Raw genomic sequence first — 144,179 nt, 5'->3', positions numbered from 1 at the left:
TTAATGCGCTGAACAGTTGGAGGTTAGGTCGACAACTCGTTAGAACGTTTTGTTAGGGCGTCAAACAAAATTCAGTAAACAGAGAAAGGAGCTGCCAATGAACAACGAAGAAAACATAAAACTCTTGACGTCACAGGAATTCGAAGGAGATGGTGCTTGAGAAGAACGAAAAGGCGAAATTTTGAACGGGACGGACAGAACAGTGGACACAGAACAGAAAACAATTTCGTTGGAACCTATCGTAGGGTCTTGGGGTACTTTGGGGGTATGGCAAAATGGGAGGTTTCAACGCATTTTCGGTTTTATTGTTGGGGCAAAACTGGGTACACTTACTGTTGTTTCCGGGTGGACAGTTTTCGTGATTTATGCCTACGAGATTGGTTTAGATTTTGGGAGAGTTGGTTTGGTTTGTGTGTGTTGCAAAACATAATCAACATTCATTTGTGTACAGGCGCGCACACACAAACGTGAGATTGTGTGGGTAAAGCGTTTTATCAACAAGTTATAGAAAAGAGAAAGAAAAAATAAGAAAAATGAAAATTCAACTATTACGTGATCGGTGCTGGTACTAGTTGCCTCAGTTCAGTTTGTACAAATTAATCACAAAACGGTGAAATAGGGAAAGAGGTTGTTATGTTTTCTACTCTACTATCCGTGATTAGGTGACTCCAAAGTGACAGAAAGGAAAAAAGTAAATCTTCAGTACTATACATCAAATAGTGACAGACGGTGTAGAAAAAGGTTTCCAAGTTGGACACATATAGTAAGAGAGACAGCTTTGAAGAACATAGAGAGCATCTGGGTGCGGAGTCATACACCGACACCGGGCCAACTTACAGAAGAGCACGGCTACGTAGTCGGAGTCTTCGATGATTTTCGACAGGATCTTGGCGTTGACTTCCTCGATCCGGTCGGGCAGGTCCATCGCTTCCAGGGAGGTGAGGAAGTCCAGCACGCCGGCTTCGTCCATGAGGTCTCCCTCGTAGATGATGGGCTCCTTCTCCCTGTGAAAAGATTTAACACGAGATTTGTAAGGGTCTGGGTACTTTAGTTAAAATTCGAATCCAAGATCATTTCTGCTTTCTACGAATATCATGAATTCGTCAAAACTTATCCTAACTGCTTTAATTTTACTTTTTTCCAGACAATAAACGGAACCTTAGAAAAATCATTGTTTAGCATTAAATAATATCTAGGAAAAGTCCAAGATTTCGATTCTAAGTGATCTGAAAATGTTGTATCCAAGATGGCGGCCAATGTGCCGAGAAAAGTCGCAATAACTCACTCGAATTTGTCTGATTTGGGTAGGCAATAAAATAGTCGAATTTAACACATTTCGGTTTGTGCCCCATTTGGTATATTGGACATTTGGCATATCGATTTTCCATAAGGGGGTTTGGCATAATCGACGTTTGTCCTAAGTGTTCCAAGGCATCAGGAACGTTTGGCGTATTGGACGTTAGATATATTCATTACAACATTTTTTTTATGTAATTTATCATACTTGTTTTTAAATGTTATTTAAAGAAGGGAAAATATCATGGAATTGATTTTTTAAAGTACATTTTCCCTTCTTTAATTTTAAAATTCAACTTCAAAAAGTGAAAATCACTTGAAGGGTTTACTCTGTGAATATTTATCTTAAAAGCTGTACATTTTTTCTCTGTTTAAATACTTAGCAAATAAGTTATTTATGCAATTTTCTCTTCTTAAAATAAATAAATAATAGAAGAAAAAAAATCTTTAAAGAGAAATTCCCTGCTGTAAATTTTAAAGAATAGAATGGAAAGTTAAATAAACAAACTCAATTGTCTTTTAAGAGATTTTTTCAGGCGGGCTTCGATCTACAAATTTTGAATCAATTTTCGATCTTTTAAAAGCATAGGAAAGAACAACTCTTAAAATTTAAGAAAATTTTAGGGTTGGAAATGTTGTTTGTTTAATGTGACCAATGTTTTCAAAAAAGGACATATTTTTCTGGGGTCAACTCTGCTGTGTTTTTCGCTAATATTTTCTATATTATATTTAAAATAAGTATGCAATAATTGTTGTATTGTCTCAGACTATGCCTCTAAGCATTTTCAAACCATTTAAAAATTGTGAAAACATGCTAAAAATTTAAAAAGTGACTGTAGAAACATCAAAAAACTAAATAAACAAATGTAAATGATAGGAGGTGGTAGAGTGCAATATACCGTCAAAAATAAACATAAACTTAACAAGATAAATGCAAATATAAATACTAAAAATGAAACAAGAAACACATAAAACAAGAGAAGTTAATTGTTTCGTAGAACAAATGTTGCTCAAAATGACCTCCTAATTGTCCTCAATTGCCAAAATTTAAATTTTAATATGTTTGTATTTTGCAGTTTAAAAATTACTGTATCTCGAAGCCGTTGCATCGTACCAAAAAGTGGTCAAAGACAAACTTATAGGAAATTGGACGGGCTTTCTGAAAAAAATACACTGAAGCAAAAATACATGCCACTTCTATGAGTTTTTATGTAAAATTGTACGGGGAATCGATTCCCACTATCGGTTTTTAAAAATTTTGTCGTTTAGACCACTTTATCATAAAAACAGTTTTAGTAAATGATTTTTGTATTTTTTTAGGAGAGACACACGATCCTGCATTTTTCGTCAGCATCACTTTGAAATTTAACTTTTAAACTTAAATATCAAAAAAATCTCATAGAAGTGGCATGCCCGTCCAATTTCCTTTTAGTTTGTCTTTGACCACTTTTTGATACGATACAACGGCTTCGAGATACATTAATTTTTAAATTGCAAAATACAAAAATATTTAAATAACTTACGCCCTTCTCAAATGTTATTTTCGAGTACTATTGGCTCCATATACACAAAAATGGCTTATATAGGCCTAGGATAACATGTCTACAAAGTTTCATTGAAATCGGAGAGGGTTGGGTACAAAAGTACCAGAAAATTTCCTAATTTGAGCTGGAATTGCTCAAAAACGGCGGAATGTACATTTTGAGATTTTCTCATTTTTGAGTTGAGTTTCAAATTAAGCATATGGGTAATTCTCCGCCAACTCACACAGCAGTTGCCCCGACCCCTCTTCGATTTGCGTGAAACTTTGTCCTAAGGGGTAACTTTTGTCCCTGATCACGAATCCGAGGTCCGTTTTTTGATATCTCGTGACGGAGGGGCGGTACGACCCCTTCCATTTTTGAACATGCGAAAAAAGAGGTGTTTTTCAATAATTTGCAGCCTGAAACGGTGATGAGATAGAAATTTGGTGTCAAAGGGACTTTTATGTAAAATTAGACGCCCGATTTGATGGCGTACTCAGAATTCCGAAAAAACGTATTTTTCATCGAAAAAAACACTAAAAAAGTTTTAAAAATTCTCCCATTTTCCGTTACTCGACTGTAAAAAATTTTGGAACATGTCATTTTATGGGAAATTTAATGTACTTTTCGAATCTACATTGTCCCAGAAGGGTCATTTTTTCATTTAGAACAAAATTTTTCATTTTAAAATTTCGTGTTTTTTCTAACTTTGCAGGGTTATTTTTTAGAGTGTAACAATGTTCTACAAAGTTGTAGAGCAGACAATTACAAAAATTTTAATATATATACATAAGGGTTTTGCTTATAAACATCACAAGTTATCACGATTTTACGAAAAAAAGTTTTAAAAAAGTTGGTCGTCATCGATCATGGCCGTTCATGGTCACCCGCGACAGACACGGACGACGAAACAAAGAGAAACGCAAAAAGTAACTTTTTCAAAACTTTTTTTCGTAAAATCGCGATAACTTGTGATGTTTATAAGCAAACCCCTTATGTCTATATATCAAATTTTTTGTAATTGTCTGCTCTACAACTTTGTAGAACATTGTTACACTCTAAAAAATAACCCTGCAAAGTTAGAAAAAACACGAAATTTTAAAATGAAAAATTTTGTTCTAAATGAAAAAATGACCCTTCTGGGACAATGTAGATTCGAAAAGTACATTAAATTTCCCATAAAATGACATGTTCCAAAATTTTTTACAGTCGAGTAACGGAAAATGGGAGAATTTTTAAAACTTTTTTAGTGTTTTTTTCGATGAAAAATACGTTTTTTCGGAATTCTGAGTACGCCATCAAATCGGGCGTCTAATTTTACATAAAAGTCCCTTTGACACCAAATTTCTATCTCATCACCGTTTCAGGCTGCAAATTATTGAAAAACACCTCTTTTTTCGCATGTTCAAAAATGGAAGGGGTCGTACCGCCCCTCCGTCACGAGATATCAAAAAACGGACCTCGGATTCGTGATCAGGGACAAAAGTTACCCCTTAGGACAAAGTTTCACGCAAATCGAAGAGGGGTCGGGGCAACTTTTCCCGATTTCGTGTGAGTTGGTAGAGAATTACCCATATGTGCCCACCCGCAGTTGCTACTCCGTTATTAACCAGGACCTCCAAAAGTTACAACCACGAGCCTTGGAAGATGAGTTGGTGCTATCTTTCTTTTGAGTTGAGTTTCAAATTTAAAAAAAAAAGTTGAGTTTCAAAATCCATAAAAAGAAGGAAAAATTACGTACAAGAAGGAATTACAAAATATTTAGAGAAGAGTAAAATGTTTATCTCTTCTTTAGGAGTAATTTTATATAAAAGAAGAAAAAATAGCATAACTAACTTTATTCTAATTATTTAAATAATTGAAGTTTGAATTTTAAATAAAAAAACTCTGTTGTTGAAAATTTACAGAAAATCAAAAGGTACATAAAACTTTTAAGAAATTTTTCCTTCGTTGAGTTGAATTTTACCTAATCATCGAAGCAGTCAAAAACCTTAATAAAAATACTAAAAAATGTACAGCATTTAATAGATTTTCCCTTTTTTAATCTAAATTTTAAATAAAAGTGTGAAAATTGCTATAAAATGCTTTAATGAGAAATATTAAAAAAGGGGAACAAATTGAGAAAGTTAATTTTTCAACAAAATCATAATCTCTAAAAGAAACCGTTGTTATCGGTTAAAATAATAAAAGAAAACAATGCATTTTTAATTCTTTGAAGTGAGGAAATCTAATAGCACAAAACAAAAATATCTAGTAATACAGCCATTCCAAGTCAAACAGGAAGTCTCCAAATCAAAAGTGCTCCGATTTGGCTCAAATTTGGAGTGGGGGTTCCTTGGCCCAAATAATTAGACCCGTATTTGGTGATTAGGGTGTCCTATCCGAAATAGGGTGGTCCAAAAAATAACATTTTTCGTCGATTTTCACAAAAACCAATTTTTTCAAAAAATCATATCTCCGGAACGGCTGAACCAATTTTAGAGCGCCACAATTCAAAAGAAAGGTTTTATTAGTTCGACTTTTAAAGAAAAATATGTTGACGTCCAAAAAAACTAGATGAATATTTGAAAAGGTCCTATGAAAATTTCATTTGCCGTTTTCAAGGTCTCGGGACCAAAGAGCCCATGTCTGAAAATATTTTTCCCTGATTCCTTGTAATATTTTACATAAAATATCAAAAAATTGCGGATATCCATTAAGGGGTTACATGCATAAAGAAAATCACAAAATTTCATATTACAGAAAATTTATTAATTCAACTTAAAAGATGATTTTCAAACACTCCTGAAAGTTTCATGAAGGTATTTCATGATTTAACTAAGTTAGAGACGATTTAAGCTCAGAGTTTTGCCATGCGCAAAGCAAACTGTCTAACTTTCTGAGCGTTTTTCTCTGAACACCAAGTTAATTTACAGGTGCCACGATATCTCGAGATGGGAGGGACCAAATTGGCTGAAATTTTGGGTGAAGGCTCCCAAGAAATATTCCGTGTGCATGACGAAGTCCGATTTTAAAATTTTGAATTTTCAAAAAATACAAAAATCAAAATCTGTCGATTTTTTATATGAAAAACAGAAAAATATTTTTTTTCTTTTTTTAAAATAAACTTTTTGAAAATCGGCCTTCGTCATGCACACGAGACCGGTTTAACGAGTCTTCACCAAAATTTTGAGCTGATTTGGTTGAAGCAATGTTGAGATATCGTGGCACCCGTTTTTTGAAACTGCTGACTTCAAATAGCTATATCTCGGCAAAGCTACAACCAAATGTCTTCAAATTTGTTTTGTTAATAGATGAAAAGTAATATTTTGCTGCCCTGAAAACAGATTTTTTAAAAAAGTTTAAGTGTGTGCTCAAACTCCCTCTGACATTTTTGCCGTTTTACATATATGTAAACGGGTAAAAATAAACTTTTTCACTAAAACTGCGATAACTTGAAAATTTCAGCGATGACCTATACATGTCTGGGTACCAAAATTTTCATAATTGAAAGACGCAACTTTTGGTACCCAGACATGTATAGGTCATCGCTGAAATTTTCAAGTTATCGCAGTTTTAGTGAAAAAAGTTGATTTTTACCCGTTTTCGTCATTTTTGCATTTTTGCGTACGGCGCGTCGAAAAACCCAGTTTTTATGTTAAAAAAATCATATCTCTGAAACGTGTTAATGGATATCCGCAATTTTTTTATATGTTATGTAAAATATTACATGGAATCAGGGAAAAATACTTTCAGACATGGGCTCTTTGGTCCCGAGACCTTGAAAACGGCAAATGAAATGTTCATAGGACCTTTTCAAATATTCATCTAGTTTTTTTTGGATAACAACATATTTTTCTTTAAAAGCCGAACTTATAACCTTTCTTTTGAATTGTGGCGCTCTAAAATTGGTTCAGCAGTTCCGGAGATATTATTTTTTTAAAAATGTGGTTTTTGCGAAAATCGACGAAAAATGCCATTTTTTGGACCACCCTATTTCGGATAGGAGCACCCTAATCGCCAAACAAAAAAATACGGGTCTAATTATTTGGGCCAAAGAACCCCCACTCCAAATTTGAGGCAAATCGGAGCACTTTTGATTTGGAGACTTCCTTTTTGACGTGGAATGGCTGAATATTATGCAAAATGTCCATTATGTAACACGTCCTTATGGAAAATCCATTGTGTCAAATGAAGCACAAAAAAAATTCGGAATATACTATTGGGCGCCATTAGGGTTGTCCAAATCTGGGTACTCCCAGTGCTACCCTCTAATATCGAAGATTGATCCATCACTTGGTTAAAGTCCACATTTGAGCTCATTCTGACTACGGGAACCCATCCCTCTAATCGCTTGATGTTTGTATGGTCATTTTTGGTATTTTTGGCCAATAATATTGTGGGAAAATCCTAAAAATATGGTATCTTCGAGAAAGTTGTTCCAAATTTAATGAACATCCTGTATCTTAGAATTGGTAAGTATCGGACAGTTATTGCGCCCTCTGCAGGTAATAAAACTGAAACAGTTCCTTTCTTTCATAAATTTTAATGATTTTTCCCAAAACACATGAAGGGGTTCCCGTGGTCAGAAAGATCTCGAATTTAGCATAGTGATGGGTCAATCTTTGATTTCAGAGGTTAGCACCGGGGGTACCCAGATTTGGACCAACCAAGGCACCATATTGGATTACATAATTCCAGGCTTGATTTTGAATAACTGGGAATTTGAACGTCGAAAAATTGAAACTTTGATAATCGAGTTTAAGCTATATTATAATTTGTTTTTGGGATATCCCAAATAGTTTCAATGGAGCATTATCTACAAGTAGGCTACAACTCTTCTGTTTGCTTACCTGAAGTAGGTGAGGGCGGGGAATTTCGTGATACCATACTGCTTTGCTAGTCGTTTGTCATTTACTTTGACAAAGTCCACACCGAACGAGTCGGTGTCGTCGTCAATGTGCTCGAGTTCGGCTAATACTGTGTCGCATGTCGTACAGCTACGGGCGTCTGGAATTTCGGGTAGCAACAGGGGGAAAAATGGTTAGGGCAGTTGTTTCTAGCGATAGAGAAGCGAAAGACGATCTTTGCTGGTGGCAACCTGGAATCTATAGAGAGCTGTCCAGTGATTACGGTGCTGTTGTTCTTAACTGTTGAGCTGTTGGGCGTTGATCTTCCCTTATCTTTTCTAATTATACTGTTTGTGTTGCTTCTTCCAAGCGGTAGTCGCCGCTTTGGATGTCCACTCTTTACGCAAATCCCGCTGGCGCCAAACCGGATATGACACGGTTGTCAAAACAGCTTTCCACACTCGTTGTGACAGAGTTTTCCCAGCTTCATAGGTGTTCGCCGATTGTCTGCGGCTTAGGTTCGCGCGGCTTTCCACTCTACATTATCTGGGATGTTTTAAAAATATCCGCGGGGTGGCAATCCTTTCCGCCCGGTGGTGGCGTCTCCTGGCGGTGCGAAAGTCATTTATTCGAGTTGTGCGCGCGATTTGCATGGCCATTTTTTTTGCGCTCTTTTTCTTGGCTGACAGCGGCGTGCTAAATCTACCAGGAGAGAGACGTCAGGTTTAATTTCATCGTCGCGCGTGCTGTATCGCTTCCTTATTGTATTAAAAATACAGAATTTCTGGCAGCGCGTGCAGGGCAGCGTTTCCCGCCGAAATCTTCGAAGAATAAGTGCGTCAGGTCGTCGTTGGTTTTTTATGTATGCTGCTGCGTGTCTTAGAAGCCCCAACCCAATAACTTGACCCAGTTGGACTAATGGGTTTCGAAAGCGAAATTGCTAGATGAGTTCGAGTGCGCGGTAAAAATAACCAACTAGCTCATATTTCCAGAGATGGTCGGCGAACGATACACAGCGTTTTTCGGCTGTGGCCAAGCCGATCGCCAGGGATCAAACAATCAACGTGTGTTTTCAGCGCGATGTTTGAAGTTTTGACGGATGAGAGCGATGAAAAGCTTGTAATCTTCTCGACTAAGGGACGTCTTCAAATTGTGTGTTCTAGTTATGAAACCACTGCAAGGTGATTACAATCTGAAGGATTTGGGATGTCCCGTACTTTAAAGCTATGAACCAATCATTGATGCCCAGTCGTTGATTTACACCTAAACTGCCCATGTTCGCATAAATGTCCCATATGATAAAACATGTTTCCTGATTTCTAGAACAAAGTACTGGATGTTGCATTCTTTTCTGAAACAAACGATTTTGAACAAAACTGTATAAATAACTCAAAAGTGCTGAAAATACATATGGGACATTAATGCGTTCAGGGGCAGTAAACTACCATGCCGGGAAAAGTTTTTTCTGTACGGAAATTTCCACCTTTTTTGCAAGCTGTTGATGATTTTTACATTATGACGAGGATTAGAAAAAATTTTACACGGAGAATATTCAGTTCCAGAAATCATGAACAAGCGTTCATCAAAAACGGGACCACCTACAAAGTTTGCACATTTCATGGTAAATTTTCCTAAAATGATAAGCATTTAATTTGAGCTCTTTGTTTGAGGTTCTCAATATCATGAATGTTTGTTCACAATTTTAGAAAGTGATTTTTCTCCGTGTACTTCTCGATAAAGCCAAATTCGAACTTCAAATGAATTTTTTTTTCTTAATTCTGGATAATTGCGGTCACTTCAGCATACAAAATTTTTAGAGTCTTTCATCATTGCCATAATTTTTCGCCAACTGATATAATGTTGCTTTGCCGAAAGTATTTTTACAATCTATCATCAATGTGTTTCTAACATTACCCTAAACATCGTGTTTTTTTGGCGACGATTTTCCTATTTCTTATAAAGTATCAAAACCATCATCAATCAAATATTGTTAGCTTTTGGTAAAGAGATAAATAATAAACCAAATTAAAACTTCGTTCTAATGAATATCTTACAAAGATTTTTTTCGTAAAAGGATATTTGTAATAATAATTATATTTATTTTAAATAAACTTTTGACTTTGGAATGGTTCGTCTCCAGTGTATGACTACAAGCTGACGTACTGTCTGACGTGGAGAAATTGCTTCAAGAATGTATTTTTAGACAATGAAACAACAAAATAATGGAAGTTAACCTCTGTGTCAGTTTTGTGCTGTCGGCAGACTTGGATGCTGCATGACTAACGTTCGTTGTAAACGGCCATGCTTCGGGCAATGGGTTTCAACAGTTCAGTGAGCTGCCAAATAGGAATTAAAAATTTCACTCTCATTAATTAGCGCGGAACAGTCACACAAAATGTATGCTATGCAATTTCTGATAGAAGACTGCCAAAAAAATCTGAATCCTGAATGAAAGCACTGTTTCTACCCGAAAATGCAATTTAGAACTTTGTCCACCCCAAATTCACCTGTAAAACCCGGCCCACAAACAATACCGTGTGTCGTCTTCTTGTGGAATGTGAGACCCGCCCCCCGCCACACTTGTTCGATGGCAAAGTCAGATTTTAAAAATAAAACTCAGCCGACTAAAGTCTTCTGCTGCGATGAAGCGATCAAGGGTCTTCGCGGTCGTGTCAACCGCCGCAAAGTCGAGTCGAGCAGCTCGAACTAGAAATTCAGGTCATCAGTCGAGCTCTGTAGCGTATTCCACGTTCAGAGGAATCCACCACTGGTTGCAGTTTGCAGTCTAATATTATTATTAGGATAAGTTAACTCTGTGTGAGTAAGGCACGGCAGCGCTGTGCGGTCGTGCTCGTGAGTAACACGAGTTTTTCACGCGATGAGTCCAAAATTGTGACACCCCTACCCGCACCCGCCCTTTATTTAAATTGGGGTGGGAAGGGATTTCCCTCTGTCGTAGTGACACAGCAGCGCAGGCGTTCCTAGTCAGATCTGAAGGAACGTCGTCAAGACCTTGAACCATTTGTGTCAGAATAGTGCGAGATGATTCGGACCACGTGGGTTCGTGCAGCATGATTTATGAGGTGTAATTGGAGGAGCGTTGTCTAATGACAACAAAATCGGCGCATCATCTTTCGGCGAGAAACAAGTTATTTTTACAATATCTATTAAAATATTGAAAATATATTTAAAAAAAAACTCTCTTTGAAGGAAGGATTTTTGAGTTGTTTTTCTCAACAGGCGGATCGAAATCCATAATAAAATAGAGATTTTATGAATGATTTTAGAAATAGCAAAATACGTTTTTTTGTACAATTTTACCCAAAATGCTCAAACTTTTACAGCTTGTAACTTTTGAACCCCGTGGTTTAGGGAGTTTTTTCGAATAAATTGGTCCCGTTCGTGTACATCCTTGGACCAAATCCGCCCATTCTTCTTTTCTAAACAATTTGTTTGAAAATGAAGTACTTTTCTTTGTTAGCTCGTTTCTAGAGAAAGTATAGCATCCAAGGTGCAACCATAATGCACAATAGTTACAGTATTTTTTGTTAAACCATTTTCAGTAAAAAACAGTTGTTAGAACTACATACTATTCAACTTGTATTTAAGGCCGTTGCAAATATTTTTCAAAGTTTATGTCGCCCTCCTTCAAAAATGGTCTGGGGTGCAAAAATTTTTTTTCCAAAATACTTCTAAATTTCCATGAAAATAGAAGTCTTATCAACTGAAAACAATCTAAAATGCAATTGTTATATTTTTTATTTTTTTGATCCCCCTCCCCTGCCCCCCCCCCCCCCCCCCTTGGGGGGCCACCTCGACTTTGATCAGAGTCGAGGGACATAAACTTTAAAAAATATTTGCAATGGCCTAACCCACATAAAAAAATATTAAATCTTGGAATGTCAAAAAACTTGCATCAAAAGATTGTAAATTTAGACCTTTTGAAGCGTGTTTGCACTATTTAACAAAAATAAAGCTACATTATACGAAAAAGTGCATATATTTTCCACTGTTATCGTTTATTATCTGATTTTTAGTTTATATTAGAACAATGAGATGAAGCCAGAAGTTGATTGGGCATGCTTTTTACAATTGTGTGACTATTTTGAAACATTGTTTAAATAATGCCATGCAGTTAAATACGGTAATAGGGTATTTTAACCATAAGTGGACCTCCTTAGTTGAGTCGACGAGCATTTTTCACAATTATTCAATATTTTAAGCACTATTTCATAACCCTTTGTTCAACACAATAAAATCTAAAGTCTTTTGAACAATTATTGGCTTTTGTGCAGAAAAATAGCCGTTTGAAAAAAAAAATATTTTTGTCAGTTATGGACCCCCTTTTCCTATAGTGGGCCCGGGTCCATAATCCGATTGTGGACCCGGGTCCACTATAGGAAAACTGTTGTTGTTTTATCAAATTTAAACGATATTTGATGTTTGATGCATTGTGTGGGTCTAATAATAGATATAAAGAACGAATGTGGGCATTTTCTAACTTTTCACTGTTAACAAATAAATTTTGTTAACAGATATGGCTTAAAACAACTTACAAATAATAGACTTTTAAACTCATTTACTTCCGAAAAATATTGAAGAAACCGTGTCAAAAACACTGTAAACATAAAAACGATTAAGAAAAGTAATTTTGATGCATTTTTTTCCATATTTATTACTTAAATAGTTGACCAAAACAAAACAATAGATTTGTTTACAGTTGCTGATAAAACCACGCATGTTATTATCAAAAAAAGTTTTGTTATTGATTTATTATTATAAAATATAATTTCAAACTTCAATTATGATGCTTCAGTTAAGTTCAATTAACTAAAGTGTTGATCGCATATTTATACTCATGATTGAAATATAAGCAATTAGGTTGTATGTTTAAGAAAAACTTTTGCTTAAATACATAGTTTTTTTTTCATTTTTGTAAGTTAAAGCAACAGGTCACCTTTTGGAATAGTTAGGATTTTCCTTGTCCCATATTGAACCCCCTTAATTTTGCTCGAAATTGAGCAGTTCATCGTTTTATTTCAGTGAAGTTCCTTAAGCTTTATTTTGACTTACTGAAGTGAAATTATCAGTGAAAAAATGATTGGATAGTTAATTCAGTCATAAAATGGAAATGCTGTTTGTTGTGAAAATGCTAGTTGCCATTGCTGATTTCAGATGTCGAACTCAAAACACTTATTTTGGCGGAAAGGACACGTCAATGTCAGTCAACATTGTTTTAAATGGTGCTGAACATGCCAAATAAAAGATTTGTAGACAAAAACACGCTTTTAATTGTGATTTTATTGAATTTTTCATCAAAAAACCTTCAGAGGGTCCACTATAGGAAAGGGGTCCACTAATGGATAACGTACCCTAATATATGTAAGTTGAAATTTTTTTGTAATTTTTCTAGATTTTCATCGTTTTGTTATAAAGGTCGTTTCAAGATTTTCCAGTTTGGATGAAATTTTATACTTTTGTTTGCCTATATATGATATTAAAAACTTGAGTTCTCTCCATTGCATTTGAAGTGACTTTTGAAGCACTTTAAAATTTTCCATGGAGATCTTGGATTGGTTCGATTTTTCCTCATAGCTTTAGCAAATTACTTTTAAAAATTCGACATTAAAACAAATCTTTTGCAACAACCAACAGTTTGGAAATGTCGTGAGCTGTAATACGTTGTTAATGTATAAATAATTTGCTGTGCAGTTTATACTGCTACATGCTATATTAGTTTTATAGTGAAATAATGTTTACTTTACTAATTGAAACGAGAAAATTAGCTGAAGGAAAAAGTCACATAAAAAACAGGGAAATTCTTAGCAGTTTCAGTATATGGTACAGTCATCCCTCATATTCTGAACAGTTTACGGATCGGCCAATGTTCAAAAAATCATAGCAAATCGATAAGTGAACTTAATGATTCGCTTTTACCTTCATTTGAAAGCTTTTCTTGCGATCTTTCGAATGCTGTATGGAACAACTGCAAATTTTAACTTTTATATCAAGTTTTTGAAGAAAAACTTTTATCCTTGAAATCCACAAATTCGGAACACTTTTTTCTTACAGATGTAAACAAATTTTGGATCTCTCCAGGAGTACATATTTGTAATAAAATAATTATATCACACACTGCAACCAGTGAAACTCAAGCTTAGTGATGTTTTATCCATGCTCTGAAAACTTTTTTTTTAAATATCACTTAAGTTCAAGTGTTTCACAATCGTGGGAGGCACAATAACATCCCGCAATCATGGAACAGGCAATTTGGAGGCAGTGTTTTGCTGCTCAGGATTAAATAGTCTTGAAATGAAGTTTTTTGTTCAAAAGTACTACTTTCACTAGTGAAAGAAAATGTCAAAATTAAGGTCCTTAAAAATAGTAGGGTCGAAAGAAAAGCTGCATTTGGCATGCTACTGACAAATTATCACAAAAGTATTTGTAGTATAAAGAAAATGGAGATACAGTCGACTCTCTGGTTGTCAATATCCAAGGGACCGTCCAGGAAGAGAATCATCAGTTTACAGAGCGATGCAAAATGAAGACTCGATTGAAAATATGTTTTTCTTGGTACCCAGCTATGGGAGAGAATCATGGCAACGTCCAGCAAACAAAAACAAACTAATGTCAAACACCCTTCAAAGCTTCGTTTCGCAAAGAAAAATGTCTATGCAAGCCATGAGATAGTGACAATATTGACAACCGGAAGAGATTTTTAAAGCAAACAGAATCCAAGGGACCGTCGAGGAAGAGATCCTTCAAGCAAGAGAAAATATCGAGGAATAAAGCCAATCGAAGTATGCAGTTTGAAGTGACTGAAGAATTAATCGACTGTATATATATTTTTTTTCAGATTTAGTGTAATATCAATCTGTGTACTAGACAACCCGCATGTAATTCCGTGGAACTCTTCACGTTGGCATATCAACACTTTGAAGTTCAATTGCAGCTCTTAAAAGACGTTTTCAACTGAAAGCTAGTGATAAATTGCTCAGTAGGAAGTGAGCAAGCAAGTTTCCTACCAAAGTGTTGCATATAATTTGTTCAAACAGTTAAATACATAAAAAAGGATTGATGTAAAACTGAAGGCTTATCCTTTTTTAAATTTTTTTTAGCCTGTTTTTTTAGTCCTGCCGAACAAATGAGAATTTCCTCTATCAACTGAGACTTACAAATTTCCTGAATGAATAGGGTCAATACATTTATCCACAATTGTTCGACAGCGTCTATTGGCAAACCGGTTACCGAGGATTCACGGCACTACCTGAACCCCGACATTTGTTTTCATAGTATGCGTAAATAATGTTCGTCACTTTTTTCTTTGTCAAACTTATTTGCATTATTAAAAAAAAACTAAAAAAAGTGACAAATCTTGTCAGTTGTTGTGTATAAACTTCAGAGGTTCATGTTTAAGGCTAAAGAGGTTTAATTATTTGAAACCTTTAGCTAAAAATAGTGATTTTTGTGGGATTTTTATGTCTCTTGTTATCTTAGCCATTGTTTGAAAATAAATAATAAGAGCCAACTGTTTGTACGTTGTTTACAAATATCCCTTATGTATTCTGGAAATAAAAATGTTTTGTAGCGTCTGAACTAGGATAGACAGATTGTTGAAACTTTATCTTCGGCTTTTTAACATTATTTTGCTTGAAATGTGACAAACAAACACAAGTGATTTGAAAAATATGTCAAACATGCACCATAAATTAGAAATGAACTTGAACATAAATAAACATGTGAGAAATTTAAATCTTTGGAAAATTCAAGGTTCACAGTAAAGTGTTGAAAAGTTTGAGTATTGAAACAAATAGCATTTTTAATTACACAGAAAAAATCAATTCCCGTAATCGTGGATTGTGTTCGTGGTCCTCAACACGAAGAAATTTATTCATGAGTATGGTGCATTTGCACTATAAACGTGAATATATATTCCTCCGTGGTTTTCAAATTCATGAATACAATTCACGATTTCGAGAATTGACTTTGTTTAGGCATCTCTGTATTGAGTCTTAGCTATACGTATTATTTCGTTTCTTTAAAGGTAATTTTAACAACATCTTTTTGATTCCATTTTACTTCGTCTAGCTTTGCTTGCTCCCAACGTGTCAATTGGGAGGCAATTTCCGCAAATGTTTACACTCACGTGCAATTAGCTACCGTTCCTGCCCTTTGATGTAACGCAGAGAACCCTGCGAGCGTCAAGTTCACACGTACAAACAAAACTCTTTCCACTGCCCAACGACGTCTGTTTACAGTCGATCCCACCTGACGACGACCTTCGGCACACTTGTTCCACATCCGCCCACGTGCCGTGCTCCAGTCACACCTACTGCTTTCAATATCTGCCGGCGATCTAGAACTTGCCCACGGATTCTTGCTCTGCCCGATCCCGTGCCATCGCTCTCTTACTCGAGCAGTGGTTCGAGCAGCCGAGTGTCGAGTGTCGTGTCGGTTTAACCTCCTCTCCCGTGCTGGTTGCTTCTCTCGTACGAACGGTCCTACACAGCTGCCCTGACCGTGTCGTCGTCGTTCGCTGTGTTTGCGCTGTGGTGGCCGTCGTCTCTGTTCGAATTATTTCAGCATCCTGAATTTTTAGGTGGTTTATTTTTGTACACTTTGTTCTGATTGTATTGTAACAGCAGCGACAGCAGCAGAAGATACGGTAGCAGACACTCGGGACCGGGGTCTAGATTCGGAAGCATCGGCGGCCACTGCCGAACAATACGAGACACTGTTCGCGGGGAAACAATCATGCTGAGAGTTGGGTTCGCGAGGTGGGTTTGCACAATATTGTGTAATGTTGGGTGCAGCACCGACGTCAGGTCAGGAATGTCCTGGGAGCATACGGCCAGGGTCTTCGAACTGGCTTTGACGTATGCTTCCACAAACTGCTGACCGCTCGCTCGCCGGGCATTCGGTCCAAGCTTTTCCTTCACCGTCGTGCCAGCTGTCAATTAGCTTGTTCTTCTTTCCAATCACCATTCATTCACTTTCTGCACACACTGTTTCTCATTCTCTCTGGTTTCGTGCCGTTTTTTCCCTCGCTCATCACCGTTCGGTTTTCACGATTATTTTTAAAAATAATTCAGCTCTCTATAATTCCGGTTGCGCAATGCCTTTTCTTCTCTAGGGTATTCACACTGAACTGAACTACGGTCATTCCATAGGGAAGGAAGCGGTGTACGCATTGAAGCACTGTTCCACACAACTCACTGCCAAAGTTGGCAGCAAGGCAAATCCTTTTCTTCCTTTTATGGCACCAATTGGTTCCTGGGCACTTTGGCCGGCGACACTCGGTACACACTGGAGTTCCCCTGGATGCCGTTGAACCAGCTACTCAAACCATCCACTTACACCAATACACCGCGACGTAATCCTTATCCTCTAGTATCCGTTCCAACTGTTTCGCCGAGACTTCCTCGATCGTGGCGGTGTCGGCCGCGGGGGGCGCCGCCGCCTTTTTTGCACAGTCTACATCCGCTACCAGTAAACTACTCACAACCAACAGACAGCACAGCGGTGCCACTAGACTTCTGATCCGCGAGAAGATCATCTCTGTTCTGGGCTGTTGGGCGGGACTTTGGTCAAGTTCCGCTCCCGTCAGAGGTCCGCTCGTAACTGAGCGCGGTCCGCGATCGAAAAGGTTGAAAATTTTCGCTTAAAAATACTTTCGGTCCCCTGGTTCTGGCGCGGACCCGACGATCTGTCATGGTTCGGGATTTCCGCCGAGTTGGCCCCGAAGGTGCGCGAGGGTGGCTGTTTTCCCGCCCGGTTTTTGGCAGATGCGCGCGCGCTTGTTTTCGAATTTTCACGCGCGCGCTTTTAAAAATAGTACGCCGCACGCGCGTGGCTTTGTTTATTTCGAAAAGTCAGACTTCGGCTCGAGAGTAAATTGGGTCGGTGGCGATATCTAGTTGTTTAGGAGCATATTATTTTCGAAAAAAATACAGCGAATTGATACAAACTGGCTGTTTTAGACGATCATGCCAAGTGACAAATTAAGTCACAAAAATAAGCTGAATTGTTAAAATTTTAGCGGATATTTTTTTATTTCAGAAACATGCATACAAATGTTTATTTTTATCCATTTATACCCTTTAATGTGAAACGGGACGTCAGTTTTTGGACAACTTCTGTTCAACTTAAATTAATTTCTGTACCCGACAGATTGCTTGCTATCGACCGTCTGTAAGAACAAGGATCTTCTTAAGTTACGCCGTTTTCCTGAAAGCTGCCTTCCCGTATCACCTTTATTGAAAATCAGATTCGAGTCGAAGGATACTAGAGCAGTTCTCTCAGATTTCGGTCATTCGTTTTTTTTGTTTTTTTTTTTTAAATCCGACTGAAACTTTTTTGGTGCCATTTAGCATCATTAGTTTGTCCATATAATTTTCCATACAAATTTGGCAGCTGTCCATACAAATATGATATGTGAAAATTCAAAAATCTGTATCTTTTGAAGGAATTTTGTGATCGATTTGGTGTCTTCGGCAAAGTTGTAGGTATGGATATGGACTTCACTGAAAAAAAATAAAATTTTGGTGATTTTTCATTTAATTTTTTGTCATTAAAACTTGGTTTGCAAAAAAACACTATTTTTATTTATTTTTATTTTTTGATATGTTTTAGAGGACATAAAATGCCAACTTTTCAGAAATTTCCAGAATGGGCAAAAAATCTTTGACTGAGTTATGATTTTTTTAATCAATACATTTTTTTTTTCAAAAAATCGAAATATTGGTCGCAAAATTTTTTCAATTTAATTTTTTGATGTAAAATTGCATTTGCAATCAAAAAGTACTTTAGTGAAATTTTGATAAAAGGCACCGTTTTCAAGTTATAGCCATTTTTATGTGTGTGTGTGGTCCAATCCAATACCCGCTAACCGGTAGCGATATTATGGGAAAGTATAGTTTGTATCAGAATGCTGATACAACTTATCTCAGTCCCGGGTATTAGGTGGTGATAGCCCTCGCGCTGCTTCCAACGACCCGTTTCAGAATGACAGAGCTCCTTGCGGTCCAATTTCGAGGTCGCTGGGCATTGTTCGGCCCCGCCTGAACATAGAAGCAAGCATCTGAAGGAAACTCGATCTATATTTAGACTTCCAATCCCGTCAGGCAAATCAGGGATCAGCGCGTATTTAATATAAGAAGATAACATGTTTCAACACTACGGATCAATTCACTGCTAGAGAGTAAACCTTCTGATGGCCCACTGCTTAGCGTCCCAGTCCACCAATCCAGAGGTGTGAGTTCGAATCCCACCTGATTCATTTTCGTTTTTGTTCATATTCAAAGTTCAAATTCCAAATTTCAAAGGTACCGGCCGGGATTTGATCCCTGAACCTTATGCTTGTGAGGAAGAAGCCGTAACCATTAAGCCACGGAGCCGGTTTTCAAGTTATAGCCATTTTTATGTAACTTTTTTCAAAATAGTCGCAGTTATTGATTTTTTAAAAATAGTGCCCTTGTTTGCCCACATTTGAAAAAATATTTTTGAAGAGCTGAGAAAATTCTCTATATTTTGCTTTTTCGGACTTTGTTGAAACGACCCTTAGTTGCTGAGATATTGCCATGCAAAGGTTTAAAAACAAGAAAATTGATGTTTTCTAAGTCTCACCCAAACAACCCACCGATTTACAATGTTAAAATATGAAACATTCGTGATGTTTTCCGATCTTTTCGAAAAAAAATTCAAAAGGATCAAACATTCCACATAACGCCTTTTTAAAATGTTAGTCTTGATTTAAAAATTTTGAAGATATTTTTTTCAAAAAGATCGGAAAATTTCACGAATGTTTCATATTTTAACACATCTCAGTTTTTCAAAAAAAACAAAAAAAAAATTTTAAAGGTGGGCAAACATGTGCACTAATTTTAAAAATGAAAAACTGCGACTATTTTCAAAAAAAAACCTGCAAATGGCTTTAACTTGAAAACGGTGCACTTTATCAAAATTTCACTGAAGTACTTTTTGATTGCAAACTTAATTTTACATCGAAAAATAAAGTTAAAACATTTTTGCGACCAATTTTTTGATTTTTTAAAAAAATCAGTATTGATTCAAAAATTCATAACTCGGTTGGCATTTAATGTCCCCTAAAACATATAAAAAAAACAAAATTAGTTTTTTTGCAAATCAAGTTTTAGTGACAAAAAGTTAAATAAAAAATCACCAAATTTTTTTTACCGTGTATCATTTTTTTCCAGTGTAGTCCATATCCATACCTACAACTTTGCCGAAGACATCAAATCGATCCATAAATTCCTTCAAAAGATACAGATTTTTGAATGTTCATACATCATTTTTGTATGGCCAGCTGCCAAATTTGTATGGAAAATTATATGGGCAAACTAATGATGCTAAATGGCTTCTTTGGGCATACTTGGGGCACCAAAAAAGTTTCAGTCGGATTAAAAAATACAAAAATTAAAATTGAAGAAAAAGACCGATTTCGGAGAGAAGATGCCATCCAAAGAGAGCAGATTCTGATATTTTTTAAACTAGAACATAAATGGATGAAAATAAATATTTTAAGCGATTTTGATCAAATTGTCTCAAGAAAATAAAATAATAGGAGTCTCCTGAGCAAAATTTATCTCCTTGACGTTTTCGTGCTATCTTGTAGCACGTCGTCGCTTTTAAAAGTTGCGACAAAAACGCGTTTTAATGTTTGATCTTGAATAAACACAATCACGTTTTGTTCTGTTGACCAATCTGTGCATTTTCCCGAAGTTTGGTTAAATTTGGTTATCGGAGTCCCGAGTTACAGTATGTAAAAAAAGTATTTACACCCCTTGGGCACTATGCACATTTTGTGATGAAGCATGTAAAAAATTTAAAGTTTGACAGGAACCTAGTACTACGTTTTGTTCAGAAACTCATGCCAAACATTTTGCTACAAAAAGCTCATGAAAAGATGATTTCTATAAAAAGTTATATAACAAATACTATTACGAAAATAAAAAAGGTGCAAAAAAAGTGTGTACACCTTTCGAAAAATTAACATAAATAATGTTATTTGTTGACAAATCACCATAAATCCAGTCTCCCAACTCCAAATAGGCATCCTTGACTGATTAAAAAAATAATTTGGATTGAATATAAAGTTTACTAACTACTTAGTATAAAAGTTTATATAACTCTGGAAATTCTACATAAAACTTATCTAAACTTAATTTTGCAAACTTTTAATTCAACTAAATGTCAATATATTACCATAGAATTGCTAAATAAACATTTTGGAGTGGGTATAACACCGTTTTGAGGGTTTTTGTATCGATAGAATAGATTTTTCGTTGGAATTTCGTACCAACCCGGAATTACGTCGTCGGAAAATCCGCCGGCATCCGAACCGGTCCACGATTCACAAGTCAACCTATGTGGAATCGGAAAGGGCATAAAATTTCCGATCTTTTGATACCCATACATCTAGGTTTTCTTTAAAACCTACGTTTTTAAATACCTGGGCAAAAAGTAAGTTTGATCCACGAGAACAAAAATTACGAAATTCCATACATTTTTGGCAGGTTGCTCAAACGAAACCATAACAACGTTTTTGCTTAGGTATTTAAAAACGTGGGTTTTATAGAAAACCTGGATGTATGGGTATCAAAAGATCGGAAATTTTATGCCCTTTCCGATTCCACATAGGTTGACTTGTGAATTGAGGACCGGTTCAGATGCTGGCGGATTTTCCGACGACGTAATTCCGGGTTGGTACGAAATTCCAACGAAAAATCTATTCTATCGATACAAATACCCCCAAAACGGTGTTATACCCACTCCAAAATGTTTATTTAGCAATTCTATGGTAATATATTGACATTTATTTGAATTAAATGTTTGCAAAATTAAGTTTAGATAAGTTTTATATAGAATTTCCAGAGTTATATAAACTTTTATACTAAGTAGTTAGTAAACTTTATATTCAATCCAAATTCTTTTTTTAATCAGTCAAGGATGCCTATTTGGAGTTGGGAGACTGGATTTATGGTGATTTGTCAACAAATAACATTATTTATGTTAATTTTTCGAAAGGTGTACAAACTTTTTTTGCACCTTTTTTATTTTCGTAATAGTATTTGTTATATAACTTTTTATAGAAATCATCTTTTCATGAGCTTTTTGTAGCAAAATGTTTGGCATGAGTTTCTGAACAAAACGTAGTACTAGGTTCCTGTCAAACTTTAAATTTTTTACATGTTTCATCACAAAATGTGCATAGTGCCCAAGGGGTGTAAATACTTTTTTTACATACTGTATAATAAAAAAATGTTAACAGTACTCGGGCATGTACGTGTGTCAACCTGCTTCTTACTAAAATCTCTTTGACCAGTTGTCGCTAGAGCGTCCAATTTCCCGTCCCGGGAAAAAAATCCCGGGGATTCCCGGGATTTCCCGGAAAAAAATAAATTTAAAAACAATTATGGTTGCGGAACTTTTCAACAAAACAAATAAATATCATTTTTTTTAAATTAATAAATGAAAGACAGATTATAAAATAGAAAATTAATATTTTTTCTTGGAGTTGTTTAAGTTTTACAAGCAGTCAAGCCATACATCGATCCTCACAGTCACATTTACCATTAAAATGACTGCCCTGTACAATTTTGATGCTACATATTAATCTGAAGCAGAATCAGAATAATTTTCAATAAATTTTGAATTTGGCTTCATCCATAAAGTACGTCACGCCAAAATCAGCCAAAATTAACCCCCCCCTCCCCCCCTTTGTCACGCTTTTCCTATAATTATAACATGCAATGTCACACTTGCTCAGACCCCCCCCCCCTCCCCTCCTAGAGCGTGACATACTTCATGGATGGACGCTCTAGTTGTCGCACTTGCAGCAATTTTCAGGGTGTGTCAAGATAGCACGATCAAATCAAATTTTATATGAAGAGTGACGACAATTCACCAAGATTTTCCGTTTTTTGTTGAATATTCTGGATCTGTGAAGGTCAAGACGTGTGGCATTGAGAGCTGCACAAAATGGCGTTCTAAACTCAATTGGCAAAAAAACGCACCTGCGACAAGATAGCACGATCACGATTCAATTATTCAAAACTGGCTTAAAAGCCTCTTAAGTGGCTGCATACATGTAAATCGACAAAAAAAAAAGTCAGAGGTTGGAGTGAGCACACACTTACTTTTATTTAAAATCTGTTTTCAGGGCATTAAAATATACATTTTCATCTATTATCAAAACAATTTTGAAGACATTTGGTTGAGATCTGGGTGCAGAATAGTCGTCGGCAAAACGGCCTCAATTTAGAACTGTCAAAGCGGAACCAATTTACTGTTCGCAAAAGGATAGCAAGGAGTGGCAAGTATTGTGTTCGATCTGTAATTTATTTTGAGGAATAAAAAAAGTCGATGGAGTCGAGCTTTTGAGGTATTCAAAGTCAACATATTTTAGGAAGATGGTTGAAATAAAGATTGGCATAATTCGTCGCTAACATTTCAATAAGCGCTATGTTTCACGCAACTCCTATGTTAATGACGTGTTTTGAAATGTAATCGACGAATTATCAATAACTATGAATGGCATCTGCCAAATACATAATCTTGGAACTTCTATTCGGTTGCTCTTTTGATATACAAAATTCCACCCAATTCTGACATAATTTTTCATCTTGTGGAAAACAAAAAGGCCGTTTTTGGCCTAAACGATGGGCGGTCTATACAAACAAAAAAGTGCAAAGCACTTAATTTTTCAGCGAAAACTTTTACACTAACAGATCCAAAACGTTTCAAAACAATTCACTTCAGTAGCAAAAAAATATGTCACGCTTGGGCTTGAACATAGCCTTCTACTTTGTTTATATTTACAGCTGTAGTGCAGTTGTATTAGTGGGGAGCAATGGGGAGCTTTCGAAAATCACGTTACGCATTCTGTCTATTCAGCACCCAGGTTGAGATATGGCTATTTGAAGTTAGCAGTTTCAAAAAACGGGTGCCAGGATATCTTAACACTGCCTTGACCAAATCGGCTCAAAATTTTGGCGAAGACTCGTTAAATCGATCGTGTGCATGACGAAGGCCGATTTTCAAAAAACTTATTTAGAAAAAGATAATTTTTTTTTTGTGTTTTTCATATAAAAAAAGTCAGTTTTTGATTTTTGTATTTTTTAAAAATGAAAAATTTTCAGGAGCGATTGAAAATCATCTTTTTAGTGGATTTAATAAATTTTCTGTTGTATGAAATTTTGTGATTTTCTACATGTTTGTAACCCCTTAATTTTCGAAACCCAATTTATTATTTCTTTCAATTTATTTGACACTGTAAACAATTGGCATTACATGGTGTTCAAAACCTCCACACAAGTGCGCATCAAATTGTTCAATGCCAATGTCAGACTTTTTCCACACTAGACAAACCGTGACACAAACATCGATTTCTTCACCTCATCGGCGTACAGGATGTAAAACTGGATGTAGATGACCAAATAGGTTGTGATGGCCCCAATCATCTGTAACGCAATAACGACATGTTACACAATGCAGACCTAAACGAAAAAAAAAAACGCTGGAGTACGCTTACCCCACACAGCATGTTGCAGTCGATGAAGAAAAATCCCATCGCTGAGAACTTGAACATCTTGTTGGACATTTGGAACGGTGTCGTAATCTTGAGGATTTCCTGTTGAGATGAGGGAGTTTAAGGTCAGACAGTGGGCAACTAGAGAAGTAGGGTTTCAAACCTCCGAATTCATGTGACGGGATCCGCGAAGCTGAAGGTCGGACACGAGATCGTTGGCGACTTTGGATTTGTTGGAAATGTTTTCGCAGAGCAGTACGATGGTTAGCAGGACGGTTAGGTTCATGGCGATCGTGTTGAAGCAAACGAGCAGGGACCAGATGGTGAAGCCGTTCTTGCCGGTGAACCAGTACAGTATGGTGTAGCTGTAGTAGAGTTGGATGGTGGTGACGATGAAGATGGACGTGAAGGTCAGCAGAAAGAGAATTCCAAAGTGTTTGTCTAGGAGTTTGCACAGCTCGTACAGGTCGTTGTAGCGGTACAGGATCTTGGGCAGTCGGTAGCACTTGTTGAGACTGAGGTCGTACAGTTCTACGATGTGGATGTTGTTTTTGATGGTTCGAGTGTACCCGGTAGAGGCCCGGATTTTGTTGCAGGGTTTCTTCAGGTCCGCTAGTGGGTTTTGCTCGAGAAGCAGCAGTTCGTTGAGAATGCGAAAGCGGGAACTGATGTAGAGTAGAAGCAGGATGGCTTGCGTTACGGCGAGGACGTTGACCAAGTTTGGGAAAATGGTGATAAGCCAGTACTCGAAGGTGATGTGACCGCTGAAGACCGTTACGTAACAGTCGAAGGTGGTCATGGCCAAGAGCAGAATGAATACACCGGTGATAATGCCGATGTTCCAACGAATGTGCGTGGAATAGTTGGGATAGATCGAGTCCTTGTTGAGCTCGTCTTCGAACTTGTTCAGCGCACGGATGATTTCGGCAAAGCCGTTCAGCTTGAACATCGGATTGACGAGCAGGGTTGTGAGCATGATGGCATTACTGATCAGTTGAAAGTAGTTGGAGATGCGCGAGATACGATCGTTCACGTAGGTCCGGGTGACGATCGAAATGATCATGGAAATCCAGTACAGTGCAACGAAAGCTCCAATCGCACAGCACAGCGACTTGGACAGCTTGATACGGCTTCCCTTCACTTGGTACGGCATCAGGCCTAGGATGTAGTAGAACTTGGTGTTCATTTGGACGATCCGAGTGATTGACGAGGTGGATGTCTTTTCGTTCATGATGTTCGAGTGATTTGTACCACGCCACGAGAAGATACTGTTTGTGGAAATTTTTACAATTCGAAACTGCTTTTATTGGTGTTTCTATCAGAAGCATATTAATAATTAATCAACAATTTTGCTAATGGCATCGTGAGAATGGTTCAGCTTCGCTGACGCTTTCTTTTCGATAACGGTTAATGCAACCATCGGGAACTGGTTCCATCCTGAATCATTATTGCGTAGGTCAGAGTTTTTTGTTTCTATTTTATGTTGTGTAATCAGACGTACGTTTGGTTCATTCAAATGGCTTCTAATCTGAGAAATTGATACAGAGGAAGCTCCACTTGAGAAGGATGAGTTTCGTTTGAGATTGTTTATATGGTGAAAGTGATTAAATTTTGAAACGACGCTTCTAGACATTCTTTATTAGACGAAAATTTTCTGCGCTTATCACTAGAGCCACAGAAATGTTTTTGAATGTCTGCTCAGAAACAACTTTTTCAGAGCAGGAAGCTAACCAGTAGTATTCTGACCTTGCTATGCGATAATTATGAGTTTCGACAAAAAACTTATTTTTTTACTGACAGATTAAACCTTCTTAGGAGCATCATAAAGTCCTTATCGCGCTATTTTGGACAACTAAGTAAAAACCCCTAATTTTTAATTGCCGGCTTATCTGCAGTGAAAGTGGACGCTGTGCTCATGAACGTTCGTGAAGCTGTCTCCGAGAACCGACTAGAACACCAAACTCGAAGAAGCCTTACTTTTTCGCCCAGGTCGGCCAAGTGCTTCCAGCCAGAAGTGGTGCGTCCAGTACTATCCGATGCGATGAGCTCTAATCAAACTACGTTAATCGTCACTTATCACCAACACACATCTAGCGACACGTACAGTTTGGTTGATAACCGCAAGAAGCTATTGCACTTTGGCGTGATTGTGCTTGCCTGTCGCATTGGACTTAAAAAAACTGATTTTTTAGTTTTGGCTAACATGAAAACAATGACGAAGGTAGATTAAACCCAAATTTAGCTTGAAATGGATCAGAAGTTACAAAAAACTTCAAAATTCGTAGATACCAAGCCTGGAGTTTTTTTTTTAAATGTCCAATAAACCAAATTTCCAGTTTTGCTTTATGATTGTTTTTGCACCCGCCTTCAGTCATGCGTTTTAAAAAACACCCAAAAAGCAACAACTGAAAGTTTGGTTTATTGGACCTTATAAAAAAAAACTCTAGAAGTGGACACTCGTGGTGGTGGTTCCAAAGACATAACTTTAATCAGTACAAAATTGGTAATTGGGCTCCTAAACTGACATGCGACTACAAAACATAACCATGACGAGTTCTGGGATGGATGACCTACTGGCGGCAGCGGCACGTTGTTTTGAAACTATTGCAAACTGGGATTTAACTTTTGTTTAGACTGGTTTGTAATCAAATGAAACCCGTCAGGGTGGAATCTTATTTTTTAACACCTTAACTTCCAAGTTCGAAAAAAAGCTTATTAAATTAGATCTTTAATTACTTAAAGATAAGAGTTTTAAGATTAGCGATAAAATTAATTGAGTGCGTTTTTTATAACTTTGTCAAAATTTCATTTATTTTTTCAAATGAATTCATTTATCATGTAATTTTATACAAATTCTAAAAAAGATGCCACTTCCTATAGAAAATTATTGCAGATTTCCAAATTTGTGCACCATGTTCTGAACTGTAACTCACCCACCGACCACAATGCTGAGCATGGCTTTTTCTGTTGTTGCCGAATGAGCAAGAACCGAGGTAGCTAGAAGCTTGACTTGAGTTGGGGACAGCTCAAAAAGAAATGAAATCGAAGCGTCCCTTAACCTTTTAGCGATACTGTTTTTAAAAAGGTTTTTTTTTTGTTGAAATAAATTTTTATTGATTGATTTTTAGATATGTTAGTATTTTTGAATTATTTTATTCCGAAAACAAATTTTGTTTCTATAAGCATGAGCAAATATCAATAATCAAACTTCGGCAGCGCAAGGGTCAAACGCTGCTTTCTATAATACGTTCGTCCTCCGCTCCAGGATGGTCAGTCTGTCGGCAGTCGTCACGGGGAAAGCATCAGATAAGCCTTCGAGGCGGGAAATACTTTTGGCGGGAAGTCCGTGTAGTGCAGTGTCTCTAGTAGTACCAGGATCGTAGGTGTTCAAGTGAAAGGATTAGCGATGTCTACCAAGCAGTATCCGAGAACAAACACCAATGGATTACCGGCGGAAAATTTGAACGTGGCTGTCGTTGGGGGAGGACTGGTGAGTCCTGTTGGTTGTCTACGACTGGGATAGCCCCGAGCACTTGAGTCGTGCGAGATGAGCTGTATGTGCTGTTATTTTAAGTGATGGATTAACGGTGGAATTCAGAGTTGCGTTGTGATGTGATGATTTCAGCAGAACGATAAAAGGAAATAGTGAATCGATTTTTGAAAAAGAATTTAATGTGAAGAGTGACAGAAGCGTTACGTGCAATCATTGATAAATTATATTTTTTTAAACGTTTTCGTGAAAAATATTTCCAGTGCAAATCATGGCAAATTTATGAAATAATTGCATTATTTTATATTTTTTTTTTGTTTATCTCAAAACAGAATACATCAATTCAAAACTAGTTTTGTTTTTGCGCAATTCTTGTAAATTTTAAAGAAAAATATTTAGGTAAACAAATTATTCGATGTTTTGTTTTCTACATTAAAATCAAGAATAAAAATAAAATTATCGGCGAAAATTCAAATTTCCTTTGATAATACTTCTAGAATCGATTTAAAACAGTTTAGTGTACATTGTCAAAGATTTATCTATACATTTTAGATCAAATTAGGCTTTTAAGTCTTTTAACATTTTTTTTTAAATTTTCGACCGTAATTCGGAAAAATGACGTTATACATAAGGAAAAAAAAGTTCATAAATTCATTGATATTTGCGAAAAATAAAATTTTTGCGGTGCAAACACAAACATTTTTAAACAAACCCAATCATGCTAAAAATGATTCTCAATGCAGAAAAATGGATTTTAAATTGTTTTCAGTTGATTACACTTCTATTTTCATGGAAATTTTGAAGTTTTTTGGAAAAATATTTTTTTTTGTTGGAATTTTTCCGACCAATTTTGAAAGAAGGGGGGGGGGGGGGGCGAAATCAGCTTTGAAAAATATTTGCAACGGCTTTAAAGTTTTTTCGCAAATCTTCATTTCTTTTTATTTTTTATGATTGAACAGTTTAATGTTATGCTTGAATATATTTTGCATCATTAGTATTTCAAATTTTTAATTTTCGTGAATTTTTTATGTTTGAACTACTCAAAAAATCATTTTTTACGCAAAAGTTTAAAATGGTGCCAATTCAGGAACAGGAGTTATTTTTGATATCATGAGTAGGCTTAGTGATTTTTCACGTTCGAAAATTGGAAATTTCACGGGGACCTTAATTTCAAAACACCAAATTTCACGCAAATTTCGCGGAACGTGAAAAATGTTAATATAACTTTTAAAATCTTATGTTTAAATCACAGAAACTACTTTTTATGCTTCACTATATATTATTCTTCAATAAACTAAAAAAAATCTTTAATAAATTTGAACGTGACACAAAAAAATCCCCTTATTTTCAAAAAAGATTCCACCTAGTTTATGGATGGGCTCTATATAAATATTGAAATAAAATGTAGGGCATGCGCATTCTCATTTTTTGAACTACTTTTTTTAAATATTCGACTTATATAGTTAAAAAGTTTTCGCCGATTTGCTTCTTTTTTGATTTGCATCAAAGCAACATTTAACACTCTTGTCCAACAAAAATAAGTGAAATAATTAATTGATTTTTTTGCGACATTTAGCACATTAACATTTTTTAAGGTTTTCATCTCCCTTTTCAAAAAAATAAATTTAAATCAAAAAGCAAAAACAATTAATTTGTAATGAAATCGAAGTTTTTATTAAAAAAAGAAAACAAAAAAAAAGTAGAATTTTTTAAACTTTTACGGAAATTGTTCACCCAAATAATCAAATATCGTTAACATTATTAAACATTACAGAAATAATCTGTAAGGTTTTAAAAAGTTGATTTCAAAGCTTTTATTTTACAAAGCTTGATCCTTTTTATTTTTTTTGAAACTATACCTTTAAATAAAAAAGCAGTACAATTTTTATTACAGCGAATGGAAGTATTACTCTGCCCACCATCGAAAAAACGGCTAATATCCACTTTTGGCAAAAACGAGATATTAGCATCAGGTGATAGAGGATGTTCCAACGCATCTTCTGACCCTTGAATTTCACTGAAATAGTGTATAGATTTGGCTGCCGATGCGAAAAACCAAACGGCTAATATGCCACTCTTATGGGAAATTGCCTTGACGGAGATTTAGTGACAAACACTTAAACGCGTTTTTCTCGGAATACTTGATTTGGCATAATAGCCGGATTTTCAATTATGGGCAGTACTGAACATAGTAGCACAGACAACAGACGTTTGGGCTCGATTCTTCCCTTGTGTAAATCATTGCTACAGATTTTTTAGTTGTGGCAATCCGTTTGTGGCGCTGCAGTCGCTTTTCCCTGACACATTGCCCGCTGTCAAAATATCGCTTTCCGCCTACTATCATTTTTCATTTTGTTGGTTTTCAACGTTTGTAATCGTTTGTTCTGGATGAAAAGTTGATTTCAGCCTAGATTTCAGCCGATTTCAGTAAAATCACTCGCTAGAAATCCAGTGGGGGAATCTGACGCGCTGGGGAGAGGCCTTTGGTATGGCGGCGAGGGTTCGCTGGAAGTGGTGGCACATGAAGGTGGGGTGGGTTTCGAGGGCGTTGAAGAGGTTGATGTCTTGGAGGTGAGCGTTGAAATGATCGTGGTAGCTGGTTTGTCGGTTCCAGAGATAATCTTCGGAATGCGGTCGTTTGGGGCCAAAGCGTTTACGGGGTTGGCCGTGATAGTAGCTCTTGTTCCGGATTGTTTCGTTTCTGGTTCCGGATCTATTATCCTCCAAGAAACGCTTGCTCATCCTCCCGATTTCCACCGGGTCTCCTACTCTTTTTCGCTCACCTCTATTGGTTTTGTTTATCAACACAACCAGCAAGAATTTGACAGCCTCAAGCGCGGCCTTGGTTGCTGTGTTTAAAAAAGCATCAGACTAGACTATTTTTTTAATATCGATAATTAAATGAAAAAAAAACATCCACGTGCTTGTAAATCGTGTTAATTAATAATTAAAGTAGATTTACTATAGCATTTAAACATAATCTTCAACTTTTTATTATTTTTTTTCGAAAAATTGAAATAATATATTTTTTTATATTTCTGGGTGATGCATTTTCAAACACACCTTCTCAGAAAACCATCATGGCTGCTTTAGAGAGTGGCAATAGGCTAATAGATGGCGCTAGTAGATTAGTGTGATTGGCAGCCATGTTTTTACACACGATTTTTAAATTATTTTGTTCTAGCCGCTACGTCTGTTGTCTGTGATAGTAGTTTTAACAATTCATCTAATGGTTCATATTAAGCTTTTGAATTGTAAACTAATAAAATTAATTTTAAAAGTCTGTATGGATGAAATATTAAGTATGTTGTTATCTTAAAAAAAATATTTAAGAAAATTGATAAATTTCACGCCGTCCACGAAATCGTCAATAATCACTTACCCTATGCTAGAAATTAAAAAAGGGTATTCACTTAATTCTACAGTTGTTGATATGATTATCTTTTTTCCTATTTGAATTTGATAAATAATTTTGATAAAAATCGTTACAGTTTCACACAAACATAAAATTTCACGGGATTTCACGGAAAAATCCAAATTTCACGGATTTCACGCTGTCCGCGAAATCGTGAAATTTCATTTACCCTAATCATGAGGATTAGGGCGTCAAATTTTTACGGGTTTTGGATTTTCCAGGAAACGGGAAACACATTTTTGGAATTCCTGAAATTTTTGGATTCCCAGGAAATTTTGAAAATAGTTATAAAATCTATGTTTTTATTTATTATTTGTTTTTCAAGCATAAAATCGTAAAATCTAGATTAAAACCTTAATAATAGTAATTGGTGGTAATCTACACTTGAATCTAAACAAGGACGGCAGTTGAGCAATTCTCTACGAAATCGGTCTTTTTTTTAGAATTTTAATTTTTGTATTTTTTAATCCGACTGAAACTTTTTTGGTGCCTTCGGTTTGCCCAAAGAAGCCATTTTGCATCATTAGTTTGTCCATATAATTTTCCATACAAATTTGGCAGCTGTCCATACAAAAATGATGTATGAAAATTCAAAAATATGTATCTTTTGAAGGAATTTTTTGATCGATTTGGTGTCTTCGGCAAAGTTGTAGGTATGGATATGGACTACACTAAAAATAATGATACATGGTAAAAAAAATTGATGATTTTTTTATAACTTTTTGTCACTAAAACTTGATTTGCAATAAAACACTATTTTTATTTTTTTATTTTTTTATATGTTTTAGAGGACTAAAATGCCAACTTTTCAGAAATTTCCAGGTTGTGCAAAAAATCTTTGACCGAGTTATGATTTTTTTTAATCAATACTGATTTTTTCAAAAAATCGAAATGTTGGTCGAACCAAAAAAATTTCAATCGGATTAAAAAATACAAAAATTAAAATTCTAAAAAAAGACCGATTTCGTAGAGAATTGCTCTATACAAAAAATTGGCTTGGGACGATCCACAAACCACGTGGACACTTTTTTTTTGGAAATCTCAACCCACCTCCCTCTCGTGGACAATTGTCCATACAAAAAAATGGTATGGAGCGTGGACAATTGCCATTGAGTTTTCTAAAATCACAAAAACACACAACACAATCACATCTGAACCAATCCACCTGACAGTTAGCAATTAGACGTTGTACAGTACAAAGTGACCCAGCAGTTGAATGTTGTTTTACAACAATTTATTTGGACAAACATGTTAGTATTTCACAATAGTTTACAAAACAATATTAAATTAATTCTTTAAACAGTGATGTTCAGCAAACGTAAAGGACAGTTTAACAATAGGACTAAAACATTTTTGACAAGAAACAGACAACTAGTAAGTACACAAAACACAACCAAACACACACAAATTGTAAAAGCTTGACATTTTTAGTAAACCTCCTGAAGAAGGCCTCAAAATAAAGGCCGAAACGTCGGTGAAGTAGAGAAAATCTGTTTTTCTTTTTCGACAAGACTGCTCGCCAAAACCAGAAAGATCATTCTACTTTTTTTCAAAACGTATTAATTGTTACATACTAAAATAAATTAAATCCACTCAGGTTGGCTCCCTGCTGGCACTGCATCTTGGCAAAAAGGGCCATGAGGTGGACCTGTTCGAGTACAGAGAAGGTACGGTAACATAAAAATCGCCATCGGTAGCCACTAGTCGTTCAGTCCGACTGTCAAAGTCAATTACGAGAAATGTGTTCATTTGCGTTTACTTGTCGTCAGACATCCGCACCGCCGAGCTGGTCGTCGGCAGGAGCATCAACCTGGCGCTGTCGGCACGAGGCCGCAAGGCGCTGGCCGAGGTGGGCCTCGAGGAGGCCCTGCTGAGCCACGGCATTCCGATGCGGGGCCGCATGTTACACGATCTCAAAGGGAACTGCAAAGTTGTGCCGTACGATGCCAACACGAACCAGTGCATCTACTCGGTCGGCCGTAAGCATCTGAACGAGGTTCTGCTGAACGGTGAGTAGCGTTGTTGGAAATTCGAAACCTATCGGTTACCGGCTGGTGGTTCCGTGAAGTTACGTGAGGTTTGTTCTGGCCGGAATGGTGCGTGTGTACGGCTTCCCACGTGGGTTAAGCCTGGCCGGCTGGTCTGCCGGCAAGTCGGGCAACATTGTTGTGGGAGCTGCGATGCTTCACTGAGGACGTTTTTGTGTTTCTTTTTTTCAGCCGCCGAAAAGTACCCCAACATTCACCTTCACTTCAACCACAAGCTGCAGCAGGCCAATTTGGACGAGGGAAGCCTACGATTTGTCGAGTGAGTTTTCGCGATGATAAGACAACATTTGTAAATAGGTTGAGGGATTTTGCATGAATTTCTCATGAGGACTTTTCCAAGAAAGAATTTAAGTCAAATTGACAAAAATATTTTCTGGTCTCAACCTGAAATATAATCAAATTCAATTCTTGGAAATGTTCATTATGATTTTTAAAAAATCGAATGCTACATCTGTTCCCCTTCTAACAGTCCCCTGACCAAAGAAACCACGGAAAAACAGGCCGATCTGATCGTGGGCTGCGACGGAGCGTACAGTGCGGTCCGCAAGGAGGTCATCAAACGTCCGGGGTACGACTTCAGCCAGACGTACATCGAGCACGGCTACCTGGAGCTGTGCATTCCACCGACCAAGGATGGACAGTTTGCGATGCCCCACAACTACCTGCACATCTGGCCCCGCGGCAAGTTCATGATGATCGCCCTGCCCAACCAGGACCGCACCTGGACCGTGACGCTGTTCATGCCGTTCACCAACTTTTACAGTATTAAGTGCGAGTCGGACCTGCTGGCGTTCTTCCGGCAGCACTTCCCGGACGCGATCGACCTGATTGGGCGCGAACGGTTGATCAAGGATTTCTTCAAGATCGCCCCCCAGACGCTGGTCATGATCAAGTGCAAACCGTACAATGTGGGAGGGAAGGCACTGATCATCGGGGATGCGGCACACGCCATGGTTCCGTTCTACGGGCAGGGCATGAACGCTGGCTTCGAGGATTGTACCGTGCTGTCACAGCTGTTCAACAAGCACGGATCGGACGTTGATCAGATCCTGAAGGAGTTTAGCGAAACTCGGTGGGAGGACGCCCACGCGATCTGCGATTTGGCCATGTACAACTACATCGAGGTAGGAAGACTCGTCCAGATCAACCACATCAAATTGCTGATAAAACTTATTTTTTTCTCTAAAAGATGCGCGACCTCGTAACGAAGCGATCGTACCTGCTGCGCAAGAAGCTGGACGAGCTGCTGTTCTGGCTGATGCCCAATACGTGGGTGCCGCTGTACAACTCCGTTTCCTTCTCCCACATGCGCTACAGCAAGTGTATAGCGAACCGAAAGTGGCAGGATAAGGTGAGAGTCGAGTCTGTTTTTGGCGGCTTAAATTGTATGTTTTTTTTTGCTCTAAAAAATTAAGTTTTTTTTTGTGATGAACCAGAGTCGATGGTCCATAGCTATCAGCTCAGGTTGATAATGCGGTTCTTCTTCGGCTCTGTTTTTCAATTCTAACAAATTGCTGGGCCTGTGATTAACTATTTCACAACATTTGAAATGTCTAACAAGAAAGACAGGAAGTATCAGGCAGCATAATCGTGTTTAGTGTTTGACTGTATGCGAAAAATCTTACGCAATTTTCGTAAATGTTGCGCAATTTTGTATACTTGTTTTGTTTGTCTTCAGGATCGGGAAAGAATCAACGTTTTCCTTAAAACTGCGATAACTTAAAAAAAATGGGTACCAAAAGTTGCGAATTTCAATACAAAAAAAATTTAAACCCAAAAATGTGTAGGTCAACGCCTTGACCGCCGTTTCAGTGATATATCCGAAAAAATCATATTTCAGAATCCTCTAAGGCCATTGTAAATATTTTTCAAAGTTTATGGTGCCCCCCCAACCGGTCAAAAAATCGGGGGGCAAAAAAAAATTTTATAACTTCCAAACTTCAATGGAAACAGAAGTCTTATCAACTGAAAACAAATTGAAATGCATTTTTCCTGCGTTTAAAATTATATTTAGAATGTCTGTTATCGATCAAAACTATTTTGATTTTTTGTTAAATTCCGTTGCACAGTACCGTGATGTAGGGGTAAGCGTGGTTGTCTCTCACCTAGTCGGCTTGGGTTCGATCCCAGACGGTCCCGGTGGCATTTTTCGAGACAAGATTTGTCTGACCACGCCTTCCGTCGGACGGGGAAGTAAATTTTGGCCCCGGTCTAACCTAAAGGGTTAGGTCGATAGCTCAGTCTAGGTGTAGGAGTCGTCTCCCTGGGTCCTGCCTCGATGGAGTCGCTGGTAGGCAGTTGGCAATCCAAAGGTCGTCAGTTCGAATCCCGGGGTGGATGGAAGCTAAGGTGTAAAAAGAGGTTAGCAATTGCCTCAACAATCAAGCCTTCAGACACCTTGTTTTGAGTAGGAATCTCGCAATCGAGAACGCCAAGGTAATGCTGTAGGGCGAATATTTTGATTTGATTTGATTTGAAAAAGTTCGTCAATACACAGATATTTTGAAAACAAATGATTGCAATACAACACGTGTAAAAAGCATTTTAAAACGCTTTTTTCATTAAATTTTTTTTAGCTGAAATTAATTTTTTTTAGCTAACATAAATGTGTCAAACAATCAAGTGCAAATCGTCATTTTTATGTAAAATTGTCTGATCTTTACGATAAAAATATTTTCAGATTTTTAAAATCTGACCTAACACTTGAAAACGGCCTAAAATGCTTTTATAGCGAAATTGGGGTTAAATGGACCATAGATGATTTTTGAGGAGCAAGTGGTTATTTTTACTGGATTCCTGGGACATTTTCACATAAGTTAAGTGCATTTTGGATGGCCGCATAAAGCCTCCGCTCTAAATACAGACCGATTTTCAAAAAAAAAAAATGCTAAAAGATGGGGAATTGGGGCAAATGGACTCTTTGCCGTTTCGTGCGGTGGATGAAACCATCACCAATCGATTCCCCGGATTTTTTTACATAAGAAACACTATTTTTCATACCAGGGAATCAGCCGCGTTCAATTAAGTCCGATTTTGGGTTTCATTTCGCCCACTGTGCAACGCAACAAACAGCACCTCGATTCGATGCTCCGTATTGAACTGATTCGCGTTCAAACAAAACCGTCGAAATTTTTTTATATAGAGGAGTTCATATATTCCAAAATGAGTGAGTTTTAACTTTTAAAGTGCTATAGTTGTACACGCATAGAAATCCTGTAAGCTAATCCGGTAACCAAACACGTGGGTGCTGCTGTCATGATATGCTATGCTATCCCTGATCAGACGGAAATAACTTGGGAAGGTCAGTTTTTGATATTGTGAGAAGATCGAAATATGTTATTGGGATGATCGGATTAGTTGTTAAAATAACAAAAATCAATAACAAAGATTTGTTCGAAGAATAACTTAAACTGTTATTATGTTGTTATTGCAATAACAAACCAATAACACAGAAGGAATCATGAAGGAATACCAAGATTTGTTATTTTGTGCGGAGAGGTGGAGCAGCATAATAACAAAAAATGTTATTGAACTGGTTTGTTATTGTTTTGTTTTATTTGTAATTTGCAAATAAACCTGCAGTTGCCATAACTCCTCTGTACTAGTCAGGGCTGCAGAGTCGGGTACCTCCAAGCGACTTTGAATCCGTACTTTGAAGACAACTCCGACTCTGGATGCAGGATATGACGTCAACGACGACTTCAGCTCATCAAAAATACCCGACTTCACAGTTTCCGATTCCAAGTAAAAGTTGCTGAAAATTTGCTGAATCCGATGCCGTCTCCGAGGTCTCACTCCAGCTCGAACTTCAACGTCAGCTCCGACTTCCTGGCTCTGTGAAAATAATAACAGTTTTTGTTATTCACACTTCAAAAATTCAATAAATAAATCAATTCCGTTAGGGAATATAACAAAATTAAAAAAAAAATGACTCTCAAAAGTTAATTTTATCGGATTAATTTCAGCTTGAAACCCTATTTCATGGTGAAATCAATGACCCCGATGAAATTGGTCAAAATAATCCCATAGTTCTAACCATTTCAACTTTTTAGAATAATTTAAGCTTAAGGACCCCATTTCATGGCTAAAATAATGACCCCGACGAAATTGATCAAAATAATCCCATAGTTCTAACCATTTTAAACAAAGTCCTTTAGGGGGTATATCAAATAATTAAAAAAGTCAACTTTCAAAATTTCAACTTTTCAGAATAGTTTAAGCTTAAGGGCCCAATTTCATGGCCAAAATAATGACCCCGACGAAATTGGTCAAAATTATCCCATAGTTCTAACCATTTTAAACAAAGTCCTTTAGGGGGTGTATCAAATAATTAAAAAAGTCAACTTTCAAAATTCAACTTTTTAGAATAGTTTTAGCTTAAGGACCCCATTTCATGGCCAAAATAATGACCCTGACGAAATTGGTCAAAATTATCCCATAGTGTTAACCATTTTAAACTAAGTCCTTTAGAGAGTATATCAAATAATTTAAAAAGTCAACTTTCAAAATTTCAACTTTTCAGAATAATTTTAGCTTAAGGACTCCATTTCATGGCCAAAATAATGATCTCGACGGAATTGGTCAAAATTATCCCATAGTTTTAACCATTTTAAACACAGTCCTTTAGGGGGTATATCAAATAATTAAAAAAGTCAACTTTCAAAATTTCAACTTTTTAGAATAGTTTAAGCTTAAGGACCCCATTTCATGGCCAAAATAATGACCCTGACGAAATTGGTCAAAATTATCCCATAGTTTTAACCATTTTAAACTAAGTCCTTTAGAGAGTATATCAAATAATTTAAAAAGTCAACTTTCAAAATTTCAACTTTTCAGAATAATTTTAGCTTAAGGACCCCATTTTATGGCCAAAATAATGATCTCGACGGAATTGGTCAAAATTATCCCATAGTTCTAACCATTTTAAACAAAGTCCTTTAGGGGGTATATCAAATAATTAAAAAAGTCAACTTTCAAAATTTCAACTTTTTAGAATAGTTTTAGCTTAAGGACCCCATTTCATGGCCAAAGTAATGATCCCGACGAAATTGATCAAAATTATCCCAAAGATCTAAACATATTTAACAAAAAAAAAAAAAAATAACAGATTGTGTTATGGACACTTAGAAACTTTGTGCGATTTATGGTAATTTTATTTCTAAGTCAGTATACCGAACGAATAACAAATTTTGTTATTAGGAGAGTTTTTGAAATGTATAACATTTCCTATTATTAGCGTGTTATTTAACATTTTCAATATAATATCACTTCAATACCAAATTTTGTTATTTTATCAGAAACTGTTATTATTTTTTCTTCTTGAAGTTGAACTTCAGGATTAAATAATAACAATTTTTGTTATTTTAACAGGATTTGTTATTGAAATATTATTAATTTTGTTATTACCGTCTGCCCGGGATGCTATGTGAATTTATGCAAACAGGAGCAGAAATACACAAATTCTTGTTTGTTTTGCTCTCAGAGGTTGTTTCGCAGCTAGCGTAATTCAAATATTTAAATTAAATTTCCAATGGCCTTAAAATAATAATAAAAATTTCGCGATGCGATTATCCGAAAATTGAATTACATAAAAATTATTCTTAGCGCTTGATAAAAGAAGTTTTTCTAAAATGAGAAATAAATTTATTCCAATTTTGAGGATACGTTGTTCATGCACGATCCCTTTTTGCGATCGAGCAATTTAGAGATAAACTTTGTGATTATATTAGTTTGGAAAAAGTCTTTCAGGGGCGCTTTTTCATTTTCTTTATCAACATTTTTTTTCTATTTGTGAATTTATAGGTATTTTACCAAAGAGTATGCCCTTTTTTTTCCTTCTCTTTGATATCACTAAATTAAAAAAAAAAATAAACATAATTATTTAAAAAATAAGCCCGAACTGTTTTAAAACTTAAGTAAAATTTTCAAATGTCTTCATTATTTTTGAAAAGAATTTCAAGATTTTTATGAATTTTGACATAAGGTATATTTCGGATAAAAAAGGTTTGTCCACAAATGATGTAAAGAATTGGTTTGCATTATTCATTTGGACCATTATTTTTTGTATTGTTCTCTAATTCATTTTTATTGAGCTAACTTTTACTAATTTGAACAAATCTTCCTCTTCCAGATTCTAACGCGCGTCCTGTACTGCTCATCCGTGGCAGCCGTTGGTGCCGCCGGAATATTCGCCTACCGGTTCAGCAGCACCGCTCAGTTTGAACAGCTCTCGTCGGCCGTTCTCAAGTGGATCAAGTTCTGAGGTTTAACATTCCCTAACTTAGAGAACTTTTGCTTTATCTTTACTTTACATAATTAACTAAGCTACGCTAAATATCATGCAATATCCGTGTACCAGTGATGTTCAAACGTTTGCGGCGCATTTTTTTTAACTAGTGTGTTGTATTTCTACAGCGGTGACTGTACGTTGCAATTACTATGAGAAATAAATAATCGTGAGTGTAATAGGTGAAGTTATTTGGCGTTTTTCTTTGGGGTGAATGGCGAGGCTGGTGCGTGTTTTTGGTTGTAGTTACTAGTCAACGATTAATTTAACGTTTTCGTGGTTTTCCACGTACGAGCTCTTGTGGGTCTCGAAGAGATCTTCTAGGGCGGTACAGAACTTGGCATGCAGCGCTTCGATTTGTTCCGCACTTGGGGTTTCAACGCGGGCCACCTCGATGGGAGCTCCAACTGAAATGAAAAGATCATGTTTGTAACATTACAGAATTAATACGTTATGACTAAAGCTATACTCACTAACTGTGTTGATCGGCTTGCGTCGCGGAATCAGTCCATAGTTGTACTGGAAGAAGCCACGTCCGATGAACGCAGGCGGGGCGATTCCGGTTTTGGCCTTCATCCACTCCTGGCAGGTTCGCAGCCGGGATCCGGGCGGATTCGACGGTTGATCGAACAGGTCCAGCTCGCCAAAGTTGATGACCGGCACCAGTGCCGTCCCGGTTTGCAGCGCAATCCGGCAGAATCCCTTGCGCCGCTTCAGCACCAGCTGGTAGTTGTTGGGTCGACAGTTGAGCGATTCGGCCGCACCGCCCACGATGATGACGACGGCGTTGGAGGTGTTTCCGTCGGAGTTCAGCTTGTGGTCGGGGTCGTTGGGCGCTTGCAGCAGTTTGACGATGCACTTTTCCGACGAGGAGGCGACGCCCCAGCTGAAGCACAGCTCGCGGAAGAACGGCACGATCAGGTGGATGTCCAGGGTGACGACCCGCGACCGGATGCCAGGGTACTGGTGGCAGAAGCCGGTCCAGTCGGTGGCGAAGCTCAGGAAGCAACCGGTGCTGTGAGAGTGGAGATTTGTGTTGAAATAGTCAATAAATGTAAAATTTACATTAAACATTTTACAAGTTATATTAGCTGAATTTTTTGGTAGACAAAGTTTTGTTTGGTCGATCATTCTGTGCATTTTACCAAAGTTTCTTTGAATTTGGTGGTCGGAATCTCGAGTTATATATACAAATGTTTACGGTAGTCGGGCATGTACGTATGAGCAATTCTCTACGAAATCGGTCTTTTTTCTTCAATTTTAATTTTTGTATTTTTTAATCCGACTGAAACTTTTTTGGTGCCTTCGGTATGCCCAAAGAAGCCATTTTGCATCATTAGTTTGTCCATATAATTTTCCATACAAATTTGGCAGCTGTCCATACAAAAATGATGTATGAAAATTCAAAAATCTGTATCTTTTGAAGGAATTTTTTGATCGATTTGGTGTCTTCGGCAAAGTTGTAGGTATGGATACGGACTACACTGGAAAAAAATAATACACGGTAAAAAAAATTTGGTGATTTTTTTATTTAACTTTTTATCACTAAAACTTGATTTACAAAAAAACACTATTTTTAATTTTTTTTATTTTTTGATATGTTTTAGAGGACATAAAATGCCAACTTTTCAGAAATTTCCAGGTTGTGCAAAAAATCATTGACCGAGATATGAATTTTTTAATCAATACTGATTTTTTCAAAAAATCGAAATTTTGGTCGTAAAATTTTTCAACTTCATTTTTCGATGTAAAATCAAATTTGCAATCAAAAAGTACTTTAGTGAAATTTTGATAAAGTGCACCGTTTTCAAGTTATAGCCATATTTAAGTGACTTTTTTGAAAATAGTCGCAGTTTTTTATTTTTTAAAATTAGTGCACATGTTTGCCCAGTTTTGAAAAAAATATTTTTGAAAAGCTGAGAAAATTCTCTATATTTTGCTTATTCGGACTTTGTTGATACGACCTTTAGTTGCTGAGATATTGCAATGCAAAGGTTTAAAAACAGGAAAATTGATGATTTCTAAGTCTCACCCAAACAACCCACCATTTTCTATCGTCAATATCTCAGCAACTAATGGTCCGATTTTCAATGTTAATATATGAAACAATTGTGAAATTTTCCGATCTTTTCGAAAAAAATATTTTCAAAATTTTCAAATCAAGACTAACATTTTAAAAGGGCGTAATATTGAATGTTTGGCCTTTTTGAAATGTTAGTCTTGATTTGAAAATTTTGAAAATATTTTTTTCGAAAAGATCGGAAAATTTCACAAATGTTTCATATATTAACATTGAAAATCGGACCATTAGTTGCTAAGATATTGACGATAGAAAATGGTGGGTTGTTTGGGTGAGACTTAGAAATCATCAATTTTCCTGTTTTTAAACCTTTGCATTGCAATATCTCAGCAACTAAAGGTCGTATCAACAAAGTCCGAATAAGCAAAATATAGAGAATTTTCTCAGCTTTTCAAAAATATTTTTTTCAAAACTGGGCAAACATGTGCACTAATTTTAAAAAATGAAAAACTGCGACTATTTTCAAAAAAGTCACTTAAATATGGCTATAACTTGAAAACGGTGCACTTTATCAAAATTTCAGTAAAGTACTTTTTGATTGCAAATTTAATTTTACATCGAAAAATGAAGTTGAAAAATTTTTACGACCAAAATTTCGATTTTTTGAAAAAATCAGTATTGATTAAAAAATTCATAACTCGGTCAATGATTTTTTGCACAACCTGGAAATTTCTGAAAAGTTGGCATTTTATGTCCTCTAAAACATATCAAAAAATAAAAAAAATTAAAAATAGTGTTTTTTTGTAAATCAAGTTTTAGTGACAAAAAGTTAAATAAAAAAATCACCAATTTTTTTTTTACCGTGTATTATTTTTTTTCTAGTGTAGTCCGTATCCATACCTACAACTTTGCCGAAGACACCAAATCGATCAAAAAATTCCTTCAAAAGATACAGATTTTTGAATTTTCATACATCATTTTTGTATGGACAGCTGCCAAATTTGTATGGAAAATTATATGGACAAACTAATGATGCAAAATGGCTTCTTTGGGCATACCGAAGGCACCAAAAAAGTTTCAGTCGGATTAAAAAATACAAAAAAAATCGAATGACCGAAATCCTAGAGAACTGCTCTATGTCAAACGCGTTCTCACCTGAAGCCTCTGTGGCCAGTTGCCGCACTTATGAAAACTTTTTTCATATGGAGAGTGAAGTTTTTATTGAATATCTCAGGATTTAAATTGAATTTTGAAGCTACACAAAATGGCGTTCTTCACCCATTTTGGCCCAAAATGCACGTGCGACAAGAGATCACGACAACGACGATTTGAGCTTAACACTTAAAAATAAACTAGCGATTTTTTTCGACATTCGATTAGGATATGATAATCCAAGTGAAATTTTGGCAAAGCCTTAGGATAATCGAGTCTGGACTGTAGTTTCGTTTTCTTTGTTTTAGGATTTTTACTCAAGACTAGTAAAAAGAAAACTGGTCATGAAAGAGAATCAGAATTTCTGTCACTTTAAGGACTGTGATATTTTCAAAAAGAAAAGAAAAAAAACCATTTTGTTCAACCAAAATATGTAAAAAAAAGTATATAAACCCCTCATTCATCAAAGAATGTTTATTTATGTGTTTTCGACTAGTTGACTCTTAAGAAACATATTTTAATGGAATTTAAGATTTTGTTGTTCTTCTCTCCCTTCCACCCTTTCACTCTAATACCAGCTTAACATTTTTATAATTTTCGACGTATTTCGGCTTGTTTTCCTCAAACAGTTCCGTCAACTCTTTGCAGAATCGTTCGTGCAGCTTATCCACATCCGCCTGGGTTGGCTTCTCGATCTTACCCATCTCAATCGGGCGTCCAACTGAAACCAAAGTTGTGTTTTTATCTGAACTTGTTTGCATCTTCAAGCAATACTCACTGACTGCATTCAACGGCTTTGGCCTCGGAATAATCCCGTAGGTATTCTGCAAGAATCCAACGCCCCGAAATGCGGCCGGCGCAATTCCGGTTGTGTTTTTGATCCACTCCTGGAAGTTTCGCAGCGGAGAACCGGGAGGATTTGGCGGTTGATCGAACAGATCCAGCTCACCAAAGTGGAGCACCGGTACGAGGCTGGCTCCCGTTTCGAGGGCGATCTTGCAGAATCCTTTCCGTTTCTTCAGCACCAGCTGGAAGTTGTTTGGCCGGCAGTGCAAGGACTCGGCGGCACCTCCGACCACCAGAACCACGGCATTTGAGGTGAATCCGTCATGGTTCGCTGGATGGTTTGGGTTGTTCGAGGCAGTCAGCATGTGTTTGACACTGGCCGATGCACACGATCCGAGGCCCCAGTTGAGGAGAATTTCGCGGAAGAATGGAATGACGAAGTGAAAGTTCAGGGTGCACGGCTTGGACCGGATTCCGGGGAATAGTCGGTAAAAGCCGGTGGTGTCGGTGGCGTAGTTTAAGAAGGTTGAGGTGCTGAAAGAAGTGCACATGGATGTTTTAAGATACTTTGCAAGTGATTAGGAAATGGCTGGATTATTTACCAATATGCAATGATTATGACCAGTTACCGGAAGGATACTCGCGTGCATGAAATAAGTAGTTGTGCCAATATAAATTATGCCCTTTGAATACTTACGGGTGGGAACGAAACTGCTTGATGGTAATCGTAATTTCACATGCACTGAACGAATTTAGATTTTTCGGAAATTTTCATGCGAAAAAATGTTTGAAGATGGTTGAATGGCACAATGACACCCAAAAATGATTGATGGATAAAAATTATATGATAACGCTCAATCCAGTATTTATCTTAAATATTTTATCTGCATTTTAGAATTTTAAAAACATATCGTCATGATTGTACTATCTTGTCGCACGTGCATTTTGGGTCAATCGTGTTTTGAACGTCATAGCTATTTGAGATAATATATCCATGCATTTCCATTGTCAAAATAAATCATTTTAAAAATGGAAATATTTTTAATGAAACGAGCAGAAAATTAATGTATACCTATTTTTTCTTAATATGAAGGAAATGTTAGTTCAAAATACAGCCAACTTGACCTCTGAAAAAAACTCATTTTTTTAAACATTGGCACTCACATAAAACAAGTGAAACTTGAAAAATAAAAATAAATTACAGTCCACACTACATTATCCGGAGCCCCGATTATCCGAATTTTTTTTTCGTATTTTTTTCATTTTCTTGTTTTTAACATAAAATTAGAGTTCTACGACCCCATTTTAGTCAAATTTGAGTTGTTGATTGCCTTTTAAAAAATAAAATGCATATTTTTTCAATATTGCATTACCGCCATTTTGGCCGCCATCTTGGATTTAAAAATTCTAAATAATTTTAGCGTAGTTTAGGGGTCAAACCTATGCTCAACAATCAAAAATTAGACAACGAAAAAAAAATGTTTTCGTGATTCGATTATCCGAAGTGAAATTTTTCCGAGGCCTTCGGATAATCGAGTCTGGTACATACATACCAGACTCGATTTTTATTCATAACTTATTTTTATTAGGTCCTTTTAGGTGCTGTGACCAGGTTGGGACCGAGGATCGTTAAATAACTAATATATAACAAAACAAAAAAAAAAAAAAAACAACTCCTCAAACTCCATACTTGGAGATCATGTAACTGACCAGGGTTACTTGGTCCAAGCGGGTCTTATAGGTCTTGAACCTGCCGATGTACTCGGAGAAAATGCCCCACAGCTCAGCAGAACTGTAGAGCACCTCCCCGGCTTCCTCCTTCGTGGCTCCACCGTCTCGCGAGCCACTGCTTCCTTGGCTTTTTCCTGCGGGGCGAAGGCGATCCTTCGATTTTCCGTCCGGAACTGCGCCCGGCAGCGGAGGGAACTCCGCCGACGTAAACGCCGGAACTGCTGGACTCTGCTTTTCCGCGTTCCTTGCCGGCGGTTTCGGTTTCGACGCCTGCTGGCGCCTCCGGATGAAGTCCGCACGCTTGGGACAGCTGCGGTCCGTGGCTTCGTGGGCTCCAGAGCAGTTGGCACACCGCTTCGGCTCGGCTTCTTGGACTTTGCACTCGTCCGTCTTGTGGGGACCCCCACAGTTGTTGCACCTCCCCTTGAGGTGGCAGTTCCTGGTCCCATGGCCCAGCTGCAAGCAGTTCCTGCACTAGGTCACGTTCGGTCGCTTGTTCCGGTAGGCCTCCCACCGGATGATAGTGCTTGCCACAACCTTCATTGCAGAGAGCTTTTTCAGATTGGTGTATCCCTTGGGGAAGACCACAATGTACGGAGTTTCGTCCACGGTGGACTTTTCCTTCCGCTTGATGACATGCACCTCCAGCGCGTCCAGCTTGAGATCCCTCTTCAGCAGGTACTTGACCTCGTCCGGTTTTAGTTCATCAGGTAAACCACGAAGAACCACCCGATGATTTCGTTCGCTCCGGCGATCGTGGGTGTAGAATTCCACTTTCTTCTTCTTGAGGAGCTCTTGCAACTTGTCAAAATCTTTGACAGAGAAGCAGGTCACCTTGGTTCCAAATCGGGTTAGTTTGTAAATCGGGTTGAAACCAAATTTACAACTTTCCACTATCGCCACGAGCTTGTAAAAATCCGTGGTGTTCTTCACCACCAAAGGTGGTTGCTTTTGTTTACCTGCCGACTGGCCGGGTGGTGAAACCGCCGGGGCGTCTCCTCCTCCTGCTGGGCTGGCATTGTTGTTGTTTTCGTTTTCCGCTAGCGGACTGAACTTGTTGTTATTGAGCACATTCTGCTCCACTTTTCCTTCTCCGACGACAGCTCCGGTGATCTCAGGGGTCTTCTTCCGCTTCCAATTTCCGGGGATGAGTTGGAAATCATCCGTCTCGGAGGTCTCTTCCGTCAAACAACTCGAGGCACGATGCCTTTAGCGCGCACGTCACACACGTCTACTCTCTCGGAGCTGTCAGAGTCAAGTGAAGCCCTCCTTTGGGCGGAATTGGTTTGTAAAGGATTAAAAGGCTTTATCTTTGCATACCGTTGTTCGTTCAATAATGTTTAAAAAGAAAAAAAAAATGAAATTTTCGCAGCTTTTCAAAAAATAACAATTTTCGAGAATTTTTAACTAAAATTGCATTGAACTCGAAAACGGTGCACTTCATTAAGAAATGTGTAAAAAAATATTTGATTTCATATTTTGAATGAATTTTCTCTTTTTTATTCCCATTATTTGAATTTTACAAAATCATCATTTAGTCAATTGAGGGGAAGGGATACACTCTTGTTTACAAAAGTTATGTGCCCTAATGAAATGGAAGGCGCGAATGATGGAACATCATTCAAGACTACTCATAGCCAGCCCGGCTCCGTAGCTTGACGATCGCGGCTTCTGCCCCACAGGCAGATACTTCAGGGATTTATTCCCGGTCGGATCATTGAATTTTGGATCGGGCTGGTAAGTTTTGATTATGAAAAATTTTAAAAATCGTTCAAACTGCAGTAAGTCATCTACAACCATACTAAAGGAAACCATGTCATGGTGTATTTTTCCGAGAACATTTAGAAAAAATATGCGGCAAGTCGGTTATTTGACACCATGCAAGAAGGGCTCTTTCCCGGCATTTTCCGGGGTCTGGTGAAATATTTCATTGGATGGTCTAGAGCAATTTTGTTTTTGAAGTTTTTTTTGTTGATTTTACTGGATTTTTCTTAAGATGGGTTTATGTTAATATCCATAAATTTTCTTGTGAATATGCTTTAAGTGACTCTAAATAACATATTTGACCAATATTTCACCTCAAATAAAACGTTTCCAAGCCAAATGACCAGATTTCTAGCATTCTTTGAAACAACCCCAAAATCCAAGCTGGAACTCTAAATACGATAAAATGAAAAACTTTTCTTAGTATGATTTGTCATGAAAATACAGCAACAGGTTGTCCGGATATAAATTCTAGCATAAAAGCTATTTATTACTCAAATGGTTCCCAAAATTATCTTTTTTAATCCTCTGCTATATATCACTATGATATTTTAAAACAATTTAGAATCAATCACATTGTAGAGAACAGTAAAATCAATCACATCGTAGAAAACAATTTACATAAAAAAGTATTAATTTTGGTTTAGTATAAGCAGGGATATACCCAATTTCGTAAAAATAAAAAGTGAATTTCTCTGAAAATTCTGGATTTAATTCCCATTCAAACCCAATCCAATTTATTAGTAATGAAAATGTTTTGTTGAAACATGAAACTGATTTAAAATTTTAATGAAATTTGTGATAATTATTTTTCGAAAAAACTCAGTAGGCACTGTTCATTGTTTGATTAGGAATTAAATTCACAACTTTTGGAGAAAGTCAATTTTAAATTTACGAAATTGAGTATACACTCAAACCCCGATGGTTTGACACCAACTGTTGTCAAACGAACGAGGTCACTTTTTAGTTTGGCACCCCTTTTACACGGAGTTCACACACACTACCAAACGTTTGTTTTGATAGCGTGCGTAAGCGCCGTGTAAAAAAGTGACAGTTTGTCACTTTTTAGTTTGACTTAGACCATCCAACGGGGTACATACTGAAAAAGTGTCAAACGAAAGAGTGACTAACCATCGGAAATATTTCACCAGACCTCGCAAATATCTTAAGTTTGTTCTAGGAAAAACACTGTGATGTACGAGGTTTTTTTGCAACACTTTTTAGAGAAGTGTGGTTTAAAATTTCTTCTTTGCTTTCTAGAACAAAACTGACGGGTTCAATTCTCCCCACGATTCTAAATAGATTCCTTTTCAGCATTCGAATCAAGGTGACTGGTTCCGAACTAAAAAGTGTCAAGCTAAAACGTGTCAAACCGCCGCGGGTTAAGTGTGCCATAGAGGATACCATGATGAACACATTTTACTTATCCCTGTTTGTGATATTTTCAAATAAAAGCTCGTATTCTAGTAAAATTAGACAATAATTTAAAAATATAAAGAACCCTATTACACCATTGACATTTTTGTTGCTTCGACTAGTTGACTCTTAAAATTATTTTTATGGAATTTAGAAAAAATAATTCTTCTCGTTTATCCCATCTACTCAAACACCAGCATAACATTCTGGTAATTCTCCACGAATTTCGGCTTGTTTTCCTCAAACAGCTCCGTCAATTCTTTGCAGAATCTTTCGTGCAGCTTATCCACATCCGCCTGGGTTGGCTTCTCGATCTTACCCATCTCAATCGGGCGTCCAACTGAAATAAATGTTGTTTCTTATTCTAAACTTGTTTGAAGTTAAGTCATACTTACTGACTGCATTCAATGGCTTTGGCCTTGGAATAATCCCGTAGGTATTCTGCAAGAACCCAACACCCCGAAAGGCGGCTGGCGCAATTCCGGTGGTGTTTTTAATCCACTCCTGGAAGTTTCGCAGCGGAGAACCGGGAGGATTCGGCGGTTGATCGAACAGATCCAGCTCACCAAAGTGAAGCACCGGTACGAGGCTGGCTCCCGTTTCGAGGGCAATCTTGCAGAATCCTTTCCGTTTCTTCAGGACAAGTTTGAAGTTGTTCGGGCGGCAGTGCAAGGACTCGGCGGCACCTCCGACCACCAGGACCGCAGCATTTGAGGTGAATCCGTCCCGGTTGGCCGGATGGTTTGGGTTGTTCGAGGCGGTCATCATGTTTTTAATACTGGCCGATGAACACGATGCAAAACCCCAGTTAAGGGGAAGCTCGCGGAAGAACGGAATGATAAAGTGGAAGTCCAGGGTGCACGGCTTTGACCGGATGCCGGGGAATAGCCGGCAGAAGCCGGTGGTGTCGGTGCCGTAGTTTATGAAGGTCGAGGTGCTGGAAGGAGTTTGAGATTTGATGTGGTTCTGGATTAAGGAGCATGAATGTTCGCTAAGGAGAATTGCGACAAAGATATGTGCCAAAACAGACAGAACGTGTGTAATACTTACGGTTGGTGTCGAAAACAATTTCAATGTTACCACGAAGATGGTCGATTTTTCACACTTCACAACGATAGAATTTGGAAAAGGATGTATTATGCAGCAAGCAACATAAATGGTCAGTAATCGTCGATTGCAAATCAGTTACATTATACACAGAAAAAAATAATGTAAATTTGGAAGCTGTAATTTTGGAAGGTTGAATATTACCTCTTTTATGATGTAATTTTACCTCTATTTAGACTGAAAAAGTGACATTACACCAGAAAAGTGGTAAAATTACACATTTCCAGAGGTAAAATTACACCTTTTTTCTGACATAAAAGATGTACCCCTTCCCAGATGTAATATTACCATGATTTTTTTTTCGGTGTATAAATCATGTTTTTAATAAACAATCGAAGAGCAATTTTATGTCAAATAGGGAATCGGTTGTACCGGACCCTCTTCGATTTCAATGCAACTTTGTAGACATGTTATCCTACGCTTAGATAAGCCATTTTTGCGTAAATGGAGTCAGTTTCACTCGATAATAACATTTGAGAAGGGCGTGAGTGTTTTAAATATTTTTGTATTTCGTAGCCGTTGCATCGCATCAAAAACTGGTCAGAGACAAACTTGTAGGAAATTTGACAGCCTTTCTGAAAAAATACACTGAAAGAAAAAAACATGCTACTTTCATGAGATTTTTTGATTTTAAAATTGAAATTTAAAGGTGACCCCTCGATTTTTTTCGTTCAAATTTTTTGTGAAAGATTTTACAAAAAGACTCACGAAAAGTGCAAGATGGAGCAACTCTCCTGAAAAAATAAAGAGGTTTTTTTGAAAACTGCTCTAAACGTCAAAATTTTTAAAAATTCAAGTACGGGAATCGATTCTCCAGATAATTTTACATAAAAGTCTCTATATTGACCACTGTTCTAAATCCAATCCTTGTGAAGTTACAGCGATTTCAAAAATAAAAATGTTGATTTTTTGATGGTTTTGGCAATTTGTATATGACAGACTTGATTTTTCAGTCTCGATAATATTTTTACGAGAAAGCTCCTCCAATTTCCCATAAGATTGTCTTTGACCACTTTTCAATTGGAAATATGGGCTTACACCCAGTCACGACATTCTAGCAGGATTCTAGCAGAGTTCTCACAGAGCTGGATATTCTTACAGTATTCTAGCAAAAATGTTCAACCGTTCTAGCAGGATTCTGGCAGAACCAGCTCTGCTAGAATATTTCGTGACTGGGCAGATATAAGCATAATAAAATTGATCATAGCAGAAACAGGATATTTATTTCAGTGTAGTTCAGTGGATGGTAGTAATCTGGATAGTCAATTAGCTTGAATCATCAAAAAACGAGTTATTTTGAAAAGTGGTCAAAGACAATCTTATGGGAAATTGGAGGAGCTTTCCGGTAAAAATATTTTCGAGACTGAAAAATCATGTCTTTCCTATAGAAATTGCCAAAACCATCAAATTACTAGTTTATGCAACAAGTTGCAAAAAGAGGATTTTTTCAGCACGAGTCGTATCCAACGAGGTACACCGAGTTGGATAAATAGGAAGAGTGCTGAAAAAATCAAGTTTTACAACGAGTTCCATACAACATTTTTTGCAATTCCAAAAAACACACACTGAGTGAAATTTTATGTCAAATTTTCATGTATAACTAACCCTTGTCAATAAGTCGTTTAAATCAAAAAAATGTTAAAAAGTGTTACTTTTCGAAACAAGTGCTGAAAAGTTCAACTTTTCGAAACAAGTGCTGAAAAGTTCAACTTTTCAGCACCCATTTGAGTGCTGAAAAGTAGAACTTTTCAGCATTTATTTTGAAAAGTGTTGCTATTCGATTCTGTTATTTTTGGTACAGAAAAGTAGGCTATTTCGTCGTTCTAGAAGGACAGGAAAATTAAGTAGTTTCACGACGGAATTACAAAAACCTATTTTTCAACATTTTTATTTTTAAAACCGCTTTAACTTCACAAGGATTGGACTTAGAACAGTGGTCAATATGGAGACTTTGTGTAAAATTGTCTGCAGAATTGATTCCCGAATTAGGTTTTTAAAAATTTCTACGTTTAGAACACTTTTCAAAAAAACGTTTTCAGTAAATGTGTGTGGGCCAAACGGAGGAGTCGTTTAAAAAAAACAATTATTTATGTAGAGTTTCGAAATTTACCAAAAATCAACGACTTCAAGTTAGATAGATGTAGTCAGACAAATGATGTCAGACAAATGTACAAAACATGTCTTTGGATATCTGTTTTCAGGATATGATCGCTTTTAAATTTGAGCTTAATTAAAATAAATGTAAATATATTTGGTAATAAATTTTGAAAATTATTCTTGTTTTGTGTCCTTTTTTTTAAATTGTAGTTTTTTTTATAATAACATATATTGCTTATTGCGAGATAAAATCACGTTTTTCCTTCGCTGTGAGTGACAGGAGATTATTACCGCCTAACTACCGCAGTGTATCAAACTGCAAGTTGAACTGAAATTCTGCGTTTATTTGGTTGTCAACTGGGTTTGTTTTGAATATTTTCCAAAAAGTCAGCTGAAAACTCAAGGCAACCTTTGACAACAGCCAAAATTTTGTTCTGCGGTTGTCATGCGGCTGTCATGCGACCATTATCTTGCGGTCGTATCACCGCGCGTGAACTCTAATTATTGACGCCCGCAGTAATACTACATATTACAGAACAATCATATATAGTTATGAAGTGAATAATCCTGAAAGTCCATGCCCAATGGGAACGATCAAGCTCATAGTTTAGATCACCAATGAAAAGCAAGCAAAGCCACAGAAGAGTGCAAGCAACCGGTTCAGCCGATACTACTCACCTGAGCACTCCGTGTGGAAAAGCGGCAAAAATATAGTTTCGATCCGCCGGCAGATCGACTGTCTTGTGCAGCTTTGCCGGGAAGTACGACTGGAGCAGCTTCCAGCAGTACAGGTTCCGGAACCACTTCAAGCTGCGAAAATTAAATACGTGACTGAGTTGTTACGAGCTGAGTCTGATAACTAACCCTTGACCTCGCCCACCGTTAACTCCTGCTTTTCGGTCTATGTAGATGAAGATTCCATAGATGAGGCAGAAGGTTCTGGCGTAGAGTCCTCCGAATATCTTAGAAAAACAATGTGTCAATTGACTCTTAGTAAAAGTCAAATAGTTTGCTTCTTACCAGCAGGTAGAAGTAGTACAACAGCATCCACAGCTCACCGAACAGGAACAGGCACATCCATCCGCAGGCACTCAGGGTTTCCAGGCGGCGCCGCAGGGGCACATTCAGGGGTGCCCACTCGATTTTCCTCATTTTTTGATCGGTTGTTTTTCACCTGAAATGTGAAGTGGGGTTGTTTAGAAGGTTGGAAAGGCTTCAAACTTCTAAGAAAGTGAACACTTTAATTATTTATAAAATGCATTCAAACATTTATACAAGTTTGAATTTATCGTAGAAACCTTCACAAAATCAGTTGACCATAGTTCATGTAATTCCAAGTAATGAAAGTTTTCTCGATAATTAAATTTTCACTGTTTCATGAGCTTTGTTCCATAAAGCGCCTGTATTTTAAATCCAGCCTTTTTATGTCTACATCTGTTATGAAATCATTATTGAAAACTTCACGCACTCTGAAGTAACTTACGAAGTTCTGGTTTTCTTGCAGACGATTAAGAAATCTGTCGAGGCCAGAAATTGATCAGAAGCTGTTTAAGTTATGGCGTCCCTTTTCACTTTAATTACACTTAGGAAACTGAAAAAATGTTCGAGTTCTCAATATTACTTAGTAAGTAGCCACCCTGTTCAGATCAACAATGCATTTGACGACTTGTTGATAACACCTCTTTCCAAAAATGTAAGACTTAGCAACACAATTCACTCTCCTCCTGACATTATCGATTAGATCCGCAACCAGTCAACCTTTGTACCGCGACAAGTTGAAAAGCACTTGGTCAAGGTCCGAGGTCACGTAGATTACAACCCAGCCGGTGATGAGCACCAATTCCACAAATTGACCGGTTAAACTCGCGTGCCGCTCACATGGAGATTAGGTACGATTTAAAAGAAATTAACATATTAAATCAAAATGACTCACGCAAAACGTCTCGCCCGCAGAACACTGACTTGGAGTATGGCCGGGAACCAACTGACTCACGAGGCTGCGAAGTTTGAGACCTGAGGAACCACGCCTGAGTGTTATCGTGAGTGGCCCCAAAAAGTAAACCAAACCAACACCGTGGTGATAACGGACACCATGGCGGTTGTGTGTTCTCTCAGAGTACTCAGCGACTCGTTGCATTTTGAGCTAGGTTTACGTTTACCCTATTGGCTCAGGCTATCGGCCACAGTTGCATTGGAGTAGATTGCCGTAGCGAGGCGGGTTTATCTTGGTCAATTCTTTTGTGTAATTTGTTTTGGGATCACTTTTATCAGGAGGAAAGACGCAATCGATATTTTGGGGAATTTTCGGGACGGGTTTGATTAGGGAGCTGGAGCAAAGGTTGGCAGTGTAAGGCTGGCTTAGTTTTTAGTTTGGGTACGGCGTAATGTATCAATTTTAGTACCTTTTGATCTATTTTTGGAAATTGTTGTATGTTTAAACTATTCAAAAAATGATTTGATTGTCGATCAATCGATTTGTATGGGACTTTGAATAATTGAATCTTGAACAAAAAAGTTTTTTCGTTTGATTTATTTTCTTACTTTTAACATCAAATTTGAATTCTGTGACCCTCAAGTTAAATTTGAATACCGTCAGTGGGGGTGACTATGGGTCAAAAAACGATACACCTCTCGTAATTTCTTAACAAGCACGATAGAGCAGTTCTTTGAAAATCATAGGTAAATGAAAAATCTGACTTCAATGTACATGTCTGTGGAAATTATCCACTGTTTGAAAAATATTTTTTTTGTTTCACACTTTTTCAAACAAATAATATTTAATATTGTCTGTGAATTTATGCAGCAGTTTTTTAAACAAAAAAGGGTCTAACAAAACTATTCTGAAAGAGTTTGCCTCTACAGTAATCTTGTCTTTGTTAAACTTGTTGCCAAGAGATTGTTATTTTTTGAACAACTTCATGGAAATACTGTTGGTGAAAAGTCATTTTCAATCGGGATTCCATCCAGGTCGGTTCGCTTTTGTGAAGAAAATGGAAAATTACGGCGAAATTTTGAAGAGTTCGCGCGGTGGAGACGTTTTGCTGTTCGGTGGATACATGTACAGCCTCAATCGACTGGTAAGTTTGTATGAATTTCTAGATAAGAAGCAGGAATTTCAAAAGCTTTTCAATTGCTGTAGACCGAAGACACCTACTACTGGGAATGCAAATATCGCAACAAAACGAAGAAGGAAGTGGCAAGTTGTTCGGCAAGGCTCAATTCAAGACTTCGAGACAACCGACACCTGGTTTGTTCCACCGTTAAGGATCATACCCACGCACCGGACACTTCCGAGGTCGCTAAAGTAAGGTTGAGGATGGAGCTGACAGAGAATAGTAATGAAGTTTTCTGATTACAAGCTTGCAGATTTTATTGATACAATTACTAACGTTCTGTAATTCTTTCTAACTAAGCATTAAGCAGTAAAAAACAACAACAAAAAACTAAAAAAGAGCATTTTTAAAATACATGAAATTAAAAACACTTTTATTAAATAGCATAAGAGACCATCTCTCAACTATTTATACAATGTAGAAATCTTAACAAAAAAACAACCCCCACACAAGCCCTTCAGCGTCTACGTGGTTTTTGGATGACCCCCAAACAGTACTTAAAAAAATCGGCGAAACGACCTTCGGCGAAACAACATTCGGCGAAATGTACCAGATCCAACTATTCTGATTTGTATAAATTTCCTAGAGTCTCGATCAATCAATTAGGTTTTACAGCGTGACGTCACGAGCGCACACGCACACCCATTTTTGCTGGGACACACGTGCACAAAATGTAAACAGTGCAGCGAAGCTGTCAAATTTCTAACCTGAAATTCGAGTCGGCGCACAGTGGATCCTCTCCGAACAAAGGTGTGACAAAATTAAAAAATGTCAGATATTCTATCAAATATGTCATATTAGGGTGATTTTCGGAAGCTGAATTCAAAAAATACATTTATTTTTTCATGAAATAAAATCTAAGAGCATTAGGGTGGTTCATAAATTATTATTTTTTCAACATTTTTTTTTATTGCTGAAATTGTATTTTTTTATATCAATAGTAGCTTGGAATTTTGATTTTGTGTGTGTGTGAATTTTAATAAATAAAATGTTAGGGTGGTACCATATCACAATCCTCAATAACCGAGATTTTGTTATACAAAATTCGTAGATACCAAACTTTAAAATAATAGCTTTGTCATCTTCCGAAAGTTGATCAGGGTCAGTAAAGTAGTAACGTTAGGGTGGTCCAGTTAATAGGGTGTTCCAAAATTTGTGTATTTGAGGAAAAGTGTTATTTGGCTTCTATGAGATTATCATAACATTTTAGTAGTATCTGTAGTTTAGGTAGGAAAAGATCAGAAGACATTTCTAGAGTTTTTAAAGGTCGTATAAACATATGAAACACAATAAATTAAAGGACTTAAAAAAACTCTAGATTTTTGTTGAGGCCAACGGAAATTTCCTTTCAAGTTTTCATCTCCTTCCCCTTTCGAATATTCCCCAAATACTAGGGTGCAAAACAAAGATCGTCATCTACAAAATTAATAAATCATTAACTTTTTTTGCATTAGAGTTATTAATTAGAGTAATTTGTGATACATTTAAAAAGTTGAGAATAAAGTTTTGATTTTTTTTTTATTTCCCATCTTCCCTCCTCTCTTCATCCACGACTCGAGCCAAGGTCTGCTCTGCTTTTTATGTACTAAGCTACACATAAAAATATGTAAGGTAAAAACTGCTTTTAGGAAGACTTTTTGGGACAGTTGAAAGTTGGTTAGGATTCCCACAAGAAAATCCATCGTACCAAAAAAAGTATGTACCGTCATCAGGGGTGACATTAGGACTGGGGTGAGATTGGGTCATACAAATTTTAGCAATTTTGTATGACTGTATCTCACCCACCAGACCCAATGTCATCCCTGATGACAGTTTTCATTAAAATGTTTGCAATTGCTCATTAACTAATATGTTTATCACTGCCCACTAGTGTGGTTCAGGGCCCCTTGGAAATGCAAAAATGGTCTAGCTGACCGTTGCATTGTTGATAAAATCATTGTTCTATGTCTCCTGAAACTCCCCTGAAATTTTCAGCAAATTTGGTTCAGGTTTCGTCACAGCTCTTTAGCATTTAAGTTTGCATGGTATTTGCATGGGAAATCTTCAAGTTTTTAATTTTCTTAATGCAAAAAATCTTCTACCGAATAAAAAATTCTGAAACTTCAGATATATATCAAAAATAATATAGGGAACAATTTTGTAGAACACTTCAACTTAATCTGAGCAGAACTGACTTAGTTATAAGTGGATTAAGTGATGGTGTCGATGTTGTGTTTTGCAAAGGGCCTCTTTCGCCAAATTTTCACCTGATGGATCACTTTGATCGATGGCAAATCGTTTGACAACTTGTTTGTTGTTGATGTCAGAAGAAAAAAAAATGGAACGGCGGTTTCAACTTCAGTGGAACAAATTAATCCGTTTTCTTCGTCTTTTCAGGTTAAATTTGAAGATAAGCTTTTGGCCAGCGAAGATCATGACTTGGACCCGATCTCTAGAACAAGACGGATTCAAGGATTTTTTTCAGCAACTTATTCAGGGCTTCTATTTAGTGTGGGAGTTGATGTGTTCCGTGGTGGTTTATTGAGGTGCTGACCGACGTTCGCGCTCCGGCGATGTACATGGGGCCAGCTCTACTCTGCCGTTTCCCCCTTACTGGGAGGGGGAAAGCTGGGGGAGGTCTATTGGTTGATTGGTGGCTTGTAGTTGCACCTGCAATCTCCGTCACCGGTGCAGCGTTTCTTCCACATGTGGGATGCAATCTTTAGTGCCGAATATTCCAAGGGAAAGCCGACAGACGTTACATCTTTTTCTAAACCGGGCATGCCGAGAAGGGGGGCCTCATTAGCGATGGAGCCAGCAGACTGAGGGTTGTCATCCTTAATGGCTATGGCGCGGAGGATGCCGCACAGGACTTACACTGACTACGCTGACCAAACCGGATGCACGCACACTAACTTAATCATCTGGTTCCGCACTTCCATGTGTAACGAGCGTGAACTGTCCACTCGGACCCCTGGATAGTAAAGATTGACTAGATTTAGGATAGATTTGTGGGTAATCGTGTGCGGGGTCCGGTGGTGTAATGATAAGCCTCTTGGCCTGGATTAAGTCCTAGTCGACCCAGATGGTATTTTTCGAGACGAGATTTGTCTGATCACGCCTTCCGTCGGATGGGAAAGTAAATGTCGGTCCTGGCCAAACCCAGAATTTAGGTCGTAAGCTCAGTCCAGGTGAGGAGTCCTTGGGAAACAAATCTGCCTGGATAGCGTCGTATTTGGCAGTTGGACTCGCAATCCAAAGGTCGTCAGTTCGAATCTCGGGGTGGATGGGCGCGAGATTTCAAAAGACGTTTGGATTGCCTCACCGCCGCGATGTTTGCCCTTATAAGTGGTAATGATGGTCTCTTATAAGTGGTCAGCGTAGTCAGTGTAAGTCCTGTGCGGCATCTGATAATGACCTCCTCCGCGCCATAGCCATTAAGGGTGACAACCCTCAGTCTGCTGGCCTCCATCGCTAATGAGGCCCCCCTTCTCGGCATGCCCGGTTTAGAAAAAGATGTAACGTCTGTCGGCTTTCCCTTAGAATATTCGGCACTAAAGAATGCATCCCTCATGTGGAAGAAACGCTGCACCGGTGACGAAGATTGCAGGTGCAACTACAAGCCACCAATCAACCAATAGACCTCCCCCAGCTTTCCACCTCCCAGTAAGGGGGAAACGGCAGAGTAGAGCTGGCCCCACGTACATCGCCGGAGCGCGAACGTCGGTCAGCACCTCAATAAACCACCACGGAACACATCAACTCCCACACTAAATAGAAGCCCTGAATAAGTTGCTGAAAAAAATCCTTGAATCCGTCTTGTTCTAGAGATCGGGTCCAAGTCATGAACTTCGCTGGCCAAAAGCTTATCTTCAAATTTAACCTGAAAAGACGAAGAAAACGGATTAATTTGTTCCACTGAAGTTGAAGCCGCCGTTCCATTTTTTTTCTTCTGACATCAACAACAAACAAGTTGTCAAACGATTTGCCATCGATCAAAGTGATCCATCAGGTGAAAATTTGGCGAAAGAGGCCCTTTGCAAAACACAACTTCGACACCTTAACTTAATCCACTTATAACTAAGTCAGTTCTGCTCAGATTAAGTTGAAGTGTTCAACAAAATTGTTCCCTATATTATTTTTGATATATATCTGAAGTTTCAGAATTTTTGGTTCGGTAGAAGATTTTTTGCATTTAGAAAATTAAAAACTTGAAGATTTCCCATGCAAATACCATGCAAACTTAAATGCTAAAGAGCTGTGACGAAACCTGAACCAAATTTGCTGAAAATTTCAGGGGAGCTTCAGGAGACATAGAACAATGATTTTATCAACAATGCAACGGTCTAGCTGACATTTTTGCTTTTCCAAGGGACCCTGAACCACACTACTGCCCACACCACTTTGTTCCAATAATTCTCCACGCAAATACACATCGTAGCTTGTGTGCTATTTTGTGACACGTCCTATCTTTTTCAGCAGATGGATCACAAGATAGCACACAAGCACATGTGAAATTTTACGATAGAAAGTAATTTCACCGTTGAAGTTTTCAGTCATTCCAAGAGGAATATTTAACCAAATCATAAAAAGACGATGGAGAGGGGGAGGGGGGGGGGGGAATCTTGGTACCCTAAGAAATCCAAAATCCAGTATTATTTTAGTACATTCGTTGATATCTTGAATATGAAGAAAAATCATAAGGCGATTGCCATATCTGACTTTTTGATCCGATTCGTGAATAGAGTAGATCCACTTTGACTTTTTTTAGAAACATGCAAATTTTGATCTTTCGAGCAAGTATGAGCAAAATTTGCTATACACAGTCTGAAAGTACATTACATTTCATGACAGAAACTGCATACGGAACTTTGTTAACACCCGTACAAAATTGTTCCTGAAGGGTTGAAATTCGAAAAAATCTTGAAAATAGTTAATGCTTTCTTTCGTTTGAATAGCTAAAAAGGGGGGAGGGGTCCATCAAAATTTCAAGAACAGTAAAATTAACAACTTTTAAATACCTTTCGAATGCAGCCAGAAGAATCAAATTTGGTTTAAAATTGGCGGAGTTATGCAAGTTTTAAGAAAAAATATTTTTTGCGAATTTTGAAGTTTCAGCTACTAGAAATAACAAAAATGTCTGCACTCTCAAAGCCGCCAAAAATTCAAATTCCATCCAATCTTGCTCAAAATTTGGGAAAGTGTGTTTGAATGTATGAGAAAAAATACTAACACTACTGAAATTTAACTTTCATTTTTTGATTTTTGTCACACCTGGATCCACTGTGCGGCGTAAAACCTAATAGTGACTTGTTGACTTGTAAAATATGAACTGTTAATCTATTTTTTTGTTTCTGGTTTTTTAAAGAAGCCAGACAGGTTTTAAAAGAAACGTTCTAGATTTATTGGCTATTAATTAAAATGTCTGGAATTTGAGATAAGAGTAGCTTTCGGATAGGTTACTTTAACTCTTGTATTCAATTCAAGGTAGGTAGTTATCCGCAAATGAATATTTGGACTTACATGAATAATTGAACATGTTTGACTTATGAATAACACTCAACTGTGCATTTATTCTAGAGTCATTTATTTTCTTACTTTTAACATCAAATTTGAATTCTGTGACCCTCAAGTTAAATTTGAATACCGTCAGTGGGGGTGACTATGGGTCAAAAAACGATACACCTCTCGTAATTTCTTAACAAAAACAATTTAAGTAACATCAAAAATCTTTCAACCTAGATTTGTTCTTAGATAGTTTACTAACATTTTCCCAAATATGGTGGATTTTGATGAACACTACCTTAAATGCCTTAACCTTAGTTTGAAAATTGAACCAATCACACCTCTTAGAGGGGGTGATATTGGGTCAAATGAAACTAAAATGATGCTCAAATACAACGACATGGTAAAAACAAGTCATCCAACAGTGATTCTTGTTCGAGGGAATCGTATTGACATGCTACAACGCTTTTTTTTTTCTTTTTTTTCGAACAATTCCAACAAAAATATAAGAAAAATGATTTTTCGAGAGGTCATTTTAGGCCAAAAACGTACCTTAACTTTAGACAGCTGCCAAAATAACAGGATTTGTTCCAGGAACGAGATTTTTTCAGCGAAGTCATCTTAAGATGTCCCCTACACAACCCTTTTAACAGAATCAAGTTTCATTGAGAAGAACCTGAGAAATGGCAAAATTTGTAAACAAACACATTTTGGCCCAATCTCACCCCCAGACCCAATGTCACCCCCACTGACGGTAGTTGAAAAAGGCCACACAAATTAACAAATGTTTTTTTTTCTTCAATATTTCATCACTGCCATCTTGGATTTAAAAATGATAAATGGGTAATTCTCCACCAACTCACACGAAATCGGGAAAAGTTGCCCCGACCCCTCTTCGATTTGCGTGAAACTTTGTCCTAAGGGGTAACTTATGTCCCTGATCACGAATCCGAGGTCCGTTTTTTGATATCTCGTGACGGAGGGGCGGTACGACCCCTTCCATTTTTGAACATGCGAAAAAAGAGATGTTTTTCAATAATTCGCAGCCTGAAACGGTGATGAGATAGGAATTTGGTGTCAAAGGGACTTTTATGTAAAATTAGACACCCGACTTGATGGCGTACTCAGAATTCCGAAAAAAAAAGTATTTTCCATCGAAAAAAAAACACTATTTTTGTTATATTCTCCCATTTTCCGTTACTTGACTGTAAATTTTTTTGGAACATGTCATTTTATGGGAAATTTAATATACTTTTCGAATCTTCATTGACCGAGAAGGGTAATTTTTTCATTTAGAACAAAATTTTTCATTTTAAAATTTCAAATCGAATTTTGGGGATCTGTGAAGGTCAAAAGGTGAGGCATTGTGAGCTGCACGAAATGGCGTTCTTGACTCAATTTGGCCCAAAATGCACGTACGACAAGATAGCACGACGGCGACGAAATAACACAAATAATTGATAACACATGATGAAGTGTCTGGGTTTCGAAGCGTCCGGGAATTCGAAGCATGACGTTATTTATGCAAGGCCGAATGGTTTTTCTCCAATGTTTGTATTAAGAATTAGTGCTGTGCTTTCTAATATGATTCGGAAAGCCACTTGAAAATTAAAAATAAAACGGAAAAAATGCTTTGAAAGTCTAATAATTTAATTTATAATGTTTGCAGACCTCTGCTAAATGTTATGAAACACTGGGGGACGAAAGAAACGATGTGCTATGGATTTTCCATTGTTTTGAGTTGTAATTTTTGAAATTGCTTATATTTTTAAATTAGTGGGTGTTTTAATTTTAATTTTAATATTTTACTCTTTGTATTGATATTAGTTTTGATACCTTACGATAAGCTGATACTAAGGGCTGTTTTCAAATCAAGATGTGACATCCATAAAATAAATGAAAATAACTAGACTTATCTGAAAACATAAATAGGAAAGACCGTAAAGGTTTTAAGCAAGCCCTCAATTATTTTTTTTAAGAAAGATGAGTTCCAGTCACTCGATTCAATTTTCAATGACAACAAACGTTTATAACTCGTTTGTTTGCCTCGGATTGCATCAAACCTAGGGGTTTAACTTTCTGCCTCCTTCTGATTGCTTAACTGGCTCCGATAACGACCTTTTTCGATGACTGATAGGTTTTATCTACAAACCCCTTGTGAACGCCACGACGGTGACGGTTGCCTTTCTTTATCTCCAAATCATCGTCGCCGCTATTCGACGTAAAATGTACGCGACAAAGCCAGCTGGGCAGGTCAAATCACGGTAATTACCCCTGTTTAAAACAAGCGGCACAAAGTTGATTTAACTTTTTATTTGGAGTTAATACGCTCGTGTCTACGGCGTTTGGGATTGATCAACTGAACAAAAGTTTTGCACGGGCTATTTTTGGCACCGATTTGAAGGTCGCGACGCCATAAACCAAGTGCGGCACAATTAATAAGTGAGAGATAAGAGAAAGGCGAAATTGGCTGTGTTTAAATTGGACGAGATTTTCAGCGCAAGCTCCTGCCGAGTTGCTGTCATGCCAGCGCTTGTCGCCTTCGATAGCTCAGTTGGTAGAGCGGTGGACTGTAGAGAAGAGAGACCCGCGGGTCTCTGTCAGTAGTAATCCATAGGTCGCTGGTTCAAATCCGGCTCGAAGGAGTGTCGAAACTTTTTTGTACGTGCTCAAAGGACTTTAGATGAATGATTGTGTCTTTTAAAACAAAGTAATTTAACCAACATTTAATATCTCTTGTTTTGTGTTTTTGTTTTCATAATTGAGTATTGCAATGTTCACTTCACTGCATATTTTACTTTATCAAAACTAGTATTGTGCTTCTTAGTGTTTCTCAAATTTCAGACTTTTGGCTTTGTTTTCACTGTTTTATGTATAACATTAAATGCTATACAACTAAGAAGCAACAATCTGCGTTCAATTATTGGTCATGACATGTCTTGCATTTTGATTTTGCCTCAAAACTATTGGCAAAAATAAGACAAAATTTACAAAAAAAAATACTGCTTTCAAAACTTTATGGCCAAAACTTAAGCCCAATAAAATTGATGATTTCTTTCAAATATTTAATTGCTGCTTAATCAAAAATCAATTACAGTGGGACAGCACTGCAACTTGACTACAAGTTAACATCAGTCAGCTAGTTCTTTGATTTTCATAATTTTAATTTCACTGCTGACCATAACAAAATCAGTAACGCTTCGCTTTGGTACTGTTGAAACTTGGCCGAATGGTTGTGGAAATTTATTAAAAAACGAAGTGGACTTAATAGCTGTCGGCCACTATTGCTAGTACCAACCACTAGTGTCTTCCTTTTATCTACAAGGACTTCGCCGCCCTGAGCTCCTAAGAGTATGATATAGTATGGCACGGAGCGACGGCGCCGAATACCCATATTTACACAAAGAATTTTAGAGCGCCCGCCACGGGATTCGAACCGGCAACCTCTGGATTGTGAGTCCAGTGCGCGGTCCGATTGATCCACACGGACGGGACAGAAATTTATTAAATATGACTTTTTCTGCACATAATATTTTAGGATTAATTTTAGTTTTCATTTATTTTAATCAACTGTGAATCGTGTATCGTGTAATTCAAAAAAAATGATGAATTAGAAATATTTTGCTCAAAATTATTGTAAAATATTGAATGGAATTGAGATGATCATAACGTAATGTTTTTAGAGCATTTTTCTGTTAATGACCTCTTAATAATAATTGTAATTTTTGTCGAGAAAATCACTTTTTTCAAAAATCATAACACCGCGTCATTTCTACTCATTTCAGCTGTCTTGGACGCAAATGAAAAGAGATTAGTAGGCTTAGTGATTTTTCACGCTAAAAAAATAATTTTCGCGGGGACTACTACCCTAGTAACATTTTTAAACTTACCGGTTTTATCATGGTTCTGAAAACCCTCATACGGCTTAAATAGGCTTTTATGGCCTACTTGAAACCTAAAAAGCTACTAGGTTATCCAAAAATTCGAAATTTTACGGAAATTTCACGGAACGTGAAAAATGATAAAATAGCCTACAAAATCTTATGTTTAACAATCGATAAAGATTTTTGTACACTAAATTAAATATTAAGCATTCAAGCTTAGTGATTTTTCAGTCTGAAAATTTCCAGTTTGCCCGGGGACCATCAATTCAACCAATTTACCTAGCACATTAAACACTATCATCAATTAAAAAAATCCAGGAAAAAATTACCAAAAAGTTCTTTGCTGAATTGTACATGAAAATTTCACTGATCTTGCCAAATGTAAAATAAATGCAGAAAATGTATTTTGTTTTCAGTTGATTGCACTTTCTTATCACTGATAATTTCTATGTATTTTGAAAAATATACTGATTTTCGTCGATGGATTTTAAATTTTAAGCATTACTTTATTGAGGCAAAAAGTAGCTATTATGTTCATTAAATTTCAACAGCTACAAACTATCAATAAAGCATTAAAAAAATCGTGTTTCTACTCAAAACTAGTGTAATATGTTAAAATTCACCAAATACAATGTTTGAAATAAATTGCTCATTTCATAAATGAAAATTTTAATTTTTAGCTAAAATCGATTGAACTGACGCGGAGTAGTTATGATTTTTTTTAATTAGTTTTGCGAAAATTGACGAAAATGACCGTTTTTGGGACCACCCTAGTAGTGCGTCCATCCCGGGAATTCCCGGGACAAAAATCCCGGGATTTTTCCTAAACCGGGAATTCCCGAATCCCGGGATTTTTTTTTGTAATTTGTCCCGGGAATTCCCGAAATTTTTTTTTTTTTTTTATAATTATAGAGACTTTACACCATTGTGCATTCATCTCTTCAAGGTGGATAGTGAAAGAGGAAAGATTACAGAGTTTAAAATCACTTCAATAATTATTACCATGCCTTTTTTCTAACGATTTCTGTCTATGTTTCAAATATTTAGCGGAATATTTAGAGAATGAATTATCAAGTTCTTCAAGTTTTTCTTCGTCCTCTTCTTCCAGGGATTTATAAGTTATCTCACAACACTTTTTCTTATAATATTTTGCTTTTATGACATCTTCATCTTCTTCATCTGTTGTTTCTTCTGCAGCCATCTCTCTTCGTTTTGTTGTCAATTCGTCATCCGCGTCCAAATATGCCTGTAAGCGCTTTCGGCGGCGGGTGTGCTTAGAAAGCACGGTCTCGAATCCATCGTTGTCTTCTTCGTCAATTTCACTTGTTTCCATTGCATTTTGTTCTGGTTTACTGTTGTTGCTTTTACTGCTGCTGCTGCTTGGCTCGGGTTCAATCGGTTGTGTACTGCTTTTTTGGTCCACCTTTTTACTCGAATCTGCACATTTTTTGTTCTTTGCTTTGAGTTTGCAAAGCGATTTTTTGCCTATAATCGTCACTGTTGCAGCAGCATTGTTTACCGTGATTGATTTCGGCGTTGGCTGTTTCAGCAACATCCGCAGGGTCCGAACTCCATTTGGGATTCCTGGGAAGAAGTTAATCCAGCGGTCGTTGGTGATGGTCAAAACTTCGCCGTATTTACTCATCACTTTGACTACGTCATCATTGCTTATGCCTAGAGGTAGGTCAAGCACACGAACTTCCGTAGCGTTGTTGTCCAGGTAAATCGGGATTTTGCAACTCTGATGCAACGAGGCCATTGCTGAATCGGCGAACTGCAGCACGGCTATTTTTCTTCTATTGCATAATTGCAATGCTCGCAAGTTTTCTTGGTTTACTTGAAGGTCTGCGAGAAATTTTTTTACAAGCTTTGGGCTTGGTTGGTTTTGGAGTTGACAAAAATCCAGAACCACACTGTTTTTGTCTACGGTGCACATTTTTAAAAAAAATTGGCGACGCGCACACAAACTGCGGACTGGCGTTGAGAATGCGACTTGTAAGGTCGGCGGTTACTTTGCAACTGAATTCCCGAAATTAAAAAAAAAGAAAAAACAAATTTTGGTCTGGAAATTCAGATTTGGTTGTGGAAATAGATGAACAATTGAATACCTTGTAATCGATAATAATTTCAAAGCATTATAATTTATATTCGGCAGACATCAGCATTAATCAGCTATTAAGCCATTTTTTTTGCACGATATTTTGAATGACTTTTGTTCAAACAGGAACATAACAAAAAAATCCACAGAAAACCGGTTTTCAAATTTATCACTCTAAAATCTCCTCTTTACCTATTATGACTGTATTCCTGTTTTTTCCTAGTTGATAGTAACTTGAAGATAATTTTTAAAATATGTTTTTTTTTGTAAAAGTTTTTTTCAAGTTGAACTTTTGAAAACTAGTATCAGTAAGTATTTTTTTTAACGGTGAATTTATTTAACACATGGATCTTTGCAAAAATTCCATTCAACAGTTTCTTATGTACATCAGACATTTTGAAAAAGTAATCGATATTTACCCCTTGTTGTATAATCTTTTATTATATCAAATATAAAATTCAAAACTTATCGCCTCTTGTTTTTTTGAAGATATTTTCAAAGAAATTTTTCAAGCTTCTCTGGTCATGTCTTATAAAAAAGATATGTATATTTATATAAGCCATATTTAATTTGAATCACATTGTAGTTTATTTGAAATCCAAAGCACAACAATGAACAAAAAAAAATGAATTTCATTTAAGCTATAGAAAACTGCCGTCATTGTTTATATTGCAGTGTAGAGTATCACCAATTAATTTGATTCAGTTATTTCTATGATTTCAAGCTTAAAAACATATCAAATATAATGAAAACATAGATTTTATGACTGTTTCGAAAATTTCCCGGGATCCCGGGAATTCCCGGGATTCCAAAAATATTTTTCCCGTTTCCCGGGAAATACAAAACCCGGGAAATTTGGACGCCCTACACCCTAGCACGGCGTATTAACCGTAATGGCCAAACAAAAATAAATGATGTAGTATAAACAGTCAGTTTCAAGAACATGCATGCAAAATATGTCTTTACAAACAATTTTTCATCAGAATTTCAAAATTAAGATGACTTGTTGTGCTTCGAATCCCGGACACTGATAAAAGCTGATTCGGACACTTTTGCTTCGAATTCCGGACACTCGGTTTTACTTATGAATCGCACAAATTTGGACTGAAATGATAGTGAATGGCATTACTTAGGTCTCAAATAAGCTGTTAACATTAAAACAATCGGTAGTTTATTTAAAAATTTGCTAGAATTTAAGGAAATCGAAACCATAAATTTCTGCTTTGCCTTCCCGGTGCTTCGAACGCCTATGAAATATTTCAAGTGAAATGTTTCGCATTTTTGGTAAACATTTAATTTAATTGTATTTAATTGTTTTGGCATTAACTACAGCGTTCAAACAAACTTTAAATGAAAGTTGATTTTGGAATTCATCAAATAACACAGTTTTGACATTCATAATGCGAACTTATATTCAAATAATTGATAAAACAAAATAAAGTGTCCGGGTTTCGAAGCGTCCGGGAATTCGAATCATGACGTTATATTGTTATTAAACTTTATTCCTGCCTGCTTGGGAATAAATAGAAAAAAAGATCATTGATGACATTATTTCAATCATATTCAGTAGTTAAAAAAAATGAAAATCATGGAGGAGATGGGGACAAACCGCTTTAAACAGTTATTTATTTATACATTTTTCGATTTAGTTCCATACAGAAAATCAACGCACTTTAGAAGCACCAACATAATCTCCCTTACCAACCAAATTGTTATAGGTAATTGTTGACTGACTTTGAAAATTTTCAAACTTTTGTGGAAATGATCTGTTTGAATTGCATGAACGATTACCTATCGAGTTGACCATATACCGTTCATATTTGTTTGGTATATTCCATTTTTTAAACAAAAATAAACACATTGCGGTCATCCGGCAATCAAGGGCAACAGCTTTACAAAAAAAAAAGACAAATCGGCTAATATCCTTTTTATATGCCTTGAAGAAGGCAACAAACACTAATACGCGTTCTTTTCGGAATACTTGATTCGCCATAATAGCCGATCTATTATGAGCAGTTTTGTACATAAATTTATATGCATTGTAATAGAAAACATGCTTATTCGAACCATTACTAACTTTTTGGTGATGAAACTTGAAAATTAACTTAAACTTATGAAAAATCAAGCATGAAATTGTTCAGCAGCTACTGCAAAACCACTGAAAGCGCAGGTTAACAATCTTGTTTGTGTTTCGTTACATTTTTGCTCGCTTTCCACTTTAAATCTTCTCTCGTGACAATTCTCACAAAAACAAAACTCTCCTCGATTGCTCGTACTGATCGTTTGACGTAAACTTTGAATGTTGCCTCTTAGCGAATAGACGTCAACAATTCTGCATCATTTATCACATGTTTCACGTTGCACGGGTCAATATTTACCGATTTTTTTTTGTCACGACGATTCTGCCAACGACCTTTTAAGTGTGCTTCACTTATGAATGAATCCCAACCGGTATGAGGGCGATGCTGGTTTGCTTCCTTTTCGATAAAAATAAGTTCCAACCAGCTTCTCTCCCCTACCGGGCAGCATTTGCGTTAATTTAGAACGATCTCTTTCTAAATTAACCACGCGCGCGCGCGAACTAACAAGCAATGTTGGCTCACCGGCCTCCACTAGAATACTGCCGTATTACGGCGGGTAATGTTGTCCCACACAGTCTGAGAATGACTTGTGTGTTTAGAAAGTGTTCCAATTTTTAAACTAATAATTTATAATTTATTTTTATATTTTAAACATTTTGATTGCAATACTTACAAAATTCACAAAAAAAAAACTTATAATTCAAGTTAAGGCAATTATAGAGCCACCCATCCTATAATCACACTTGACAGGGGGTTTCACGCGTGCGCGTTTGTAATCTCTGGCGCATGTGAGACACGGACGCTTGGAAAATTGGGGTGAATACATGGCTTATCAGAAATTGATTTGGAAGTTCAATTGAAATACATAGCGTTAACCGTCGCAAATAAATTTTGGTGGATTTTGGTTTGTTTTGACTTGAAAGCGTAGAAGGTTCGATTTATCAAATGCATTGTTTCGTCACGTTTGTTACGTAAGATGTTGGAAATCCAGAAATTTCCAGAAAGCTTTTGATTTAAAGTTATTATAATGAGATAATTACTGCTCCATTTGCTGAAATCGATTTTTGTTATTTGGTTTTTATACATCTCAAATGTTTATGATTCTCTTTCTTCTCATTCCTATTTACTATGGGCTTCTTTGAGGGACTTAGCATATCCAATATTATAAAAAGAAAGTTGTACAGTTTTGAATAGGTAAACAATGTTTTTAAAAACATCAAGAGAATTGCCTTAAATCTTTAATTTTAAAATAAAAAAATATATAACAATACATTCATTCAATAGTCTGAAAAAAAAATAATAAACCAATCATAAAGGAAACGGCAGTGCATGTTGGATCCGTACCATAGTTCAAATTGTGTTACTTTTAAAAGTCTTCGTTTATTCGGTGGCGCCGCAATGACTGCCTAACCTAAGGCGTTTAGATTTTATGGCTTCTTTGTGTGATTCAAAATGTTATACCGCGCACCATTTTTCTCTTAGCCATTAAATGCATTTTAAAATATTGTTTTTTTTTCATCAAATGAAATAACGACTGTTTTGTTACAATCTTTGGAATAAAAGTCGAGAGTAATTCTTTACAAAATCGGCCTGTTTCACGAAATTTCAATTGTCACATTTTTCGATCTTACTGAAATTTTGGGAGGGCTTTCTTATGATCAAAGAAGGCAATTTACTCCAAACAATATCGGCAGCTGGCAGCAAAAAAAGTTTGAGAATATTCCAAAATCTGCATGTTGGAACGAGATTTTCTGACTGAGTTAGTGTCTCCAGCAAAGTTGTAGGTTATGATGAAGAATATTTAGAATAAAATAGAAGCATTTTGAAAAAAATATTAACAATTTTTTATAAATAATGTTTTTCTACAAAATAAAATAATTCATCCAAAAACTGTAGTTTTATCTGGGTGCTGAACAGTGGTTCGCAAAGTGGCCTCAATTTTGAACTGTCAAAGTGGAACGAATTGACTGTTCGCCAAATGTGGCAAGTATTGTAATCGATCGTTCGCAATACGGTCCTAAAGCCCTAAGTCATTTTTTATGTACAACCGTAACAAAAAAAAGAAGATTAAACCATTTCTGATCACATTTTTTCATTTTAATTCAAAATAATAAATTGGTAATTCTCCGCCAACCCACACAGCAGTTGCCCCGACCCTCTTCGATTTGCGTGAAACTTTGTCCTAAGGGGTAACTTATGTCCCTGATCACGAATCCGAGGTCCGTTTTTTGATATCTCGTGACGGAGGGGCGGTACGACCCCTTCAATTTTTGAACATGCGAAAAAAGAGGTGTTTTTCAATAATTTGCAGCCTGAAACGGTGATGAGATAGAAATTTGGTGTCAAAGGGACTTTTATGTAAAATTAGACGCCCGATTTGATGGCGTACTCAGAATTCCGAAAAAACGTATTTTTCATCGAAAAAAACACTAAAAACGTTTTAAAAATTCTCCCATTTTCCGTTACTCGACTGTAAAAAAAATTGAAACATGTCATTTTATGGGAAATTTAATGTACTTTTCGAATCTACATTGACCCAGAAGGGTCATTTTTTCATTTAGAACAAAATTTTTCATTTGAAAATTTCGTGTTTTTTCTAACTTTGCAGGGTTATTTTTTAGAGTGTAACAATGTTCTACAAAGTTGTAGAGCAGACAATTACAAAAATTTTGATATATAGACATAAGGAGTTTGCTTATAAACATCACGAGTTATCGTGATTTTACGAAAAAATGTTTTGAAAAAGTTGGTCGTCATCGATCATGGCCGTTCATGGTCACCCGCGACAGACACGGACGACGAAACAAAGAGAAACGCAAAAAGTAACTTTTTCAAAACTTTTTTTTCGTAAAATCGCGATAACTCGTGATGTTTATAAGCAAACCCCTTATGTCTATATATCAAAATTTTTGTAATTGTCTGCTCTACAATTTTGTAGAACATTGTTACACTCTAAAAAATAACCCTGCAAAGTTAGAAAAAACACGAAATTTTAAAATGAAAAATTATGTTCTAAATGAAAAAATGACCCTTCTGGGTCAATGTAGATTCAAAAAGTACATTAAATTTCCCATAAAATGACATGTTCCAAAATTTTTTACAGTCGAGTAACGGAAAATGGGAGAATTTTTAAAACGTTTTTAGTGTTTTTTCGATGAAAAATACGTTTTTTCGGAATTCTGAGTACGCCATCAAATCGGGCGTCTAATTTTACATAAAAGTCCCTTTGACACCAAATTTCTATCTCATCACCGTTTCAGGCTGCAAATTATTGAAAAATACCTCTTTTTTCGCATGTTCAAAAATTGAAGGGGTCGTACCGCCCCTCCGTCACGAGATATCAAAAAACGGACCTCAGATTCGTGATCAGGGACAAAAGTTACCCCTTAGGACAAAGTTTCACGCAAATCGAAGAGGGGTCAGGGCAACTTTTCCCGATTTCGTGTGAGTTGGTAGAGAATTACCCAAATTTACAAGACAACATTTTTTCGATGGATCAACTATGGTACCCTTGGATATGGGCTGTCATGTAGGAATTTTTCTGTCAAGAAAGGACGCGAAGTTAATTTTTCAAAATTGATTTAAAAATCCATTTTAAATCCTTTGCGGTCGTACAAAGGGTCATTGTACTCAGAAAAATAAACTTTATCGTTGTGAACAATAATATCACAAATTTAAGCTTCATTTTAGGACCCAATTGTTGTTTTACTTTTTATCAAAAATTAAAAGTTGATGGCGTCGGTCAACAAATCTAGAGTTGGTCGAAATTAAGATTGGAAGTTGTTTTGAGAGCCGATGGAATCTTGTCCATATGAAAGCTGTTTTTATCGATTAATTTCGCTCGGATCACTTTTACTTTTAAAATAGTTGTTCATTATTCTTCCAGGTAGTTGATTTGGATTCAAAATGGGCATTGCATAACAAGAAACTCTCATTTAGTTGCTCTTTTGCATCACTAAATTTCAACGGCTTTCAACGCAAATATTCTTCACGTGAAATCCAAAAAAGTCATTTTTTGATAGTCCAATGTTTTGTGAACTAAAATTTGTACAAAACTTAATTTCACAGTGAAAAGTAATGCTTGATGCCAAAAAATATTCAAAATATATCACTTATGCAGTTAAAATAATGTCACGCATGAGCTTGAACAAAGCATTCAACTTTGTTTATGTTTACATCTGCAGTGAAGCTGTGTTAGTGAGGATCATTCGAAAATCACGTTATGCATTCATTCAGCACCCAGATTTTTATGTATGCCACAGAGAAGGATGGAAAATGTTTTTCACCGAGTTTAATAATTTTGAAAAAGCAAAATCAGTTTTGAAATCGCAAAGTTCATTGTACTTTTTGCCTGTAAGTCCCTGTTGACAATAATAAACTTTGGTAAAGTACTTTAACAGCACCGTGCACAAATAATAAATAAACAATTTCTAATGACTTCAGATAACCCCAAAGTTTCCGGTCAGACGTCAGACTCAGTTACGTTGGGTTTTTCTAAGTTTTCTGACAGGTTGCAGCACTGAACTTTAAGGTGAAGAAAATTCTCTACGATTTTCCTGTTTGGACAATTAACATTGGACAAATAATTGCAGAGGTAAAGCATTGTGAGAATATTTAATTTTTATTCGAAAAATAGTGTCTACCTTTGTCCATTTCAAAGAAGAAAACAAATAGTTAAAAAATCTCTACGATTTCTTTTTTAGATTTTGATTTTTCTGTTGTGCAGTTGTTATTATGAGCATAGATTTGGGGCACCAGTTTTGTCATGTAAAGTAATTTAGTCGCAATGAAAATGGTTTTTCCTCGGTTTGGTTTGGTTCCCTTCCAGCATCCCAGTGAAACCCAACCCAAAATTAAAATCAGTGAAGTACACATTTCTTTAACGTTGTTTATTTGGCTCTTCAGCAATCAATCGCCTTTCTTAAAGCTAGCTTCATCTAACACTAGATAAAATTTTTGATGTTTGATTACGTGCTTCGGGCAGCGCACTGTCCCGCGGGCAGAGAAGAAGCACACACAATCGAGTATTTTCTGATCGAGACAATAGTGGTTATAAAACATAAATACATGCACTTTTTACAAAATAGAAGGAAATGGGCACACCCACTTCCACTCAGCTATTGATTCTTGACTCTTGTTCATCCTGGATGGGTTCTCAACTCTGTACAAATGTTGGAATGGTTATGAAATAAATAGCACCTAGAAGTTGAACGGCTTGCTCGGCCTCTGGTAGTGGTAACCGTCCTGGTCCAGGGTGTGGGACGGTTTGATTTCGCAGTTGGGCCCACTTCCGCCGTTAGTACAGCAGTACGGTGGGACTCCTCCGGCCGGGCAGCCCGGCTGTTGCGTTGGTGGAGGTCGCGTTGCCGGTGGATAGGTTGGGGGTCGCGTTGGAACTGCGCAGTTGGGGCCTTGGCCGCCGTTGGTGCAGCAGTACGGTGGGATTCCACCGGCTGGACAGTTTGGCGGTTGTGTTGGCGGTGGTCGAGTTGCCGGGGGATAGGTTGGGGGACGCGTTGGAACTGCGCAGTTCGGCCCTTGGCCGCCATTTGTACAGCAGTACGGCGGAACTCCTCCGGATGGGCAGCTTGGAGGTTGGGTTGGCGGAGGTCGGGTAGCTGGCGGATAAGTTGGTGGTCTCGTTGGAACAGCGCAGTTGGGTCCTTGTCCACCATTGGTGCAGCAATAGGGCGGAACACCTCCGGCTGGGCAGCTTGGCGGTTGCGTTGGCGGTGGTCGGGTAGCTGGCGGGTACGTCGAAGGACGGCTTGGAACGGCACAATTCGGGCCCTGTCCGCCGTTGGTACAACAGTAGGGAGGAACTCCACCATTCGGACATCCGGCAGGGGTCGTCGGTCGTGGTGGTTGTGTCGGAACAATGCAGTTAGGACCTTGACCTCCGTTGGTACAGCAGTATGGTGGAACTCCTCCGTATGGGCAGGATGGCGTTGTTGGCCGTGGAGGCTGAGTTGGTGGCGGTCGAGTTACCGGAGGTTGAGTTGGCAGTGCGCAGTTGGGACCTAGATTAACAAAAAGTTATCAGTATAAACTTAACAATCTCAAAGATAGATCTTACCGAATCCACCGTTTGTGCACGGTGGCAGATATTCGTTTTCGGAAGTTGGCTTCGTTGGTGGCTGGGTTGGTCTCGATGGAACAATACAGTTGGGTCCTTGTCCTCCGTTTGTGCAGCAATATGGCGGCACTCCACCATACGGGCACTGTGGAGTAGTGGGTCTTGGCGGCTGTGTCGGTACAATGCAGTTAGGACCTTGACCTCCGTTAGTACAACAATACGGCGGGACTCCTCCATTCGGACATCCAGCAGGGGTCGTCGGTCGTGGCGGTTGTGTTGGGACTATGCAGTTGGGACCTTGACCTCCGTTAGTACAGCAATAGGGAGGGACACCTCCGTAGGGACAGGTTGGAGTTGTTGGTCGTGGTGGTTGTGTCGGAACAACGCAGTTTGGTCCTTGTCCACCATTGGTGCAGCAGTAAGGAGGAACTCCACCATTTGGACATCCGGCAGGAGTGGTTGGTCTTGGCGGTTGCGTTGGAACGATACAGTTAGGTCCTTGACCTCCATTCGTGCAGCAATAAGGTGGAACTCCTCCATAAGGACACGAGGGCGTGGTAGGACGAGGTGGTTGTGTTGGAACTATACAATTTGGACCTTGACCTCCGTTAGTACAACAGTACGGAGGGACTCCTCCATTCGGACATCCGGCAGGTGTGGTTGGTCGTGGTGGCTGCGTCGGAACAATGCAATTTGGTCCTTGACCTCCGTTTGTGCAGCAATAGGGTGGAACTCCACCGTACGGACACTGCGGAGTGGTTGGCCTTGGAGGTTGTGTTGGAACCTGGCAATTGGGACCTTGTCCACCATTAGTGCAGCAGTAGGGCGGGACTCCTCCATTGGGACAACCGGAAGGAGTAGTTGGTCGTGGAGGTTGCGTTGGAACTGCGCAGTTTGGCCCGGATCCTCCATTGGTACAGCAATACGGTGGAACTCCTCCATTGGGGCAACCCTGTGATGGTTTGGTTGGAGGTGGCAAATATTCGTTGTTTTGAGTTGGTCTTGGCGTTGTTGGTCCAGGAGTTGGTCGAGATGGCACAATGCAATTTGGACCTGATCCTCCGTTCGTACAACAGTAAGGTGCAACTCCTCCGAAGGGACATGGCCGAGGAGTGGTTGGTCCGGGAGTTGGTCTAGTAGGGACGATACAGTTAGGACCTGATCCTCCGTTTGTACAGCAGTAGGGAGGAACTCCTCCGTTGGGACATCCAGCAGGAGTCGTTGGTCCAGGGGTAGGTCTCGTTGGAACTACACAGTTTGGTCCGGATCCTCCATTGGTACAACAGTACGGTGGGACTCCTCCGAATGGACAAGGAGCGGGAGTTGTAGGTCCTGGAGTTGGTCTTGTCGGAACAATACAATTCGGTCCAGTTCCTCCGTTTGTACAACAATATGGAGGAACTCCTCCGTAAGGGCATCCAGCTGGAGTAGTTGGTCCCGGAGTAGGTCTCGTTGGAACAACACAGTTCGGTCCGGATCCGCCGTTGGTACAGCAATATGGAGGAACGCCTCCATACGGGCAAGGCGCCGGGGTCGTCGGTCCTGGAGTTGGTCTGGTTGGAACAATGCAATTCGGTCCAGTTCCTCCGTTCGTACAACAATATGGAGGCACTCCTCCATATGGACATCCAGCTGGAGTCGTAGGTCCTGGAGTTGGTCTCGTTGGGACTACACAATTCGGTCCGGATCCGCCGTTGGTACAGCAGTAAGGAGGAACTCCACCTGATGGACACGCTGGAGGTCGAGTTGGTGGTCGATTGGGTGGTGGTGTGATTGGTAGTACACAGTCAGGTCCTTGGCCGCCGTTAGTGCATGGCGGTAAGTATTCGTTGTCGTTACCGGATGGAGGTGGTGGCGGAGGTCGCGTTGGTGGTGGGACTGGAGGAGGTGGAACTACGCAGTTTGGTCCTTGACCTCCATTAGTGCAGCAATAGGGTGGAACACCTGAAAATATCGGTTTTATCAGAAGTTGTGAAAGAATGCGGAGGATATTTTTACTTACCGCCAGCCGGGCAAGGCCTTGGCGTAGATGGAGGAGGCCTAGTCGGAACAACACAATTCGGTCCTTGTCCACCATTGGTACAACAGTACGGAGGAACTCCACCGTACGGGCAGGGTCTTGGTGTCGTGGGAGTTGGAGTTGTAGCTACAACGCAATTTGGTCCTTGTCCACCATTGGTACAGCAGTACGGAGGGATTCCACCGAACGGGCAGGGCCGGGGAGTGGTTGGTCCTGGAGTTGGTCTAGTGGGGACGATGCAATTCGGACCGGAACCTCCATTGGTGCAGCAATAGGGTGGTACTCCTCCGTTAGGACATCCTGCCGGAGTAGTCGGTCCAGGAGTTGGCCTGGTAGGAACCTCGCAGTTTGGACCTTGTCCTCCGTTAGTACAACAATACGGCGGAACTCCACCATACGGACAGGGTCGTGGTGTTGTTGGTGCAGGTGTAGAAGGAATTGACACTACACAGTTGGGTCCTTGTCCACCGTTCGTACAGCAGTACGGAGGAACTCCCCCGTAAGGACATCCTGCAGGGGTAGTCGGGACAGCACAGTTTGGCCCCGAGCCTCCGTTAGTACAACAGTACGGAGGGACTCCTCCAAACGGACAAGGTCTCGGAGTTGTTGGTCCCGGAGTTGGTGGAGACGGCAGGGCACAGTTTGGCCCCGAGCCTCCGTTGGTACAGCAGTACGGCGGAACTCCACCGAAAGGACATGGTCGTGGAGTGCTTCCTGGGGGTGATGGTTTCTCGGGTGGTGGGAACGGGATGTTCGGCCTTGGGTATTCGTACCCGTCCGGTCCAAGGTGCGTCGTTATCTCCGCATAGCCGGACGTTGCTAGCGCTAGGCAAAGCACTAGCAGTCGCTGTGGAAAAAGGAAGGTATCGAAGAAGAGGAAGGTTGTGGTCATTAGGTGGTTCGATGGTCAGATTGTGGTAACAGTCGGAGCCGTCAACCGGGGTCTACGACGACGCAATCTCTGATTGATTTATGTGCACTTGTTTCACGATTCAATTGTTTGGCGGCGGTGGCGTTGATCGGTTGCTGAAAACCACGTGTGAACGTGCGAAGAATTGGAAGCAAAACAAAACATTGCTTGCTGTACACGTACACGCGACCGGCAGCGGAAACTTCCTCTCTTCGTAGATTTGCGCGTGTTTCGCAGATCATGGGATGAGTTGCAGCAGTCTACGCTGGTGATTGTAATTGGTCTTGTTTGTGGCTATCAAACGATTCTTGTGTTGTTTGCGCGCAATTCAAACGGTCGTTAATGGGCCATTCATCTGGATCTAACCGGTTGCGTCGAATCCAGTTCGCATAAGCTTAAAATAAATTTACCAAAAATGACACAATCTTCACGAGAACATCACCCATAAATAAACGGGTTAGGCAAATTCCCAAAAATTAACATAAAATTTATCAAAACACACCCAGCTGGTGCTGGTCGGCGATTAGGCATCTTGTCCAAATCGATAAGCCGCGGCGAATCGCTGACCTTGACCAAACAAACAGCTCATTTAAATTTTTAATGCAAATGCAGTCTCAACAATCTTTACCCTGATCGGTCAGCAGAAGGGACGCGTCATCGACACCGGCTGCTGCCCACCGCAGCGAGGCTTGATTGCTAATTTTGTTTGATCGTTTTCGCTTTCCGCAGAATCGATATGGTCATTCACGAGTAGGGTAATTTTTCGCCATGTGTGGATTAGGGTTAGTGAGCCAAATTTGGGATTTTTGCTTAAGTTTCGAATTTAAACATTTCTTTGAAGATCAATGGGGTATCACATGAGCCTATTTTGGGTCAGTCTATTAAAAATATGTCTTGAATAAGTGTAGCTACTCTAAAAGGTCATTTCAGTTAGAGGCGGCAAGGAACTGCTTGTGTTTGCTGATAGTTTCAGTGAACCGTGATGGGCTTGCCTATACGAATGATGATCGAACGTTTTGAAAATTAAGCGATTTTTTGAGAATCATTGTTCTGTAGTTGATAAATATAGATCAGGCCTGTCCAACGTCCGTGAAGCCAATTCATCTGGCCCGCGACGGCTTTCAACATTGTTCTATGATCGGCCCTTTAGGCTGTTCATGCAACATTCAATTAATAAATTGAGTGTTTATTTGAAAATAATAAGCTTTGGAATAAATATATATTATAACAAAAATTTAATTAGGAGCATTTAGCTGATTTTTTTTGCTTTTGAAATAAAATGTTGCAGTATTATTTTGCCTTTGAATTTTTATGAAATTTTTTTGTTTCAAATTCAAATATTCTTTATTTTTTAATTTAATTCTTATTTTTACTATATTGTTGATTTCAGAATCAATATTAAACTGCAAAATGGGGCAAGAAAACAAAATTATCCATTTCGTAAAAATGTGAAATATATGAAAAAACTTGAATTGAAGTGGTTATTTTTTAGAAACTACATTAAATTTTGTTTTATTAGGTGAGTAAAACCACTTTTCAGTAATTAAGTTTAGTTCGAAAAAAAAGTTCAAAACGCAAATCAATCATACTGAAAATAAAGATCGCTGCAAATAATTTAAAAAAAATATTGAAAATGGTTTTATGAACTTCAATAGATTAAAGAAATTTGAAGAATAACGAATTGGAAACTATTCAATATTTATTTTACTACACTTTTTAAATTTTGTTAGTGTTTAAAATCATTTTACAATATTTCATTAAATTTTAAAGTGCAAATTTTTTTTATATATTGTTTTGTTCAAGAAATTTTGCATTAAAAAAAGCTTGAAACGACCAATAAAGTCTGAAGGTTTTTTTAAACCCACTGATATTCGGTAATTATTTGCAATCGACAAAAACTATTACAATATCAATATTTTTGAATGTGAAAATCGGTTTTCAGGGCATTAAATATAAATTTTCATCTATTATCAAAGCAAATTTGAAGAGATTTGGTTGTATCATGGCCGAGATACAGTCATGCCTCGGTTTTGCACGCCTCGGTTTAGCTGCCTCGGTTAAGCATGGCCCAGTGCACAGAAGCACAGAGCTTATGGGTTTTTGGCTATATGGGAGACATTGGCTTTAATCGTATGAAAAATCATGCAAACATCAAAAAATATAGTGTTTTGGAATCGGGATGATGTCAGTTATCCATTAAAATTATTATTTCATGAAAATTTTCACAAAAATACGTATTTTTCCTGTATTTTGAAAATGCATTTTTTTTCTCTAAAGAATCCAAAAATATATTGTTATTGGAATATGGGTATCAAATGATCAGGTTTTTTCATACATTTCGGATATAATGAATTTTTAGAAAATACTCCAAATTTTCACAAAACTACGTATTTTCGAATAAAATACTCAAAATTTCCGTTTTTACAATATGGGTATTAAACGATCGGGATTTTTTCATACGTTTCGAATGTAATAACAATATTTTTAGAAAATACGCTAATTTTTCACAAAACTACGTATCTTCGAAAAAAATATTCAAAATTTCAATTTTTACAATATGGGTATTAAAAGATCGGGATTTTTTTCATACGTTTCGAATGTAATAACAACATTTTTAGAAAATACTCTAATTTTTCACAAAACTACGTATTTTTGTAAAACTTTTCAAAATTTCAGTTTTTACAATATGGGTATCAAATAATCAAATTTTTTTTTTCAAAAATACGTAGTTTTGTGAAAATTTTGAGTATTTTCATTTTTTTTAAAACTTTCGAAATGTATGAAAAAATCCCGATCGTTTGATACCCACATTGTAAAAACGGAAATTTTTAGTATTTTTTTTCGAAAATACGTAGTTTTGTGAAAATTTTGAGTATTTTCAAAAAATATTGTTATTACATTCGAAATATATGAAAAAAATCCCGATCGTTCGACACCCACATCGTGAAAACGGAAATTTTGTGTATTTTTTTTAGAAAATATGTAGTTTTGTGAAAATTTGGAATATTTTCTAAAAATTTTGTGATTACATTCGAAATGTATGAAAAAATTCCGATCGTTTGATACAACATTGTAAAAACGGAAATTTTGAGTATTTTTTCGGAAATACGTAGTTTTGTGAAAATTTGGAGTATTTTCAAAAAATATTGTTATTACATTCGAAATGTATGAAAAAATCCCGATCGTTTGATACCCATATTGTAAAAATTTAAATTTGGATTTTTTTTTCAAAAAGACGTAGTTTTGTGAAAATTTTGAGTTTTTTTTCTAAAAATGTTTTTATTACATCCAAAATGTATGAAAAAAAACTGATCATTTGATACCCAAATGATTTATACACAATATGTTTTACTTATAAAGAGCAAACATTACAAAAACGGTAAAAACGGAAATTTTGAGTATTTTTTCGGAAATACGAAGTTTTGTGAAAATTTGGAGTATTTTCAAAAAATATTGTTATTACATTCGAAGTGTATGAAAAAATCCCGATCGTTTGATACCCATATTGTAAAAATTTAAATTTGGATTTTTTTTTTTCAAAAAGACGTAGTTTTGTGAAAATTTTGAGTTTTTTTTCTAAAAATGTTGTTATTACATCCAAAATGTATGAAAAAAACTGATCATTTGATACCCATATTGCAATAACAAAATATTTTTGGTTTCTTGAGAGAAAAAAAAAATGCATTTTTGAAATACAGGAAAAATACGTATTTTTGTGAAAATTTTCATGCAATAATAATGTTAATGGATAGCTGACATCATCCCGATTTCAAAACACTATAATTTTTTGATGTTTGCATGATTTTTCGTACGATTAAAGCCAATGTCTCCCATACAGCCAAAATCCCATAAGCTCTGTGCCTCGGTTATGCACGCCTCGGTTTTGCATCCCCCATATGCGGTGCTAAACCGAGGCATGACTGTATAGCTATTTGAAGTTAGTAGTTTCAAAAAACGGGTTCCACGATATTTTAACACTGCCTTGACCAAATCGGCTCAAAATTTTGGTGAAGACTCTTTAAACCGGTCATGTGTGCATGACGAAGGTCGATTTTCAAAAAACTTAAAAAAAAAGATAAAAATATGTTTGTGTTTTTCACGATTTTTTACGTCAGTTTTTGATTTTTGTATTTTTTTTAAAGCAAAATTACAAAATCGGGCTTCGTCATGCACACGGGATATGTCTTGCAAGTCTTCACCTCAAATTTCAGCCAGTTTGGTCCATCCCATCTAGAGATATCGTGGCACCCGTAAATCAACTCGATGTTTCGAGAAAATCACTCAGAAAGTTTAGCAATCCGCTTTGCGCACGGCAAAATGTTGAGGTCAAATCGTCTCCAACTCAATTTAATCATATAATATTTTCATAAAACTTCCAGGAGTCATTGAAAATCATCTTTTTGGTGGTTTCAATAAATTTTCTGTAATATGAAATTTTGTGATTTTCTACATGTATGTAACCCCTTAAATTAATGACAGACTACCAGAAATTGCTCCTGAAGTGAAATGAAGACATTCAAAAAGACCAAACCCACAAGGTAGGTCAACAATGTTGTCCTACTCACTCGTAAATAAAAAAAATCCCACGATCTCCGGACAATATTTAACGCTACTCGCCCAGTTCGTTACGGCCGCGAGCCATAATGATCAACAATATCTCCTTGTTCGACGACGACGACGACATAGTCACCGATTACCGGTGTGCGAACCGTGAATGAGTTGTTCTTCTTCACCTTTCGACTAGGTGCAAAATGCCTCATCTAGACAAAAAAGCAAGCATTTAAAACAACAACAACAAAAAAGGTCTCTGACTTTAGGCCGGTGTGTAGGCGTTTGTACAATTTTATGCGCTTAATTTTTATTGTTTTCTGGTGGATTGTTTTTCAATTATCGCCCGCGGCTCGTTCGATGATGATTGAGCAATTGAGTGATTGATGAAGTGGTGAAAAAAATAAGAAGAAGAAGAGCGGCTGGCAGTCAATGAAACGGAGAGTGAAAAAGTTCAACGTCGTCGCAGATCAGACAAGCGGGACTTGTTCTGAAGAGTATAGTAGAGAGAGGGAGGTAGGAAAAAAGTGCTTAGTGTAGTTTACGCCTTAAGGGGGCGGTAGCTGCGCGTGGTTTAAGCAAAAAAAAGGAGCTTTGGAAATGTTACGTCTTTCACGTGGTTTGGTGGGATGATGTAATGTGGGTCGATGAGAACCGAAAAAAGGGTGAATGTCAAATCCGATTTGGTGGATAATTGATGCAAATTTATACACAATTTGTTTTACTAATAATGAGCACACATTACAAATTTATCTAAAATTTCCAAAAAATATAGTTTTTATTTCCAACCGACTTTGAAAACAACAAAAATGATTGAGCATTTTATTTATGGCTGATTTATAGGTTGGCTGCTAACAAATGAAAATCTTATTGCTTTTAAATTGAGTTAGTAGCTCTTGCCAAAAGGTTAACCAGCTGGATATGATTAGGCTAATCCTTCCTTTCTGGCTTCTATTTTTTTGCTGTGGGTAATATTAGTGGGAAATCTGAAATTCAAATATATCTGCAAAATTTGACGTCATTATGGACGCATAAATTTGCATACTGTTCTGTGCAATCTGTCATCACAAAAATATTATAATCATGGGTTTGACTGAGTTTTGAATAAATTTTAAGCTTCGGTTAACATCAAACGATGAATCCTCACCTAAAAAAAAACTACCCAATCTGCGCTGTCAGCAAACATTTGCATACAACCCGATTTTGTCACCGATTCATCCTGATTCGACCCTGAGCATTCCTTGGCGCTCAACTACCTGGCTTGGCCGTTGTCACCGCTGGCTGATGTCTCAACCAAATAAAACTGCATAATTTATGCAAACAGCGAGCAAAGCAAACTCAAACCATTCGCCATGATTCTATTGACTCATACAAAAAGATTACCGCACCATCCGTCATCTCAATTTGTCGTCTCGGCCGCTTGATATTTCACAATCATTCTTCGATTTGCTCCTGAACAACACCTTGATGCGTAACGCGTCTCTCCTGCCTCCTCTTAGAAGCGGTTTCCTCAGCCTCAGTACTAACTGCTGTCGATTATGTCACTCTCGGTACAGTGAGGACCAAAGTTGTCTTGTCATGGGATTTTATGACAAACCCGACTAGAAGCGTTAGATGATGTGCTTAATTTATTCAATCGCTCTCGGGTAGACGCCGTAATGTTCGATTTGACCTTAGTGCGCGGGGCACATCCTGTTCTGGCTGGTGGGTGGTGGGATTTTGTACAAACTCCAGGGTGAAGGTTTTGGTTTTGAAGATCCGACTGTAGAACGCTAACGTCTCAAGTAATTGCAGGTTTTAATCCGGAAACTAGCTTAATATCAGCATGGATAGCACTACCTTTTAACGTTAAAAAATTTTACTTGGCAGTTTCTCGATTAAAAATGTATAATACCATAAAAACATTTGATGATTTTTTACCCTCTTCTTCAAAAATGTTTCAAAACTTAAAAGATGATTAACAGAACAAAATGGGGATTTTTTCCTTCGTTTTCTTATGACAATTTTTTTTTATACTTGGCATTATTTTTTAAATTTGATCATTTAGTAAATCTACAAGATATTTTTAATTGACGAGCTCGAAAAAGAACTTATATTTATTATAGGACAGCTGAATTACTGCTTACAAAAAAGTTTCATAGCATTTCCAGAATGGCGAGTACAGAAATATATTAGTTTCGATTTATTCAATTTTTTTAATTGAAAATACTGTGGACAGTACTATAGGGGATTAATAAAATAATATTTCGATTGTACTCGTATTTTTGAAGACAATAACATGTTTGTAACAAAAATCTTTGTGCAAAAGCTGTGGGTGATGTTCACCGTTAAAAATAATTGTTCCAAAATGGATTATAGTTAGGGGTAGTGATTTTTCGCGATTTCGCAGAAACCGCGTAATCTGTGAAATTTGCCCTTAGCCGTGAATTTTGGTAAATACTTGCGGTATTGTGCCACGAAACTAAAAAATATATTGAAAAATTGCTCCTCAGTGCACTTAAACATTGATGTTTTAATTCATACAATCCTCGAGTTACAAAAAAGGAATTTTGGTACCCTTTTTTCAAGAAGTTCTTCATTATTTTTTGCTTAATTACAGTTTTTTAAGAAGTACAGATAATATAATAAAAATTTCCACGGAAAAAAACTTTTAATTTAATATAATAGAGCAATTCCAGCTCAAATCAGGAATTTTTCTGATTGAAACTTTGTAGACATGTTATACTAGGCCATTTTTGTATATGTGGAGCCAATAGTACTCCAAAATAACATTTGAGAAGGGCGTAAGGTATTTAAATATTTTTGTATTTTGCAATTTAAAAATTACTGTATCTCGAAGCCGTTGCATCGTATCAAAAAGTGGTCAAAGACAAACTTTTAGGAAATTGGACGGGCTTTCTGAAAAAAATACACTGAAACAAAAATACACGCCACATCTATGAGATTTTTTGACTTTTAAGTCTAAAACTTAAATTTAAAGGTGATGTCACGATTTTTTTTCGTTCAAAATTTTTGAGGAAATAGCCTAAAACATAATCAAAAGACTGACGAAAAATGCAGGATGGTATGTCTCTCCTAACAAAATAACAAAATCATTTACTAAAACTGTTTTTTTGAAAAGTGGTCTAAACGTCAACGGTAGTGGGAATCAATTCTCCAGACAATTTTATATAAAAGTTTCCACATTGACCATTGTCCTATGTCTAATCATTGGGAAGATACAGCGGTTTTAAAAATGGAAATGTTGAAAAACGGTTTTTTTTGGTGGTTTTTGGCAATTTATAAATGACAGATTTGGTTTTTCAGTCTCGTAAATATTTTTACCGGAAATCTCGTCCAATTTCCCATAAGTTTGCTTGTGACAGCTTTTTGATTCATGTAGTTTTTATATTTACGTAATCAAATTTACTATCCTGGTTTCTACCACACTGAAAAAAATATTCTATTTTCAGTTATAAGCATTGTAATTAAGCTTATATCTGTAAGCCTTTACATCCAATTGAAATGCTGTCAAACGCAAACTTATGGGAAATTAGACGAGATTTTCGATAAAAATATTTACGAGAATGAAAAACCAAGTCTGTCATATAGAAATTGCCAAAAACCACAAAAACCCGTTTTTTCAAAATTTTCATTTTTAAAACCGCTGTATCTTCCCAAGGATTGGACATAGGACAATGGTTAATGTGGAGATTTTTATGTAAAATTGTCTGGAGAATCGATTCCCACTACCGGTTTTCAAAAATGTTGACGTTTAGACCACTTTTCAAAAAAACAGTTTTAGTAAATGATTTTTGTATTTTTTAGGAGAGACATACCATCCTGCATTTTTCGTCAGTCTTTTGGTTATATTTTAGGCTATTTCCTAAAAAATTTTGAACGAAAAAAAATCGTGACATCACCTTTAAATTTAAGTTTTAGACTTAAAAGTCAAAAAATCTCATAGATGTGGCGTGTATTTTTGTTTCAGTGTATTTTTTAAAAAAAGCCCGTCCAATTTCCTACAAGTTTGTATTTGACCACTTTTTGATACGACGCAACGGCTTCGAGATACAGTAATTTTTAAATAACAAAATACAAAAATATTTAAATACCTTACGCCCTTCTCAAATGTTATTTTCGAGTACTATTGGCTCCATATACACAAAAATGGCTTATATAGGCCTAGGATAACATGTCTTCAAAGTTTCATTGAAACCGGAGAGGGTCGGGTACAAAAGTACCAGAAAAATTCCTGATTTGTGCTGGGATTGCTCAATAACGATGCAAAATTGCATAAACTTATGGAAAGTATGATTTGTTTTATGTTGGTCATATATTATTTTTTTTTTAAATAAATTTTATTTGAAAACAATACGTGTAAGAATATTTGTTAAGCAGTGTGCAATGTTGTCTAATTTTAAAGAATATTCAGTGGAATTTTTCCTTAACTTTTTTGAAATGGTTAAATTTTCCTTTTTGCTTAAATCCACTATAGCCAAAAAATATATCTCTTATTTTACTCATACTACTTTGATGAATTCTTCGCTAAGAATGTGCTTTATTTGAAGACATTTTATCAAATTAAATTTTTAAAATCTCAGAAAAACCGGCTGAATCGTAAATCTTTCACAGTTTCACAAAATAGACCTCATATTTTTTATGTTATATTTTGTATATTAAAAAAACTGCTTATTTTTCAGTAACTTTCCTACACACTTATTCCTAAATGAGACATTTTTGTGGTAATTTTAAGCATGTTTAAGAGAACCGCGAAATTGCCGTGAAATTCCATTGTTTGGAAATTGGCATGCCGCGTTATTTCATTTTTTTTGCAGTGAAAAATCACTAGCCCTAATTATAGTGCAACAAACAGCTTAAAGGAACTCAAAACCTGGAATGTACTGCGAAAGAACTTATTGCATCTTGAGTTTTTACTTATAAAACCGAATTAAAAATGGAAATCGAAAATAATTTCTTTTTGCCTCAACACTGGCCTAATTCAAATCATTAATTTGAGTCAATATCTAAGTCTTGTCTAAGTCTTTTTAATTTAAAGGCGATTGCTCATCACCAGCCTGAACACCAATTTATGCAAGTGTGAAGATTATTCATTTGAAATTAAATTAAATCAAATTAAATTAGGTAAGGACCATGGCCATGGAAATGTCATTAAATTTATGGAAAAAACATAAACTTTGCTTTAAAAACGTCAAACCTAAATCTTCTAGACCAGGGGTGCCCAACCTTTTGGCCCTGCGGACCAGATTTGATTTTTCTGAAGTAGTGGCGGGCCGGAACTAATGTTTGATAATAGTTGAAAATGTAAAAAAAATATAACATTATTTTCATCAGATCCTTAAAAAAAACAAAAAAAAAAAAAAAACAAGCGTTGCAAATAAGATTAATTTATTTGGATAATAAGATATTTTTTAAATGTGTTTTTTGATTTATGTGATTATCACAAAAAATATTAAATAAAATCACCCCCCCTTAATAATTTATTTAAACGAAATTTGGATTCAAATCTTCTTTACAAAAATAACAATTCTTACATTATTGTGCACTTTTATGCAAATATCTTGAAAAAATAATATGTCTTTCAACACACACACAATTTAAATAGTTATTCTTCGAATTTCTTCAAACTATTGAAACTTATTTTAAAAATATTTTTTTGGCTAAATTTCTTGACTCATTTTGAGACATTTTTCAATAATTCATAAATATTTGCTGCGAACTTTGTTATCTGTATAATTGATTTGCTTTTTTAAACTTTTTCCTAACAAAATTTATTTCTTAAATAATTTTCTAGTTTTCTGAAAACTACATTATTTTTTGCTTACTCATTTATTTAAAAAAAATCAATTTAGATAAAATGCCTCAAAACAGAAAAACCAAAACTTTAAGTGAACACATTCAAAATAGTATGAAATCAATAGTAGAATTATTCTGTACAACAATCCAAGTTTTTTTATCGTATATTTCACAATTTTACAAAATTGATAATTATATTTTCTTCTCCCAGGTTTCAGTTTAATTCTGAAAACATCAATGTAGAAATGATAAAAATTAAATTCAAATATAAAGATTTTTTTTTTAATTTTAAACAAAAACACTGCTAAAGCAAAAAAAAAACTAAATGCTTTCATTTAATTTTTAGTTAAAATATGTAAATATTTGATCTAAAGCTTATTTTTTAATAAAGATTCTAAATTTATTTATCGAATATTTCATTACCAGCCTTAAAGGCCAGTCACAGAACTATTTTGAAATGCCGTCGCGGGTCGGACGTTGGGCAGGCCTGTTCTAAACCAATGTAATATACATTCTTGATTTTTTTTTGTGATTCTTTGATAATATATTAACATCTGGCTTAATAAAAATTTTGTTATATTCAACTTTATACTATGTTTTTAGTTATATGGACCACAAAAAAAAATGAACAACTAGGGGAAATTCTCGTATTATTGACAGGTTAAACACTCGCTCCTAACTCCATTCAATATGCCGATTTTCTCTATTTAACCCACATTTTCCCATAATTTACCCAAAAATATTTTATTCAAAATTCAGGCTTGAAAGGGTTAAACTGGGTGATGAATAGAGAGAATGCGTAACGTGATTTTCGAATACTCCCATTTTGTTTACATCTTCAAAGTAGATGGCAAACATGACTTTTTTCTTATTGGTAAATGAGCTGTTTTATAATCAGTAGTATGTGTTTTATTTCGTCTAGTTTTTGACAGTTTATACTGGAAAATGGTCGCGTTTCGATTGATTAGTTCTTTTTTACAGGTGACGAAGAACTGTGGCGAGAGTATCATTCTACGATGTCGCAGATAAATTTCCGGGCTAATTTTGGAATCCTGCAGCTCTTTTTGGCCCAGGGTAAAAAAATCGCTTATTCTTGCAAAGCAGATTTTTTTTCACAAAACCAGATTTTCAAACGGAATCAAAAAATAAAGACAGTTTCTGGATGCATACAACCGCATCGACTCTATAAACAACTTCCATTCATAACTATAAAAATTAGAAAAAATGACGATCTCGCCTTCAACTTTCTTAAGATTTCTTGACTTCAACTCCAGGTCCTTAAAAGCCACAAATTTTTCATTCTTGCAAAAAAGAAAACAAAAACAATTTTTAATGATCGATAACAATACTCTCTACTTTTGGCGAACAGTAAATTGGTTCCACTTTGACAGTTTAAAATTCAGCACCCAGGGGTTAAACAACTAATTTTGCAAAACTTTTCGTAGAAACCTGTTTGCTCACTTCTCATTGAGCTATTTATCACTCAATTTCTGTAATTGAATGCCAAAATGCTGATATGGCAACATTAGAGGCACGCTGGAATTAGATGCTGTTCCCCTAGAAAGAATTGTAAACTGCTGTTGAAGCTGAGTTTCCCTGACGTCAATTCTTAAGACGTTGTCAAGCTAATAAAACAATTCAGCTTATGCTAAAAAAATGGCGCAAAATTATGCATTTTTTTGCAACAAAATTAAAAAAAACCCAACGTAACGTTTTGACAAGTAAGACAAACGATGAGCTTGGCCCATTGGAAATAACGGATGGTGTAAATTAAGTTTTAACAGCATGCTTTAGCCATCATCACCTTTTTTTCGACGAGAGGGAAACCTTTGCCGTTCCGGGCTACCTCACCGGTTCGGTTGTTTGAATTTCAAAAGTTTTTTTTAGATAAATTGACTAAGTTTTGTTTTTTTACTAAACTGCTCAGAAAATTTAAATTGTGTTGAAAGTGAGACTCAAATTGACGAATCAAACCCAATTCTTACGCCAATCGAGGGTTAACGAAGGAGTATCCCAAGAGAGCCCATCACTGGAGCTGCTTAACTTGGACACGAACAAAAACAATAAACGCGCTGCAGAAAAGTGTTGCATAATTTGTTGTGTGACCCAGGCCCACCGTTGACGATGACAACCACGACCCAGTGACAGAGTAAAGGGTCGAGAAGAAGAACAACAACAACAACAACGAGACAAGAATATGTGTGCGAATATCATTAACGAGGATGGTCGGGGAGTTTTTTGCTCGCCATTGTTGGTAACAATGTGTGAAGTTGGCAATCGTGAGCTCGCGGTCAAATGATGCTGCTTAAAGCCCCGAAGAGGTGTGACGTGAGGAGAATGAAGATTTGGGTGCTCTAGGAGTGACGAGAGGCTGATTTTATGGTTCGTTGCAGGTTTTGTTTTGAGCGCGCGCGTGCGATGTTGGCGGCTGGCGACTATCGTTTGTTTTGGGCCGCACGATGATTGAAGGTGGTCGGCTGGGCAGGTTGGGAAAATGTCATTTCGTTAATTAAAAAGGCAAATTTAATTTCTTTTTGGTAATGGGAAAATTGATTAGCTGGGTGGGTGCAGTGGAGGGGACAATGTTGAAGGATTTATATTTTTTCATATTACTTATTTTTAGATAGTTTTTTAGGCCGGTGCAACTTTAACCTCAAGCTTTTGTATCTCTCCCTTCAAAATTCAATCGGGAGGCAAAACAGTTATTGCTGAGAAACTAAATTAAAAGAAATATTGTGCAATCGATTGTCAACTATGTAAAATACATTGTTAATGCATTTAAAGTTAAATAGGGCTTTTTAAACATTTTGAATTTTGGGACCACAGAGCGAAAAAAGTTGGTAGCTTGAATATTGCCTCTTTTCGAGTAATATTCACATTTTTTTTTAAATGTGAACCTGATGAAAATTCACCAGTTCCTGATACAATATTACACATCATTTTTGACACAAAATCTGTCATCATTTCCTGATGAATAGTACCATCTTTTTTTTGTAGTAGCATAATTGCAAAAAATATACAACGCATACTTGAGGATACTTTTTGTTTGAAAATTTTGAAAATATGACTTGAAATTCGAAGTTAAATTTTTTGGACAAAATCTTAAAATAAATTTGTACTAACCTTTATCATACATTGAGATTTTAATTGCTTTTGTTTATTTTATTTCTAGGCTTAATCTGAAATCAAGCACTTGTATTTATTTATGTACACTTATCAGTTATTAGGCCTTTCACAAAAAACATGGTCTATTATTTTAAGTTTTTCTGTTCAAAACATTTTTGTTCACAGACTTAAGTACACAGCAAAAAAATCATGGTAATATTACATCCAGGAAGGGATCTTTTTTGTCAGTTTTTTTTAAATGTTATCTCTGAAAACGTGTAATTTTACCGCTTTTCTTGTGTAATGTCACTTTTCAGCCTAATTTAAGGTAAAATTACATCATAAAAGAGGTAATATTCAACCTTCCAATATAACACCTTGCAAATTTAGTTTTGACTATCTGAATGCCTTGAAAATAACTTAATCAGCATGAATGGAACCATGCTTTTTTTTCTATTTACAATTTCATACAATTTTACATTCGGTTGATATTTTCAAAACTCCAACACCGTCATACTGGTCGTCATTTTTAATTTAAAAAAATGCAGACTTTTGAGAAATATTTAAACTTAACAAAATTAAATTACCAAAAAAATCGATCGATGATTCAAAGTCCAATGTTTGCAGACATCAGATTTGATTTTTTTTTACATTTATTTAAAAAAATAGTAGCAAAATATTTTGAAAAGGTGTGATTTTGAGAAAGTATTGCAACAAGTTGGAAAAAGAAGATTTGCTCAGCTCGAGTCGTATCTACATTTATCCAAAGTAGTTCACCCGGGTTTCGGTAAATACAATGAATACTGACAAAATCATGTTTTTCAACGAGTTTCAACGAGGGGCGGTACGACCCCTTCCATTTTTGAACATGCGTAAAAAGAGGTGTTTTTCAATAATTTGCAGCCTGAAACGGTGATGAGATAGAAATTTGGTGTCAAAGGGACTTTTATGTAAAATAAGACGCCCGATTTGATGGCGTACTCAGAATTCCGAAAAAAACGTATTTTTCATCGAAAAAAAAACACTAAAAAAGTTTTAAAAATTCTCCCATTTTCCGTTACTCGACTGTAAAAAATTTTGGAACATGTCATTTTATGGGAAATTTAATGTTCTTTTCGAATCTACATTAACCCAGAAGGGTCATTTTTTCATTTAGAACAAAATTTTTCATTTTGAAATTTCGTGTTTTTTCTAACTTTGCAGGGTTATTTTTTAGAGTGTAACAATGTTGTACAAAGTTGTAAAACAGACAATTACAAAAATTTTGATATATAGACATAAGGGGTTTGCTTATAAACATCACGAGTTATCGCGATTTTACGAAAAAAAGTTTTGAAAAAGTTGGTCGTCATCGATCATGGCCGTTCATGGTCACCCGCGACAGACACGGACGACGAAACAAAGAGAAACGCAAAAAGTATCTTTATCAAAACTTTTTTTCGTAAAATCGCGATAACTCGTGATGTTTGTAAGCAAACCACTTATGTCCATATATTAAAATTTTTGTAATTGTCTGCTCTATAACTTTCTACAACATTGTTACACTCTAAAAAATAACCCTGCAAAGTTAGAAAAACACGAAATTCTAAAATGAAAAATTTTGTTCTTAATGAAAGAATGACCCTGCTGGGTCAATATAGATTCGAAAAGTACATTAAATTTCCCATAAAATGACATGTTCTAAAAATGTTTACAGTCGAGTAACGGAAAATGGGAGAATTTTTAAAACTTTTTTAGTGTTTTTTTCGATGAAAAATACGTTTTTTCGAAATTCTGAGTATGCTATCAAATCGGGTGGCTAATTTTACATAAAAGTTTCTTTGACACCAAATTTCTATCTCATCACCGTTTAGGCTGCAAATTATTGAAAAACACCTCTTTTTTCGCATGTTCAAAAATGGAAGGGATCGTACCGCCCCTCCGTCACGAGATATCAAAAAACGGACCTTGGATTCGTGATCAGGAACAAAAGTTACCCCTTAGGACATAGTTTAACGCAAATCGAAGAGGGGTCGGGGCAACTTTTCTCGATTTCGTGTGAGTTGGTAGAGAATTACCCTCTTTGAATTATTATTTTTTCAATGAAACGTTGGAATGTTTTTTAATCATTAAAAAAGTATCAAATGAATGCTGAAAATCACTCTTCAGTACAGTTATTTCAGGCTAAGAGAAGATTTAAATTTTGACATTCTAAAATGGATAAGAAAGTAGTTTCACACTGGAAATGCGAAAAGAAAAAAATCTGATAAATGTTTTGCTGTTGATTGCATTCCTCAATTTTTTGTCGTTGAAAATGTCGATAAAGTCTACCATTTATAGTCATTTCAAAACATATTTTTTACCAAATTATAAAATAACCGTTGACCCTTGTCCAGCTCTGAAACATATTTACCAGCAGATCAGAATATTTTGTAAAATTAACTTTTATAACATTGTTGGATAAAAATAAGCATCAGTTTTTGCTATGTTTACTTATTGAACTTATAATTTTTAACTCGACAATATTATTGAAACGATTAATCCGATATGCAATGTTAAGAACAGATATTATCAGAAATCATAACTGATACTTGTGTTACATACAAAACAAATTTGCAAAATGTTCAAATAATAAATTTGAGTACACAGGGCTTCAGAATTGTTCGTTGATCTTCTGCTTGACGAGTCATTGAAAAATCGATGTATTGAAAGAAAATATTGCATTCTCATCAATGATCTAGAAATCACATCAAATCGGGACACATGGGGTGAACTTGATTGCCTGTTTTAGCCATGTTTTTGCACAATATGTTGGTAGTTATGATTGGTTATGGCAATCAAACAAATTAAAACATAAAAACAAAATAATTGCATTTATTTCCAGATTTCAAACATTTAAGTCTCGTCTTCAAGTTAAATTTATTTTTTCGCTTCGGTTTTACAAACCTTTGGATAAACGAACTTCGGATAAGCGAGTCTGAACTGTATTACCATTTTTTTTTTGCTTTAACATTTAGTTTTGGCAAATCTTGTATTTTTTAAATTTTAATATTGATTCGTTTCCAAACATACGACAGAAACTTAATCATTTAAAAAATGAACTTCAAAAGTTTGCTATTTTTGCAAGATTGCATTAAAAGATTTGCATAATTTTTGGAGCGTATCATGGCTAAATAATTACTAAGCAAAACAATGCAATTTTTCTGTTCAATATTGGTCTCATGTTTGAAGTTATCGATCCAATGGTGATAAAAATGACTATACATTATTTACAAATTTCTTTGCCAGATTCAGTTTGATTTAATTGCTTAGATTTATTAGCCTGAAATTTAAATTAGTTCTGAATGTTCAGAAATATCGGTAGCTTCTCTAGTTTTTTTTAGATTGTCAGCATTTTCCAGTAAGTGATTTTTTACGGCATCAAATACTCATCCAATTTTGCAGCAGCTTCACTTCAACGTCCATATCGCACCAGCTTTTCCCCCTTCATTCACAAGTCCTCAATTGTCCAAATCTTCGGCTGACCGTTCCAAACTACCCTTCCAAGCCGTCCCCCATCAATTATCACCTGCACTCGAGTCCAATCAATTAAAGCCGCCAGTATTAACATTACACACGAAGTTCAACCGCATGACATCAGTCCCAATAAATGCACATTCTAAATGTTGCGCGCGTATTTGCACAAAAGCCAACCGCCAGAGGAGCCGTTTAGTAACCATCAATCATCAGCAATTCACAGCCGGCCTGGGTTGGGCCCATGATAGTGATCATCGCCAGCCTCACTTGCAGCAGCGTTCATCATCACTCATACGCACTACCCATTGACACTTTGCTCAGTAGTACACGTGAAGTCACTGTTGGGTTATCGGTTCCCAGCCGATCGCACTTGGCCCGGTTCAGCTAAGCCGCGACGACCGACGTGTTGTAATCCTGCGCAAAAGGTCACTGCGGTAATCCGAGAGGTTCTCCAAAAAATGTGACAAAAATGCCACAACAATGTCCAGCCAGCTTGAATCGCCACTCAGTGCACTAAAGTTTTCACACAGTTTATACAGTCCTTTTTTGAGTTTCTTCCAAAAAATATGCAAAACGATCAACGTTGATTATCTCACCATTTTCAGCAACAACTCTTGCTTAAGATCTTGCCGAACAATAAATCACTGTCGAAGTTTTCGCAACACACTTTTTCACCAAAAAAAAAGAGTCCTGTTGCAGGTTGTTACACTGTTACCGAACACGCGTGTTACACGTTACACGAGAGGGATATCACGCCTCCACCCGGGTCAACGGTTGCCGACTAACTCGCAGGTTACCGCCGATGGTGGCGGAATATTTATATCAGTTCTGAGGTCTCAGGATCATCCCCCGAACGACGACGACGACGACGAAGGGGTTGATGCTGCGCGCGAAAGCTCCGACTCGGCGAGCTTTTGCGAGAGAGCGAAACCCACACTCGGAGAGTTCTACAACAACCCTTACAAAGTCTGAAGAACAGTGGCTCAAAGTCTGAGAATCGCCTTTATGTGAGAGAGTCGAGAGCGGAGCAACCCCCCAAACTAGATCTTCTCGCGCAAGCTCGGATCGTTTTCGCGCGCGAAGATCCTGTCGGAGGAGAGTGACTAGGTGAAGAAGAAGCTGCTAGTTGGCCAAGATGGTACTAAGCCGGAGGCTTAGCTGACGATCGGACAGACGCGATGTCTGCTTGAGAGGAGGGCTGCGTGCACGGATGATTGGTTATTGATCAGTGCGATCAGTGTGCATGAGTGGCTGGTGTTTGTTTTTTGCCCGGCAGGAATTAATTGAGACTAATTATGTGGCGATCGTGTCGGTTCCGGCGGATGCTTGTGGGAAGTTTTGATTTTTTGTGACTGCTGGAAAAGATTGATGTTGTTTGCGGGGGATTGAGATTGAGATTAATTTAATTCAACTAAGGATCTCTTTGTTTCACGGAGAATTATTTTGAATTGAGAGTTGAAAAACTTGAAACGAGAAGAAAAAAGTGTAGACATTAAAAGTTAATTCGTCATTCTTAAATACAATGTTATGGCATTGCTAATTTTATTTCAGGTTTTTGTCTCCTCTTCGAAATATCCTAAAAGAATAACTTTTTACTAACTTTAAAATTTTGCATTAAAATAACTTGCAAAATAGATTGTAATTTAATCAAAAAACAATGTATAAGCTTGTTATTTGTGCATTAAAAATTAAATAAAGACTTTTTAATCTTTCTACTAAGTTTGATTTTTTTCAGGAAAAATAAGTTTTTTAATAAATTCATTGATGCTTTGTCATTTTTAAGTAGCATAATTGTAATGATGTTTAAGGGGTCACGAGATTTCATATTATAGTTCAGACTCGATTATTCGAAGGCCTTGGAAAAATTTCACTTCGAATAATCGAATCACGCATTCTTTTTTTTCCTTTTCTTATTTTTGACCCGTAAACAACTCCAAAGTGATTTAGAATTTTTATATCCAAGATGGCGGCCAATATGGCGGGGACGAAACATGTTTTTTTTATTTAATAGACAACTATTCAAACTTGACTAAAATAGGATCGCAGAACTTGAATTTGATGTTACAAACAAGAAAATGAAATAAGGCCGTTGCTAATATTTTTCAAAGTTTATGTCGCCCCTTCAAAATTGGTTTGAAAAATCAGGGGGCAAATTTTTTTCAAAATACTTCAAAATTTTAAAGGAAATAGAAGTCTGAAAACAATAAGAAATGCATTTTCCTGCGTTTAAAATCATATTCAGCATGTCTGGGATCGATCAAAAATATTTTCAATTTTGTGGAATTTGAATGTACAGCACCCCACAAAGTTTTTTTTTTTGCAAAAAAACCTGTTATACTTGGATATTTTGAAAACTAATAATTGCAAAACAATTAGGCAGGTGTAAAATGCACTTTAAAACCCTTTTTTCATTCAAATGTTGAGACCAAGGCTTGTTATTTCTATTTTTTTATACTTCGGATAATCGAGTCTTGACTGTATAGAAAATGTCTGGTGCAACACGAGAAAAGGGCGGATAAGCATTTTGACAGTTTGAACTATTTCGCTGATTCTCGAGCATCAGGAAACTTTTTCACAAAACTCAATGTTTTGAAAAATAGTTGGCCTCCCCTGTTACCTTTCAACACTTCGGGGGATTTTTTGTAAATAGTTACTTGTTGTCTCAGAAAATGCAAAACTATTGCAGCTGTCAAAATGCTTATGCTCCCTTTTCAAATGTTGCTCCAGATTTATTAAATCAACTAAAAATGCGCAATGCGAACTGTCAAACTTGCTGAGCGTTTTTCTCGAAACACCAATTTGATTTACGGGTGCCTCGATATCTAGAGAAAGGATTGACCAAATTGGCTGAAATTTAGCAAAGCATAGCATTGGTGTCTACCCGTAGCTGCTACTTCGTTATTGACCAGGACCCCCAAACATTGCTCCGTGGACCACAGATAATGTAGGAACCAATCATCACCCCTTCGCAATTTTTAAAGGTCCCTATCGTGCTGATCAATACCGACGCCGGCCACGACCAGTGGTAAGACACGGGGAAGTGGATGGGAATGTTAGCCGATACTTGAGTGATGGGACCGCTAAATCAGCTGCGTCTCCGACAAAGTATCACATGAGTTTTGAGGGGTTAGTAAGATGGGTTTGAGGTCAGGATTCACTGTGGTAGGTGATGCGACCATGAGCAATTTGTTTATCGGTTGAAATTTTAAAAATCTTAGGCAGCCGGCTGCGGAAAGATACCTATCTAGGGATTTAAATATAGTATTAATTCGACCGCGATTCTCCAGAAATTCTCCGTCGGCGTGCCTTCCGATCAACGGTGATGTAGGAAGGGCTTCATTCATTAAAATTATTTTATATCATAAGCCTTAAAACATATCCGTCGACGTGCCTTCCGATCCTCGATGATATGGAAAGGATTTAATCCAGCAATACCACTTGCTTGTTTCAAAAAACAAAAATCGGATCGTTTCTATCGAAAACTTTATAAAGAGAACAAAAATAAAATTCATCGGCCAACGAACGCGCGAACAAAAAATAAATGAAAAAAGAAGAAGAAGAAATCCAATCATCCCATGTACACAAATAGCGACACAAAAGAGACGGAAAATAACACGAAAAAACAGGACTGCGCGTCCCACAAGCACCGCACTACTCGGATTGACCAAATTGGCTGAAATTTGGGATAAAAACTCTCAAGACATATCCCGTGTGCATGACGAAGCCCGAGTTTTGAATTTTCCTTAAAAAAATACAAAATTCTTTAATTGATGACTTTTCTTTTAATGAAAAACATATAAATATTTTCTTTGAATAAGCTTTTTGAAAATTCGCCTTCGTCATGCATACGGAACCGGTTTAACGAGCCTTCACCAACAAATTGAGCCGATTTGGTTTGAGTAGTGTTGAGATATCGTGACACCCGTTTTTTGAAACTTCAAATAGGTATATCTCAGCACTTCTTCATCCAAATGTTTTCAAATTTGTTTTGGAAATAAATGAAAATGTTTTTTGAATGCTCTGATCTTAACAAATTTGACATTAAGTGTCAACCTTTGACATTTTTGTGTGTACATAACTCCGTAAAGCATTTTTCCATACTTTTAGTTTCAATGTTTCGAAAATCAGCTTTAAAATATTAAATTTACCACGTTCCGAGAAATGCGCTTTCAAATGTTTGACGTTGAATTACCAAAAATTGGCACATGCTTGTAAACAATTACAAACGCGTTTTTTGCGTTCTGCATTTACATATGACAGATCGCTTTCTGACTAAATTACCTTTGGCTTTGCAGAGTGTGACAAGATTGAAACTTCTTTCGTATGAAGAGTGACAACAAGTTTTTTTTGGTTTTTATTGAATATCTCAGCATTGGAATTGGCGATGAGCACACCGAAAAGGACGTTGAATAAATTGTGAAAATTTGGACAGTATTCCAATTTTGACTAGGAAAAAGGGCAAAGATTTGAGAGGGATAAGATACTCATCTCGTGGGTCATTTTTACCTTAACCCTTTCGAGCCTGAATTTTCAAAAAAAAATTTATTTGGTTGACGATGGGAAAATGATCCTGAGGACCATACAGAAATTATAGGCTACTTTAGAAAATTTTGATTTTTGGGTCATATATGACCCATCAGGCCCGAAAGGGTTAAACGTATCAGCAATCGAAATCAACTTTTTTGATCAATTTCCAATTTAGAGGGACTGTTGATACCATAAAAATGAGCAAACGTCTTGATATTCATTCCAATCGGACCACCTCCTCCTTTTGGCACTACCCTACAGTTTTTTCTTTTTTTTTGCGAAAATTTACATTTTAAATTTATAGGCATTTTCAGCAGAACAAATTTTATATAAGATGTAGAAACTTTTGATTCGTGCTTCGAATTTAGTTTAAAATACAATATGAATCGATAATATTATAAACAAAACTAGTTTTATCGAATTTTAGGCAAAATTGTGACTTTTTGACAATTTTACCCAAAACTAAAACTACTATGTGTTTTGTTAAAAAGCTTTTAAATTTAGTTAACTGAATATAAACATTGTTTTTTTTTCTTAAGGCTATATTACTTATTACTAAATTTTACGTAGAAATAAAAATTGAACACCTTAAATTACATTTTAACTAGAAAAACTATGACTATCAAATTCACCACGGAAATCAAAATAAAAAATTTCAACACAACTATTTTTTAAAGCACTATCGAAAAAACTTTTTTTCAATGTGTGGCCTAGTTCAGTCTTTAATCTTTAGAAAAACCATAGTAATTGGAAAAGATTTCAAAAATAAATTGAAATCCTATCAATGTCACACCGATTTACAGCAACGGAGCAATGTTAAATCCAATTTTGAAGTATTTTATGATCAATTGAAGCGGAATGACACATATATAATTAACGATTTTTAACTGGCAAACTTTTGTTGTTACTTGCAACTTTATTTTGTGCAAAATCTGTAACATACCTATCTAAATCTACAGCATCTTAGCAATTTTATTACCTCAAAGAAATCCGACAGCAACATATTTGCTAAAAATTATAGCTATTTTTAAAGAAACTTTGGTTATTTAAATATAATGCTGCTAGCTTTCGCTTGAACTTGAATATAAAATAATTTTCTCAGTTCTATCTTTTTAGAGATGGCATTACTGAAAGACGGTATCAACATCAAAACGGTTTCCTTTACTTAAATCACTGATAATTTTGCTTCAAAATTAAATTTTTCATCTTGACACGAATGCCAGGGAGACTATTTGCCGTGGTTATATCGCCACATAACTCACTCACGGTTGAAGAAGCTAAGAAGGTTATTAATTAAACACAGTTGAAAAATGATTAATTTTGTGCTAAATGCAATCATTAAATGGAACAAATTGATCTTTTGTCCACAATTATGATAACTTTATTTATATAAAGTCCAAATTACACTCACTGTTCATAAAACCGATACTACCAATACTACTCCATGGAGTTGTTCAACTTCATGAATCTTTTGTTCAGATCGATGCGGTATTTTTTGCACAATGGATTTCTCCAAAACACAGTAACATCATGGTAATTTACAGCCCAGACTCGATTTTTCAAATTCATAGGAAACATTTTGCTTCGGATAATCGAATCATGAAAATAGTAGTTTATGCAACAAGTTGCAAAAAGAGGAGCACGAGTCGTACATTTATATTTATCGATAAATGCGACGAGTACTGAAAAAATCAAGTTTTGCAACGAGTTCCATACAACATTTTTTGCAATTTCGAAAAACACCCATTGAGTGAAATTTTAAGTCGAATTTTCATGTATTTTGTCAATAAATCGTGTAAATAAAAAAAAAAGTTGAATAGTGTTACTTTCCGAAACAAGTGCTGAAAAGTTCAACTTTTCAGCACCCATTTCAGTTTATTTTGAAAAGTGTTGCTATTCGATTCTGTTATTTTTGGTACAGAAAAGTAGGCTATTTCGTCGTTCAAGAATGACAGAAAAAGTAAGTAGTTTCACGACGGAATTGCAAAAAATATATTTTTTTCGTTGTAGATTTTTTGGGTATTCGAATAATCGAAACTTCTGATAATCGAGGCTTCGGATAATCGAGTCTAAACTGTACATCTGGGAAGAGATGCATGTCTTATGTCAGAAAAAATGTGTAATTTTATATCTGAAAACATGTAATTTTACCACTTTTCTGGTGTAATGTCACTTTTTCAGTCTTAATAGAGGTAAAATTGCATCATAATATTGGCACGTCAGACTTGTAATTCGTTGCTGATTTGTTCGAAAATTTGTTAAAAATAATAAGTTTTTTTTAAGCACCCCTTTTGGACGGACATTTCTGTTGTCACCTTCTGGTTCCTTGGATTGGCCATGGATAATTTCACAGTGTAATAAACAGGGCAGCTACCACCACGTAGCGCCACTGTTTCGAATGAGAAAATGATACAGGTTTTTCAGACGAGTTTCAATCCCGTGATATAGGTTTTATTCAACCTTCCAAAACAACACCTTCCAAACATACATTTTTTTTTACTGTGATGAGACAATTAAGCTACTTTAGTGATTTCGTTGAGCACTTTTTGAAATTCGGACAATTGCAAAAAACTGTAAATTTGGCCAATTTTGGCAACTTTAGTCTCATGTCAATTTTGGAAAATATTAAAAATTTCTCCAATTTTTTTATAGTACTCAAAGCCATGCTAAAACTTTGTGATATGCCACATTTCTTGATGAAACATTCTTCCTAAATGATCCATCAAACTAAACACAGTGGCTTATATAATCGGAAAAGCGATTAAAAATACTGCAAATATCTCCCCCAAGGATGCTTCCAAACCCATCAATGACCACGACCTAGAAAGATTTACTGCCTTCTTTAATGGCGACGAACCCAATCGACGCGTTCAGGTGCATCGCCATAAAAATCTGTCGCAAAACGGCTGCAGCCAGCAACGGGTGAGATGCAAATTTCCTAATTCAATCTTAATTTAACACGTCGATCCCACGATTCGGTCAAACTTCGTCCTCGTAAAACATCGCTGGCAAATGTCAAGAAACTAAAATCTGCAGGAGTCGCCAAACTAGAAAGTCCGTTGGTCCAATTTTTCTAACAGTAGATTCAGCGAAGATGAAGCAGTTGTCCTTGATATTGTTTGGTCGATCAAATGCAACGAATTCGCGGTGTGGAAATGAAATATGACTGCAGGTGTGGTAGAACCGGTTTGGACGTATTGAGATAATCCTTTGAAGAATTACCTTCCTGTTGGACCGCTTTTCCGAATAATTTTGCAACAAAGTTTGATAACAATCTAGATCAACTTCTGAAATGAAACTGAAAGTTTCGCCCCCAGTGAAGCAATATCTGCTGGGATCCTATTAAAAGCATAGGTTGCATCTCGTTTTGCAAAAGAATCTTCGTCCTTGGCCGGAACCGGTGCTGCCGGGGCAGACCAAAATTTATGCTAATGTTTGCAGATTTTTTTTTTCTTCTTTTGAGAAAGATGTCGCAGCAGCGGAGTGGCGTCTTGCCAATTTTTAGATCTTCTTCAACCGTTATCATTAGTCTGGCTTTGGGGTGGACCCGCCGAATGCAAATGTAGACCAGATATCCGCGGCCAAATGTCAAATATCCTTACGCGAGGGGCGTCCTCAAATGTATAAATATGAGATGTGGCCCAGAATGGACGCTCAGTCGCGTTTTGGGTTCTGATTCGAGTGATGGTGAATTAGTGAGTTTTGTGTATTTGGAGCAGTGAAAGTGTGATCAAAATGGTAACCAGTTTGAAGATGAGTTTGTTGGGAAAAATTTTGCTGATTTATGGGATGTTTTTTAGGGTAAACGTCTTCTATGGATGGTGCTAGCGGTCGTGGGTGTGGTTGGGGCTACCTCGGTTCTAGGACCGGATGGATATCAAGATTCGAAGCCGTCAATACCGTTTTGTGCGAATGGTGGAAGTGGTCCGGACTGCTCCGTAGAATCTACATCAATAACTGTTGACGAACCAAGCTGTCCAGGAGGTGGAAAGTGGCCAAACTGTGCACTAACAATATCTTCCTCGTCAGTAGCACCAGCTACCCCAGCAACAACGCCGAAGCCAGGTTGTTCGAATGGAGGTCAGCTTCCGTTCTGCTGCACTAACGGTGGATCCGGTCCAGACTGTGAAGTCCCCAAACCTGTAGTCAGTTGCAGCAACGGTGGAGTTGGACCGAATTGTGAGATCCCTGGACCGCTGTCTTCGCCGCAGATTTCGTGTGCCAATGGAGGTATCCCTCCGTTCTGCTGTGAAAATGGAAGAGTTGGTCCGGACTGTGAGATTCCGTTGCCGTTCGTTTGTGAAAACGGAGGAGTTATGCCGTATTGTTGCACTAACGGAGGAGTTGGACCCGATTGTGTTGTTCCAAAGCCGAAGCCACCACCAACCCCGGTTATTCAATCTCAGCCGAAGCCGCCACCAACACCGGTGTACAACCCCATACCTGCTCCGCCACAACCTCAATTCTGCTCCAACGGAGGAACTCCACCGTACTGCACGATCCAGAATGCACCATTCTGCCTCAACGGAGCTGCCCCGCCTTACTGTTGTTCGAACGGTGGCACTGGTCCCAACTGTATTGTTCCAGGTCCTTGTCCTTATGGAGGAGTTCCGCCATACTGCTGTACAAACGGTGGTCAAGGTCCGTATTGTATAGTGTATCAACCGGCCATCGAGTACGGACCTTCCGTGGAGATTGTCTACCATCCACCGGTTTCCGTACCGATTCAACCAGCGACGTGTCCCTTTGGAGGAGTTCCTCCTTACTGCTGTACTAACGGAGGTGACGGTCCGTACTGCGAACTTCCGGTTTACCAAAGCGGATGCTCCAACGGAGGCGTAGAGCCTTACTGTTGTACTAACGGAGGAGATGGCCCAGATTGCTCCATTCAACCTTACTGTTCTAATGGAGCGGTGCCGCCCTATTGCTGTACCAATGGCGGGGATGGCCCGAACTGTGAAGTGCAGGCGCCATCTTGTCCTTACGGGGGAGAACTTCCCTATTGTTGCACAAACGGTGGACAAGGACCAAACTGCGAGGTCGTGACTACGGCCAAGCCAACGACCACCACTAGGAGAACAACCGTCACGACTAGACGTCCCACGACTACTACACGTCGAACCACAACGACTACCCGAAAGCCGACGACTACCACTACAAAGGTGAGATTTGATTGAATCCTAAATGGTGTGTAATTCAGTAATGTTACATCAAATTTCCAGAGAACCACGACGGCAACCAGGCCAACAACCACCACCAGGGTAAGTAAACAAGTTAGTTTTTTTTACCAAATTCGGTAGTTGAAAAATTGGTAAATTTCAGATCGGTAAACGATCTGTCAAAATGAACAAAATTTTACCGAAAATAGGTTGTACAATTAACAACAATGAACTTCATCACAGAATTTCGGTAGTTTTTTTTACCGATTTCGATAGTTTTCAGTTTACCGAACTGTTCAGCAGATGAAAATTCGTTAAAATTTACAGAATTCGGTAAGAAATTCTAAGTGTGTACGGTACTTATACTGAGTTTTTTTTCGCAGAGAACTACAACGACTACTCGGAAGCCCACAACCACTACCCGTAGAACAACCACCACAACGCGTCCAACTACACGGGTCAGTCTAGTGTTTAAAGATCTTGGGTAGTCATAGTCATCTGTATATTAACTAGGGTTATTTCTATCTTCAGCCCACCACAACGACTCGTAGAACACCTACTACTACACGTAAACCTACGACAACAACGCGTAGAACTACCACCACAACGCGTCGTCCAACGACAACAACCCGGAGAACCACCCCAGCGCCATCGTACAAACCTTGTCCCCTGGGAGGAGAACCGCCGTTCTGCTGCACCAACGGAGGAATCGGACCCAGCTGTGTCGTCCAAACGGTACGACCTCCGACCACAACTACACGCCGAACCACAACGACCACCCGTCGCACCACCACAACTACACGCCGACCTGCTCCGACGACCTACAAACCAACCTGCCCTGCGGGCGGAGTCCCACCGTACTGCTGTACAAACGGAGGTCAAGGACCAAGCTGCACCACCACAACGAGAAGACCCCCACCGACGACGACCTCCAAACCCACGTGTCCTTTCGGAGGAGTCCCACCGTACTGCTGCACGAACGGTGGTCAGGGGCCTAGCTGTGCTACGACGACAACGTCCCGGCCGAGCTGTCCTGCCGGAGGTGTTCCGCCGTACTGCTGTACCAATGGCGGGCAGGGCCCGAACTGCGAGAGCCCGACGCCGCAAACCACGGAGAGTACCAACAACGGGTATCTGCCTCCGGTTGAAGCGGATGGCCAGAATGGGTATCAATACAAGAAAGGTGACCTTCCGTTTCCGTTTTAAGGATGGATTGGGCACTTTCAACGGTGCGAATGAACGAAATTATTAGACAAAACTGTTGCGCCATCTGCAACGTTAGAAATTTTTGGTGCCGCTGTAAACAATTTGTTTACAAATCAGTTGTAACAAAATATTAAATTTTGGAATTGATTTTAAAAATTTACTGAGGCAAAGCTTTTAGTATTTATTTTATTCTTCAAAAAGGCGTTCCATAGATGTAAACAAACGGTTCATCTAACTACCTCTTGTGAATGTTTAAATTGTTTTAAAGCGAAATGAGCTGGATGTTTGCATTTAAGGTGAAACGGGACACCAGTTCGTGAACAACTTCTGTTCAACTTCAACATTCTGAACTCAACAGATTGCTTACTTAGCGTCTGCAAAAGTTACACAATTTTCCTTAAAAGTGCATCCAAAAACTCGTGGTGTCAATATGGCGCTGCCTTCCCTTTTCACCTTAAGGTGTCAAAGAGCATTTTGACTACCCGCTGAGAATTTTGGCTCGAGCCTCGACTCGATTCAGAGCCAGATCGACTCGAGGCTCGGGCCAAAATTCTCAGTGGGTATGAACTGATTGTTTGCGGTTACCCAGTAAGAATGTTGGCAGTTTTCTCACTGTGTAAGCTTGCACCCTATCAAGGTGTGTAGATTAGATAAGGTAAGGCGGGAGTTCCCAGCTGTCAAAATAGTTAGCACGAAACCCGAATTTTATATGGAATTTTAGTTGAATTTATTTTTTTTGAAAAAATATTTTGGTTTTTAAAATGCGTACTTCGGTTCAGTTTGGCATGCTGACAACCCTACAGAAAAAAATCTGAAGAAATTTGCCTGAAAATTGTTAAAATTTGAACTTTTCTGAAAATCTCCATATAAAATCTGGAGCAACATTTGAAAAGGGCGCATAAGAATTTTGACAGCTAGAACTATTTTGCAAATTCCGAGACTACAAGTAATGATTAAACAAAACCCACAGTGTGGGAAGGTAGCTGAAGAGACCAGCTATTGAGTTTTGTGAAAAAGTTAAAATTAGCCTGATAATTAGCAAAATAGTTCAAGCTGTCAAAATGCTTATCCGCTCTTTTCTCGTGTTGCTCCAGAAATCCGGGTTTCGTGCTGATTAACTATTTTGACAGCTGGACAACCCGCCTTACCTTACTAATCTACATACATTGCCACCCTATCCAAAATTGACAGCTGATTTGTTTACATATGTACAAATTGTGACAAATAATGTGGAACCAAACAAAGAATACCGCTAATATCAACACAATTTTTGTTGGAGTTGATGGTGCGACACCTTTGTCTAGAATAGGTTTATGCTGAGAGGACATTATAATAGCTAGATTTTATATTATGATTATATTTATGTTTTGAATAAATTTGTTCAACTCAATCGGAGTTCTGTTCGTTGAAGAACGGAACAGATCCTTTAGGGTGATTTTTGTGTTTTTATAGTATCATACCTGATTTTTCATCTATAAGCTACCCCAAAGAATCATGTCCAAGTCACAATAGAAGGTTATCACTTTGAATCCCGGGGTGGAAGGGATCTTAAGAGCGAGTTTTTCACCAAAGTGTAACAGGTCGTATCGAGGTGCTCCGATTTGGATAAAACTTTTGAGCGTTTGTTTGTTTATACATGAGATGAACTCATGCCAAATACGAGCCCTCTACGACAAAGGGAAGTTGGGTAAAACGGGCATTGAAGTTTGAGGTCCAAAAACCATGATTTTTTTTTAAATTGCTAGCATTTCCGGTAAATTTAAGTTTCTAAGTTGCATTCGAAAGGTCTTTTGAAGCACTTTAAAATGTGCTACATCCAGCATTGGTTTGACTTTTCTCATAGATTTTGTAAATTACTGTTAAAATCGTATTTTTTTGCAATTCCATTTTTTGCAATTCCAACATTTTTTGCAATTCCAAAAAAACACACACTGAGTAAAATTTTATGTCAAATTTTCATGTATTTTGCCAATAAATCGTTTAAATCAAAAAAATGTTGAAAAGTGTTACTTTTCGAAACAAGTACTGAAAAGTTCAACTTTTCAGCACCCATTTGAGTGCTGAAAAGTAGAACTTTTCAGCATTTATTTTGAAAAGTGTTGCTATTCGATTCTGTTATTTTTGGTACAGAAAAGTAGGCTATTTCGTCGTTCAAGAATGACAGGAAAAGTAAGTAGTTTCACGACGGAATTGCAAAAAATGTTTTTTTCAAACCTTAATAACTTTTTGTAACATTTTCCAACACCCATATTCACATAGGTCAAAAGTTAGGGCATTTTATGGACTATAAGCCAACGGTTTTAACTTTTTATCCAGTTTTTCTTATAGTTTTACGATTTTTTTATAACAAACATTTTACAACGATAACTTTTTCCCTGGAGGCCATCAAGACGGCACTTTTTGGTCTTAATTTTGGCATAATCGGAATCCTTGGGACTAGGGCTCTAAAAGGGATCGATCACTGATAGTGATCGCACGATATTTGACACAGCTAGCCTATCAGCTGTCATTTTCCATTTGATCGTTGATAGAGAACTCAGAACGCCTATCATGAATTCAGTGCTAAGTGATCGCTCAAAAGAGGGCCGGTCGCATGAACGTTACACTCAGTGAGCTCGAATGTATTTAAACCGAGAGATTGCCGATTTTGACTCTCAAAGAGTTACTCTGACTTGACGGCTTGCCTTCTCTCTCTCTGCTGCTCACTGCTCTCTTTAATTTTCATTGCTTACTTGGATGAGATAAACAAAAACAAACCCATCCAGATTTTGCAAATAATATTATTATCAATTATATTATATTATTATAATACACCATATTCTTGATTTACACAACGAAATGGGGGTGTTTAAATCGAGAATCGTTTAAAAAAAGAATGTCCGTGACTTAAATTGAGAATATGACTTAAATTAAGAATCTTTGGGAATTCGTAATTTGTCGGAGAATTTTCAAAATGTATCAATAGTATTTTGTTTAGTTATGATATAAAAACATTTTGCATGGTTTTGGAACACCTGGGATGTTCTAGTCCATCCGGAAATTTTGTGCAACAGGCTAACCAAAGAAACAAGTTGAAACTTCAAAATTTTGTCAACGGATCCTACCCAGACTGCTTCAAGAGTGCGGTAGGCTACAGTGCATTGTTGTAACAACTTATTGGGATGATCTGGGTCATCCAAGGACTCCCTGGAGTTAAGATCTGTGGGTCTACCGCCGTAACAAGCCAGAGGTCGACGGGTTTTTACCCCGGAACATATCCGCATAGCTCCAGTGAGAATGGTAGACTACTTTGCTGATGTGTTGGGATATCCTGGGTCATCCAAGGACTCACTGGAGTTAAGATCTGTGTGTCTACCGCCGTAACAAGCCAGAGGTCGACGGATTTTGGCCCTGGAATATACCCGCATAACTTCAGTGAGTATGGTTGACTACTTTGCTGATCTGTTGGGCTGTCTTGGGTCATCCAAGGACTCCCTGGAGTTAAGATCTATGGGTCTACCACCGTAACAAGCCAGAGGTCGACGGTTTTTGACCCCGGAACATATCCGCATAGCTTCAGTAAGTATGGTAGACTACTTTGCTGATGTGTTGTGATGTCCTGGGTCATCTAAGGACTCCCTGGAGTTAAGATCTGTGGGTCTACCACCGTAACAAGCCAGAGGTCGACAGTTTTTTACCCCGGAACATACCCGCATAGCTTCAGTGAGTATTGTAGACTAATTTGCTGATATGTTGAGATGTTCTGGGTCATCCAAGGACTCTTCTGGAGATATGATAGACCACCAGATCTTAACTCCAAGGAGTCCTTGGATGACCCTGAACATCTCAACATATCAGCAAATTAGTCTACAATACTCACTGAAGCTATGCGGGTATGTTCCGGGGTAAAAAACCGTCGACCTCTGGCTTGTTACAGCGGTAGACCCACAGATCTTAACTTCAGTGAGTCTTTGGATAACCCAGGACATCCCAACTCATCAGAAAAGTAGTCTACAATACTCACTGAAGCTATGCGGATATGTTCCGGGGTCAAAAACCGTCGACCTCTGGCTTGTTACGGTGGTAGACCCTCAGATCTTAACTCTAGTGAGTCCTTGGATGACCCAGGACATCCAAGCTCATCAGAAAAGTAGTCTACAATAATCACTGAAGCTATGCGGATGTGTTCCGGGGTCAAAAACCAACGACCTCTGGCTTGTTACGGCGGTAGACCCACAGATCTTAACTTCAGTGAGTCCTTGGATGACCCAGGACATCCCAACTCATCAGAAAAGTAGTCTACAATACTCACTGAAGCTATGTGGATATGTTCCGGGGTCAAAAACCGTCGACCTCTGGCTTGTTACGGCGGTAGACCCACAGATCTTAACTTTAGTGAGTCCTTGGATGACCCAGGACATCCCAACTCATCAGAAAAGTAGTCAACCATACTCACTGTAGCTATGCGGATATGTTCCGGGGTCAAAATCCGTCGACCTCTGGCTTGTTACGACGGTAGACCCACAAATCTTAACTTCAGGGAGTCCTTGGATTTGTTTTGTAATTTTCCTCGAGGGGGGGAGGAGTCTGACATTTCAAAAAAAAAAACTGTCCACGTGGTTTATGAATAGTCCCTAGGCGCGCGGACAATTTCCAATTCGAGCAAAAAAAATCAAACTCAAAACCGAGCTCAAAATTCAAAAAATCTGCCTTCGATTATCCGCCGGGCACTCGACTAGCAACAGTCAGTGATAGAGAAAAAGAGCTGTCGATTGATAGCTATCATTGCAAAATTGATCGAAATTCCGATCAAATGTCAAACGAACTAGTGATACGCGAATGAATTTCGGGAGAGAGTCAATTGAGCATTTGAGTGACTTTGTGTGGCGCTCATTCATTCGTGTGTGTTTGAGCGAAAGCAGAATGTCTAGGTCAGGCAGACGTAGCGAAAATGAGAGAAGAACTCAATCAACTGTCAGAAAAAATGTCGATCCATCACAACCCCTGCTTGGGACATTTCACGTTAGTTTGAGGTTTTGGAATTTTAAATTTGATTGGTGAAAATGCCATTTAGAATTAATTAAAATTTTAGTATTTATACTTTTTAGCATATTGTCGGATTAGGGGTAAAACAGGTATTTGCCTACTTGATACAAAATTTGACGTAGAGGAAATATACCCATTTTAAGCCTAATAAGCGGTCGTGTTTGAATGGTTCTGGATAATCTGGAGTGTTCCTTAAAATTTACTACAACCAAATACACCAAAGAGTAGAGCAACTTTTTGTGAACATTTCTGTTTATTTTCACTTTTAATAATAGTTATGCTATTTCTATTACAAGCATTTAAAAAAAATATTTCCATAATGCATTCTAATCAGTCGAGTACATTGGGCCACGCCCATTTTCTTATTTTCAGCTTAGTTCTTTTTTTTCCAGCGCTCTTTTTGGTCTGTTTAGTGCTGCCAAAATTAATGAAATTTTAAGCGAACACTCACGAAAAGTAGCATTTATAGAGAAAATTTCCTAGCATCACTGGCTCACTCCAAACGGCGCTGCTGGTGGTGTTGGTGGCCACCCTTTGTTCTTTATTTGTCTTCGGTTTTCTTCAGCCTTCGATTGGAATGGGTCGTCAAAATTCAAACGTCAAAAGACTTGGCGTGTTTGTTTTTTTGATGGCGCTTGCTAATTGTTTACATGTTTCGGGATTACTTTTCAAGTGAGTGACTAGCTAATGTGCAAAAGAATATGTTGCCGGTAGTTGGAAGCAATTTTATACCTTAAGCGCTTTGAAATCGTTAGCGCAAGTGAAAAGATATTGATGGCGACATTCGTTTAGCAGTTAACTGCTCATCTTGCGTGTGGATGTGTGTGCCACCAAAATGATGAGAAATGATCGCGCAAAATAGAAATTATGATCAAAAGTACATTAAATTTGATCTTTTTGGCCAGTAAATGGCAAAAATTTGCGTGCTTACTTGAGGCGGTGCTGTTCCAGGTAAGTTTATAGCCTAAATAGTATTTTTGGAGCTTAAATCGAGCATCAAACTCTTCATATGACGAAGATAGGTGTTTGATTAGAAAGGGTATATTTCCCCTATTGATCACAGGGTAAACTAAATCAATCTTTTTCTTTCAGAAATATTTCAATAAATTATTTTATAAATTAAATTCATAACAACAACATCTTAAACTAACGTGGAATTTCCCATGTATTCCGAATATGTCAAAATTTAGACCAACAAGTACTGTCTTTTTGGCCTACAGGGCAAAATTTAACGGTGTTAAAAGTTTGTTAACGAAAAATCGTAAAACTATGAGAAAAACTGCGATTGGCCAAAAACTTAACAACGATGAGGTGAGAAACGATGAGAAAAAGTCTAACCAATCCTAGATGTTAATGGCACATTTTGAAAGGCTTCAAAAGACCTTTAAATGTAACTAAGATCGTAGGAATTTATAAAGTTTTACGCAAATGCGAACAGTTTTAATTTTTTTATGATTTTTGGATCTCAATCTTCAATGCCCGTTTTACCCGACTTCACTTTGTCGTAGAGGGCTCATATTTGGCATGAGTTCATCTCATGTATAGAAAAAAACAAACGCTGAAAGTTTCATCTAAATCGGAGCACCTCGATACGATCTCTAGAACAAACCGAGCAAATACTGCTGCTAGAGTACCTACCAATGTTGCTCAACACCACGGATTTTGTCAATAGCCGTTATATTTGCAAACTTTACCCTTGTGTAATCAACCGAGATGGTGGTACCCTATCCATAGAAATTGCTTCACATTGCCAATATCTCGGTGCCACGATTGCCACTGCCAAGTTCAGCTTCAGGCAGGAAAGTCCACAACAGACCAGATCACCGCGCCTAATCAATTTGCACCTTTGCATGTATACAATAGTTTTGTACCACTACAATAGACGCCCCTTCGTAGAAGCGTGATGTACTTGCCAGATCAGGGGCGCTCCGCGCCGTACCGGTCAATTTGCGTTCATTATGTCGATCAATACCGAACCCCTGGAACTGGGCAAACGCCGTTGATAATCATAATTGCTTACTCTCGGTAACCTGCAAGGGCTTGGAGTAAGGGTCCGATCCATGGCTGAATCATCACGGAAAGTCTACAAAACTGCAACTTTTGCTAGAGGGGGTTTTACGGCATTCAGAAGTCCCGGAACTTCACCATGAAATGACATAATTAGAATGATTTCAAGTCTCCAGCCAGACCTCTCGCCAACGTCATTGAGCAGCCATCAATCTTCTATTGAGCGCCCGCTGGTTAAGCCACGTGACGAGTACTCGCGGGCTGCTCACTTACCCATTAATCTGTGGCTGGCACGGGAAACCGGGCCACCCTCGATCACACCAAGTCGATAGGCCATTAATACGGATTCGCCCTCCTAGTGGAAACGTTCTTAGTGGCGGCGGCGTAGGTGGCTCGAACGGTATTCAGCGGCGTAACATTTACGAGAGAGCGCAAAAAGGCAAAAGCCTTTCGATATGGGGGTAATAAGCACTTAAATTATTTAAGTACGGCGGGATTTCAAGGTGTACCTAATACTTTAACGCTGGACAGCGCAGCGGCGTTGCACAGTGCAAAGGGTGAGGAAGGTATAAAATCAATTAGTTTGATGCATCGGTGGAGCGCCTGGCCGCAGTCGGTGATTGATTCGATGGTGACCGAGATCCGGTGGACGATAGAGAGGCGCTCTCAAGGAGGATCTATAGTAATGTTTGCTGAAAGGTTGCTAATGAGGAAGAATTTAGCGTAAAAATTTACGTGCAGTAATTAAAACTTTATCGTATTACACATTTGGTAACAGAATATAAATTCCACGGTAAAATGTCAAGGGATTCGACTTGTTCTGTTTCATGAATGCAATTGCATTAGACAATTCTAAAAATAATACGAAACCGAAACTTGAATCCAATGTCCCATTTCGCTTATCTCCTCCCAGTAGTGGCCACCATTTGGCAGGTCGTTTGCCACGACAATGCAATATACGCCGTAAAATGGCACTAAACCTCACTACTGTAAGCCGTAGCCGCCATCCGCCAAGCTTAGATTAGCTGTTTTGTGTCTGTTTTACGTCTGCGTACTCAAGTCCGAGCACTCCAAGAAGGTGCGTAAGTCGGTCGTAATATCCGATGGGTGTTTATGTTATCTCGCGGAGAGATCACTGCACTACTGTGCAGCACGGTGGTTTTAGTACACGGCTTCTTGGCAAAACTGCAGTGTCGGGGTGGGTCGTTAAAACTGGACCTTTAAAGGTGTGGTGAGAGACCCATCTGCCGCATAACTGTGCCTTCGTTTGGGGCCCAGTTCCAGACAGTTTGGAGGCACCTCTGGTCAGTGAGCTTTTGATTTATGGGTTTCTGTGCGCGCGGTGTAATGATCTGATTTGAATAATGTCGGGTGTGTTGTATTGTTCTCGGTGACGAACGTGGACATGAATGACCAACTGCTAGGGGTGCTGAGGGGAATAACTGCGATAATTGTAACCGAGTCAAGGTCGGCTTTTAGTGTGGCACTACTTCAGAGGGGAAATGATGATGTTAGTCTCATAAATGTGGCCGTAAGTATAGCGTTTGAGAACACCGTATTGTACAATGTTTCGGAAGGAGTCTAATGATGATTCCAATCGCTGACGGACGTTTAATTGAAATCAACAGATCTTGATTAAGGTGAAGCCGTTGATCATTCTCGAAGAGAAAAAAATCTCTGTATTGAATGCAACTTAACGATTTTTTGCACCAAAATGAATCAGCATGTGCCGGCTGTTGTCTTCTTGAATCCACTGAAGGAATTTTTGATCTAAGTCACATGTGTTTCAAAATTTATATGAATTTGTGGCACATTCATAGAGCGCCCAATTTCCCGTCCCGGGAAAAAAATTCCCAGGATTTCTCGAAAAAAAATATTTCGAGTGTCTCGAATTTTTTTTTCCAATTTTCCGAGATTTCCCGAAATTCAAGCGAAAGTTAACATTTTCTTAACTTTTTTGAACTATATTAGGGAACTATATAGGGAAAATAGGATTCTATTCATTTTAATTGATCGTTTATATTGAATTAATCACATGGTAAAAAACTCATTTCATGATTTGTTCTAATTGATTTCAAATTCTAAACTGAAAATCGAAGTAATAAATAACTCAAATAAAAGTGAGCAACCAACTCTCCATTGTTGATACATAAAAAAAATGTTGATTTAATAGCGGTAAACGGCAAAAGTGATGAGAATTGGGCAAATGGCTTAGAGTGATTAAAATATGTACACCCAAAACTGGCAGCGCTAGTCCGAGAGAATGATGGTCTCGAGTCGAGAGAATAGTGGTACCATTCACGGACGCAGAGAACACAGCTCGAGATGGGCGATAGAACTATTCTCTCGAGGTTCATTTGCAAAAAAAGTTCATCCGTCAAACAAAAAACCAAAAGTGTCGACAACGGGAATCGAACCAGAGACCTTTGACAAACCAATCCAATGACTTAGCTGCCTCGACCACCACAGCTTGGTGACCATGGAGAAGTCAGAAGTCGATGTATGACACTTGTTGGAGATTTATTGATTCACCTAACGAATGAACTCATTTGTTATGATGGTGTGAGTTGGTACCATTATTCTATCGATTTTGGCACTGAGCCCTCAATAAATTTTGAGAGAACGATTATCTCGATTCTGAATTTTGGGTGTATATTTTCCCTATATCAAAACCTGTCCCAAACTTAAATATTATTACAGATTTAGATTGGAATCTACAAGTAATGACAATGGAAAATTAATTTTAAGTCGATCTTTTCATTTGCCACATCGATCGCTCCGTGACGTTGCAAATTTCGAACCCTTTTTGGTTTCATACAAATCAATAAGTCATGTTTAAGTTATTATAAACATTTCTTATTGTGAATCCAGCTGCGATTGATGATTGGACCAATAAAAAAACGAATAAATAATTAAAATGTTCGACCTATAAGACAAAACGTGTCGTTTTTGTCGCTGAAGAATGTGTCTATTACATTTCTAAAAAGAATAATGGGTGTTATTTCATTTGAATAAAGATATCTAATTCCTCATTTTGATTTTTTTACGTTTTTGTTGACAATGATCAATTTGGATGAAAATTGAATTGGAAGCAATAAATATTTCAAATAATATTGTGCAAGATGAATTAGTTCTAAGGTATAGTTATGAAAAAAATGTAAGAGTGATTGTAAAATGATGTTAATTTATCGTATAATTTATTGATCTTTTTGTGCTAGCAGAGGTCATTTATTCAGCTGAAAACCATGTGACATAATAAAACAATTAAAACATTATGAATAAACAACTTCGTATTGTTTAAAAGATGCCCAAAGAAGCAGCAAATATTTGAAAGAAATATTTGCTTCAAGTAAAAAAAAAAAATACTTGAAGTTAGATTTTCAAGGAAAAATCAAAGAAACTTTACTATTTTGTTTAAATGCTGCAATAAGTATGACTTGCTCTAGAAAAAATAATTGTGAAATTATGTGTTTCAAACACATAATTTCTGAATGATTTTTATTATGTATTAATGTAAATCTTAATAACACTCTCTCGAACTGGTTACAGAAGAGCAGTTCTCTAGGATTTCGGTCATTCGATTTTTTTTGTATTTTTTAATCCGACTGAAACTTTTTTGGTGCCTTCGGTATGCCCAAAGAAGCCATTTTGCATCATTAGTTTGTCCATATAATTTTCCATACAAATTCGGCAGCTGTCCATACAAAAATGATGTATGAAAATTCAAAAATCTGTATCTTTTGAAGGAATTTTTTGATCGATTTGGTGTCTTCGGCAAAGTTGTAGGTATGGATACGGACTACACTGGAAAAAAATAATACACGGTAAAAAAAATTTGGTGATTTTTTTATTTAACTTTTTATCACTAAAACTTGATTTACAAAAAACACTATTTTTAATTTTTTTTATTTTTTGATATGTTTTAGAAGGCATAAAATGCCAACTTTTCAGAAATTTCCAGGTTGTGCAAAAAATCACTGACCGAGTTATGAATTTTTTAATCAATACTGATTTTTTCAAAAAATCGAAATTTTGGTCGTAACAATTTTTCAACTTCATTTTTCGATGTAAAATCAAATTTGCAATCAAAAAGTACTTTACTGAAATTTTGATAAAGTGCACCGTTTTCAAGTTATAGCCATATTTAAGTGACTTTTTTGAAAATAGTCGCAGTTTTTCATTTTTTTAAATTAGTGCACATGTTTGCCCAGTTTTGAAAAAAATATTTTTGAAAAGCTGAGAAAATTCTCTATATTTTGCTTATTTGGACTTTGTTGATACGACCTTTAGTTGCTGAGATATTGCAATGCAAAGGTTTAAAAACAGGAAAATTGATGTTTTCTAAGTTTCACCCAAACAACCCACCATTTTCTATCGTCAATATCTCAGCAACTAATGGTCCGATTTTCAATGTTAATATATGAAACATTTGTGAAATTTTCCGATCTCTTCGAAAAAAATATTTTTGGAATTTTCAAATCAAGACTAACATTTCACAAAGGCCAAACATTCAATATTATGCCCTTTTAAAATGTTTGTCTTGATTTGAAAATTCCAAAAATATTTTTTTCGAAAAGATCGGAAAATTTCACAATTGTTTCATATATTAACATTGAAAATCGGACCATTAGTTGCTGAGATATTGACGATAGAAAATGGTGGGTTGTTTGGGTGAAACTTAGAAAACATCAATTTTCCTGTTTTTAAACCTTTGCATTGCAATATCTCAGCAACTAAAGGTCGTATCAACATAGTCCGAATAAGCAAAATATAGAGAATTTTCTCAGCTTTTCAAAAATATTTTTTTCAAAACTGGGCAAACATGTGCACTAATTAAAAAAAATGAAAAACCGCGACTATTTTCAAAAAAGTCACTTAAATATGGCTATAACTTGAAAACGGTGCACTTTATCAAAATTTTAGTAAAGTACTTTTTGATTGCAAATTTGATTTTACATCGAAAAATGAAGTTGAAAAATTTTTACGACCAAAATTTCGATTTTTTGAAAAAATCAGTATTGATTAAAAAATTCATAACTCGGTCAGTAATTTTTTGCACAACCTGGAAATTTCTGAAAAGTTGGCATTTTATGTCTTCTAAAACATATCAAAAAATAAAAAAAATTAAAAATAGTGTTTTTTTGTAAATCAAGTTTTAGTGATAAAAAGTTAAATAAAAAAATCACCAAATTTTTTTTTACCGTGTATTATTTTTTCCAGTGTAGTCCGTATCCATACCTACAACTTTGCCGAAGACACCAAATCGATCAAAAAATTCCTTCAAAAGATACAGATTTTTGAATTTTCATACATCATTTTTGTATGGACAGCTGCCGAATTTGTATGGAAAATTATATGGACAAACTAATGATGCAAAATGGCTTCTTTGGGCATACCGAAGGCACCAAAAAAGTTTCAGTCGGATTAAAAAATACAAAAATTAAAATTGAAGAAAAAAGACCGATTTCGTAGAGAATTGCTCAGAAGCAAGCTTAAAAGAATTGTTATGATTCTAGATTTGAAAGACTCTTTTACTCCTTGTTCAAATACTTTGATATAAAACTTATTTTAACCATTGAAAACGTTGTCTTGTACAAATTTGTTGCAAAATATATATCAGAATCAAGATCACAAGAATTTACAATAAGTTTAAAATTTCCCGGGAATTCCCGGCAAATTTTTAACCCCGGGAAATTGGACGCTCTACACAATCATTGACATATCTTTTCACTTGCGCTAACGATTTCAAAGCGCCTAAGATATAAAATTGCTTCCAACCACCGGTAACATATGCTTTTGCAAATTAGTTATTCACTCACTTAAAAAATAATCCCGAAACATGTAAATAATAAGCAAGCGCCATCATACATATAAACAAACGCGCCAAGTCTTTTGACGTTTGACTTTTGACGACCCATTCCAATCGAAGGCTGAAGAAAACCGAGCGAGAAGCGAAGGTAAATAAAGAACAAAGGGTGGCCACCAACACCATCAGCAACGCTTGTTGGAGTCCGGGAAACTTTCTCTATAAATGCTCATTTTCGTGAGTGTTCGCTTAAAATTTCATCAATTTTTGCAGCACTAAGCAGACCAAAAAGAGCGCTGGAAGAAAAAAAGAACTAAGCTGAAAATAGGAAAATGGGCGTGGCCCAATGCACTCGACTGATTAGAATGCATTATGGAAATATTTTTTTAAATGCTTGTAAAAGGAATAGAATAACTATAAGTAAAAGTGAAAATAAACAGAAATGTTCACAAAAAGTTGCTCTACTCGTTGGTGTACTTGGTTTTAGTAAGTTTCAAGGAACACTCCATATTATCCAGCATCATTCAAATATGACCGCTTTTTAGGCTTGAAATGGGTGTATTTCCCCTAAAAGGAATTTTGTCAAAATATTGAAAGCGACGCAAAATTTATATCTTCGAACGAAAAATCATGGGAATAATGGAATTTCTCACGTTAAGATTGCAAATTGAAAGATTTTCGCAAACAAAAACTCATTTAAACTTTTGACTTTGAAGTATGACACAGTACAATATATTTCACGATCAACATTATCTAAGCAACAATCAACTTCTGGACGTGTCCAACCTGAGGGGCACCATAGGCCGACCACGGGTTAGCCGAGATGTACTTGGTCGCGGGGACCACTCCCAGGTAGTTGCTGTATCCGTAGCCGTACGACGTCAGTGGCAGACCCCATGGGTTGACCTTGGCAGAGGCAACGTTGACGACCGTCTTTCCCTGAGGGTACCATCCGTTGTAGCTGTTGTACGCTGGCCAAGCAGAGGACAGCTGGTTGATTCCGTATGGGTAGGCATGGTGGTTGTTCCAGGAGTTGAGACCGTTCCAGGAGTTTAGGCCGTTCCAGGAATCTACACCGTAGCTAGTCACTGGCCACGACGTTGGGACATGTCCTGCCTGGGCAGCAACTGCCATGACAGTGACAAATAGGAGGGTGAAGGCCTGTAGAAGTAAATATTAATACAATTTGTTCAAAGTTAGCTGTTGTTGAACTTACGTTCATTGTTTCTTGGTTGGTTGAGCTGTTGACTTGGTAGAAGAGCTGTTGAAGAACTATGCTGACATGAATTTCAAGAAGCCGTTTTATACCATTTTGGTCACCCTCAAATAGCAAGTTTGTTCCAACAAAGTACGAAATTTTAAACTAGGTCAAACCAATCGTCTTCCCGGAAGTGATTGTATAGAATCAAAAGTGAAATTTGATGTGATGACCTTTAGCCAAACGGTACAAATACTGGAGTCAACACGTCGTCTAGTACAGTTCACTCCGGTAGCTCCTTTCTTGACAGTAAATCGAGTTTGTCCGAGACTCAACCAACCGTGAAACAATGAACGTAAGTTCAACAACAGCTAACTTTGAACAAATTGTATCAATATTAATTTCTATAGGCCTTCATCGCTCTGTTCGTCACTATCATGGCAGTTGCTGCGCAGGCAGGACATGCCCCGACGTCGTGGCCAGTGACTAGCTACGGTGTAGATTCCTGGAACGGCTGGAACGGCCTCAACTCCTGGAACAACCTCCAAGCCTACCCATACGGAGTCAACCAGCTGTCCACTGCTTGGCCAGCGTACAACAGCTTCAACGGATGGTACCCCCAGGGAAAGACCGTCATCCAAGCCAACGTGGCCTCTGCCAAGGTCAACCCATGGGGTCTGCCACTGACGACGTACGGCTACGGATACAACAACTACCTGGGAGCGGTCCCCGCGACCAAGTACATCTCGGCTAACCCGTGGTCGACCTACGGTGCTCCCCAAGTCGGACATGTCCAGAAGTTGATTGTTGCCTAAGCGTTGTCAATAAAAGTTCACCGAACGTTCTGTGATATCCAATAACTGTATTCCCAGCACTTCCTGAAGCCACTCCCTGAGCACGCAACTCTCACTTAATCAATTAGCTCGTTCGTCCATCGTCGAGGGTCCGAACTTCATCAGCTGTCGATTGACCATCAGCGTTGTCAGAGCTGCCCCAGAGGCGCCGTCACTCGCACCCGTCCCAGGCCAAAATATTTCCGTCATTAGGGCTATTAAACCTTTGCGTGGTGAACAATAAACTACACCAGAACTCGACTCCAAAAACGTACGATCGCCTGACGCTTGATGCCCGCAAAGACGTCAGCAGAAGGATCGCGAAGATCGGTGACTTTTGATGAACTTGAATTACGGCTGATGTTGTCCACCGAGTCGTCTGAACAGTCGTATAGCAGCAGCAGAGTATCCAACCTTTTGCGCCTCCCCCTCTGGCTAGGAGACTTCAACAACAAATTATTATCGTTTGACGTGACATCGTCTTTCGTGCTCTTTTATGCCACATGAAGCACCTTTTTAGTGCTGATGCTGCTGCTAAAACATGAATGAATTTTGCAGTCTAAAGAGCACAGCTGCAACCGACGAGCGACCGAGTGGACGGTTGATTGATACTGGTGAAGAAATTAGAACTTTAATATTTAATTGAACGGCGTTGTCGTGTGACCTTTGGACGGGAGGCTGCAACAATAAGTTCAATTTGGCCGGGCCTGCAAAATGCAAGCACGGTGTGCCAAAATGTGACGAGGTTCCCACAATTTGTCATAAATCTTTTGGTCGAGAGCGCCATCATGCGATCCAGATTCCCGGCACCAGTTGCAGCGTTGGAGTCGTTAGTTTTTCGAAAAGGTGACTTCCCAAGTAACATTTTAGGTTTTAAGTAGGCCATAAAAGCCTATTGAGGCCGTATCAGGGTTTTCAGAACCATGATAAAACCTATAAGTTTAAAAATGTTACTAGGGTTGTTTAGGATATTGCTTGCATTCGGTTTGATTTAGCAAGGAAATTTTTTTTCCAAGTTTTCAGGAATCATTTGTGAAAAAATAAAAATGCAAATATAAATTTAAATGGAGTTCTAAAAAGATTCTTAAATTGTGCCTTAAATCCCGATTATATTAAGTAAAACAATAAAACAATAATAAATATTTAATAAGCGTAATGACATATTGATAATCAAAAAAAGCAAAGCAATTCACTTTAACGACCCCCTGGTCTTTTGTGGTCTCTGTTGCAAGTTTCTGCTCATTTCTAGGCGTCCGAAGGTTAAGTGTGGTGAGTCACCCAAAACCTCTTTTACGCAAATGAACCGACGTTTTACTTCCCCATCCGATAGAAGACCAGGAGGATAAGGCGGGAATCGAACCCGCGCCCCATAGCAACTTAGGGATCGGCAGCCAAAGCCGCTAACCACCGCGCCACGAGGCACGAGGATATTGATAGTCATGATTACTAAATTGTTTTTAAATTAATAAAATAAGGTTCGCTGTTTACCTTAACAGAAAATCTCTTCACTGACAGTTTTTTCTTAGGAGATCTTATTCAATATTAAATTTTTAAAAGGTCCTATCTGCATTAGAAACCCAGGTCTTATAGGTTGTTTTGAAAATTTACTCTAAATGTAAACAAATTTGTTTAGCCAATTAAAACTGATTTCAAAATTTTCTTGGTTCTTAATATTAACCTTGAGCTGTGATATTTAGATTTTTATGGTTGTTTTATTGTAAATAAGCTTTCGATTCAAATAAATAAGATTCAAATCTTTAAAACTAATTATCCTGATATTTAAAGCCCAATTTGTAAACCAAATTTAACAATAATTCAATTGTTATAATCACAAGATAGGTCTAAATGGTAATAATAATCTTAATTAAGTTTTCTCGAATTCCGACAACAGTTTAGCAGTGCAAAAATTTTTTATCATCCCTAATCTATCAGTGAGAGAAAGAGCCATTTTGGTGACGAATGATTAGTTCTTAAACATTAAAATTATGTTTAAGCATTTACAAATTTATTTTAAGGATTTGATTTACCAGAAGGATTTTTATTATTATTATTTGTACCGAAAACGTCCAGAAAAAAATAATTTCAATCATTTTTTCAGAATTTTGTAAAATTAAGTATTTCTGGAGCTTTTTGTGAAAAGGTCCAATAAACCAAATTTCCAGTTTTGGCATTTTTGTTGTTTTTGAAACCGCCTTGAGTATCAAAAAACACCCAAAAAGCAAAAACTGAAAATTTGGTTTATTGGACCTTTTCAAAAAAAAACCTCCAGATTTGGAATATTCTCTATGAAATCGTAGAGATTTCATGCATTTCAGAGAATAATTGGGTGTTTTATAAAATTATTTTTCCACAATAAATCGATTTATCAAATTCTTTTTATATATATATATGTTTAAGAGAACACAGATCTCAAATTTTGAGCCGTATAAGAGTGTAGACAAAAACTTAGCTGCAATTATGATTTATTGAATTTTATTGATTTAATTTATGGAAAAAAGTAATTTGAGTCAAATATTTTTTTCAGTTTTCAATGTAAAATTATACATGAAATTGGAAAGTATTTTACAGATTTTATAGCGACTTAAAGTTTGATTTTAACTGAAAAAAAGGTATTTCGATGTTTAAAAATAGGGTCCTGGGTTTTAAATACATTCCTAAAATTATTTTTTTCGATAGGTTGAGAAAAAATGATTCTGGTTGCTGAAAAACAGCGAACAAGGAAAAAGATAAATAAAGCTTTTTAACTCTCATCCAAACAGCCTTTTTTTTCCAAACAGCCTTTTACTTTCTAGTACTAATAACTCAGAAACCAATGGTCATATTTATAATGTTTTAAATTTGTGATTTAACATTTGTGAAATTTTCTGTTCTCTTCTATAAATAATATTTATAAAATTTGGGAATCAACTTTAACATTTCAAAATGACGTAATATTAAATATATGATCTTTTGAAATGTTAGGCTCCTGAACAACTTTCTACGATTGGTTAGGTTAGAAGTCTGCGCCGTATTTCAATTTTATATGAAAAATCTTTCTTTTTCACATCATGTTTTTTTTTTAATTTCTAATCTCATCGAATCGAACACAAGCGCAACCAGTCCGAAGAAAGCATTCTAGTTAGATCACGCGACATGTTCTTTCTTGTGAATTGTTTTTGGCAACACATTAAAAATCAAAATTATTCGCTCTACAGCATTGCCTTGGCGTTCTCGATTGCGAGATTCCTACTCGAAACTAGGTATTCGAAGGCTTGATTGTTAAGGCAGCTGCAAACTTCATTTTACACTTAAGCTTCCATGCACCCCGGGATTCGAACTGATGACCTTTGGATTGTGAGTCCAACTGCCTAACTGCCTGAGCCAACGACCAAACCTTTTTAGGTTAGTCCGGGGCCAACATTTACTTCTCGTCCGACGGAAGGCGTGATCAGACAAATCTCGTCTCGAAAAATGCCACCGGGACCGTCTGGGATCGAACTCAGACCGACTGGGTGAAAGGCAATCAGGCTTACTCGTACACCACGGTTCGACACATTACCTCTAGTCAAAAATTAATTTATCTTCTAAATTGTTGATCAAAAACCAATCTAAAACTTCACACAACAATGGACAGAACAGTTTAAAAATCGGCGTTGATTTTTGGCAAGCAGAAATGTTTAAAAAAAATCGTGTTGCCAAAAAAGGGATGGCACTGTATCAATGATTGTAGTACCTACTTCCAAGCCTTCCCGAGTTGCGTTACACTCATTAAAGCGGCCAGGCCTACTGCAGTGCGTTGATGGTAGAGAGGATTCTGTGAACGGAAAACATTTCACAGAATCTACAGGGGAGGAAGGATGCATGGACATACCGTACTAAATGATCCGAAAAAGATTTTCCTGCCAAATTGAGAAAAATGTCTCAAAATTTCCCGAATAAAACGTACTCAAAATTGGTCCAAAATACAAACATTGTATTTTTTTAACAAGATCAAGATAGCAACCAAATTACGGAAAAGTATCAGAGAATTTTCCACGAAATTTTCTCAATTTTAACGCTTTTGGGTTAGATTGAAGATTAAATAATCTCCGCGGCGTTTGATACGGTATGTCCACGCAACGCCCCCAAGAATGTCGAAACTTTTCTTCCTTCAAAAATAGTGCTTTTATGCATTTGGTCTTGAAAGTACTTTACCCCGTCTATTCATAAGCTGCAGTGAATTAATTCTTCACGAACATGGTGGAAAGCTTTGGCATCTATAAACACAATTCGCTATGCCATCGCTAATTTGTGCACACTATCCATAGATCAATGTCATTCATCGCCTGCTGCGAAAAAACGAACCGATAGTCGATGGACGCACGGCGTGTTTTCTGAGCAACCTTAAGTAAAAAAAATAGTCATTGCTACTTTCAAAAGTATCTTATAGGAAATTTTCTCAGCTTTCCAATGCTTTTAAGAGCGAAATGTTTCATCGGGAAATTTCTGAGATATCTATATTTTAAGTTTTTTGTTTTAAAATCCTTAATCATTTATTGGAAACTTTTAAATAACAGTCCAGGAAACTTGTCAAATGATGTGTTTCATGTGTCATTTACTCATCAAAAAGTGCAAAATAAGCAAAATAATAAAATTTTGTTTTAACCGAATTTTTGAATATGTGAGATTTATTCAGAAATTAAAATCATAAAACCGAATTAAAATATTATTTTTACTAGAATAAATATATTATTACATAATTGTTGTGTACAAATAACACAGGTCTATTATGATTCAGCTTGGAATCAGCTGATACAACCAAAATTTTTACAGGTTTGAGATTGATAGGGTATTACAAGATTTTTATAAATAAATAACATATTTCCTTAATCAAACATTAACCAGTTGCATGAATACAAAACATGTTTAATACTCGAAATTGAACTGCAAACTACTGTTGCAAGCTTTAAGAAATAAATTTTCCATTAGTATGAAATGATTGTTTTAGTTTTTTTGTACTAAATGATCAAGGAAAAAGCAATATTTTAGAAGTTTATAAGACTCTCATCTTTAACCTCATCTTTTTAAAAAAATGTTTCATTTCTTGATTCTTGTTCAAATCGTTTGGAAAGACTTTTTTTGTTTTTTTTTAAATAATAAAAATATTGTTCAAACAAAAAAAAAGTTTGTGACGGTGTTTTCAGCATTCTGAATTGGAAGACTCGAGTTTTATTGCTACTTTTAAGTGCATTTTCAACAGTAAACATTTTATAAAATTTTATATTTATTTTATTCTCATGAAAATATGACTTTTGAAGCTTGCAACAGTAATATGTAGTACATTTCGATTTTAAATCATATTTGTATTTATGTTTCTGGTTAATGAAAATATCAAACTTATTCATTAAAATTCAATAATACTATTAACAATCACAAACCTGCCAAAGTTTTGGTTGAACAAGCTAAATCAGAGCAGACTCGTGATATTTGTACACAAAAAATATATGTAATAATCTAATAAAAATATATTTTTACATTGTTTTATGATTTAAATTTCTGAATAAATTCCATATATTAAAAAAATGGTTAAAACTTCATTTTCAAAATGTTTAGCGATTTGCAACCTTCTACAAAGTTGTTTCTTGTCTTATTTTGCACATTTTGATGAGTAAATGACACCTGAAACACATCATTTCATAAGTTTTCTGAACAGTTAGTATAACATTTCCAATAAATAATAAAGAAATTTTAAACCAAAAAACTTAAAATAGAGATATCTCAGAAATTTCCCGATGAAACATTTCGCTCATAGCAGCATTGGAAAGCTGAGAAAATTTCCTATAAGACACATTTGAAAGTAGCGATGACTATTTTTTCTTGATAAGGTTGTTCTAGAAAACACGCCGTGGGACGCTGTTAAGTCATTGACTATCATTTAGCACATATTCTAGCGGATAGTTGATGTTACTGCACGCCGACTATCGGACATTAGTGCAAATATTTTACGATGCAATTATATTTTATCACACGGAAATCTTCTTCAAAGATGTTTTTGATGGAGAATGAAATTACTACTTATCTCATAAATTTGTTGACAAAAGTATTTTTCAAAATAAATTAGAAATTTAAAAAAGCTTTGTTTAAGTATTTAACTTAGTTTTATATAAAATATAAAGGAAAATATAAAAAAATCTAAAAAGAAGATTTTACATGGGAAAATAGTAGAATTCATACTTTTCGTGTGATTACATCTCCTAATGTGTCACCAACAGGCCGCCCGGAGGATCTGCAACAATGTTGCAACTCTGTTATATAAATAAATCGACATTCAAACGCCACCCAAGAATACAAACCGTAGCTAATCTCTTGTTCGGCAGCGGTGAACTATAGTAAATATTTGCGGTTTCAGAAGTACATCAATCGGCGAATCGACGGATACTACCCAGTGGATGTTTAAAGGGAAGATTCACTTTATACCTGTGAGTGTGAACGTGCACGTGTAGATTCGCGGTCGGAAGGCTTGATTTATGGCCAAATCTTGAAGGTAATCTCGCTCGCTTAGTAAGCTATGCTGTGATGATGATTAATTTCGATGGTCGCCTGCGACTAAGTCTACTGCTACTAATGTGGCGACGGGGAGGGAGTGCGTGATGTTTATGCTGATCGTCATCCTAGCTAGGAGTCACATTCTAAGGTTAATCGGGGGTGGAACGACTTGAGGTGCGGGGAGTACACTCCGGCAGAGGATACGTCCCATTGATTGGGTTGACTTGAAAGTGGAACGACGAACCCCACGCAGCGCAGTTTCGCGTGAGATTTTGATTGATTGCAGCCGTTAAATTGATTGTGGTGGTGGTCGATGGAACTGCAACATTGTTGCGTCTAATTAGTGGTTGGGATAATGGGAAAGAATTCACGTGCGTTTTAATGAAACTGTGCGCTTCGAGAAGGTTTTATATTATTAGCGGAAATTTTCCGTGTGAAGGTCTGGTTTAGTTGTACAGAAAAAAATAAATTTATAGAACATAGTAAAAGAGTCAACAAAAAAACATGGCAATTTTGTTCAATTTGTGTCATTGTAACCATTTTGGGTGGTAATTTTGTTCATTTCGGTCGTTACTGTCGTTTTGGTCATTTTGGTCATTTTGGTCATTTTTGGTCATTTTTGGGCGTTTTGGCCGTTTTGGCCATTTTGGTCATTTTGGTCGTTTTGATCATTTTGGTCTTTTCTGTCGTTTTGGTCGTTTTGATCGTTTTGGTCGTTTTGATCATTCTGGTCATTTTGGTCTTTTATGTCGTTTTGGTCATTTTGGTAGTTTTGATCGTTTTGGTCGTTTTGGTCATTTTGGTCATTTTAGTCATTTTGGTCATTTTGGTCATTTAGGTCATTTTAGTCATTTTGGTCATTTTGGTCATTTTGGTCATTATGTCCATTTTGGTCATTTTGGTCATTTTGGTCATTTCGGTCACTTTGGTCATTTTCGTCATTTTGTCATTTTAGTCATTTTGATCGTTTTGATCGTTTTTGTAGTTTTGGTCATTTTGGTCATTTTGGTCATTTTGGTCATTTAGATTATTTTGGCTTTTGGTCATTTTGGTCATTTGGGTCGTTTTGATCATTTTGGTCTTTTCTGTCGTTTTGGTCATTTCGGTAGTTTTGATAGTTTTGGTCGTTTTTGTCATTTTGGTCATTCCAGTCATTTTGGTCATTTTGGTCATTTTAGTCATTTTGGTCATTTTGGTCATTTCAGTCATTTAGGTTATTTTGGCTTTTGGTCATTTTCGTCATTTTGGTCATTTAGGTCATTTTGGTCATTTTGGTCATTTTGGTCATTTTTGGTCATTTTTGGTCATTCTGGCCATTTTGTCATTCTGGCCATTTTGTCATTTTGGTCATTTTGGTCATTTTGGTCATTTTGGTCATTTTTGGGCGTTTTGGCCGTTTTGGCCATTTTGGTTATTTTGGTCGTTTTGATCATTTTGGTCTTTTCTGTCGTTTTGGTCATTTTGGTCGTTTTGATCGTTTTGGTCGTTTTGATCATTCTGGTCATTTTGGTCTTTTATGTCGTTTTGGTCATTTTGGTAGTTTTGATCGTTTTGGTCGTTTTGGTCATTTTGGTCATTTTAATCATTTTGGTCGTTTTGGTCATTTAGGTCATTTTAGTCATTTTGGTCATTTTCGTCATTTTGGTCATTCTGTCCATTTTGGTCATTTTGGTCATTTTGGTCATTTCGGTCACTTTGGCCATATTGTTAATTGTCGTCATTTTGTCATTTTAGTCATTTTGATCGTTTTGATCGTTTTTGTAGTTTTGGTCATTTTGGTCATTTTTCTCATTTTGGTCATTTTTGTCATTTTTGTCATTTTGGTCATTTTGGTCATTTTGGTCATTTTGGTCATTTTGGTCATTTTGGTTATTTTTGTTATTTTGGTCATTTTTGTCATTTTGGTCATTTTGGTCATTTTGATCATTTTGGCCGTTTCTGTCGTTTTGGTAATTTTGGTCATTTTGGTCATTTTGGTCATTTTGGTCATTTTGGTCATTTTGATCATTTTTGGTCATTTTGATCTTTTTTGGTCATTTTGGCCATTTTTGGTCATTTTGGTCATTTTGTTCATTTTGGTAATTTTGGTCATTTTGGTCATTTGTTTCTCTTTGATCAATTTGGTCGTTTCTGCCGTTTCTGTCATTTTGATCATTTAGTTTTGGTTTTGGTCGTTTTAATCATTTTGGTCATTTTGGTCATTTCATTCATTTTAGTCATTTTGGTTATTTCGGTCACTTTGGCCATATTGGTCATTTTCGTCGTTTTGTCCATTTTGGTCATTTTGGTAATTTTGGCCATTTTGGCCATTTTGGTCGTTTTGGTCATTTTGGTAATTTTGGTAATTTTGGTAATTTTGGTAATTTTGGTAATTTTTATAATTTTGGTAATTTTGGTAATTTTGGTAATTTTGGTAATTTTGGTAATTTTGGTAATTTTGGTAATTTTGGTAATTTTGGTAATTTTGGTCATTTCGGTTATTTTGGTCATTTTGGTAATTTTGGTCATTTTGGTCATTTTGGTCATTTTGGTCATTTTGGTCATTTTGGTCATTTTGATCATTTTTGGTCATTTTGGTATTTTTTGTCATTTTGGCCATTTGGGCCATTTGGGTCATTTTGGTAATTTTGGTAATTTTGGTAATTTTGGTAATTTTGGTAATTTTTATAATTTTGGTAATTTTGGTAATTTTGGTAATTTTGGTAATTTTGGTAATTTTGGTAATTTTGGTAATTTTGGTAATTTTGGTCATTTCGGTTATTTTGGTCATTTTGGTAATTTTGGTCATTTTGGTCATTTTGGTCATTTTGGTCATTTTGATCATTTTTGGTCATTTTGATCTTTTTTGGTCATTTTGGCCATTTTTGGTCATTTTGGTCATTTTGTTCATTTTGGTAATTTTGGTCATTTTGGTCATTTGTTTCTCTTTGATCAATTTGGTCGTTTCTGCCGTTTCTGTCATTTTGATCATTTAGTTTTGGTTTTGGTCGTTTTAATCATTTTGGTCATTTTGGTCATTTCATTCATTTTAGTCATTTTGGTTATTTCGGTCACTTTGGCCATATTGGTCATTTTCGTCGTTTTGTCCATTTTGGTCATTTTGGTAATTTTGGTAATTTTGGCCATTTTGGCCATTTTGGTCGTTTTGGTCATTTTGGTAATTTTGGTAATTTTGGTAATTTTGGTAATTTTGGTAATTTTGGTAATTTTGGTAATTTTGGTAATTTTGGTAATTTTGGTAATTTTGGTAATTTTGGTAATTTTGGTAATTTTGGTCATTTTGGTCATTTTGGTCATTTTGGTAATTTTGGTCATTTTGGTCATTTTGGTCATTTTGGTCATTTTGGTCGTTTTGGTCATTTTGGTCATTTTGGTCATTTTGGTCATTTTGGTCATTTTGGTCATTTTGGTCATTTTGGTCATTTTGATCATTTTGACCATTTTGGTCATTTTTGGTCATTTTGGTCGTTTGGGTTCTTTTGATCATTTTGGTCGTTTTGGTCATTTTGGCCATTTTGGTCATTTCGGTCATTTTGGCCATTTTGGTCGTTTTGGTCATTTTGGTCATTTTGGTCATTTTGGTAATTTGGTCATTTTGGTCATTTTGGTCATTTTGGCCATTTTGGTCATTTTGGTCATTTTGGTCATTTTGGTCATTTTGGTCATTTTGGTCGTTTTTGTCATTTTTGTCATTTTTGTCATTTTGGTCATTTTGGTCTTTTGGTCATTTTGGTCATTTAATTCATTTTAGTCATTTTGGTCATTTTGGTCATTTTGGTCATTTTGGTCATTTTGGTCATTTTGGTCCTTTTTGACTATTTAGTCATTTTTGTGATTTTAGTAATTTTTGTCAATTTGGTCAATTTGGTCATTTTGATCATTTTATTCATTTTAGTCATTTTGGTCATTTTGGTCATTTTGGTCCTTTTTGACATTTTGGTCATTTTGGTCATTTTTGTCAATTTGGTCATTTTGATCATTTTATTCATTTTAGTCATTTTGGTCATTTTGGTAATTTTGGTAATTTTGGTAATTTTGGTAATTTTGGTAATTTTGGTAATTTTGGTAGTTTTGGTAATTTTGGTAATTTTGGTAATTTTGGTAATTTTGGTAATTTTGGTAATTTTGGTAATTTTGGTAATTTTGGTAATTTTGGTAATTTTGGTAATTTTGGTAATTTTGGTAATTTTGGTAATTTTGGTAATTTTGGTGATTTTGGTAATTTTGGTAATTTTGGTAATTTTGGTAATTTTGGTAATTTTGGTAATTTTGGTAATTTTGGTAATTTTGGTAATTTTTGTAATTTTTGTAATTTTGGTAATTTTGGTAATTTTGGTAATTTTGGTAATTTTGGTAATTTTGGTAATTTTGGTAATTTTGGTAATTTTGGTAATTTTGGTAATTTTGGTAATTCTGGTAATTTTGGTATTATGGTAATTTTGGTTATTTTGGTAATTTTGGTAATTTTGATAATTTAGGTCATTTTCGTCTTTTTGTCCATTTTGGTCATTTTCGTCATTTGGATCATTTTTGTCATTTTAGTCATTATGGTAATTTTGGTCGTTTTGGTCAGTTTTTGTCATTTCGGTTACTTTGGTCTTTTTGATCGTTTTGGTCATTTCGATTACTTTGGTCATTTTAGTCGTTTTGGACATTTTGGTCATTACGATCACTTTGGTCGTTTTGGTAATTTTGGTTATTTTGGTTATTTGGTCATTCCGGCCATTTCGGTCATTTCGGTCAATTTGGTAATTTTTGTAGTTATAGTTGTTTTGTCCTTTTTGTCGATTTTGACGTGATTGTGCAAGTTTGTCGCTCATCGCTGTTTGTCGCTTTGGTAAAATTCGTTTCAATGCATGAATTTGAATAAACAAAAACTAGAACACACAATGAAAACAAAAACAAACACGTACGTGTGTCAAACGCGTACTGACTTAAATTCTTTTGGCCAGTTGTCGCATCTGTAGTAATTTTCAGTGTGTTCCAAAATAGCATGATCAGATCTAAACGTCTTTTATAGTTTTGGGTGACAATAATGGACTGATTGTTTTCCAATTTATGTTGAATATCTCAGGATTGATACACAATTTTGGTTATTTGTGAAGGTCAAAGGCATTGAAAGCTGTACAAAATGGCGTCCTTTACTAAATTTGGGTTAAAATCGACATGCGACAAAGAAGATTTGATAGTTTTGTTCTAACTTGCAACTCTTACTCAAGTTATGATCACATAATTTATATTGACATACACAGCAAAAAATTATGTAAATTTGGAAGGTTTAATTTTAGAAGGTTTAATATTAGCTATTTTATGATGTAATTTTACAATAATTCAGATAGAAAAAGTGACATTACGCCAGAATAGTGGTAAAATTACACATAAAAGATGTACCATGTTTTTTTTCTGTGTACAAATCAGATAAAATACTAGTATTAATAAAAACCTTGACGAAGACAGGGTAAGATCTTCAAAGTCTTGCTGCTCTCGTGACGTGGTGACGGTACCCTCGAATGACACTATGTTAGATCACGCAGAACGTCAGCCTATCCATAGCCATAGTGTGCAAACTTGGAGCGCAGCTAACAGTTTGCCTGAAGAGCACGTGCGTGCCAAACCATCAACAAGTGCGCGGCATTGACGGCGGTGCCGCAAACCTCCCATTTCGAGTCATTTTCGCACGGTGGGAGGTTTCTCGCGTTTCACCGCAGTCTCCGATGCAGTTTAGATCCGACGCGGGTACAATATGATCAATTCTAACAGTGATGTCACTTTGTTCCACTTATGGGGACCTGCTGTTACATCCGCGTACGGACGGTGAATGTTGATGGCATCAACTAATTGTCTTTACTTAAACTTGGGCTGAATGTCGAAGGTTCTAACCAGTGAATCACCACTAATCGATGGAACCTTCGAGCGTTAGAATTCCACCTATTGGAACGATACTCCCCGGTAGAACTACATATATGAGATGTTGACACCATCGTCATCGACCTCAACGATCGGCAGCGATATGCTGAGTCTTGCCCCTTTCGATGACACCAAGCAATAATATTTGGCTAAGCCACTCTAGCGCGCGCGAGACCTCCACGGCCAGTCGAGCCGAACGCTGCCACGGCGGTGACGTTCCGCGTGGGGACCTTTTTGATTCCCGGCGTAACCATATTGGCCTTTGAACGGTTCAACGGGTTTGCAACACGGTCCGGTTGGTCGGATGGCATCTACTAATGGCAGCACCGCCGCCGCCGATCATAACCGTGGTCTCGGAGAGCGCGCAGAAGCAGAACAATCGTCACCGAGTTCAGCATCTCCCAGGGCAGCAGCAGCAGCAGATTATTATGAAATGCTACGCGAGAAGCGAGAGTATGTTGCAACAAGTCCTTCTCCGTCCAGATGTGCCCAGAAGGGGGGTTACCGTGCGCGGTTATCGACGACGAAGATGAGAGAGGTCAACTTGCGGGGTGAAGAAAGGTGCCTAGCACAGAAACGTGATTCGGCGAAATTAGGGGTATTGGCGCGAGCGCGCGCAGGTCGTTGGCAGGTTCGTTGAAGATGGACCACGTTTTTGGGTCAGGTTTGTCGTTGGAGGAATGGCATCTAGAGGGAAAAGGGCTTTGCGGCGTTTGAGGCGATGTGGTCTAAGTAGCGCGATGGCATAATCTTAAAATGGACTGTGATGCTGGGAATCGGTTAGAAAATGAAACGTTTGGGATTGGTGGGAGTTCTATTTCTTAACTTAAAAGTTTGATATTGCAAAATATTTGGATCGATCGTTGGATGATTTGATCTGAGTTACATTTCATAGTCCAAACCAATTTCAGATTTCAAATTTTAAGACCACGTAGTTTATGCACGATCTCCAAGGAAATAGTATTGATTTCGTGATTTGATAAGTCAAACTAAGATTTTGGTTAGGAAGAAATAATTGAGTTTGGCATGTATTTTGGAATTTTCAACAAAACAATTTATTAGAATGCTTTTGTTGATTAAATTAAAATAAATAAAATTTCTCTATTCTAAAAATTAATTACACATAAATTAAACAATTTGAATAGTTAGTATATCTGAGAAGGGTAGTAATACCGCGGCTCTGGCTTGCATCCACAGCTATTAATCCTATTGCTTACACTGCTAGCTGTGATAGTTGTATTAGCATTGGCCACCAATTTTCCCGCAGCTTCCTGCAGTGCTTCATGAATGGTCGTAAACTGAATGCAGCACCGCTGAAGCTGCTGAAACAAAGACTGCACGATATTCCCAGACGGTCCATACTCTCTGGCTACGTTATCCACACATCTGATCGTTTTTGGATCAATCAGTTCCACATTACCAAACTGCGTGTACAGTTTGTCCAGGCTGATTTTACGTTTATCAGTTTCATCCAGATAGCCACCCCGGATCGTCCCAGTGAAGAACAGTTTCGCGGCCTCGTCCTCCCGTCCAAAGTCACCTCGACTGAACTCCACCAGAGCGCACTGTGGCGTATTAGCGATGAGATAGTCATCGATCTTGAGCTGTATCAGCGACTCCTTCGCCAGCGGAATGAACTTCTTCTCCAGCCGGATCAACGTTCCGTAGTGACGCAGATAGCACCGGAACGCCTCGTACGCGCGCCCGTTGACATCCTCGGCCGTATTCGCCAGCTGCTGCTGGACACACTGGGCCGTGTGGTGTCGGTAGTCACGGTCGCAGCAGCCGGCCGGTTGGAAGAACTGCCTCAGTACGGATTCCTTGATTCCGGTGGTGTCGTCCCAAGCGACCAGATCGTTCAGAACACATCGGGTGAGTCGCGGGTCGATGGACTTGCCCAGTTCCGGGCTGGCCAGGAAGCGCTGGATGCAGGTTTCGTCCAGCTGGTAGTAGTCGGCACAATTCCGGGTGGCGTCTTCGAAGCTCTTGTACGTGTCGATGTGGCCGGAACTGGCTGCGATGCAGGTCGCGAGAAGAATTAGCAGGTGCTCCATGGTGGTAGAACTAGATGAAAGTGGCAAAGTGAAGTCTGCTTTTTATAGTGAACTACATTTGTTTATTTTTTCTCGTAAAAATGTTTTGCCCAATTGTGATTACGCAGTATCACGTTCAGTCCAAACGCATCGTGGAATATCTGCTGATGTTTTGATAAAATGAACAAACCAGAAGCGACGCTACCGTTTTATAACAAAACGTGCGCACCTCAATTGCGCCATCCAGTTGTACTAACCCGGAAAACTGTACAACGTTCTTTCATTCAGAGGTAGATAAATGGTAAGGTAATTATTATCACAAAACATTGATAAACAATTATTTAAATTAATATTCATGCATCCGTTTGTCAAAAGAAGGCATTTAGCAGCCTTAGTTTGTCCATACAAGTCCTCTTAAAGTGCTTCAAAAGACATTTCGAATGCATCTAAGAAAGTTGGAATTGATGAAGTTTTACGGAAATGCGAGCAATTCTAAGTTTTTTTTTTGTTTTTTGGACCTCAAACTTCAAAGCCCGTTTTACCCCACTTCCCTTTGTTGTAGAGGGCTAATATTTGGCGTGAGTTCATCTCATGTATAGACAAACAAACTTACAGTTTCATCCAAATCGGAGAACCTCGATACGACCTCTAGAACAAACCGAGCAATATTTACAAAAACTGCGTCTAAAATTGCTGTTTTAGTATGATTAAACAGGTATCTTTTGCTTTTGACTGTAGGATAGTGCAAAGTCTGGCACCGAATTTTGAAAAACAAAAAAGATTTTTTGGAAATATTCAACGTGTCTCAAATTTTATTTGCAATTTAAATGACTCAACACATTTATTTGATAAAGTCGTTTTCAAGTAAACGAGGTTTTAAGGCGTTTTTAATTTCATTTTATTGATATTTTATTTAAAAAAAAACATCCCTGCAAAAATATGTCCGAAACGTTGGCCAAACATTGATTATTACGCCCATTAAAAATGCTAGTCGTGATTTAATTTTTTTTCAAAATATTTTTTTCTAAAAGATTGGAATTTCACGAATGTTTCATGTTTTAACATTGAAAATCGGACCATTAGTTGCTGAGATATCGACATTAGGAAATGGTGGGTTGTTTAGGTGAAACTTGGAAAACTTCAATTTTCGTGTTTCTTTTCTTTAAAGTGGATGTATCTCAGCAACCCGATGTCCAATCTTCAATGTCTCTTAGACAATTTTATATCAAATTTTCTGAACTTAAAAAAAAATTAGAAATGGTCACTCATGGTCACTATTTTTTTTAAATAGAAAAACTGCATATATTTAGCTAAAATCAAACATTTGGTGGCGATATCTTGAAAACAGAGCCCTTTATCAAAAAATCTGTAAAGTACTTTTCGATTGCAAATTCAATTACATAAAAAATTACGTCAAATTTGTTTTTGCGTGAAATTTAGTTTTTTTTTCCAAAAATCACTATTTTTTCAAAAATTCATAACTCGGTGGCAGATTTTTTGACCATGTTTCTCTAAGGCTCAAAAGTTGCGGGTTTATGTCCCCTAAAACATATCAAAAAATCTCAATATTCAAAAAATACATATTTTGGGAAATTTAGTTTTTGTAAAAAAAAAGTTTATAATAAAATCTGCATTTTTTTCCGTGTACCTATTTGTTTCTCAAAAGTCCTCAACAATACCTACAACTTTGCCCAAGACACCAAATTGATCAGAAAATTCACTCAAAAGTTACAGCTGTTTGAATATTTACATACCATTTTTGTATGGACAGCAGCCAAAATTGTATGGAGACTTGTATAGGTGATCCAATGACGCAGAATAGCTTATTTGGTCATAGGGAAGGCCCTCACAAAGTTTGAGTTAAATAAAAAAATACAAAAAATAAAAATGGTTGAAATCGGCCGATTTCGTAGAGAGTTGCCCATTTTAATTTTTTTTTTTAAATAGTTGTTAAACCAACAAGTTGTTAAAAGCAGATTTCCGGATTGGATAAATATGACAAAAGAATAAATGATTTGTGCAGGATTTTTTTTTAAGTTTATTTCGCCCCCTATCCAAAATGTTGTTGTTGTTGCTATTTAATTTATTTCCGGCAGCTTTAACCTTTCGGTCATTCGCTGCCTCTATCCAAAATGGGTCGGAATATTCAGGGGGCAAAACTTTATTTTAAAAAACCCCAAATTTTTAATGGGAAAACAAGTATAACCAGCTGCAATCAATACGTAGTTTTGTGAAAATTTTTAGTTTTTTCAAAAATGTGTGTTGTAACTTTCGAAATGTATGAAAATCCCGATCATTTGATATCCATATTGTGAAAACTTAAATTTTTATTATTTAAAAAATATCGTAGTTTTTTGAAAATGTTCAGCTTTTCTTAACAAATATCATTACTATCGAAATGTATGAAAAAATATTGTAAAATACCGTAATTTTGAGTATTTTTGGTAAAATATGGTGAAAAATTTTAGTATTTTCAACAAAAAAAAAAAAAGTTTCGAATGTATGAGAAAATCCTGTTCATTTGAAACCCATATCGTAAAAAACTGAAATTTTTAGTATTTTATCTGAAAATACTTGATTTTCTGAAACTTTTTAGTATTTTACAACAAATATTTTTACTATCGACATTTATGAAAAAAAATCGATAACCAAACTGTAAAAACTGAAATTTTGAGATTTTTTTTTCGAAAATACGTAGTTTTGTCCATTTTTTAGTATTTTCAAAACATTCGAATGAATGAAAAAATCTCGATCATTTGTTTTTTTTTATTTTGTTCCGGAAATACGTAATTTTGTAGTTTGTTTTTGTTTTAAGTTTTTTAAATAATTTGTTTTATAATTTTCGAAATGTTTGTAAAAATCTCCATTAGTTGATCCCCGTATAGCAAAAACGATAATTTTTAGAATTTTTCGTTTCAAAATACAGCAAAAATACGTTTTTTTGTTAAAATTTTCATGTGACATCATCCCAATTCTGAAACACTATAATTTTTTAATGTTTGTATGATATCCATATTGTGAAAACTAACTAAGTATCGAAATGTATGAAAAAATCTCGATCATTTGATACCCGTTTTGTAAAATACAGTAATTTTGCGTATTTTTGAAAAATACGTAGTTTTGTGATTTTTTTTGTATTTTCAAAAAAATATAACTTTCGAATGTATGAAAAAATCCAGTTCATTTGATACTGAACTTTTTATTATTTTTTCTTTTTAGTATTTCACAACAAATATTATTACTATCGAAATGTAGGAAAAAAGGTCGATACCCATATTGTGAAATATGAAATTTTGAGATTTTTTTTTGAAAAATACGTAGTTTTGTCAAAAAATTTAAGGCAATCCCGGAAAAATCCCGATCATTTGCAAATTTTGTAAAAAAAAATTAGTATGTTCAAACATGTGTGTTATGACTTTCGAAATGTTTGAAGAAACCCCGATTATTTGATCCCCATATACTGACGTTCTACGCATAATTGTCCTATGTTCAAAAAAAGTGCAACTGAGAAAAACACGATTGAAATTTTTCGACCGTTTTTTTGTGTTTCTACGCATAATTGAGGTCTCGTGGGTCTTTATTCACCGCCCTAATCATCCCAGTTAGCAGTTTATCACTCTTATTTGTAATCCTCTTGCTATACAATAGATAAACAAGACACAATACTTCGTAAAACTGATAATTTCGTGAAAGAAAATACTTGGTGGGACAATTATGCGTAGAAGTACAACGATGGGACAAACAGACTTGATGTTGTTTTCAATGAGTTTCCGAACAAAGTAGTAAATTTTACGTGTTTTTCGAAAAGTAAACGTCAAACTAAACCTAAAAATGACAAAAAGTCAAAATCGACGAAAAATGACATGGGAAAATTATGCGTAGAACGGCAGTATAGCAAAAACAATAATTTTGAGAATTTTGCGCTTTCAAAATACAGGAAAAATAGCGGGGTTCCCGTGGTCAGAATGAGCTCAATAATGGAGTTCAGCTTAGATGAGTCAACCTTTGATTTCAGGGGGTAGCCCCAAGCCTCTATCGGTAAAGAATTACCTACAAAAGCAAAACCTACTAATTCGGAAGGAACTACTCACACCCCCACCTGATCTTAAGTGGGTCATTGGGCTAATCTAGTAAACTCACGCGGAGCGGCATGTCCCTGATCTTTCTCAAATACGCTCGAGTGCATCTCCTCTAAACAGTTGGCTTGGTCTGCATTTATTAGCTCGCCCCCCGCAAGGAAGTCATCGTCGTAATTAATTTCGCACCTCTCTTCTTAGCCCGCCGGCGTTATATTATATCTATTAGGACGGGAAACCTGTTTCGGACTCTCCCATAAACGGACGGCGGGTCGTAAAGTGGTCCTTTGGAGACCTATGTATAGAGTACTAGGTAGGCTAGGGAAGGTCACCCGCGATTAGTGGGGACTAGGGAGGAAGGAGGTGAAAACTCAAAGTTTGATGTTTGGGATTTGTGTGTTAAGATTTCCCCTCCTTCCCACAGGTTGCGCACAAAAGATGAGCACCGCGCTAGGTTAAGCTGTAAAATAGTTACGGTGCGCCCACTAACCTCTTCAAGATAGCCTCTAGTGGAGTTGGGGCTTCCTCGCGCAGTGGAGAAGCTAACCTCAATTTTTCACCATACCACAAGGGATCCTCCTACGGTTGGTGTGCACTCAACTCACTCGCAGTTGATGAACTTTGGCACCGGTTGATGATGGTTGCTCTTAGAGACACACGTGCAAATATGCTTGGTAGTAGGAGAAGGTGGCTGAAGAGGGGGACGTTAGTAGGAAGGTGTATCGAGATTTTTTTTGTTATTATTTATGTTAGGCATTCATTATCTAATGCGGTGTTGTTGTTTGTGGAAGCATGCGTTCGAAGGAGTTCGAGTTTGATCGGTTACGCCGTTCTTATGCAAATATGGAGGTAAGCAATGTAGTGCTACAAGGCACCAATTGGCGTAATGTGATAATATTACATGCTGGGGAAATATTTGTTCTGGAGCTGTCGAGTACGGTGTTCGTGTAAACAAAATGGGTTATAGAAGCTTTAGGTGTGTAATATTTATTGAATATCTTTGTTTGATAATCCTCAACATAAGTGTAGTTTTAGGCAACATATATTAAGAAATTCTGTTTTTTCAATATCATAAAAATCTAAATTTATAGAAAAATAAAAAAAAAATCTGGAAGTTATCCTAATAAAAAAATAGTGAAACAATTATCTTATTAGGCCTAGGGCAGACACCTGAAAAAATAAATTTAGAATTTTTACTAGCCTTATTTAAAATCAGAAATTTTTCTTTGCTATATTGCAAATTGGGAAACATTAAATTTCCCGCAAAATAACATGCTGCTCAACATTTGTTTAGTTAAGATTCGGTAAATTCTTTAAAATTGTTTTTGACAAAGAACTTTGTCCTAAGGGCACTGTCTACGGGTGTCAATCCAAAATTTCGCGAAGCGAAAGTGTAACGATTTTCTGTCGTTTTTCAAATGCTTATATCTTCCGCCCCATTCAAACAATCTTTATGTTTTACACACCAAACGAAAGGGGAAGTCTTAAAGTACAAGTTGACTACCTCACAAAGTTGATAAAACTTTGTTAAAGTACTTAAAAGTTAAGATGAAAATAAAAAATGAATGCAAGAAAAATCCCGGCTGCTGATTGGCTGAAAGCACGTAGCAAATGTTGCTTCCTCTCCTGCTTTCGCGAAACTCTCACGCGAGAGCTTGGTACCACTGTTGCCACATTTCATGCGATATATATAAGCTAGCACTTAGCCTCAGAAAATTTCAGTGCCTATCGCGGTTTCGTCAAAGACGGATCCACGGTGGTAATTTTATTGCTCACACACACACGCACACATTGAACGACACAAAATGTGCACCAAATTGGGAGGAATTCTGTTCTTATGAAGATAGATAGGAAGGTGACCGGAAAACTAGAATGATTTGGTGCAATGGGGTTGGGAACACATTGGTAGAACATTGGCCTCACCCGGAGTGGCCATGGCCCTGGGGAAGGTTCTTCCGGGGGAACATTTACCGAACCATACGACTTGGGGCAATATGGGTATCAAAATTCATGGTTTTTGAAACTGGTAATGGAAATGGCCATTTTGATCGGATTGGCCACACCCGGAGTGGCCATAGCCCTGGGGAAGGTTCTTCCGGGGGGACATTAACCGAACTATACGACTTGGGGTAATATTGGTATCAAAATTGCCCCAAGTCGTATGGTTCGATTAATGTCCCCCGGTAGAACCTTTCCCAGGGCACTGGCCACTCCGGGTGTGGCCAATCCGGTCGAAATGGCCATTTTCATTACCAGTTTCAAAAACCATGAATTTTGATACATATATTGCCCCAAGCCGTATGATTCGATTAATGTCCCCTCGGAAGAAGCTTTCCCAGGGCACTGGCCACTCCGAGTTTGGCCAATATCCTATAAATGTGGTCTCAACCCCATTGCCTTAAATCATTCTGGTTTTCCGGTGACCATCCTTACAATCTTCATTAACACAGAATTCCTCCCAAGTTGGTGTACAAACTGTGTCTTCCAATGTGTGCGTGTGTGTGTATGGGCAATACAATTACCACCGTGGATCCGTCTTCGATGAAACCACGGTTGGCACTGAAATTTTCTGAGGCTAAGTGCTAGCTTAAATAGTTTGCATGAAATGTGACAACATGGTGCAAATTTTGCTTCCTCTCCTGCTTTCGCGAAACTCTCACGCGAGAGTTTGGCACCACTGTTGCCACATTTCATGCGAACTATATAAGCTAGCACTTAGCCTCAGAAAATTTCAGTGCCTATCGAGGTTTCGTCAAAGACGGATCGACGGTAGTAATTTTACTGCTCACACACACACGCACACATTGAACGACACAGTATGTGCACCAAATTGGGAGGAATTCTGTTCTAATGAAGATTGTTAGGAAGGTCACCGGAAAACCAGAATGATTTGGGGCAATGGGGTTGGGACCACATTGTTAGAATATTGGCCACACCCGGAGTGGCCAGTGCCCTGGGGAAGGTTCTTCCGGGGGGACATTTACCGAACCATACGACTTGGGGCAATATGGGTATCAAAATTCATGGTTTTTGAAACTGGTAATGAAAATGGCCATTTTGAACGGATTGGCCACACCCGGAGTGGCCAGTGCACTGGAGAAGGTTCTACCGGGGGGACATTAATCGAACCATACGACTTGGGGCAATTTTGATACCCATATTACCCCAAGTCGTATAGTTCGGTAAATGTCCCCCGGAAGAACCTTGCCCAGGGCAATGGCCACTCTGGGTGTGGCCAATCCGGTCAAAATGGCCATTTTAATTGAAAAAACGAAGTTGACTTTATAGCTGTCGGCCACCATTGCTAGTACCAACCACTAGTGTCTTCCTTTTAACTACAAGGACTTCGCCGCCCTGGGCTCCTAAGTGTTTGAGTACGGCACGGAGCGACGGCGCCGGATACCCATATTTACACTTAGAATTTTAGAGCGCCCGCCGCGGGATTCGAACCAGCAACCTCTGGATTGTGGGTCCAGTGCGCGGTCCGATTGATCCACACGGGCGGGACATTTTGATTGCCAGTTTCAAAAACCAATATGAATTTTGATACCCATATTGCTCCAAGTTGTCAAAAAAAAAATCAAAATCAATCAAATTCCTACTCGAAACTAAGTGTTCGAAGGCTTGATTGTTGAGGCAATTGCAAACCTCTTTTTACACCTAAACTTCAAACCACCCCGGGATTTGAACTGACGACCTTTGGATTGTGAGTCCAACTGCCTGCCAGCGACTCCACCGAGGCAGGACCCAGGGAGACGACTCCTACACCTGGACTGAGCTAACGACATAACCTTTTTAGGTTAGTCCGGGGCCAACATTTACTTCCCGTCCGACGGAAGGCGTGATCAGACAAATCTCGTCTCGAAAAATGCCACCGGGACCGTCTGGGATCGAACCCAGGCCGACTGGGTGAGAGGCAATCACGCTTACCCCTACACCACGGTCCCGGCTTAAGTTGTATGGTTCGATTAATGTCTCCCGATAGAATCTTCTCCAGGGCACTGGCCACTCCGGGTGTGGCCAATCCGGTCGAAATGGCCATTTTCATTACCAGTTTCAAAAACCATGAATTTTGATACCCATATTGCCCCAAGTCGTATGGTTCGGTAAATGTCCCCCCGGAAGAACCTTCCCCAGGGCCATGGCCACTCCGGGTGTGGCCAATGTTCTACCAATGTGGTCCCAACCCCATTGCCCCAAATTATTCTGGTTTTCCGGTGACCTTCTTATCAATCTTCATTAGAACAGAATCCCTTCCAATTTGGTGCACATACTGTGTCGTTCAATGTGTGCGTGCGTGTGTGAGCAATAAAATTACCACCGTGGATCCGTCTTTGACGAAACCGCGATAGGCACTGAAATTTTCTGAGGCTAAGTGCTAGCTTATATAGTTCGCATGAAATGTGGGAACATGGTGCAAATTTTGCTTCCTCTCCTGCTTTCGCGAAACTCTCACGCGAGAGTTTGGCACCACTGTTGCCACATTTCATGCGAACTATATAAGCTAGCACTTAACCTCAGAAAATTTCAGTGCCTATCGCGGTTTCGTCAAAGACGGATCCACGGTGGTAATTTTATTGCTCACACACACACACGCACACATTGAAAGACACAGTATGTGCACCAAATATTGGCCACACCTGGAGTGGCCAGTGCCCTAGGGAAGGTTCTACCGGGAGGACATTAATCGAACCATCCGACTTGGGGCAATATGGGTATCAAAATTCATGGTTTTTGATACTGGACATGAAAATAACCATTTTGATTGTAGTGACCACAACCTAGAGTGGCCGGTTCCGTGGCATTTTCTGAACCATACTTGTTTTGGCAATATTTTCGTGTTTTCTAATCTAATCTAATCTAATCAGACCCTAGCGCAGCCAATCTTTCGAAGGGATCCTGGAGAGTGCCTTAGGTTAGATGACGCCTAGCACTCTTCTTGTCATTTATTAACATTTGTAGTGCGCCATTGCATCGGAATGCATTGAAACATCACAAGCGTTAAAGCGGCCAGGCCTACTGCGTAAAGCCGTATCGCAGAGATGACTCGTAATTGAGTTGAGTTTGAGCACTGAGTGTTCGAACAACAACACAATTCTGAATCGACAGGGGAGGAAGAAGCGTGGGGACACACCACCATACGCTCCGAGATTTTGGTTGTATTCGTTGGGAGCACCATGCTAAGAAGGTTTGGTACTCCGGGACCCTCTGGGATGGGACATTGTATTTCCACGAATGCCCTGGACTCTAATGTGCCGTAGTTATAGCGCCACAACTCGCTCTCTGTAACAGTATTCCTAATTCCAGTCCACGCTCACCAAGTCGTCATGGCTTAGTGGTTAGCATTTTTGCTTACCAATCCAAAGGACGGAGGATCGAACCCCGCCTCGAGCGACTTTGGTTTTTCGTTCATCATTTCAATTTTCTATGTTCTAAACTTTCTCGTTGGGAGCAGATGGGCATCGAACCCAGAACCATTCGCTTACAAAGCGAACACCGTAACCAGTCAGCCACGGCCGCTCTTATTTTGGCAATATTTTCGTGTTTTGGCAATTTATTTCCACAGAGGTGCCAAAGATTGGAAACATTTAATTAGAATAAGTTATTCAGGATTAAATAAATAGGCAATGATTTAAAAATAAAATGTAATAGAATATTTTTTTAGGAGTTTTGTACAAAGTTCTTTGTCATATTGGTCATGTAGAACATAACCACCTGCACCTTTTTTATGAGAAATACTTATATATGGTACCACTTCAGAATGGAAAATAAAAGGAAA

The 144,179-nt window shown here is 37.2% G+C and overlaps 9 protein-coding genes and 1 non-coding gene across 20 annotated transcripts in view; 5 read left to right on the top strand and 5 right to left on the bottom strand.

Moving 5' to 3' along the window:
* LOC120412391 (uncharacterized) overlaps window positions 1-17,287 on the bottom strand; it is a 35,131-nt gene extending 17,844 nt beyond the window's left edge. For 4 of the 6 annotated variants that reach the window (XM_039572832.2, XM_039572835.2, XM_039572836.2 and 1 more), the window contains exons 1-4: window positions 17,006-17,286; window positions 7,652-7,808; window positions 838-1,004; window positions 334-369 (exon numbers count right to left, since the gene is read on the bottom strand). In XM_039572832.2, the coding sequence (XP_039428766.1) occupies window positions 334-369; window positions 838-1,004; window positions 7,652-7,808; window positions 17,006-17,204 (559 nt within the window). In that variant the 5' untranslated portion in view covers window positions 17,205-17,286. Of the gene's footprint in view, window positions 1-333; window positions 370-837; window positions 1,005-7,651; window positions 7,809-17,005 lie in introns of all 6 variants that reach the window. The other 2 variants (XM_039572833.2, XM_039572837.2) reach the window with 2 other exon arrangements.
* Window positions 17,288-23,894: 6,607 nt separating this feature from the next.
* On the bottom strand, window positions 23,895-25,452 carry LOC120412442 (putative gustatory receptor 2a). The gene is made up of 3 exons (XM_039572902.2): window positions 24,361-25,452; window positions 24,201-24,299; window positions 23,895-24,129 (listed from the first exon to the last, which is right to left on the bottom strand). The coding sequence occupies exons 1-3, from the start codon at window positions 25,426-25,428 to the stop codon at window positions 24,028-24,030; spliced, it is 1,269 nt and encodes a 422-aa protein (XP_039428836.1). The 5' UTR covers window positions 25,429-25,452; the 3' UTR covers window positions 23,895-24,027.
* Window positions 25,453-27,474: 2,022 nt separating this feature from the next.
* LOC120412382 (kynurenine 3-monooxygenase) lies at window positions 27,475-39,623 on the top strand. The gene is made up of 7 exons (XM_039572810.2): window positions 27,475-27,687; window positions 32,700-32,769; window positions 32,872-33,111; window positions 33,322-33,409; window positions 33,620-34,274; window positions 34,340-34,501; window positions 39,281-39,623. The coding sequence occupies exons 1-7, from the start codon at window positions 27,604-27,606 to the stop codon at window positions 39,410-39,412; spliced, it is 1,431 nt and encodes a 476-aa protein (XP_039428744.1). The 5' UTR covers window positions 27,475-27,603; the 3' UTR covers window positions 39,413-39,623.
* Window positions 39,208-131,925, bottom strand: LOC120412383 (2-acylglycerol O-acyltransferase 2-like). 5 transcript variants are annotated; one of them, XM_039572815.2, is made up of 6 exons: window positions 53,443-53,584; window positions 52,530-52,683; window positions 52,374-52,471; window positions 52,188-52,319; window positions 39,910-40,451; window positions 39,208-39,843 (listed from the first exon to the last, which is right to left on the bottom strand). In XM_039572815.2, exons 2-6 carry the CDS (start codon window positions 52,659-52,661, stop codon window positions 39,686-39,688), a joined length of 1,062 nt encoding a protein of 353 aa, XP_039428749.1. In that variant the 5' UTR covers window positions 52,662-52,683; window positions 53,443-53,584; the 3' UTR covers window positions 39,208-39,685. The 5 variants fall into 5 exon arrangements, with proteins under 5 accessions (XP_039428749.1, XP_052566530.1, XP_039428746.1 ...); XM_052710570.1 differs by lacking the exons at window positions 39,208-39,843; window positions 39,910-40,451; window positions 53,443-53,584 and adding exons at window positions 43,045-43,329; window positions 43,387-43,928; window positions 131,915-131,925; XM_039572812.2 differs by lacking the exons at window positions 39,208-39,843; window positions 39,910-40,451; window positions 53,443-53,584 and adding exons at window positions 43,045-43,329; window positions 43,387-43,928; window positions 68,467-68,695.
* On the top strand, window positions 54,425-55,016 carry LOC128093509 (uncharacterized). The gene is made up of 2 exons (XM_052710573.1): window positions 54,425-54,586; window positions 54,649-55,016. Exons 1-2 carry the CDS (start codon window positions 54,428-54,430, stop codon window positions 54,859-54,861), a joined length of 372 nt encoding a protein of 123 aa, XP_052566533.1. The 5' UTR covers window positions 54,425-54,427; the 3' UTR covers window positions 54,862-55,016.
* On the top strand, window positions 62,646-62,751 carry Trnay-gua (transfer RNA tyrosine (anticodon GUA)). Its single transcript has 2 exons — window positions 62,646-62,682; window positions 62,716-62,751. It is a non-coding gene; the product is annotated as a tRNA-Tyr (tRNA).
* On the bottom strand, window positions 73,038-94,921 carry LOC120412389 (basic proline-rich protein-like). The gene is made up of 4 exons (XM_039572829.2): window positions 94,716-94,921; window positions 76,248-77,112; window positions 74,246-76,189; window positions 73,038-74,189 (listed from the first exon to the last, which is right to left on the bottom strand). The coding sequence occupies exons 1-4, from the start codon at window positions 94,716-94,718 to the stop codon at window positions 73,369-73,371; spliced, it is 3,633 nt and encodes a 1,210-aa protein (XP_039428763.1). The 5' UTR covers window positions 94,719-94,921; the 3' UTR covers window positions 73,038-73,368.
* Window positions 102,276-105,393, top strand: LOC120412421 (mucin-2-like). Of its 2 annotated transcripts, none has more exons than XM_039572882.2 (5): window positions 102,276-102,384; window positions 102,447-103,808; window positions 103,869-103,907; window positions 104,189-104,263; window positions 104,337-105,393. In XM_039572882.2, the coding sequence occupies exons 1-5, from the start codon at window positions 102,382-102,384 to the stop codon at window positions 105,009-105,011; spliced, it is 2,154 nt and encodes a 717-aa protein (XP_039428816.1). In that variant the 5' UTR covers window positions 102,276-102,381; the 3' UTR covers window positions 105,012-105,393. The 2 variants fall into 2 exon arrangements, with proteins under 2 accessions (XP_039428816.1, XP_052566528.1); XM_052710568.1 differs by having other exon boundaries at window positions 102,447-103,809; window positions 103,885-103,907.
* LOC128093508 (uncharacterized) lies at window positions 119,094-119,872 on the top strand. The gene is made up of 2 exons (XM_052710572.1): window positions 119,094-119,402; window positions 119,458-119,872. Exons 1-2 carry the CDS (start codon window positions 119,397-119,399, stop codon window positions 119,860-119,862), a joined length of 411 nt encoding a protein of 136 aa, XP_052566532.1. The 5' UTR covers window positions 119,094-119,396; the 3' UTR covers window positions 119,863-119,872.
* Window positions 131,926-133,436: 1,511 nt separating the features above from the next.
* LOC120412433 (uncharacterized) lies at window positions 133,437-134,345 on the bottom strand. Its single transcript, XM_039572892.1, has one exon. The coding sequence runs from the start codon at window positions 134,343-134,345 to the stop codon at window positions 133,437-133,439; it is 909 nt and encodes a 302-aa protein (XP_039428826.1).
* Between the last annotated feature and the right edge of the window lie 9,834 nt (window positions 134,346-144,179).

This window comes from Culex pipiens, chromosome 3, assembly GCF_016801865.2.
Source record: "Culex pipiens pallens isolate TS chromosome 3, TS_CPP_V2, whole genome shotgun sequence".
Classification (NCBI taxonomy): domain Eukaryota; kingdom Metazoa; phylum Arthropoda; class Insecta; order Diptera; family Culicidae; genus Culex; species Culex pipiens.
This window is presented reverse-complemented; position numbering and strand designations above follow the sequence as displayed.

Bases quoted from the DNA above. Each gene is read 5' to 3' on its own strand.
- LOC120412442 (XM_039572902.2), bottom strand. From the start codon at position 25,428: ATGAACGAAAAGACATCCACCTCGTCAATCACTCGGATCGTCCAAATG. The intron at 24,300-24,360 runs GTTTGAAACCCT...TCATCTCAACAG, and splicing joins CCCGTCACATGAATTCGGAG to GAAATCCTCAAGATTACGAC. The intron at 24,130-24,200 runs GTAAGCGTACTC...ATTGCGTTACAG, and splicing joins ACTGCAACATGCTGTGTGGG to ATGATTGGGGCCATCACAAC.
- LOC120412382 (XM_039572810.2), top strand. From the start codon at position 27,604: ATGTCTACCAAGCAGTATCCGAGAACAAACACCAATGGATTACCGGCG. The intron at 33,410-33,619 runs GTGAGTTTTCGC...CCCTTCTAACAG, and splicing joins GGAAGCCTACGATTTGTCGA to TCCCCTGACCAAAGAAACCA. The intron at 34,502-39,280 runs GTGAGAGTCGAG...TTCCTCTTCCAG, and splicing joins ACCGAAAGTGGCAGGATAAG to ATTCTAACGCGCGTCCTGTA.
- LOC120412383 (XM_052710570.1), bottom strand. From the start codon at position 52,661: ATGAGGAAAATCGAGTGGGCACCCCTGAATGTGCCCCTGCGGCGCCGC. The intron at 52,320-52,373 runs GTTAGTTATCAG...TAATTTTCGCAG, and splicing joins AACGGTGGGCGAGGTCAAGG to CTTGAAGTGGTTCCGGAACC. The intron at 43,929-52,187 runs GTGAGTAGTATC...CACTTCTTTCAG, and splicing joins TTTCCACACGGAGTGCTCAG to CACCTCAACCTTCTTAAACT.
- LOC128093509 (XM_052710573.1), top strand. From the start codon at position 54,428: ATGGAAATACTGTTGGTGAAAAGTCATTTTCAATCGGGATTCCATCCA. The intron at 54,587-54,648 runs GTAAGTTTGTAT...CAATTGCTGTAG, and splicing joins TGTACAGCCTCAATCGACTG to ACCGAAGACACCTACTACTG.
- LOC120412389 (XM_039572829.2), bottom strand. The intron at 76,190-76,247 runs GTAAGTAAAAAT...CGATATTTTCAG, and splicing joins AAGGCCTTGCCCGGCTGGCG to GTGTTCCACCCTATTGCTGC. The intron at 74,190-74,245 runs GTAAGATCTATC...TTGTTAATCTAG, and splicing joins GTGCACAAACGGTGGATTCG to GTCCCAACTGCGCACTGCCA.
- LOC120412421 (XM_039572882.2), top strand. The intron at 103,809-103,868 runs GTGAGATTTGAT...TCAAATTTCCAG, and splicing joins CGACGACTACCACTACAAAG to AGAACCACGACGGCAACCAG. The intron at 104,264-104,336 runs GTCAGTCTAGTG...TTCTATCTTCAG, and splicing joins CAACGCGTCCAACTACACGG to CCCACCACAACGACTCGTAG.
- LOC120412433 (XM_039572892.1), bottom strand. From the start codon at position 134,345: ATGGAGCACCTGCTAATTCTTCTCGCGACCTGCATCGCAGCCAGTTCC.